The 111,188-nt window shown below is 33.7% G+C and overlaps 4 protein-coding genes across 5 annotated transcripts; 1 reads left to right on the top strand and 3 right to left on the bottom strand.

The window, feature by feature from the left end:
• Window positions 1-248: 248 nt before the first annotated feature.
• LOC113396322 (integrin alpha-V-like) lies at window positions 249-25,846 on the bottom strand. The gene is made up of 25 exons (XM_064215659.1): window positions 25,738-25,846; window positions 25,188-25,329; window positions 22,698-22,798; window positions 19,060-19,127; window positions 18,939-18,966; window positions 17,670-17,774; window positions 16,848-16,931; window positions 16,553-16,627; window positions 15,969-16,057; window positions 15,680-15,892; window positions 14,875-14,974; window positions 13,537-13,710; window positions 12,156-12,253; window positions 11,345-11,426; window positions 7,997-8,136; window positions 7,703-7,917; window positions 6,865-7,069; window positions 6,409-6,572; window positions 5,574-5,652; window positions 4,811-4,897; window positions 4,140-4,275; window positions 2,300-2,378; window positions 1,560-1,671; window positions 1,082-1,153; window positions 249-601 (listed from the first exon to the last, which is right to left on the bottom strand). Exons 1-25 carry the CDS (start codon window positions 25,757-25,759, stop codon window positions 560-562), a joined length of 2,712 nt encoding a protein of 903 aa, XP_064071729.1. The 5' UTR covers window positions 25,760-25,846; the 3' UTR covers window positions 249-559.
• A 2,213-nt stretch (window positions 25,847-28,059) lies between these two features.
• On the bottom strand, window positions 28,060-48,869 carry LOC113401821 (integrin alpha-PS4-like). The gene is made up of 24 exons (XM_064215656.1): window positions 48,779-48,869; window positions 46,650-46,794; window positions 46,096-46,196; window positions 45,314-45,384; window positions 43,935-44,091; window positions 42,274-42,357; window positions 41,423-41,515; window positions 40,767-40,852; window positions 40,054-40,257; window positions 39,120-39,219; window positions 38,848-39,018; window positions 37,692-37,789; window positions 37,521-37,599; window positions 37,160-37,305; window positions 36,646-36,848; window positions 35,563-35,767; window positions 34,521-34,684; window positions 33,745-33,826; window positions 32,833-32,928; window positions 32,340-32,493; window positions 31,417-31,495; window positions 30,101-30,212; window positions 28,696-28,767; window positions 28,060-28,231 (listed from the first exon to the last, which is right to left on the bottom strand). The coding sequence occupies exons 1-24, from the start codon at window positions 48,786-48,788 to the stop codon at window positions 28,085-28,087; spliced, it is 2,859 nt and encodes a 952-aa protein (XP_064071726.1). The 5' UTR covers window positions 48,789-48,869; the 3' UTR covers window positions 28,060-28,084.
• Window positions 48,870-51,132: 2,263 nt separating this feature from the next.
• LOC113396306 (integrin alpha-9-like) lies at window positions 51,133-84,185 on the top strand. 2 transcript variants are annotated; one of them, XM_064215614.1, is made up of 26 exons: window positions 51,133-51,342; window positions 51,808-51,984; window positions 52,591-52,725; window positions 53,384-53,448; window positions 53,690-53,852; window positions 54,307-54,480; window positions 54,713-54,801; window positions 55,567-55,800; window positions 58,389-58,494; window positions 59,219-59,434; window positions 59,717-59,814; window positions 60,806-60,890; window positions 63,144-63,259; window positions 64,019-64,091; window positions 64,261-64,387; window positions 65,554-65,671; window positions 66,422-66,499; window positions 66,898-67,067; window positions 67,697-67,781; window positions 68,304-68,387; window positions 68,876-69,011; window positions 73,446-73,530; window positions 75,085-75,208; window positions 81,947-82,018; window positions 82,374-82,424; window positions 83,954-84,185. In XM_064215614.1, exons 1-26 carry the CDS (start codon window positions 51,336-51,338, stop codon window positions 84,041-84,043), a joined length of 2,958 nt encoding a protein of 985 aa, XP_064071684.1. In that variant the 5' UTR covers window positions 51,133-51,335; the 3' UTR covers window positions 84,044-84,185. The 2 variants fall into 2 exon arrangements, with proteins under 2 accessions (XP_064071684.1, XP_064071685.1); XM_064215615.1 differs by having other exon boundaries at window positions 82,374-82,434; window positions 83,954-84,172.
• Window positions 84,186-84,198: 13 nt separating this feature from the next.
• LOC113396307 (zinc carboxypeptidase-like) lies at window positions 84,199-90,136 on the bottom strand. The gene is made up of 9 exons (XM_026634204.2): window positions 89,951-90,136; window positions 88,603-88,733; window positions 88,307-88,388; window positions 87,822-87,978; window positions 87,205-87,365; window positions 86,664-86,751; window positions 86,000-86,202; window positions 85,423-85,510; window positions 84,199-84,566 (listed from the first exon to the last, which is right to left on the bottom strand). Exons 1-9 carry the CDS (start codon window positions 90,107-90,109, stop codon window positions 84,367-84,369), a joined length of 1,269 nt encoding a protein of 422 aa, XP_026489989.2. The 5' UTR covers window positions 90,110-90,136; the 3' UTR covers window positions 84,199-84,366.
• Window positions 90,137-111,188: the final 21,052 nt, after the last annotated feature.

Raw genomic sequence — 111,188 nt, 5'->3', positions numbered from 1 at the left:
ATCTGCATTGGAACAAGCATTATATACGAGTGTAGTTTTGTTTTCAGTAACTGAATTACGGATGACTTGTCTGTTGGTCCACAAATACAAACGAAGAGCATTATATTTTATGTGTGTGAATGTGTAATCAAATCCAGGTTCTCTATACATTACTGTCAATTAAAGCAGAGACACGATACGCCAAGTGTAGTGCCGCCATTAAGTATAGATATTGTTGAGGCTGAATATAAATAAATAAACTTAATATAAAAAGACGATTATTTTCATAATTAAATATTATCAACATTGATTTATTTAAATGTAGCTATAAAAAAATATAGTGTTTTTACATTTTTTCTTATAATAGTTATTAAACTTATAATAATTACGAAAGCTTAAGATTAATTCATAAATCTGTAGATGAATTTGTTCCGTGTATAATCTATCATCTTCTTTCGGTTTGCACGGTTCGGTTTTTTTTCAAACAAAATCACAATGATAAAAAGGATAACATTTGCAATAAATTGCAATTAATTTAATTCATTTTTCGACCATAGACATATGTCATACAAATTGTGTCCTAGTCTCCCCGCTGCATATTATATCCACGAGAGTTTTGACGCTAAAATAGAAACAATATTTGAGTTATTAAAAAGGCATAATTTAATACTTTATGGTGTTTCCCTTTGAGTACGCTGAACAGGTACCGTCCACTCATCACTTATACCGCTAAATAGCAATACTTGAGTGAGTTAGTGTATCAGGCACGAGGGACATGACTCATAGTTGTCAAGGTTGGATATTTATTAAAGCGACCATGTCAATGGGTGGAGGTGAGCAATTATCGAGTTCGAAGGAAGTCTAATTTTTTTTTTTTAAATAATTTTCCTTCCTTCGTTTATATGATTACATAATAAAGAGATTAACCATTCCAACCATTACATTTTTTAATTGCAAACATCAACAAATTAAAAATATTTCAGAACTAGAATGCTCTTTTATATTGATTTTAAATAAATACGAATACCTCGGTAGGTTTTATAAGCATAAATTCCGCAGTTTAGTAACGGTAAATTATATTTATTATCTTGTAAAAACTTACCATACTTTGGGTTCGGACGAATTCTTTTAAGCTATTTAATTTTTTTTTATTTTTCCTTTGTAAGCAGCCGCACTGGAAATAAATAGATTCAGTAATAAACGGTTCAATTACGCCGAAGAAACATTATTCGAATAATGTTACACTTATTTATTTTAAAAAGTTTATCGAACATTCAAATTAAATTAAATGCCATGCCTAATAACCCTGTTTATAATTTGTAATAAATTTATAGAGTAGTTTAACTCTACCCTTTTTTTTTAATTCCCCCCCCCCCAATCTTGGGACCACGGTATCGGAACACAACAATGACACGCATTGTTGTCCAGACGAGTTTGCACAAACTTCACCTAAGACAAACTAAACATAGACATGCAGCAGCATCTAGGATAGCACATGCAATCCTAGCGTATCCGTCGCAATCTAAGGATCCACATATACGTATCGTACGAAAACAATAATAATGTTTAAATTGATTTACCTCGCGCAATATGAAGGCTATTAAAAGCAAAATAAGTAGACCCATCAGGATTGCGACAATTATAATCCACGCGGCAACTTTGGTTGATTTGAGAATCAAGGTCGTCGAGACACTGAAAGAAATATTGATATTTTATTAACCAAATATTATCAGAAGAATTTTCATGTTATGATTTGAAATAAATTATTTAAATCCTACAGTGTTATTCTATAACAATGCTAATCGCCTGGTGTTAGACTGCTGACTACTACTTCCGCCTCCTTGAAAAAATATGAGATACTGGTTGGTTGGATGGTCGTCAAGTGCAAGTTCAACCTTGTTTCATACCAAATTTCAGTAAATTCGGTTCAGTTTGGCTGTGAAAGAGCAACAGGCAAACAGACAAGAGTAGTATAAATATATCATTTGCAGTGAGTTTTTTTAAGGAAAACTATTTTTATGTTTTTTTCCAAAATATTGTCAAACTCTGCTTAATCTTAATCACATTGATATATTTCCTACTGATTGTCAGGAGAAGATGTGGAGCTTTTCGCTCTACCCCTCTTTGCGGGTGGTTGGCTCAACAAGTGACAGAATTTTATCTCTCACCGTGTTTTCCCTTGCCGACGAACGCGAATTATAAAGTCAAAATGATTTGATAACTCAGTGGTGACTGGTTTGGCGAACTTTGGCTGAGATCTCTGAGTGTTACCGCGAGAAGTAACGATTTGAGTTCTTCGCAAAATTAACAGGCAAGTTACCTTAATTCTTGTATATCTTCTTTCAAATACAAAGTTAGTTTTGACGGTATCGTAACATTTCTGTCTGGTGTTAATTCATCTGTAATAGATAGGGTACAAATAATATTATTTAAGTTATTTATTTACGTGTTAGTACCTACTTGAGTTTATATCATAATAATAGCACAAGCTGGCAGACTTATCTGCAGATCAGGAGTATAGCAGTTGGCGCAGCGTCATTTAACGACCAATTACAACGGAGCATTTATAATGAAAATCTTATTCATGATAAGACCCCAAACATATAGATCAACGTTCATTTTTATATTCAAGGTTAGCTTTGTATCGTGACGTAAACATTTTTGGGTTTTAATTTGCGGTTATCCGTAGCGGTTACGTCTACTTTTGAGGGTCACGTGTTGCCACCTTAAGTCATTTCTTGTACCCCTTCACAAATTGCTTGGTGGTAGAGCTTTGTGCTAGCCCGTCTGGGTAGGTACCATCCACTCATCAGATATTCTACCGCTAAACAGCAGTACCCAATATTGTTCTTGTTCCAGTTTGAATGGAGAGTGAGCAAGTGTAACTACCGGCACAAGAGACATAACATCTTTCCCTGTGTTGGTGCCATATTGGCGATGTAAGGAATAGTTAATATTTGTTACAGCGCCATTGTCTATGGGCGATGATGACCACATATCATCAGATGGCCCATTTGCTCGTCCGCCTACCTATATCATAAAAAAACGTGTATATTTCATGCTGACCAGCAGAATAGTTAAGACTTAAAAGTCAAACAAACAAACATATTTCTATGTTTGTTGTAAGATATAAGTTAGGATAAAGGGCTCGACACATTTGAACTATATCGAACATTGATATTGTATATAGTTTGATTACGAATTAATGGTAATATTAGTGGTGATTCCAGTGTATAGACAAACATGCTGTGTTTTGTAAACAAATACATTCCATTTCAAAATAAGATGTATTTTAGTAACACGAAAACAAATAAACTCCTAGCATTTTTAGCAATTTACGAAATAATATATATTTTTATAATATCAAGAATTTATTAGATGTTAGTCTAGAAATCATATTGTGAGTTATATCAACACCTGCCGTATATAATATACAATTAAATCCATACTATATGATATAAATACCAAAAATAACTATAACTTAAGTATTATATTAAATGTAATGAAATTTATAGGACTATTAAATATATTATATTTATATTCCGTTACACAAGTGTTTAGGTACAAGGGATTTGTGTTCTTGTTATGGAATTTGGAGTATTGTTCATCACTGTTCCAGTTCTAGTTGTTTATAATAAAGTCTGACGTGGTGGTATATATCTTTTGATTGTGTAATTACGATATTATCCATCTTCACATGCGAGGTGAATTATTAAAACAAATTATACAGTAAGTGACATGCCTGGATTTGGTATCAAGTTCTTCGAATCAGATCTAATTCTATTCATAGCCATCTCGTATATTTTGGGTTTAGTTTGTCACTTAAATTTTATTATAAATATATTAGCTGTTCCGTTTGAATTTACACGCATTAAAAGTTTCATCTCCTTGGGCCGTTTCGTGAGAAGTTCGCTTACGAAGACGCAATGCATGTTTAATTTTATCGGCGTGTTTTAACAAATATCTAACTTGACTTTTTTGCTTTCTTTATTCTTAAATAAATTCATACACACTAAGACATCTCGTAAGCACGCGTTTCGATCTAATTAACATCCGACCGGTAGTTGCAGTGACAAGTGCGTTCAAACAAAAAATCTCTTCAGATTTCTTATATTAGCATAGATTAAATAATTACAGAATACTACGGCTAACATACGAACCCAGAGTGTCTGGCACGATAGTAATACATATATACACATTTGTTTCATTTCTTCTGCTCAGCTCTTCGACTTTATATGTGTATTCGATCATGTTGTCCGTTTCATTTTTTTTTATGATATAGCATTTGCAGGCCACCTTAAAAACAATTATATAAGTCAGAAATATTTACTTTAAGTATTAGATAGATCACTATGCGGTAAATTATTCATACAAGTCATTGAGAAAATTGTATATAGGCTAAGGAATCATCTAGTCTAGAATTGAAACGCAATTGATTTGCAGCTTTAGAGGTATAATGAACATTACAAATGGCAGAGACGAAAATGAATGAATGCTGAACATCACTCGACATCCATCCACGTAACTCATATTCGACCGCTAAAAACAATATCTACTCAGTATTTTTGTATTCTGGATTGAAGGGTGAGTGAGTCAGGGTAACGACGTGGGGCATAACGACTTAGTTCACATTGCTGGTAAGGCTTTGGTGTTGCAAGGTAATGGTTAATATTTCTTACAGCACCGATATCTATGGGAGGGGAGGGACCACTAACGATCAGATCGTCCGAATTAATATTTATAAATATAGAATAATAAAAGGAAAAAAGTATCTTCGCTTTGTAAAATTTGATCAAATTAAATTACACGTAGTGTTCAGTTCGTAACTTACCTCTACTGAGTAACTTAAGTATTTTCTTTTTTCTAGCAAAATTTTAAATTTTGCGTTCAAATAGTCTGTCGGAGCATCATTCCTTATCTGAAATTGTGAATCTTTTGGATTATATATGTATATTTGGGATGTTTGTTTACTTTCTGTTGATTGTAATAAATTGAAACAACTATACATTGTATGAAACAAAGTCGCTTAGATCTTTTAACCTACGCAACGAATTTTAATGCGGTTTTCGTAAATAAACAGAGTGGTTCAAGAGGAAGATTTTTACGTATATTACATACATAATATAGTAGTGAAAAGCCGCGAATTTTAGCATTCCTAGACGGAAAAAATAGGAGTTTTCCTTATTTATGTTCTTCAATCTAACAGTTGTATATAGAGACCTTTATTTACCCGTGAGAAGCCGGGACGGGTAGGTTTTCTAATATAATATGATATAAGGATAAGCCGAAGTGTGTTCCACTGTTTAGATTACGAGAATCTTAATTAAATTAAGATTGCGTATAAATTAAAGTTTGATGTATCTTTTGTAGTGCTTTTTGTTAGGACGGATTTCGACTTCATCTTACTTCAGCTTACTTGTTATACGTTGAACGACTTACGGTGACAAGCTGTTTTGATTATGCGTGTATTTTCACTGTATCACTGTTTAAAATTTGATAATCGTGTTCGGCGGTATTCGGGTTGTTACTTACTCAATAATCACTAAAACGCCAAGTTGTCTTTGAGGCAAATTCCTAATTGCCATTAAACTTACCGAATATAAATGGTGAAATTGCTTCCCAAGTGTGATATCAACGGTTGTTATATTCAAGAATTTACTCGGGTTAGTAAGACTGTAAATAAATGATATATAAATGAAATCCTTTAGTGCGCAATACAATCCTTTAGAAATGTGTACATTACTTACAGTACACAACAAAAATAATTTTGATGATGTCCTCCTGACTGATTTCGGTCACGGGCAAATCTCAAGACTCTCTCAAGCCAATCAAGCAGAAAATATTATCGTACATAAATGTTTGCATAAACACAGGTACATTCTCATAATCCGAAAGGCAATTTCGACATGACCAAGAATGCAAGCGAAAGACCAACGGCTGTACGTGCTTTTCGGATTATAGGAGTATCCACTTTCATCTCCCAGATTCCGGGCTACGATTGAGAAAATCTTTCGACAGAGAGACCCAATAATTTTTTCGACCCCAGTCATTGCACCAACGAGGCAGTGAAACAAAAAAAATATTACACATATTTTAATCATCTGACTTTGATTGTTGACAGCAGATATAAACGCTGCTTAGATCAGGAGAATCTGAAGATTGTCTGATACTTTATTATGAAACCGAAGTTTGCGCATGCATATCAAACCACTATTTTTTTTATGCGCTTAAAGTGTGTTGATAATTTATCTAGTGCTCAGATGTTATATAGATAAATAGATAAAATGTTGAATGACAATATTCCACTCGTGCCTGTAGACTGATGGAATAATTGTTAAGCGGTATAACACATCCAGAATTTTATAAATAATAGTTTAATTAGTTTTTTTTAATTCTTATTTTTTAAATCACTTAGATTTTATTACTCACCCCTGTATATTAATATTGCTGAAGTCATAAATTAAACCGAACAGTTGCTGTACCGTTTTTTTATCTGTTCTGTTTTTGCAATTGTCGTAGAGATCCGACTGGATCGTTAATTCGTCCAATTGATTCGTTGCAAACGACGTATCAATTTCGATTTTACCAGTTGGCTAAAATAGTAAAACCTTTATGTCAACAATATCTCAATATAATAATTATTGACTGTAATGACAGTAATATTGAATCAGTTATAACACATATTTAAAGAATATTTATAACAATACACGTAAATAAATAAAAATCAAATCAAAGCTACGCCACAGGCACGGACAACATGTATATTGAGGTAAAAATTAATAAATAATAATAAAAAAAATTAAACGTAATTTTAGTTGTTTATAAAGTACTACAATTCGATATTATATTCAAAAGTAATATAACATACAAATCTAATGAACTTACCCATTTATATCCACTAGGTAATATTTGATTGGGCTTACAGATCACTTGCGAAGAGACATTTCCGCGCGTGCATGCAGGGGGATGGCTCAGCACGTGAGCGCCGACTACAGTCACTATCACGCACGGATTATAAGCAGTCTCGCCAGAGTTCAAAATAATTAAGGAAAAACTTTCTTCTTTTGAAGAGCCCACTAAGTACTGGTCGCTGTTGAAGAATTGAGACTCAAAGTTACTTAAGCGTTCACAAATGAAGCCATGAAGTATTAAAAACTAGTATATTTGTGAATTGTTTGAAAAGTAATAACCAATCTATGTAATGTCCTATAGAAATCTTCATGTTTCACTGGTCATTTTACTAAAATATGTAATGAGCAAAACTTTTGTCCCGATAGAGTAGAATTAGAATTCACTTCTTTTCAATTCATGGTTGCCAGTGGATTTTTTATTAATTCATCTATCAAACATGTAAGCGTCCCAACCTCTCATATTATGATGGAAGGTTTCGTGCAGCACCATGCAGTTATACACCCGCATACGAGCCACGAGTTACCCAATCAAATATTCTACTTCAAGCAGCAATACCTTGTATTGGTTGTATTCTGGTTTGAAGGACGAGTGAGTCAGTTTAACTACGCCTACCTATTTCATAAAAAAAACTACGTACAAGTGGAATAAGAGATAGCAAATGATAATGTTGACCAAGGGATAGTATCAGGGGAAAATAGTCTGAGCCAATATAATTTATCTAATATTTTGTCTTGAAAGAAGTGAATATGATTAATTGACGAGAAATTTAGCGATAATTTTATAATAGATTCGGTTAACTGGTAAAACTTACGATATGGTAGTGTCCGACTTAAGGGTGAGATGGGGCACGCAGCGACCATACGTCCTATTGCAGTTAGCTGCCCAAAGCTGACCCTCCAACGACCGCACGCTCCTGTCACTCAGAAGAACGCGTGCTCTATTAAACTTTTCTTTTGTTTTTTTCTGCATCGATTCGCTCAAATCTGCTGTTATGTTATATTTTATCATTTCGTCGTAATGACCTTCCTGTGAACATTTTTCCTTTTAGCTCTAATAATTCTAAAAATAGTTTCTTTATTGTTATCAACATGCTTGTTGTACGTACCTCTGGTGTCAATACTTTGAAGGTAGCGCAAAAGGTTTTGGGGCGTTCTTTAAAAAATATATGATGAGTAATTGATCCATCAGCTGCAGCGTCATCTAATCTTGCATATGTATGCGTTATTTTAACTTTAAATTCAATTTCTGTAATTTAAAAATAGACTTTCTATTCTTATGTTAATGGTATAAATGTACTCTATGCTTTATTATGTATTTACATATGTACGAAAAAACACAGAATAATTATTATTACAATCTTGATAATTTCAACTTAAAGTATGGACAGCCTACCGGTCTACAAGTTGAAAATGTGATTTGCTTGCAAACTATTTTGTTAAATAACTAAAGTCCAATACTAGTAGTAGTCCCGTATGAACATGAACCTAAGATATCAGCACAATATTTCCAGTTGTGATTACGTAGTTTTATCTGGAATTAAGTAAGCAACGACTTATGGGTGACTAGAAACATAAAGAAGGTATAGAAACTTTATAAGTTTATAGCCGACATCAAAGGCTAGATGAATTTGCATGCCTTAATCTGTATACTACTGAAGTAAGTCCTTAGACCGTCACAATTATTTTTGGCGTATAATGTTCCATTTTTTAGAAAATCGGGAAAAACTATTTTTATATCATACATATTTCCTAGTGTTAGTGCCACACTGCATATCTTCGGGTTGCAGCCGAATGGGCCGGCATGTCCCGGGAAGTACCACTCTCTCACTTAAAATCGGCGTAAAGTGATAGCTATGCTACCGCGTTTCGTCCGGTATGTGAGAGTCCCGAAGGCCCGATCCCCCTCCCCCAAAACATAATGGTTGTGCAGAATTTGGTTTCATTACCCCAGGACGTGTGACGTGGAGGATCATATACCTTCCCTGTTGGACCTTCTGCTGACTTCCCATCCCGATGGCTACCAGATTATCGTCGATCCCCCTCTGGGCTCGTCGGACCACTGTCTCGTCCGGAGCCCTCTTTTCCATCTTTGCACAGAGACGCTGAGTTATTGGCCCATACCGCGAAGGAGAAAGCTGATCTTTTAGGCTCTCTCTTCGCGGCGAACTCGACTCTGGATGACCGAGGAAAGTCACCACCAACAATCCCGCGGTGTGATACCACGATGCCGGAGGTTAAATTCCAGCAAAGTGCAGTTCGTAAAGCACTTCTTTCCTTGGACATTCATAAGTCGAGTGGACCCGATGGCATCCCTCCAATCGTGCTACGGACTTGTGCTCCCGAGTTGGCGCCGGTCTTAACGCGTTTTTTCCGGCAATCCTATGCATTCGGCGTCGTCCCGAACTCCTGGAAGACTGCTTTGGTGCATCCGATCCCTAAAAAGGGCAACCGCTCAGACCCGTCCAATTATAGGCCTATAGCCATCACCTCCTTGTTCTCCAAGGTAATGGAGTCCATTATAAACTTCGTCAATGCTGGTGTTCCACAAGGCTGCGTTCTATCACCCACTCTGTTTTTCTGCATATCAATGACTTGTTGCAAATCAGTAACATTCACTGCTATGCAGACAATAGCATCGTCGACACCTCATACACCGGCCGTGCTAATATTTGTCGGGAAAACGTCGAAGAAAACCGGAACAAACTTGTGTCTGAAATCGAGTTTACGTTAAACAAAGTCTCGAACTGGGGCCGGCTAAACCTAGTCCATTTCAACCCCAAAAAGATGCAAGTTTGCGCGTTAACTGCTAAAAAAACACCATTGGTCGTATCTCCACGATTTGAGAACATTCCGTTAACCGCCACAGCTATTATCGGAATACTTGGCGTTGATATTTCGAGCCTCGTTCAGTTCCGCGGTCAATTGGAAGGCAAAGCCAAATTGGCATCAAAAAAGCTCGGTGTGCTCAGCAAGGCAAGACAGTATTTCACGTCGGCCCATCGTCTAAGACTCTACAAGGCACAAACAAGGGAATGTTCCGAGGAATTGTTCGGATTAATCCCGGCTGCTGAATTTCACCTTCGGACATCTCGTCAAAATTCCAAATATCACCCGCACCACCTAGATGTCCGAAAATCCACAACAGCGCGATTTTTAAGACATTTTCTGCCTCGCACAACCACTCTGTGGCACCAGCTTTCGCCGGCGGTTTTTCTGAACCGATACGCCTTGGGAACCTTTAAGAAAAGAGCGTGCTCTTTCTTGAAAGGCCGGCAACGCACTTGCAAGCCCCCCGGTGTTGCAGATGGCCATGGGCGGTGGTAGTCACTTTCCATCAGATGAGCCTCCTGCTCGTCTGCCACCTCTAATATAAATTTAAAAAAAATACAGTTCCATATGTAGAACATACAAAATATTTTAAAAAAAAATAACCTATTGAGATATTTCTAGCTTTTAAATGCATTTTATTCTTATTATTGATTAATTAATTTTATTTTTAATTCTATGTATTGTACCAGCAATTTTATTTCAAAATCTAGTTTTCAAATCGTAATTAGTAAAAATATAGTCACAAATAGTGGCACTCGAATAACGGCAGCATCGAGTTTCGGGACGTGTTTTGAATGTAAAATGGCGCTACTGTCTACACAACGATGTAATTATAAGTTCTATCCTAATTTGAGTTCAGTGAACTCAACACAGTTAACGTAGAGTTCACTCAACTAAACAGCTAAATAATTCACAAATTATACGTTTGACGTAATTTCGGGATTTGAAAATGTTCACAAAACGAACTATTCAAATAATCATGATTTGTCAAGACGAAATCAATATGTGCTTTTTACAGTAGACCCTTTCCAGCATTTTGAATCATCATTAAACATGAATCAATTTAACATATAAATACTACAGATTCAGAATTTAGTTTTTACAAAAAAAGAGCTGCCCACTCCTTTGCATATATACGTTTAGTCTACCGCCAAGCAGCAACACTTCGTATTATAGAGTTCTGGTTTGAAGGCTGAACGAGCTAAGTTAAATAAAGGCATAGGGGTTGGTGACGTATTGGCTAGATAAGTAATTTTACACGTTAGTAAACTTATAAATATTTTTCTCTTGTTTTCATCTTAAATACGATGACGGAAACGATTTTAACTAGGTGATGGACAAATCAAATCAAAATATATGTACTTTTGATTTGATTTGATTTGTCAATTAACGGTTTTCACAATATATATACTGGTTTTAACAAACACTCTTAAATCATCAGTCATTTAACAAACTATATTAAGTGAAACTACCATTGGTTCGGAATGCAGATTATACCGAAAAGAACCGGCAAGAAACTCAGTAGTTACTCTTTTTCAACATTTCAAAATACAAAATTACATTATTCTTCTGAATAAACTTAATATTCACATAAGGACAAAAATTAAGACTATTTAGGTTCTTACCCGAGTCAATTAATTCAGGTTTCGTAGGATAGATAAAATCTATACATGCATAGAATTCAAAAAAACGTCGATTCTCGCGTTTCTGAAATATAGAATATAAACAGCAGTTATCATTATTTAAAAGTAAATATGTTATATATTTGAATTATCTACCTAACTATTTGGTGCTATGTAAGTTGATACTTCGCAAAACATCAATAATTTGTAATGGTGTACTTTGGTTGTAAGAGCCGAGATGGCCTAGTGGTTAGAACGCGTGCATCTTAACCGATGATTTCGGGTTCAAACCCAGGCAGGCACTACTGAATTTTCATGTGCTTAATGTGTGTTTATAATTAATCTCGTGCTCGGCGGCGAAGAAAAACATCGTGAGGAAACCGGCATGTGTCTAATTTCAACGAAATTCTGCCACATGTGTTTCTATCATTGGAGCAGCGTGGTGGAATATGCTCCAAACCTTCTCCTCAAAGGAGGCCTTAGCCCAGCAGTGGGAAATTTACAGGCTGCTAATGAAAAAAAAATGAACTTTGATTTGAAGGGTAAGTAAGCCAGTAACTATTGTACATACAAGGGACTTAAGATCTTAGTTCCCAAGGTGGCGTATTGTTGTTTAAAGGAATGGCTAATATTTCTTAAGGCGCCAATGTCTATGGCCGCTCGTGACCTCTTAGCATCCAGTGGCCTATTTGCCCGTCCGCCTCCCCATTTTATAACTTATAAATAGTTATAACTGGTCTTCTATTGTCTTAGTAAAATTAAATTCAATTTTTTATTTTGATTTTGATGTAATTTGAAATGGAAAATATCATACCTGCAAATCCGGGAACTTTGTGCGTAAGTTAACAGTTATATAAGCCGTGCATTTGTATAGAAATACTTTGTTGACGAGTGGCGCGCTGATGGCTAGCCCTGAAATAAATGTTATTGTTACTTTAGAAAGTGTTACGAGACGCCCTAGCCTCCATACGGAGCTACGTCATAGGATATTATAAATATATACAATTATTATTGTAATTAATTGATCAATAATTTGTACACCTTTAGTTAATATTATTTTATGGGATAACATTTAATACTGGCATGTAACACTATTTCTTATTTTAAAAATGATTGAGCTGTCATAAGGAAAACAATTGGATGATTGTGAGGGATTGAAAAGACATATAGAGAGATTGGAGCATCATTGTAAAAAACATAATTTTATTTTGCCATCCCGAAATACTGAAATTACAAAAGTTAAAAAAATAACTCGTATTAATGGTGTGTCTGTCTAGAGCAATTGCCATTTTAAGAGACATTTCCTACACCAACATTCACTATTTCCATATTAATCAATGAATCGCATAGAAATAAAATGGTGTTTTATTGTAGTAATTGGTGAATCTATTTCGTCATAATAAACTACAGGTGTGCCTCTAGTTTTTCTTCCTAGACTGGTCTAAGAACTACAATGTTGCAGTTTATAGTGATGCACATCCCTGCGCCCCGTGTTTTTATTACGAATCGGACTAATTAAACATAACGTTTAAGTATCTTGTCAAAGAAATCACAATTTTGGCAGCGTATTATACTCTGCCAAAACGTATGCTTTGCAACAAACGTAAAACCATTGGCCCTGAGTGTGATCGCTCTCAGGTTACGAGAGAGTACTAGACTGCAACTGTTTTTGCGCTCAGACTTAACTTGTGCTTATGATACGTCAACTGTCTAGGTGATTAGTTTTCGAGCTTAACTCCTGTGGCCGACATCAGGAAGAGATTATTATTTTTAATATTGTTTTTGTAACACGCTTATATTAGCTTCACTTTTAACTATGTATGTAAGAAAATCTTGGATTCTTAATGTGACCCACTTCCCGGTCTTCGATTAGGATGAAATTTTGCACACGCTCTGAGTTCTGATGACAATACATGACTAGCTAAGAAACGTCATTACAAGTCCAATATGGCGGCCTCCCCAAGATGGCGGATTGGCTGTTTCAAATCTACCCCCACGATATGGGTATTAAATGAAAGGGTTTGCTTTTGTAATTATTAGTGCGTGCTAAAAGCGTGTTTTTTAGTTTTTTAAACAATTTTTTTCCTCAATTTCACTCAAATTTTATATCATTATAAATTTGTTACATTACTTCAATTACTTTCTTGTGTACACTTTGTTGGTTGTCCAAAATATATATATGTATATTGCCATACCATTACATACGTCTTCATAAGATTCAGTTAATGACGCAAGACTGAATCCAAAGGATCGGATCTCTTTTCGATGTATTTTCTGTAGCCAAGGTTTGCCAGATAGAAGACCATGACCTGAGTAAATGTACACTGCTCCCTTTCCTACATCTTCATAAGGCGCTCCAATCGCAATTTCTAGAATATTCATCAAAAATTAATATGGTTTTGATCCTGATAAATGTCAATTTTTTATTTATTGTTTGTTGTAATTAAATCAACGTCCAAGTAAACGGATTTACAAATACAGTATTTGTTATCCAGGTCTTTATTATAAATTATATTACCAAGAAGATGACCTATGTGTGTATATGCTATGCTAAATGGTAGATGGCCTGATGCACCATTAATTTACTTGGTGGTAGGGCTTTGTGCAAGCCCGTCTAGGTAGGTACCACCCACTCATCAGATATTCTACAGCCAAATAACAGTAGTCTGTATTGTTGTGTTCCAGTTAGAAGGGTGAGTGAGCCAGTGTAATCACAGGCACAAGGGACATAACATCTTAGTTCCCAAGGTTGGTGGCGCATAGGTGATGTAAGGAATGGTTAATACTTCTTACAGCGCCTTTGTCTATGGGCGGTGGTAACCACTTACCATCAGGTGGCCCATATGCTCGTCCGCCAACAAATACCATAATAAACAATAATAATAATGGATATTTGCTTTGTGTGAAGAATGTTCGTTCAACAATTCAACAACAACAATTACTTGCACTATCAATGCGCCGTGAACAATGGGATCTAAGATGTCAATAGCCTTGTGTGTGATTATTACAATGTCTCACTGACTAGAACAGGAAACATTAATATAGAATAATGAAACAGTATCGATGTTTGGCATTAGAGTAACTAAAACTGTCTTCTATATATGCTTGGCTTCTTTTGAAAAAAATATTGTCTCAAAATCATACAATTTAACTATGACTAATTTATGTAGTTTTATAAAATACAGGTTCAACTAGCTCAGGAGATGCGATTAATAGGATATTTTGCTAATATCTTATCTTATTTGTGGTTTTTGACAGACAACTCACTTATCATTTTAAGAAGGATGATTTAAAATTTTATCGTATAGAATTATCGAAGTCGTCAGTCGAAGATTTTTAAATGTTATGTGTCAATTTAGATGTTTGATGTAGACATTTCTCAAGTCAGTAGTGAGTAGCTGAGCGAAGTATGAAAACATATTGTCGACGTAATTAATATGTATTAAACTAAATGTTAAAAATGAGATTATACTCGTCTATACGAAATATTCATAAACCCGGTTAGGTTAGGTTAGGTTAGAAGAATTACTTGCCATCTTTGCCGTCGCCATCTAAATCTCCGATGTTGGCAATAGAGTAACCGAAATAACCAGCACTCGATGTCCCATTTATTCTTCTCTTAAGTACCAGCATCTTAAATTAAACACATAGGTATGTGTAAATCACAGAATATAAACATTTTAAAACCTAGGTCGCAATTTTTATACTTTAAAAACGATTACTTAAATTTGTTCCAGCAAGTAAAGTAGTTTTTTTTTAAAGTAACAATCAATGAATGATCCGTCGCCGAAAATAAATCTTTTTTCTTTAAAACTACTTAATACTTCCTTGTAGTAAAAATTTCAAACTTTCTGTAAGGAGTTTTTGCTATAACTCTACTCAATATGTAAGTCAAATACGTGGCAGAACGTCTGATACATGCAAGTCTTGTGACATTATTATCCTTCACTCTGAGCAAGGAATAAATTAAAAATACAAATTAAGCATATAAACAGTCAGTGCTGTCCATTCAGATGTCCATGGGCGGTGGTAATCACTTTCCATCAGGTGAGCCTCCTGCACGTTTGCCCCCTATAACATAAAAAAAAACTTTATTCAATGTAGAAGTGATTACACTTGCTTATTGATATTCAAAAATCTACCACCGGTTCGGAAATTAATACCTCGGACCTGAGAAGAACCTTGTTCCTAGTATTAATAGAATGTACGTCACAATTTCTGAAAAAATCATTTATGTTTTTGCGTACATATATAACATTATCAAAAACAAATTGAGAAGCCGGTCATTATTTTAGTATTTAGTATCATTCAATGTCAAAACTATAAAATAATACTCACTTCAGTTGCGTTAGGAGAATAATTCGGCACATATAGGTAGATAGCGCCTTGGTCGTATTCATGAGGATTTGTTGTATAAGTTGGTGCTCCTATTAACAAAGAAGAACGGCTGCCTTCCAAACGCAAGGCGCATAGCACAGCTCCATATATAGACCCAACTCCTTTATTTATAATTCTATATTTTTCTTTGAAATCTGTGCCGAATATAGATACCTGTAACCAAATTAGGTATAAGAAAGGAAAAGAAAAGTAGCAGGAGTACAATGTCAGTTGCTGTTTTGTGAAGTACCTGGCCCTCGCCATACGTTCCATAAGTAGAACTGACGGCGTAGGTTATTTCCTTATATGATAGAAAGTAGCCACTCGCGATGCTGTATCCTGAAATTAAATATAATTTTATTTCATTTAAATTTGACGCTCTTCTTATTGCATCTACTAATAATAGAGAGATTTCGTGTTTGTTAAGAGTTGTCTATGTGAGGCACGGTATCTATAGCCCAAATTTAATAAGTAGATTTTGGGCATGTGTTCTTGTTTTGTACGAATAGATGCTAATTATTGATACTGCAGTCGAACAAGGATTTAAATCGAAATTTAAGCTGCCTACATTCGTTTTGCGAGTAGCAAAAATTCATAAAGACAATTTTCGTGTATGTTTTCGACAAAAAGTTATACTTGTTTTTTTAAGCTGGTAAAGGGATTATATTTTGTTTGCAACTTGATTTAGAATTATTTGAACTAATTTATAGACAGTAAATAAAAAAAACACCCGATTAGTTTAAACTTAGATTTAAGCGCTTGTTTGACTGGTCTGGTATATGGTCTTCCTTATTGTACCATGTTTATAAGAGAGGATAAAATGACCATACGTACCAAAATTGTATGTTTTTGTTGTATTCCTCAAAATGTACGGAGTAGTAAAGTGTGTTTGATGAATCCTTACATAACCTACAATAAACATAAAACATTTAATTCCGATCTGTATATACCTATTAAAAAAAATCTTCTCAAAAAAATTATCAGCTTTGTCCAAAATATATATATATATATACCATAGATAATATTTTCCTTAAATTGGTACGTTTATGGTACAAAAAAAATAATTGGTACGGTTTTGGTATAATTATAATAGATTATTCTATAATCAGAAATTACAAGGCCCACTTACCACCATTTAAAATAGGACCGCCTATCATAATTCTATTAAGTGGATCCACATCGATGCTCCATCCAAAAGAATCTAAATTTCCATCTGAGAAACGATAAGCATTTACATAAGTATTGGTGACATTTTTTGGAGTTCCAAACTGAATGACATTGTTTGTAAAAAATCTGAAGATATTATTAAATATATCAGCTCGTAAAGGAACAGCACAGTGAAAATAGCTCGAAATCTACAACAGGACTAGAATTTACCCAGAGGTATTATCAGTAATATTATTTTACTTGTTCTATATTGGGTGTTTGATTTGCGAATCTTTAAGCCGTATCCATGATCATGACAGATGTATCTGTATCTTTTATTCAGAGAAGAGCACTCAGTGCTTCATTCCCCTGGGTCGTCGGGTATCCTGAATAGGAGGTTAGGTTTTTTTCTTAGCGTTAAATTATATCTATCTTTTAGGAAAATCAATTAAAAAAATATTCAAATTGCTATAGATAGCAAATTATTATATGAAGTTCTATTTTGGTTGTTCAAAGCGTAATAATACCAATACTAATAGACCTACCATTGGTCTCATTTCCTTTCTCATCAAATACAAGACTTAGAGCTTATTCCACCACTCTGGTACCATGAGGGCTGGTTGTTCATGTGGCATAATATCAGTACATGCAGGTATTCTGGTGATTTCATTGTTTGATACTTAGAGTACTTTATAAGCAAAGGAAATGTCAGAGGTTTAAACACACTGTTTGATTACAGTCTGTCCCCTGGGCTATATCAGGTCATAGAACCTTTTTTTTTTACCCTAATTATTATTATACTTACTGAAGATATTTGTGTTTTCTGGTTTTGCTAGCAATTTCGTAATTGTTTTATTTCTGAAACTAAAACATGTTCCTGACGTGAACGGGTCTATCGGAGGGTTTAAACCTGTGAAAGAAATACGCAATGTATAATAATTTAAGACATTTGTATCAGTAACATTGAATTTAAGCTGCGTATCGACTAGTGAGCGCGACCGCAATAAGCGGCTCAGTTCGTATATCGATACCGGTCTGCTCAAGTCTAACGACTCAGTTTATTTGTACTATTCAAATGGCGTTCAGTCGACAGTCTGAGTCGTGCATATTGTAGAGACGGACGTAAGCAGCTCGTAGCAAGTTGGACGAAGGCGAAAAAACTTGCAAACTTGCTCACGTAGTTTGAAACCCTTTTTATTATAATATATTAAAGAACGAGGACGCTCGGGGTGAAACTGTTACAAAATCTACAATACTGTTACAAGTAAAGAAACAAAAACTTCTTTGTGATGATTCAATAACTGGGATGGATTTTTTTATTTATCTATAAATTGAAAACAATGAAATGAGTTTATATATACGTTGATTCGTGATCAAGACACTTGGTCTTGATTATTAACCAACATACGGTCAATTCATATACATATATAAATACTCATGTTTATTTTTTAACCAGTGGTAGATTTTTAACTATGAATCAGCAAGTGGAACGCTTCTACATTGAGCATATATTTTTGACTTTGATTTTGAGCAGCTCAATTTATGCCGCGCGCTCTTTCACATATCGATACGAAGCATTTGCGTTCTTTTAAATTCTCAATTTGTATTAAATATTAACGTGACTTTGACTACGTCACGTCCGGTAGCAAACATTGAAAAATCATCAATTACAATATTTTGTACTGTCTACCCATCTCAGCTTTAGACTCGACTGAATCGACTCCGGACTTCGACTAAGCTCGTTGCAATAAAATACTCATTTCTAGATGTACAATTGTCTAATTATAAATGAATATTTTAATAATAATATAATAATTATTATAGGTGTTTCTTGAGTAATTAATTAGTCTTCTAGCAAAGGTTATCCAAAATTTATTGAAAAATTAATAAATTATTTAATTTATTTTTACATTATATTATTAACTCTAAAATATTACACTAAACTTTAAATATGGATGGATTTCGATGCATTGTTTACGGTTTTTAGACTTTTAATAAAAATAAACATTATTGTCTATGAGATAAATTCAAAATATGTTTACGATGTTTAAGAACCGATGTTATTGAAACTTACTGTATTCTACAACTCTTGGCGCGCAAGTCTGAAATAGAACAAGTGAAAACTCAGTGTTGATTAATTTTTTTTTTCTATTTTAAATAGTATATTTACAGCATAATATTATTGCAATACTCACAACGAAATATGAATGTCCTTTTGCGACAGTGGCTCCCAGCCAATAGTCATGGTTGAACTCTTTAACTTCTATAAAGGGAAGTTTATAATGGTAATTGTTGAAGTACAATAAACAATCGTATTAGGTTTAATATATTCATTCATTCATTCATTCATGAAGCTATGAGCAATATTAATTCAAGCATGTTAGTTTTGTTAAGCATATTAGAAAATGGATCGGGTTCACCGTCAACTAATGAAAATGTTATTGTAAGAAGTATAAAGAACTCCCTAAACCTTCAAGGTGCCGTGAACAATGAGATCCAAGATGATATCTCTTGTGATTGAATTACACTAGTTCACTGACCCTTAAACCGTAATACAGTTGTGGGGTAGAATAATTGGACAATAGGTGGTACCTAGCCAGGTGGTTATATCCCTTGTGATTGAATTACACTAGTTCACTGACCCTTAAACCGTAATACAGTTGTGGGGTAGAATAATTGGACAATAGGTGGTACCTAGCCTAGCCTAGCCTAGCCGGTCTTTATTGTAAATTACAAACAATGACACATTTTTATACGGTACAGATTTTAGTATCTACACGACTAAGTTTATCGTGATAACTTATTACTTAATGTTAAATATCACGGATATAACGATTGGAATGTATAAAATAACAACTTGTAAATATTGAGCCGAGATGGCCCAGTGGTTAGAACGCGTGCATCTTAACCGATGATTTCGGGTTCAAACCCAGGCAGGCACCACTGAATTTTCATGTGCTTAATTTGTGTTTATAATTCATCTCGTGCTCGGCGGTGAAGGAAAACATCGTGAGGAAACCTGCATGTGTCTAATTTCAACGAAATTCTGCCACATGTGTATTCCACCAACCCGCATTGGAGCAGCGTGGTGGAATATGCTCCATACCTTCTCCTCAACGGGAGAGGAGGCCTTAGTCCAGCAGTGGGAAATTTACAGGCTGATTATGTTATATGTTTATGTAAATATTCCATTGCTGGGCTAATCCTGGCTTCATCTTCCTTTCCGGATAAGATTTGGGAGCTTATTCCATCACACTGCCCCAATGCGGGTTGGTGGATACACAGTGGCAGTGTGGTAGGAGTTCATTGAAATAATGCGGAATGTGTGTGAAATCAGTGGTAGCCACACTGCATACCTTCGGGTTGCAGCCGAATGGGCCGGCACGCCCGGGGAAGTACCACTCTCTCTCTTAAAACCGGCGTAAAGTGGTAGCTATGCTACCGCGTTTCGTGTGGTATGTGAGAGTGCTGGAGGCCCGATCCCCCCTCAAACGTACATTACCCTAGGAGGGTACCATCAGCGACTGAGGTGGAGAATCCCTCTCTGGGAATCCATGCTCAGGAGGATACCATCAATTACTACGGTGGAGAATCCCTCTCTGGGCATCTACGCTCAGGACGTACACCACCGGAGCAGGAATGAAAAATGAATTGCGAGGAAAGTCACCACCAACAATCCCGCGGTGTGATACTGTGATACTGTGTGTGCTGTTCGTAAAGCACTTCTTTCCTTGGATATTCATATGTCGAGTGGACCCGATGGCATCCCTCCCGAGTTGGCGCCGGTCTTAACGCGTCCTTTCCGGCAATCCTATGTATTCGGCGTCGTCCCGAACTCTTGGAAGACTGCTTTGGTGCATCCGATCCCTAAAAAGGGCAACCGCTCAGACCCGTCCAATTATAGGCCTATAGCCATCACCTCCTTGTTCTCCAAGGTAATGGAGTCCATTATAAACTTCGTCAATGCTGGTGTTCCACAAGGCTGCGTTTTATCACCCACTCTGTTTCTTCTGCATATTAATGACTTGTTGCAAATCAGTAACATTCACTGCTATGCAGACGACAGTAACGTACACACCTCATACAAATTTCTCGGGAAAACGTCGAAGAAAACCGGAACAAACTTGTGTCTGAAATCGAGTCTTCGTTAAACAAAGTCTCGAACTGGGGCCGGCTAAACCTAGTCCACTTCAACCCCAAAAAGACGCAAGTTTTCGCGTTAACCGCCAAAAAAACACCATTCGTCGTATCTCCACGATTTGAGAACATTTCGATAGCCGCCACAGCTGGTATCGGAATACTTGGCGTTGATATTTCGAACCTCGTTCAATTCCGCATTGGCATTCAAATTGGCATCAAAAAAGCTCGGTGTGCTCAGCAAGGCACGACAGTATTTCACGTCGGCCCATCGCCTAAGACTATACAAGGCGCAAATTCGGCCTCACATGGAGTACTGCTCTCACCTCTGGGCGGGTGCTCCCCAGTACCAGCTCCTCCCATTTGACCGTATCCAACGTAGAGCAGCTCGAATTATCGACGACCAAGCCCTTTCTGATCTGTTCGATCCTTTGGCTCTGCGTAGAGATGTTGAATCACTCTGTATCTTCTACCGAAATCCACGGGGAATGTTCCGAGGAATTGTTTGGATTAATCCCGGCAGCTGAATTTCACCTTCGGACATCTCGTCAAAGCATGAGATGTATTATAAACACACATTATAAATTGAGCACATGAAAATTCAGTTGGGCCTGAGTTTGAATGCCGCTGTCATCGGTAAAGATACACGTATGAACGGACAAACAATTTGGACAAAACAGCAACCATGTGATGAAAAGTAAGAGAAAGTAGAAATAGAAGTACAAACTAGAAGTGTAGTCAAGTAACATGAACAAAGACGGGTGCAACCTTTTCTAAAAGAATGAGCCTGAATATCTTATGATAACCCTTATTATATTTCTGCAGTCTTAACCTAATCGTACTGATATAATAAATGCGTAAGTATTACTGTTAGCTCTTCACGCTTAAATAATTAATAAAATAAATAATAAATAAATAAATATTGGACAACATCACATACATTACTCTGATACCAATGTAAGTAGCTAAAGCACTTGTGTTATGGAAAATCAGAAGTAACGACGGTACCACAAACACCCAGACCCAAGACAACATAGAAAACTAATGAACTTTTTCTACATAGACTCGGCAGGGAATCGAACCCGGGACCTCGGAGTGGCGTACCCTTGAAAACCGGTGTAAACACTACTGGACCACGAAGGTCGTCAATAACTGAACCGTTTTATATGAGATTTCGTATGGGGATAGTTTTAATGCCGGAGAAGGACATCGGTTTATTTTTATCGCGGAAATCATCCCTTAAGGGTGTGAAATTGTGTGTGGCTCTGATTACAGTTTCTTAAGTATGAAATATGAAACTCGCTATAATAAAATTGTTCGTTGACTTTAATAATCTTAGTGCATTTTAAACCGATCAGGTTAATGTACTATAAAGTTTTATTTTATTATGTCCCTCAGGTAATTCCGCGGGATCCTCTATGTGTTTATATGGATGTTTGCTACAAAATAACATCAGAACGGCTGAACTTATCTGAACATTTTTTTGTTATAGAAATATAATATAGTCTGGAATAGAACATAGTTAACTTTTAATCTCGGAAAATGTACGTCACACCAGCACCTCACCCGTTACTAGAAACTCTATATATTTATTTATTTCATTTTAGTAATTATTGTTATTGAATAGTGATATTTAAACTAATGAGGTCATGATCTTTAAATAATATGCTCCTGAATTTGTTTTCAATACATTTACCTCTTTTAAGATTAAAAAATATACTGCTCGTGGTATCGGTTCTAGTGTCATAATTAAATAATTTCCCAATATTATCAGCTCTTGGTGCACTTATCACGAGACTGAAAAAAAAAAGTAAAACAATTAGTCCATATAATATGATAAAAAAGATTATGACAAACTATCACGTTATCAGTTCATCTATGAAAGTTTTATATTATTTGAGTTTAAAATTATTTTAAAATTAGTATAGCATAAAGAATTTAAAAAAAAATTATATAAGCTTACATATAAACATATTTGAGTTACAACGCACAAATACAGATTATATACTCGCAGAGGTACACATTACAATTAAAAAAAAAAAGGTACAATTATAAAAACAACCAAAACAGCCGAACAAGGAAAATTAATGATATAAGCGTATCGTCAGCGACATTTTTTGTTCATTGTGTTTATCATTCAACACATTTACCAAAACCCAATACTGATGGTACCTAATGTGGCTTCGATGCGCTGCGTGTCGGTATTACAACGACGATAAGACAAATGAATATAAAATAATAATTAATTTTTAAAATCATATTAGTAAATTAATATATTTTTTTACAAAAACAAAATCGATGGGACCAATGGGAAGTATAGTCCAAAATAAATATAAAATAAATATAAAAAACGAGATGTGAGTGAGATGTCATAGGACACCCGGTTGGAAGTGGCTTTCGATATATTTTATGTATTAAATGATAAAAACAATAAAATAAATCAACAGCGACAATATAAATGACGATGAAATAATTGTTATTAAAAATTCCATGTGAATTAATACGACAAATAATTCTGAATAATCTTTTATATTAATAGCGTAACCCGATTTTTGTCCCAGTGATTGTGGGACGATAGCTGCACATAAAAATCGGCTATGGTCTCATTTTAAACAATCCCAGCCATAGATGTGCAGAAAAATAAAGAGGATTCTTGATTGCAATTTACTAAATTGATTTAACAAAGGATTAATTTTAGAGAGCGGAAACAAGTTACTGGCGGGCCAGAGAGCGGTGCTACGGCTGTATAAGAAAAAAAATTAAAAACGTAAACAAAATGAAAGTAAAATCCAATTCTAAACGAACGAATGTATACTGTTAGACATTAAAAAATTAATTTAAAAAAGGTTTCATAATTTTGGCACCAAATATAGATGGATGAATTGCAGTTTACAATTAAATGAAATGAGAAAAAACAAAACCTGTCATAGGTTTCGAAATTCCTTATAAATATATTTTAATGAACACGATGTTTCGTATTATTTAAAACTGCATAAAAAAGAAAGAGACAGAGAGATATCTCTATCTCTAGAGAGTGAAGTACCTGGACACCATACGATTTCTGTCAGTTCAGTTTACCGTAAATTGCATAAAATATCTTTCAATCCAAAAGTAATTTACCGAATCGGTTGATAAATGACGGAGTTCTGAGGTAACTGATATAAAAAATACAACCGAATTGTTAACGTAGTACTTTTTTTTGGAGTCGGAACTTAATTGAGATAAACTAAAAAAAATATTATATGTTCTGAAAATAATATGTATATATAATTTATGTAGGTGCATGACACACACGCACACACACACACAAACACACACACGCTTATAATATATGCTGTTGTAAGATATTGATATGGAAGAGCGGTGTCTTCTGGCACAGGTGCCCTGCTGCACTTAAAAGAAGGCTCTAACCTTTACTGTGTATACCGTAATAAGCTGAATAAATATTTTTTTAATTTATTATTATTATTATTTTTTTAATTAATTTATTTATTTATATGTAGAGCTGACAGGCAACAGGAAGGAACGTGTAATAAATCATCAATGACAAATGTACAATACACTAGTATGTTCAAGAACAAGAGTATCTCCTTCCTCGGAGTTCAAGGTTGAGTAAGATACAGATAGACAAACAGAGTAAACTTCGTATTTACATTATTATATATTAGTAATATACAAATTATAAAAATAACGCCGTCCCGCCACAATATTTCTAATTCAATAGAGCTAGCTCTTTTTTGGGCCATGTGATGGTAAGTGGTCACCACCGCTCATAGATATCACCAATGCGCCTCCAACCTTGGGATCAAAGATATTATGTCCTTTGTGCCTGTAGTTACACTGGGTTACACACCTTTCAAACCGGAACAGAACAATACAGAGTACTGTTGTTTAGCGGTAGAATATCTGATGATTGGGTGGTACCTACCCAGACGTGCATGCACAAAGCCCTACCACCAAGTAATTTGGTTTATTATCACTAGTTTTATTAATGTTGTAGAATAATTTATTTTCAGAATTAATGTTATATTCAGAAAGTACATGCAAGTGTTTAAATTTGTAAGAAGTCCAGAAGCGCTTGTAAAAAATATAATATATTATAAAGTTATAAGCTAATTTAAGAACGCTGTTTTCGTCATAGATATTATAAATGGTTGTAGAAGTATTAAATAAATAATTTACTTACTCATTATCTAAGGAAGCCATGCTGTACCCAAAATACGAGCCTTCTGGTAACGGAACATTCGGATTTACGGTTGATGTCTCGTGATAAAAAGAGCTTATAGGAGAAATGTTCATGTACCATAATACTATTGTGCAGTGTAAAACTGAAATCAAATGATCGATTATTTATTATTGTTTAGAATGATAAGAAAAAAGTAGTTATTTATCAAATTAAAAAAATTACATAACATTAATTTTCTGCTTAAATCTTTGAAACAAAATATAGTCGACGCCATGTCTAGCATTTGCTACGTCAAGGCGTCTAAAACTTAATTGTGATTAAACATGTCAGAAGAAAACCTGCTTTTCAAAACATTCATCTAGAGGTAGCCCTAGACGTCTCTCATACATATTTTCAATTTTATTCAAAATAATATAATTATAAATATTTATAAGTATTTTGAATAGTCAAATCTAATTTAACAAATATGACCAAAAAAACACAGAGAACGAACTATTACGGAAGTTATATATAGATAGAAAAACAATTATAATTTTATAATAAGACTTACGTTTCATAATGTAGTAATTCATATGAAAACATACACTACTACTAGCACTTTTACACAAATTAAAAATATATAATGCGTGACTTGTTTGGTCACGCCTAAGCACTATTTATGAATAATTTCGAAGCGTCATTATTATAAATATATCGTCATTGTTATGGAGTAAAGATATTTAACGGTTGTGTGTATTATCGTTAAGTTTTATTTATTCTGTATATTATATGTTGAGTTTAATTCGCCAGTTTTCCAATTTCAAATATCGAATCGTTTCGATATTCTAAAATATTTTAATTAGTAACATTTTTGGTGGTGTGAATTTTGAAAAATTACGTGTTAAAACAACATTCCGATTATGTGTCTTTTTTCGCATGTCTACGTGCATTTTTAGGGTGTGTGTGTGCGTGGTTTTTAGGTATATTAACTAGGTTTTTCCGTAAATAAATTCACAGTATCAGGCACGCGTTTAGATGTTGGCAGTTTACTCTTACGTACTTTGAAGAGTCTGCGCTTGCTAATTCTCCGGTCGTATCGGATTAGCGTTACGTAATACTATGAGAATGTGGGAGTATAGATAAGAGAGCACATCTGTGTTTTTGCACACACACTTGTAGTGTAATATGTAACTATGCCTGGTCGCTAGTTTGAGCATAGTCGCGAATTTAATAACTTTACGTGCCTGTTACTGTGAATTTATTTACGGAAAAACCTAGTTAACCACGCACACAAACACCCTAAGAATGCACGTAGATATGCGAAAAAAGACACATAATCGGACTGTTGTTTTAACACGTAATTTGTCAAAATTCACACCACCAAAAATTTTACTAATTAAAATATTTTAGAATATCGAAACGATTCGATATTTGAAATTGGAAAACTGGCGAATTAATATATAACAATCGTGGACATTATTTAGAAAATATAAATAAAGAGAATGACTAACAAATAAATGAGTACACAAATTATAAAATATTAGATCAGCAATATATAAGTCAAGCAAATATTTTTGTGATTATTAAAATTCCAATGAATATCTTGAGGAAAATTAATAATTTCAGCGCTTATTTGCCTTATATAAATACCTCATAGATTAGGTTTGGTTTATAGATGATTTTTTTGTGCCCAAATTTGTTTTGGTTTTTGATTTCGTGCTATCTCGACCAGGCTGCTATTTTAGCCGACATAGGCGTCAATTTTTAGAAGTCGAATGAAATAAATTTATTACAGAAAAAAATAAAACGAAAATATTTTATAGAGTATGTTGGTTACTTGTCAAACTTTTTAAAACAATTCTTGTACTACAAGCATATGGATGATATTTTTTCTCGACTCTTGTAATTTATTTCTATAACTAGGTCTACCTATTTGACGCAAATTCACGGTCAAACAACACACAAATGAGGAATGTGTTCAAAGTAATTTATTGTAATAAACTTTATCGTTTGTTATAATGAGACTACATATTAGGTATTTTATTTTTATCCTGGTAGCATTCAAGTAGGTAAATATAGCGTACATAATAATGAATCAATTAATATATTATTTAGCCGAGATGGCCCAGTGGTTAGAACGCGTGCATCTTAACCGATGATTTCGGGTTCAAACCCAGGCAGGCACCACTGAATTTATGTGCTTAATTTGTTTATAATTCATCTCGTGCTCGGCGGTGAAGGAAAACATCGTGAGGAAACCTGCATGTGTCTAATTTCAACGAAATTCTGCCATATGTGTATTCCACCAACCCGCATTGGAGCAGCGTGGTGGAATATGCTCCATACCTTCTCCTCAACGGGAGAGGAGGCCTTAGCCCAGCAGTGGGAAATTTACAGGCTGATTATGTATTATGTAATATATTAGTTTTATAGACTAGTGATATTATAGTTAAAATTGATTACTTGGTGTTAGAGTGTTGTGCAAACCCACCTGGGAAGGTACCATCAGATATTCTTTCGCCAAACAACAATACTTAGTTTATTTTTGTTCACGTATGATGGGAAACGAGGGGCAGTAAGACAGTGTAATGCACATGCACATGCACAAAGGACATAACATATTAACATAAAATGTAAGGAATGGTATATCAAAGGTATATTTCTATGTTGGCGGGATTGACCACTTACCACCAGGGCCATTTGCTTGACCACATATTACATAAAATAGATTAAAATAAATATACGAGGGTTTATTTATTGGGTCAGTCCAATCAACAAGAGCCCCCACTCTCTGACGTGGTATCCAAACTTGGGCCAGCTGCTAAAGATTCTGCTACACAACGTGAAGTTCATTGACCTTGATTATATTTTTAATAGTTATAGTAAAACTCAGTTTGGAATTTAAAACCATTTATTAATTAGTTCATTCTATTTTTGAGTTCATTTAAAAGTTTCTTGTCTATGTCCGCTTGGTAATCCTGAACAGGTTTTAAGAGATGGTTGTTGTCTTCTGTGCTTCGTCGGCTTGCCGCGGCACGCATGCTTTCTCTCATCATGGATCGACGCTGGAATTTAAAAATGAACATTAGTTTCGGTAAAACGAATGTGAGCTCAAGGTCAAGCTGCAGATTCCAATGTTTATCTTTTGGTAACGAAGTTCTTTTACACGGCTTACTAAATATACATTATTTTAATTCAGACGGAATTTTTAAACAATTTTCCCATTTTCATTTAATTATACTCAAACGTTCTTGGTTATTTTAATTGCGTCTTATTTAGTACATAATAAATATCGGAAGCAAGTGCGTTCTCCTATGACAGCTGTTGTTTACTTTTATTTAGTTTTTCTTGCCTTTATTTTGGCCTATACTTATTTGTATAGAATTATGTATAGACAAATGACTAGAATGTCCACATATTCAATATTATACTTACATAATATATTATACAAAATTTTACTTTACTACATAAAACGAAATTATTTATAAAACTAATCTTATACTTTAAGAGCAGTATAAAACAACTTTACCATACTCTGTCGATGCACTTCCTTCTTAAGCAATTTGAGCTTGTCCTTGTTCTTCCTTTGTAGAAATCCGCACTAAAAATTGTATAATTTTTAGTTACGATTGTATAACTATTAAAACGAATTTAATTTTAATAATATTTTTTCACTAGTAACAGGAGAGCGATTCTGTAAGTACGAAGTCTAAACTCATTAGACACGATCGTGACATGTCAAAATTTTATATACGAAAAGTCGTATATAAATGAATAAATAATAAATAAATAAATATTGGACAACATCACATACATTACTCTGATCCCAATGTAAGTAGCTAAAGCACTTGTGTTATGGAAATCAGAAGTAACGACGGTACCACAAACACCCAGACCCAAGACAACATAGAAAACTAATGAACTTTTTCTACATCGACTCGGCCGGGAATCGAACCCGGGACCTCGGAGCGTACCAATGAAAACCGGTGTACACACAACTCGACTACGGAGGTCGTCGATATTATTTAATAAACATAACATTAAAGCTTTTCAATTGATTATACCGTTAGTGAACTTTTCGAGTCGTAACATTTCTATACGAGATATGAAGTGTATTCTTGTAGAATAAAACTAAGACTAAACTAAATACTTATACATTATTTAATGTATATTGTGACGTCATACTGCTGTTATAATCCCAATAATTAAATCGATTTTTATTACATTTAATATTTAAGGAATATTCCTATTTACCACAATAATTAAGCCTAAAACTTGTGTTAGGAGTGAGGACGATAATAGCTTAAAGAATCGAACTTGCGACTTTTTTTTACATCCTAGAGATGTAAACCCCTCTTAAACCATTGGGCTATTGATGTAAACGTATGTTGTTATAGTAGGTTTTGATAGTTAGGTAAAACAAAAGAAACTTCTTGTTTAATCATTTTGATTGTTTTTTTTTTTTTGTTAGCACTGTGTATTCCAAAAGTCTGTTTTATTTCATTTTATTTTACGAAATCAAATAAACTATTCAATTTAAATAAATATTTAAAATTGCATTTTATATTAAATTCATCATTCAATTATCTATTTTGTAGATAATTTTGATTGATTTCGTTATTTTTTATTTACTTATGTACTAATATTTATTTACTTTAAATAACTTTATCATACACTCGTATGGATCTGTTTTGAAAATAATAAATAATTTTAAATAATTTAGGGGAAAGGGTTATTTTTTAAGAACATTTGTAGCTCCACAGACATGTTATATGTCAATATTTTATTTAAGTGCGCTCGTATACTTTATTAGCAGTAGAAAAGATTTTTCATGGAAATAACTTATAAATGCTTCTATTTTAATTTTCAAATTCTACCATATTTTTACTGACAGAAATTTATTTACTTCATGCAATAGTATTAAATCAACTAACCTCATACAATGAGAAGGATATTATAGCAAGTATCAATAGTCCGACTATAGAAGAGGCGATGATGACCCATAGAGCGACTGGAACTGTTATGAATCGTAAAATTGTGTTCAAACTGAAATTCATACATTAAATTAAAAAAAAAAGCACAGCATACATATATATATGTCAAAATCCTACATCTCACGTGTAATATTAAGTCTATATTAAATTTTGTATAATAATATTGCATTTACTTAATATTACTAGGCAGAATATATATAAATTTATTTTACTTTACGTTTATTTTTTTTACGTTTATGTTTATTAAATTTACTTTTGATGTACTCTGTAATAAAAAAGGTGAACTAAAAACTAACTAAACTAAACAGACACTTTTAATTTTGCCGTCATAGTTCATAGATTCAAGTAATTTGTAAAAAATACATTGGTAAAGAAGGCATTTTATTCGATACAAGATTATATTGATGATAAAAAAGCATGGAGTTGATGGTTGTTCACTTCCAGGCAGGAGACATAACATATATGTAATTGTATTTAACTAACATGACTGTATTTTTAGATGTTGAAAAAGAGTAACTACTGAGTTTCTTGCCGGTTCTTCTCGGTAGAATCTACATTCCGAACCGGTGATATCTTTACTTAAAATAGTTTGTTAAATGACGATTCAAAAGTGCTTGTAAAAGACTACTTGAATAAAGTCTATTTTGATTTTGAGTGAATTTCTTGCCGATTCTTATTTTCCGAACTGGAGGCATCTTTAAATTGGATTGATAATACTTAATCCTGTTAATAGGTACTAATGGATAACTGCGGTTGACAAAGAGATCAGAAATTTGTTTAACAACATGTATGCAAGACGTGATATCAAAACACACAGACACACTGCCTCCACTTGTGATAGGAGGGCTGGTTAGTTTTTTGCGCAGGGAATCCGAAATGCGATTCAACGGGGAATTACTGCTTTCCTGCCACCATTCCACACGAACTTGATTTATACATAAACTATTTCTTTTTGTTTTTATTTATATATTACGTAAATAAATCTCGGTGAAAAAAATAAAATTCTGAGAAATCCTGTATGTGTCAATGAAATTCTGCCACGTGTGTATCCACCAAACCGCAAAGCTTCACCACAAAAGGGAAACCTTCGCCCAGCAGTGAAAAATTTACAGGCTGTTTGTTACTTTGCTTTTTTTTTATTAATCGTGTATTAAAAAAATACAAACAGACAAATTAAAAAACGAATCTTTACATTTATATTATAGAATAGCGTATCTAATGTTGATATATACATATGATATTAAATACCAACCAACCTTAAAGATATAGTTTGCTCGTTTAGTAGTAAATTAAGCGTTGTTGTAATAGTAACATTTTCATTTTCTTCCTTAAAGTCTGAAAAGATTGAGACACTTGCTTGAATCCATTATAAAAAAAAAAAGTTAAAAAATTCGCTTCGCGTTCGAAATTCGACCGTTATAAATATTTGATAATGGAATAAGCTTTACTTGGTGGTTGACCTTTGAGCAATAACGTTAAGATTTCATACCCACTCAATATATATTCTACCACCAAAACATCACATTGTACAGCAGTACTTAGTATTTCATGTTCCGGTTTGAAGGGTGAGTGACCCAGTGCACAGAAGACATACCATCTTAGTTTTCAATGTAAGTTGCGCATTGAACGTGTAAGAGATTGGTAATATTTTTTACAGCGTGGCCACTTATCAGAAGACCCATTTACCGGTGTGCCTTTGACCAGAAGTGCGATGTAAGCGGGATGTTACTGTTTATAAGTACAGTGGACCTCGGTAATCCGACTACTGGCTAATCCGGCATGTCTATTATTATTGAATATTTTCTTGAGAATATTAGCAAATGTTATCTACATGCATGGTTGAGCAGGTTCCAGCTTGTATGAGCCATCACTATTGTTCTCGACGTGTTTTTGTTTTGATTGTGATATCATAGTTTGAATTAGACTACACGTGATAGCGGTCCGGCGATAATGAAGCATGATTGGTACTTCAGAATATAACATATAGAATCTTATCATTGGATATTTAATTCGTCGGATTATAAGGTAGTCTTTTGTAAAAAAATCCGGACTATAGGGGTCTTAGGCAGTACTCTATAATCCGACAAATTCGATAGTCCGATACTGCGCTGCAAAACTTTTGGTCGGATTACCAGGGGTCCACTGTGGCATACTAGGTATATGTTTGTAATAGTAGAACCTAAGGTGTTTGGTAGGATAGTGATTGCAACAATGACGTTGGCTTTTTGGTTTCTCTTCAAGTCTCCAATGTCACATAAAACTATTATCTGTGAGTCGGTCCGAGTGCTGTTGATCGTAGAACACCCGATGCCGGACGATTTGTCCTTGGAAATCTATGGAAAAACAATTTAACATTCAGTAATATCAATTTAAAAAACAAATAATGCCTTAATGGATGAAATATACATATCGTTTTTCAAATAAATATTTAAAGATATATTTGTTTACTTTAAGGACAAACATGCATGACGCAAGGAGGAGATTTATAATGTCAAATATTTTTATTTAAAATTATATCAAACGAAGTTAAATACAATTAGATAATTATCATTATAAAGACTAAATTGGAATTTATTTTACATTTTTATAAATATTAACAAATTAATAATTATCGCATTCATTTTAATATGGTAAGGCTTAAGCAAGACATTTGCAAATATTTGAGTACTCACTGTAATCGGAGCTCCCGAATAATTGATATAGGGTACGTTGTCTAAAACAATTTCACTTTTGACACCGATCCAATTTGTTTTTCCATTATTGCTTATCTGTGGATAAAAAATGGATATTATTAGGTCTTATTTCAAAAAAATCCGTAGGCCTTTAATATGGATGAAAACATTTCAAAATAAAAAAATCAAAATCAAAATATACTTTATTCAAGTAGGCTTTTACAAGCACTTTTGAATCGTCATTTAACAAACTATATTAAATGAAGCTGCCAACTTTGTTTTCAAATATTTAAACATTTTTATTGTTACCTATATAACAGCATACGATTTGATGTGTTGGCTAAATTAACGACAAGTTTAATTATTTGATGAAATGCGAGCTTTTAGGTTTATGAATATTAATTAAATAATTTATATAAATATTAGTTGTTCGCATAGCGCCGTGCGTTATTATTATAATAGAAATATTCAAATGTATGTACGCACGCGAACTGTAATATAAAACTACGTTGTTTAATTTTTTTATTTAGGTTTATCACATTTCATAATACATTTAATTTTAAAATATCACTTTATATTTTTAATCTGTGACATATTTTCTTTACCTTTTATGTAATCTGTGGGAGTTATTTCGTAAAAAGGGACGGAAGTGTGTAACAGGGAGTTTGGCCCAATGAGCGCGCGCATTGCTAGGTCGACAGTACTAACCCATTTACTGAGAGGACATAATATTTCTATTGTATTGTTGCTTATGACTAAGGAAAAATATTAAATTTTATATATTACTCTTACTTTTAATGAAACTTGAAAAACTTGTTAACTTTAAAGATCGTCGATATTTAAAAAAATAGGATTAAATGCACAGAACTGAAGGTCTAGTCTTTCCCTATGTGTATTTAGGTTATTACTTACTGTGTAAACGTGCTCCATACTTTTTCCTAAATCGTATACGTCGCTTCTTGTCATATTAACGGTCTCTTCTGGATTTGTTTGGCTGGAAATAAATCACAGATTGGCTTAGATTTTACACCCAACTTGAGTTGCGTTGGTGGATTAAGCACCTAGACGTTGAGTAATTTGATAACGGTTGTGATTTTTTATAAATCAAACCAACTAGTTTAACCATTTATATTCTAATATATTTTGAAAATGTGCGCAGAAATTCTATATCAAAAAGCGAATATATTGTACCTGCTATTTTAGAAATAGAAATATCTAAAATTCAATATAAATATTTTTGAACAACACTACGTAATATTATTACTTAGAATATTATTATATGAGAATATAATAAATATTATTATATGAGTTTTTATGTAAAAACGATGAAATATAAAATTAAATGAAATCATATATCACCTTGTTTACTAAAATGAGTTTGTTTTAATGATAAATACTTTTTTTTATTTCATGAATAATATCTATCGACTTCGCACGTATAGAATTTAGGCCTGTTGAAGGAAAAATATACAAAGATATTTTTTTTTTGGGAAAGAATCCTTCTCGGGCATATGCAAAACAACTCGGCGGAGTTTCATCACAATCGGACTAATTTATTTATAAACATTCATGTACCAAGTTTTTATATATAAATAATAAACAAAAATGATGTTACAAAAGAATATTTATATCTATGAGAGATTATTAATGTATGAAAACGAGATTACTATTTTCTAAAATATAATTACCCTTTTATTGAAATGTTCTCAATATCGCTGCGAAGAATAAATTTATCTTCAAAGATATTTCTGTCTGTCTTGTTGTTGCAGTTATTGTATAAATCACTTCGAATTGTAATCTTATCGTTTTCACTTGTAAGTAAGGTTGTTTCAACTTCGATTGAATTAATGTTCTGTAAAATAATTCGTCAATTACTCTTTTGTTTCTTTTTTGAAGTGATAACTTCTTATAGGAGGTTAAATCACTTCGTTACGTAACGCGTTACGGCGCCAGTCTGTCCGGCTTCCCTTTCTCTTATACATTCTGTTACGATTTAAATATATTTAACATAAAAAAAATTATAATAAAATATTAATAAATTTACATTAACAGCCTGTAAATTTCCCACTACTGGGCTAAGGCCTCCTCTCCCTTTGAGGAGAAGGTTTGGAGCATATTCTACCACAATGCTCCAATGCGGGTTGTGGAATACAAAACCGGTGGAAATTGGATCACAAAAGCAAAAGACCAAACAGAAGTAGAATATAATGGACCATCTACCCATATTGAATTATGAAAAATAATTTGAAATTATTTATAATTTAGGAATATTATATAAAATGAAAATATAATTATATGATTGTAATTTAATAAAAACAGTATCATTTTTAATCATAATAACTATACTAATACTTGATATAATATTATATAATAATTAATTAGTCATATGATATATATATTTGTTTTATAAGTTACTCATTATGAAATTGTTACCGTATTTCAAATAATTATAAATGAGCTTTCATTAAACACTTATTAATAACCAATTTTTTTAATTATTTTGTAAACAATTATCCGATACGACGCACGTCAATTTTTGTATATTAACAGGATTATGGAACGAACCTTATGCTTATAATAACTATACTTACAAAGTTTCTACTAAATTGGGTAAACGATGCACGGAGACATTGAACACACAATCAAGCAAATTTGTATAAAAGATTATATTACCTTTGTATAAAATTTGCTATTTTGATAATACAACATATCGTACGACTGCTTACTTACCCAGACCTCCCCATTTCGAAGCGGTTGATCAGGCTTGCATATAAATTGTGTACTGTCTTTGAGTAACGTGCACCCAGGAGGGGGGCGCAGTACGCGAGCTTCGAGCACAGTCACGATAGCGCACGCACCGTACGCGGTTTGTCCGACGTTTTTCACTGATAATGTAAATTTTTCCATATTCGAAGATCCCAGAAGATAAGGTACCCTATAAAATGTAAAGTATGTTGTTTAGTTTAGTTTCATTTGGTTATTTACATTTTTAAGTAATTACATATAAGATTCGAGGCTCTGGATTCGAAATCCTCTTTAGCGGTCTGGTTTACGGAAATTAGTTGCTTTTTATACCTATGTCTCCGAAATGACATTTTTTTTTTTTATAAATAATAAATAAATATTGGACAACATCACATACATTACTCTGATCCCAATGTAAGTAGCTAAAGCATTTGTGTTATGGAAATCAGAAGTAACGACGGTACCACAAACACCCAGACCCAAGACAACATAGAAAACTAATGAACTTTTTCTACATCGACTCGGCCGGGAATCGAACCCGGGACCTCGGAATGGCGTACCCATGAAAATCGGTGTACACACTACTCGACCACGGAGGTCGTCGTGTGATAATGTCCGTATCTTCCGCATATTCTTTAAGATTGAAAGCAAGGCAATTAATTTACAAAGATCATCTCAATTGACTTGTCAGTCAATAAACAAAACGAACGCATAGATTACTAATAAAAATGTAATTATTTTGATATAAGTAAATATGAGATTTATTTTATGATATTCAATATTTAAGTTCTTCCGTCGTCCTATTCTGTAAGAATCTCAATCAATTCTCGCTCAGTACTAAACAGATTACTGTTTATAAAATCTTAAACTCATATTATATATTTTATTTAATAAATTATATTAAACACGGCGACTTTGAATGATGATAAAAATGCTTTGATGTTAAAGAATAACAGCATATATAAGGTTGGGTCTCTCTAGCATAAAACATACTCGTGTCAGAGGGACCCCCTCTTAACATCGTGTGTTATATAAGTATAAGTGTGATGTATAATGTTATATACTCACGGCATAGAAGAGTTAACACTGTGCTTCAAAACTGGTACACAAAGCTGACCTCCACAATCACTTGTCCATTCTTCGCCGTTTACATTCAAAACACTTCGTTCACTCAGAATCGCTCTTGAAATATTAAAGTCGTCTCTTTTCAAGGGATCGTCTTTCAAAGACACCGATATCTTGTATGCTATGACTAGATTGTATTCTTTAACCTAAAAATTTTGATTTATTTTACATGAGGTACTTTCGTTAGTTGATAGTATATTTTATTAAATTGTTTTCCGTATATTTTCATAAAAAGTAAAAATCAATGTATCCTATATTAGTACACCATAATATGGTCTTTACATAAAAATCTAATAAATAGACTATCAATCAACAGAAATAAAAAAAAATTGGTTTTAAGTTTTTTTAGTTTTAACTACAGTCTCAAGGGACATAATATCTTAGTTCCGAAGGGTGGTGGTGCATTTGTGATAAGCAAATCAGGTCAATTAAATTAAAGACGTAATAATATATTTACAGGAGTAAGTATGCTCTGCACTCCAATGCTTCTGCAATACGATGGAATATTTTCATTCAGAGACACTTCGTACGTCAGTGTGTTAGTTCTATTAGCCCGTATCAGTTTTGAATTTCGGTCAGTCGTTTCGATTTTTACAATCAAATCTGTAAAGAATAAATGTGTTGTTTTAATGGCAACAGTATCTGTTCGAATGCTGGGTTAACGCCTCCTTTTAAAGAGAAGGTTTTGAATTTCATCTGTCATGTATTATTTTCGTTTCCTCACAAATAATATTCACTGTCGTAGGGAATAAATTATAAATAAAAATGAAGTATATGGAAGATCAGAATAGAAGTAAAATTTTACCAATTTTACATACCAACACTAAAAACCTTTGGATTTGTAGGTAATACGTCTAGACATGAATCAAATTCAAAGTGTGTTCTATTTTCGTGATCCTGAAATATAGAAAGAGGAAATGAAGTGTAATACGGTGCGGCTTTAATATAAATTGAGATCAAAAACTAAATTAAAACCATACATTACTCACCTGAAGATTTGGAAACTTTGTACGTAAGTTCACTGTTATAACGGCTACACTTCTAAATAAGAATACGCTGGCATTTTTGGTTGAAGAAATTGCCAACTCTGTGAACATTTTCAAAAACCAAGTTCGATTATATAGTGATTAATAAACTATATTATTTTTGTTCGACACGAAGAAGAGCTCAGCCAAAGCGCAGTAGGAACAGTTCAATTTATTCATTGAAGATCAGATCTCAAATTTTTTTTTTTCTGAATTCGTAGCACCATATTGCAAATTGGTTTCACAGACTGATGAATGGACAATCCGATGGTCGTGGTAAGTGGTCACGCCAGCTCATAGTAATTGGTAATGTAAAATATCCCTTCCTTTGCCAATGTGCCACTAACTTTTAACTTGGAACTAAGATTGTTTATCTCTTGTGCATGTAGTAACATTCGCTAATTCAACCATAAAACCGGAACAGAACATAGTTAAGTGTTGCTGTTTGGCGATAGAATGTACGATGAGCGGGCGTCACCTACCCGGGTTAAACCGAAGCCCCACCGAGCCGACGTAGTCCTGCTAGTTTATTGTTTAAAAGGTTAATAATACAGTATCATATTAGATAAAAATTATATAAAATCTTATGAATAGACTTCTTAAGAGATCAGTATCTACGTAATGTGTTATTTGACAGTGCATTTTACTTTACATCAATTTATTTGTTCGTCTATGTGCTTATAAAGAAAAGGATCGCTATGTATTAATAAAATAAAGAATTAAAAGTAGATATACTCGTATGTGGGAGATAGTAATTTTTAATCAAGTACCGATCTTATAATACGGTTGTGCTATTGACTCAAAAGAACAAGTTACTATAAAAAGGCTCGACAGATGTCAACAGATCAGAAGTGGTTCAGTGTTGAACACGGCCCAATCGGTGCTCTGAACTGTTTTTTTTTTTTTTTGTGATTAACCGAGTTGAGCGTATCTTTGTACTTATTCTGTAATTAAACTCAATTATTCTATATATTATATCGAATTCATTGTAATCAGTGTTTAAGAATAAGTATAATTTATTGTTATCGTTTTAAATATACATTGTCCACTTATAAATTGGTTTTACTATTTATTTTGTCAACTGTTTTCCGACATATATATTAATTAAACTTTCTAATACCGTTACAACCATTTCCATCATAGTCTTTCACAACTGCTAAGCTGTACCCGAAGTGATAAAATCCTTCTGGTTGTATCTTCTGTAAAAGCTTTCCCTGTAAAATTCCTTCTCCAGTATAAATATAAACAGCACCTTTGCCGTCATCGTCGTAGGGTGCCGCTATTGCTATTTCTAAAAATAGACCAACAGTTACTTTAGAATAATTTTATTTCTGTACATGAATTAGTATTCGATTATTTGTCTGAATTTATTTTTATAATTTAAAGGTTTACCGTCTTTTGAATCTCCATCCATGTCACCGATGCTCACGACAGCGTGGCCAAAATGACCGCCACTAGTTCTACCCACAAGCTTTCTTTTTAAGGCCATTTCCTGAAAATGTCGTTACATTTTAAAACGAGGGACTCAATTATAGCTGTATTTACATAAACATAAATAATAGTGTGAACGGGAGATATATTTTGTCAGAACAAACTCGAAATTCGCGGCAGAACACGATCGTGAATTTTAGAAATTGATGAATTGTTCTTAGCTAATAAAAACGATAGCGACAAATCTCTTCTTAATAAATAATTATTAAGAGAATAAATTATTAAATATTTTTTTATACGATGAAATGTTTTTTTTTTGTTTAATTTTGGAAAGTTCTTGACCTGAATTTATGCCGTTTCAAATTAAGTTTTATATAGTACCAAGCGATAGTTAATTTATTGTGGTAAAACAACGGAGTTGTTCTCGGCGGTCAAATAGTGATATCTGGTTGTTATGTATACGCGTATAACGATAAACATACCAAAATCCGTATATCAGTTTTCAATATTTCACGAGTGAGATACGAAGTGATTCTACAGAATAGTACTGCTGCATTATTTTTTGCCGCTACTCGTTCGGTTAAATATAAAATGATTCTAATTATTACCTACTAAAAAATATATGTCTAACATGTATTTTTTTTCCTTCGTATAATATAAAGATGATTATTATTATAATAAAGAATATTGCTATTTTTTAAATACAGTTTATAGTTGAATGTTATCACTATATCAGTTATCAAAGCTCTCGAGATCAAGAATTAAAATAATATTATAAGAAAAATAAATAAATAACATATGAATCAATGTTATTGTATAGATTTTCGTGGTGTTTGATTATCCTAATTATGTTGAGCGCATTTTGCCTGACAAATAATTAGTAAACGGTTATTACGTTTGAACTTGATCCGGATTGCGCCATGTAAATATAAACAGCACCAATGTCGTATGTGTAGTCGCTGTCAGCAAACGCTGGTGCGCCAACCAGTAAAGCGTCAACGCCAAAATTCGCAGAACAGAGTGCAGCACCAAACATCGTCCCAAGATTATCGTCGTTGATTGCTCCAATATTTTCATACTTGGAATTGAAGAAATATACCTGTAATGGATAATGTATTAGGTTTTAAACGGCCTGTCCCACTGCTGGGCAAAGATCTCTTCTCCCCTTTGAGGAGAAGGCTTTGAGCTTACTGCACATTTTATAGCTGTCAATCGAGATCGAAATGTAATCAATCCATTGCTTTGCTTTTATAACAGAAGTTCTAGTTGATGAACCATAAAAATGAATATAATAAATTAAATTAATAAAAAAACACAATTATTTTATAAAATAAAAAAGCAAAGGTATATATTATGTATTAAATAACAGACGCAATAAAATAAGTTAACAACATTTGCGAATAATTAAAACACAATGAAAAAATTGTTATTAAAAATCGCTAGTGAATTAAAACAAAAAATAAGTTTAAATAATATTACATAAAATCGTATACGAAGAATCCTAATCGTAAGAATTTTCATTACGTGACGTTAATCTGTTGTCAGTTCACTACTACAAGCCGCGGAAAAAAACTTCGTTCCAAATGTATTGAAAATATAATACAATACCTTGCCAAATCCTAATTCCCCAAAAGTCGTGCTCACTGCGTAACTGATTTTCTTAGAGAAAAACTTTCCACTGGCTATACTGTAGCCTAAAACATATTTTATTAAGTTGTTTTCGGTCAAATTTTGAACTAAACTTGATATAAAAGTCGGTACAACATAAGATGTGTTGCTTACCAAGTACTTAACGTTTTAAAGGAAATCACACATCAATTAGTACGGGTAACCGTACCATCAGATTATATGAGTGAAGTATTAGACATATATGTCTTGCGTAGCTCTCTAGTCCAAGCAAAATGCGTTTCAAAATATGGTTCAAATCCTATATAATCGACTTAATAAATCCTATGCTTACTTGGCCCTATCTGATAGTCGAAGAGTTCTAAGCTTTATCCTTCAATCATTTGTAATCGAAGAGTTGAGGCTTAACAGATACGTTTTCGTAGTACATGTATTATATCGTTAGGTTATATCACACAGAATTCTGCGAGAATTGTTATTGCGATCGATGTATCTCAACTGTAGAGGATACAACGAACCGAACTCGATATTCTCGGTATTCCATTGGTAAATATCGGGACAGTATTTCGGGACACGTATTGAAAAATATTATACTTTTTTTTTTTGGTTTTTTGACGATTTATTTTATAAGCACTTACCGAAATTATAAAGGACTGGGTTCCCGTAGCTTATTTTGTGAATCAGTTTCGGAGTAACTGAACGTAAGTCGTTTTTGTAAATCATCACACGCCCTGAAAAATGTTGAATAAAATTTGTGAAAAAAAAGTGTCATTTTTAACTTTGCTCATTTCGATTAAAATTATATTATAATTTTAATTATATTATAATTTTAATTATAATATTATTTATGCAAGTACGTTTTTGTGTATATCAAAAAGACATGTTACATAATTGAATTAAATCTCAAGTTACCGACTGTTCGGAATGTAGATTCGGCCGAGAAGAACAAGTAGGACATTTAGTAGTTAAAAATCTCACGAAAAACATATTTAACAATAGAGCCGAGATGAACCAGTGTTTAGAACGCCTGCATCTTAACCGATGATTACGGATTCAAACCCAGACAAGCGCTACTGAATTTTCATGTACTTAATTTGTGTTTATAATTCATCTCGGCGGTGAAGGAAAACATCGCGAGGAAACCTGCATGTGTCTAATTTCAACGAAATTCTGCAAGATGTGTTATCCAAAAACCCGCATCGGAGCAGCGTGGTGGAATATGCTCCAAACCTTCTCCTCAAAGGGAGAGGAGACTTTAGCCCAGCAGTGGGAAATTTACAGACTGTTAATGTATGTATAATGTATATAATTAAATTTATATTTAATTTTTGGTCATCTACAGGTTCGCTCGCTTTTATGGGTTGGCCCTGAGGTATTAGGCATAACTAGCCTATGTCCTTCCTTGGAGTTCAGTTTCATTGATAGTGTTTTTTTTTAGTTATTAGTTTAAAAAGTAAAGTTATTATTATTACTTATGCAATGGTATTACCTTTATTCATAGCAGGGGCACCAACAAGTAACTCGTTCTGTGACGTCACTTCGATACTCCAACCGAAGGAATCCATCATTTTTTCTAAAAGGATTGATAGAATTCTTAACTTATTTTAAAGACTTGAAATTGTTATGATTTCATAAATTCAAACTTTATATATATAAAGTAAAATCTCCATCTCTATTAGGATAGCCCATTTGTTTATTATTTTCGTAAGAAACTACAATTACACAATATAAAAATTATGAGGATCAAAGGTGATTCGTCGCAGACGTGGTAGCGCTTGCCGTTGACTACCCCACAATAATGGCGGCATTCAAGATTTCCCGCCAACCATCGATGCGACGCTTCACCAGACCGAATAGCTGTCAAATCTTGTTTCCTCGTAATTTAAAAAATGGCGCTAGTGATGCGCCGTCATACATATATTCTCTATATATGTGTATATCACTGATCTGGCAGAGATTGGAGGAATAAATGGCTAGGCCGGTTTTGATGTAACTTATTGTGTGTGTCAGTGTGGATGGTTTAGATTAGGTTTAAGTGGCGCTGCGATCGGAGGCGGACCGGCAAAAGGAGCACCTGATGGTAAGTGGTCACCACCGAGTACAAATTGGAGCTGTAAGAAATAGCAACCATTTCCTACATCGATGAGCTACCAACCTTTGAGCTTAGTAAAGTCCCGGCAAGAAGTAGTGTTCATGTGCTTAAAAATAATTTAGATTTTATAACGATCTAGCTGATGTTTGATGAAAAAAAACTGTGTAACCACGAAGAGGAAGTGTTATTCATGCATAATGTATTTAGGTTTAAACTTTACCGTTGAATTTTCATGGAAAATTTCATGCAAAATGATTCAAAACTGTTGAGACCGTGATGGGATTTTATAAAATCGTTCTTAATGAAACTCTATATAAAACATGCTTATACACTAAATATGTAACTATACTATGTGCTATGTTAGCTATGTATTGCGCTAACGATGGATAGCATGTAGCCCTGTGAAATATGTTATTCCATAAAAACCGGTATTGTACTTCTGTAAGAATTCATCTCGTTTCTCACTCGTGAAATTTTGACAACCGACTTACAATGATACGCCATTTTGATACGTTTAGCCTTCTATATATATATATATATTTATATTGTAATATTTTGGTTAGATTATTGTGTATAATTTAACTGAAATTATGCAATTCGATACAATCTACCGAAAAATAATGCGTTAAATTGTAAGCAGTATGTCACGGTTCACAATCTTTCGACAGTTCACAATCTCGCGAGATAGATTATAATCTAAAGGTATTTATAATTTTACGGTGACATACATACATTTTATAATTACTTTAAGCAGTGTCGCATATCATATCCTGACATTTGACGCTCGTGTTCTGCGGTGAGTTTCGAATTTCGTCTTAGAGAATGCCTCTACAGTTATATTACATGTCACACGCTACTGCGTTATTTGCGTCTATGGGCGGTGGTGACCACTTACCATCAGGTGGCCCAAATGTTCGACCGCCAACCAATGCTATAAAAAAATCGTCTACAAAACGAATCGTTTCTTGAATAGCCAGGCATTCATTTCTCGAATAGATATTGATACTTTTCAGAAAATTATGAAATAAAGGTATTTATAGTAATGTAAACGTACTTACTAAATTTCATATCTGTATTGCGATTTCGATCACTATTGCTTATGGTTTTTAATTGTATGATTTTATCGTTCTGATGTTTTATGAAACATACACCGACTGTCGCTGGTTTTTTTACCGATGCAGCAGTTTTCATTTCACCGTACCTTGGAGTGCAAGTCTGGAAAGGTATAAAAGAATAATCAGATCGTTGGTAAAGTTTAATTTCTTTAGGACATTTTTACAGAGCTATACTCAGTTCAGTACTAATAAGATATTTGTAAGGATATCTTATTTTTACTGCTCGTTGGTCTATTAGCTAAATATGAGGTCAAACATCGGGTGGTATGTGTAAAAAAAGCAGTCTCTAGTTTAGAAATGGACAATGTTAACAATTACGTGCCACAGAAACTAAGTTATGCTTTAGGTTCTACGCCAGAAACCTCTCTGGTCGTGTCCGATATCCCATCCTCATAAATACTATGAGAGTGAGCTGGCTTGGCTTATGGCTAGTGTAACTTTTTCTGGTCGTGACGGACTTCCCATTCCATCGGCTATTTTAATAGTGAGCAGGCTTGGCCGACTGTTCGTGATCGTTCAGAAGAAAATCATCCTTATGAATTATGAGCAAAACATTTTTTTAATTTTTTTATTTTCACAGTTACTTAACCTATTGTGTACGTTTTGAGGGTGGGTGGTGCTGGTGGTGGTATATAATAATGCAGTAGCGTTAAGCCTCCTTTTAAATATATTTGTGTTCGCCCTAAATGAATCGAAGACATAAATTAATGATTCATACTTTTTTAAAATATAATATTATTTTTTTTGTGACCAATAGATCACCAATAACGATCAGCCACAAAAAAATATACATAAAAAAAGGAAAAAAGACTGATTTGTGTAGGCAAAATAGTTTTTCTGTCTATAAAGGTGAATTAAATATACATGAGATGATTAAATATAAATGACTATGGGCGGTGGTACCCACTTACTATCAGGTGACCCATATGCTTAACCAACGACCAATAACATAAAAACAAAAAACAAAAAATCAAAAACAAAAGATAATTAAATGTACGCCGTTCCTCACTGTTTTATGATGACTATTTTATTTATAAAATGGGAACTGGGAAATGGGTTACCCGTTGGCAACTGGCAACATTAGCGCCGTAAGAAATACTAACCACAACACCAACACGCTACCAAGCTTGGGTACTAAGATGTTATGGCCTTTGTGCCTTTAACACTTCAAACCGGAAAAAAACAATATTGAGTATTTCTATTTTGAGGTAGAATATTTGGTGACCTACATAGACGGACTTGCAAAACAACCGGGTAAATAAAGTTTGATACAAAATAAAATCACATTGTCATAAATAAATATCATTCAGAACGTAACTTACCACAAAATAATCAGAATTTGCTTTCACAGTAGCTCCTAACCAGAAGTCATGTTTTATTAAATCTGGCGTTACTGAAAAAAATAATTACGTATAAAAGTTTGCTTTATATCATAACATTAACCTAGTTTTGTAGCGAGATAACAAAATTATACGAAACGTACATTTAAATTAGTAATCACTTTAGTTCAGTATAATTGAATAATGTTTTAATAACTTGTTTATTGTTTACCACGAGCAAAATATAATATATATTTATATAGCTAGATTTTTTAGTGCGACGAATACACTATGGAATATTTTGTCCTGCAACATGGCGCGCAACACTCAATCTACGTGACGCTGCAACGTTGCACAGTGTTTTCAACATGACCTGCAACATTTTACGTTATACGAAACATGTTGTTTGCTCCCACTCTGCGAGCGGACGCACATGTCCCGCGTCATTGTCCTGCCATTTTTCGTGTACGCAACGTGCTCTTCAATACGTCCCGCGAGTTTCGATTACAATCGAGATAAATATGTACATGGCACTAATTGCTACTATCTACTCGGTTGACATTTTTATAAGCACTGACTTGTGTAAACTAGAAAAAGTTCTGCGGCACTTGCTTCGGGGATATTTCACGTAGTTGTTAAGGGCATGTTGCTCATTTGATAATAATCGGGACTTCGATATCAATATGAGTTGTTCCATATTGTACAGATTCCACAAAAAAAATATATTAAGCTTAAAGTAATACTAAAAAAACTATGAATTAATTATATATTATTGTATACATTACATCTTTTTAAAGGAACACGAACATCTGTGACTTCTGAGCTGGTAATGTTGATGGTGAAAATACGACCAATATCATTAGCTTTCGGTGCACTCACTATTAAACTGGAAATAATAATATTAAAGAGATTTTTTTTTATTTCCTACCTTGGATTTTATTATTATTTTTATTTAAGTAAATGTACTACTGCTTGATGATGTATTGTTATTTTGCAATTAGCAGCCTGTAAATTTCCCACTGCTAGGCTAAGGTTTGGAGGCCTCCTCTCCCTTTGAGGAGAAGGTTTGGAGCATATTCCACCACGCTGCTCCATTGCGGTAGGTGGAATACGCATGTGGCAGAATTTCGTTGAAATTAGACACATGCAGTTTTCCTCACGATGTTTTCCTTCACCGCCGAGCATAGATGAATTATAAACACGAATTAAGCACATGAAAATTCAGTGGTGAAAGACGAACACTGGGCCAACGCGGCTCTTCGCTTCGGCTATTTTGCAATAATTTACGTCAATTTTAGGTCAATACTCAACAAAATTTAAATTGAAGTATAAATCGTACCTTTGTAGTTTCGATTCATAAGACATGCTGTATCCAAACAGAGATCCTTCTCTTAGTGAAGATGGTCCTTTAAAGATTAGCATTGATTTCTGATGAAACAATCCAAGCGACTGAGTGGTCAGACCCATTAGCATAATTATTACAGCTGGAAGCATAAATAGCATGTTTCATAGTGATCTATTTGTCGTATTAAAAATCAGACGTGTAATTTCTATAATAAAAACTTATGACTGAAAATTGGAGTTGTTCCCTTAAGAATATAAGTTGCAGCAATCTTTCATAGTGATGAAAGATCTAGCGAGACGCCTTAAATACTCGCTTACCAAACACTATTGTATGCTATGCCAAATGTTTTTATACCCTAAAAACATTTGTCATGCTGAAATTCGATGCCATAACTTTTAACCTTTGTATAATATAGAATATCTGACAACTGTCTTTCTGAACTTATCTTTATCTATACCACTGTATAAATCTATAAATGAGTATACCATTTTTTTTGTCGAATTTCGTCATAAATTTTCTTTTTATGGCCCACTGACAGTTTTACAATTTTTGATTTTTTTGTCTGTTGTCTGTATGTACCGCTATAACTCAAGAACGGTTTAACCGATCCTTATAAAAATTGGTATGCAGTAAGAACATGGGATTGTGCAAATGATAGACTGTTTATAATGCCTGTAAACTTCATAGCAGATTAACAAAAAAAAAAAAATAACAAGTTCTGACTGACTGATTTATCATCGCTGAGCGTAAACTATTAAGGTTAGGGCTATGAAATTTGGTGAGTAGGATCGTTTTACACCCACTAAGAAAGGAATTTTGGAAATTCTACCCCTAATGGGGTGAAATAAGGGTTGATATTCAGTATGGAAGTCCGTCATTTTTTAAGGTAGACTCATGAAACTTAATTTTTGAGATACTCATTAAAAATGAGAATATAGGATTCAAGCGTTTCTGCATATTTAACCCCTTAGTGGGTGAAATAAGGCTTAGAAAATTGTATTGAAGTCCTTCATTTTTGAAGTTACATGCTTTAGTTTTTATTTTTGAGCTACTGATAAGAAATGAATGAGTAGATATGTATTTAAGTGTTTCTGGATATTCTACCCCTAATCCCTTTTAGTTCAAGAGAGTACAGTTCGCGCTCAATCTCTGCTTCGTCATGACAATTAATAAAACAAGAGGTCAAATCTTTAAAATGGCTGGAGTAGACCTAAGAGAAGACTTTTTTTTCGAAGGACAGTTTTAAATAGGCTGTTCGAGAGTGAGCTCTATGAGCAGTTTGGTGGATCTTGCCCACGAAAGTCGAATCACAAATGTGGTATTATGGTATAAAAAGAGGTCTTAAATTAACTTAATATTTTTAATTATTCTGTAGATAATATAATCAATTTCCACGCGAGCAAAGCCGCAGGCAAAAGCTAGTCTATAAATATTGAATCTTAAACGAAAAATAGGTTAAAATTTAATAACGTGGTTTTTACATCGTTAATTTGTAATCAATTGATGTCGTCTTTTCCTGAAGAATAAGATACTGAAGAGACGTGTTTTTGTTATCAATAACCAGAATTAGAGCAGCATAGTGGAATAAAACCCTATTTACTCCATAATACTTGAAAAGGATTTTATGTTTTTTTTTTTTTTTATTTTTATTAGGTAGTTCGCAAGAATTGTTAATTACTCCTTACATCGCTATTACGCCACCGATCTAAGAAACTAAGATTTTATGTATGTTCTGCTAGTAGTTACACTGGTTCACACATAAAACTGAGCACAGCAAGACATATATTTCGTTCTCAAGCATCAACATTTACGAGGACACAAAATGGAATTAACTATTATAATTGTATTTTATTTGTTAAGCCTTTTTCAGTACTTACTTTCCGTTTATGTACTCATTCCTTAAGCTGTCTACTAATGTCTGGCCACTATCGACCTCAAAATAACCATTTCAGCTGCAATTGTCTATAATCTTTCTTAATTATAAACTAGTATTTCAATCCAAACACAACGACAGATCAAATAATTTACATACATATATAATAAGTATGGAAATATTTAAATAAAATAATACTTATATTATTATAAATTATTTATTAAATATCAGGATACAAAAAAGTACTTACGTAAGACCATGATGTCAGTATAATATATTGTTTACGCACTGATTATAACATAATTACTACACATCGTCGTATGTTTAGCACGAATAATTACTGAGCCTGGTTTCTAATATTATTGAAGCATTAATATTTCGGTTTTCCTCGTGACGACATACCTACGATTGTTGAATATTTTTTACAAATTATTATATTCCTTACATTAGTTATATCTACTATATATTTATTTACCTTTATTGATATTTTATAACTATTATTATATTATATGAATATTGGTAGAAACCCAAAGTGCCAAATTCTTAACAATGGACTGTTAGGAATCTAGGACTTCCGTGCCTTGTAAAGTAAGTAATGGTGTTGATGGTGGGTTTGATAGAGTTACAGTCGTGTTGATATTGAGAGTAGAGAATACGCTTGTGGTTATGCACACACTTGTACACGAAAATGATCATTCTCGCCAAAGAAATACTTTGATAACAAAAAATACACAACAACATAGATGCTGGAACTTTCCACATCCTATCTGTGCCTATAAGAAATAACGATGGCGATCAACTACTACTGTGGGGGATGTCGACAACGGTGAGCCTTTGCCTAGTTGTCCTACATTAGAAGGACGACGATTAATCAATTAGGTGGACGTCCCTGAGTGAATATTTTTGCATTAATTTATATTTTTGATGGCAGAGTTATATTCCTTTTTTAATGCGCTGGTATTTACATCACGAGATGCCGATGCGTTAGCCCAGTCTTGATAGCGTTCCCATTTTCGGCGCGAAGCCATTTTGCAGAAACGATCAAACCAGGGCTGGGACTGCTGCAGCACGGAATCTGTCTGGACGTGCTCAGTCGGTCAGTTTCGGTATTACCGTTATGGGCTAGGCTACCTATAAAGGCACGCGTAGATTCGCGGATGGTCGTCGCAGTCTACACGCAGCCAGATAATCGATAGGTCCTGCCCTTCAAGGCTGCCGAGGCGTCGAGAGCAGATATAATCTCTAACGTAAACATACACCCCAGCTCGTGTTACAAAGGAATGTTCCAATTTGTATCCTGGGTAGGAGAGAAAGTGGTATCGGCAGGAAAGGATATCTGGGTCTCGGTAAGAAAGAGCAAGGCAGGCTTCGCTGTCTCAAGGTGACAGTGAACGGCGTTCAAGTTGGATTTGAGTCCCCTTACGTTGCAGAAGTCGACAGCGAGGGTGGTAGGGGTTGCCTTATGATGCCTGCTCCGCTCGCCCTGAACAGTGGCGAGTGCGTGGATACCCAGAGAGAGATTCTCCACTGCCATCGCTGATAGAACCATCTGGGGTATTATAACCGAATTCTGCACAACCATCATGTTTTGCTTTGTTTTGGAAGAAACGCGGTTGCATAGCTACCACTTTACGCCGGTTTAACATTTTAAGTGAGAGAGTGGTACTTCCCCGGTCGTGCCGGCCCATTCGGCTGCATCCCGAGGGTATGCAGAGTGGCACTACCACTGAAATTCCATTTTGTTATTGTAAATGTCCCTCTTTCATAGGTGTATCTTGCTGGATGGCAAGCCCATTTCCATTTTAGTGTTTTAGCAAAGAGTATGGCATCAGCCATTTTAGTTTTATTGCGAATGTCCACTGCTTTCACTCTGTCTCAGGTTTGCATAAAAATCAGTTGCTATATTGATAACTTACACGCGGGATTCGCTTTTAATTGAGCAGGATTGCAGTGATGGAATCCAACTCTTTGTGTTATCTAGGTCTCTAAACGCTTTATTAGCTTAATGAACTTTTTAGATGTCTGCGTATTGTATTTGATCTATAGGTGTTGTAGCATATCTTTATTTATTTGTTTATCTGTTTGTACAGTTTTTTCAAATCGTCTTTGTCTTTTTTGGATAATTTAGGTTTGTTTTGTAATAAAGTCCTTTTTTTATTAGCACATTAGACTTTTCGCTCATAATATTTTGTCTTGGTTTTCCTTTTATATTTTTAAGCTGTCTTTTATCGAGCACTCAATCATTTGGCAGTATTGGTTGATCGTGAATTTTTCGTGTATTTTTGATAAACTTTGCAGATGTTCGTTTAGGTGTGCAAGATAAGTTGTTTGTTCTTTTGTTTTCAAAATAGTTTGTTGCTTACTGAAGCCACCCATTAGCATTGTATTGCATTAAAATATTATGTCGTTTATATTTCCTTAACACAATTAAACATAGGAGTGTCATACCCAGTGCGTACGCGCGAACTCAGGCAGCCTGAAGGCTATCTAACGTAATGAAACGGGTTGTTTGTTGGGTTTTTTTATAAATTATAAAATATTTTCATATAGTTCGATTAAATTTGGTCGCCTTTAAAATCGATTGGGATGTCACATTGTATATATTACATATTAGGTGCTAATTTATATATTTAATTTATAATATATTATTGTATTACGTCTGCTTTAAATAAATGTTAAAGTTTTTAAACAAATATTATTCGAATGTTAATTTAAACACAAAGATTATTATCCTTAACGCTATAATTTTCCTTCTTTAGTTTAAAACGGGGATCGTTTGAATTCGTTTTATGGTATAGCGTGTCACAATGAAAGGTAAGACTAATATTATTACAATAATTATTTTTCTATTTGTTTGTGAAATAAAATAAATGTCCGTCATTGATTAGTTAAAATAGATATTTATAATCTACAGTACTTTAATAAATGCTGGGAGAATTATTTTGTTGATTTGTTGTAGATATAGTTTTTAGTTTATATTATACTGAAGTTTATCTTGAAATACTTATGTGTGTATTTGAAATATTTTTTACATTAAATTTTATCTTAATTTATTTTGTTGTGTAAATAGTTGCTACGAGCCGTTTTATAACTTATTGCATATATATTATGAACTCTTTTTAAAATAACGGTGTTCCTAATACATATGTCATTTATAGATGAAAGATTGTAATTACTTGGTGATTTTGCAATATATGTATAACAAAATAACTTTTTTTTTATTAAATTATAGATTTTATGAAAACTCTTGTAAAATGTATTGTGTTTATATTTTTCTAGGAAACTATCTCCCAGTCAACCTCGAACATCTTCCTGTGATATTGATATTTTTAAGAATCGGATACATTGATGGATCTATATTCTTTCACGAAGCGTCATACCTGGAGTTACAATCACCAGATGCAAAAACCGATTTTGGTTTCTCCATTGCATATCAAGCTAAGTTAAATAGTTTAGGTAAGTCCAAATTTTCAAGCGTTAGTTTTGGTGCAAGTTCCTATCAACATTATGTATGTATGTGTTCGTGAGCTAGCTAACTGACAGACACAATTCCGCATGGGCGATGTAAGGAATGATTATTATTACTTACAGCGCCCTTGTTATTAGCGTTGGTGAACATTTACCACCAGGTGGCCTATTTGCCCGTCCGTTTACCCAAATCATTAAAAATAAACAAAGTACATAACATTATAGATGAAAGTTCATTATAAAGGCCTATGACAAAGTTATTCAAAATCAGAATACCAAAACCAATTTCATGAAACACCTAACTTAATATGTACTGATATATATATAGATATACAGAGAATATTTGATTGAAATGTTCTATTTTAGAGATGAGTACTTAAACGGTATCTGATAATTTGGAAATTCGCTATTGAATTACAATTCAAATTCAAAACATTAGCCAAGCTTTTAGAAGTATATATATGGGATCCAACAAATATATCTTGATCTACAATATTAATGAAAACAAGATTTGTATTAGGGTAAACTTAAATTGGTTCCGTTTACACAAACAAACGAAATGTTCTGAAATTAATACTGTTTGTTTCATTGTAGCGGTCGGTGCACCTCATGGCGATTTAAATGGAAAATTGTTCAAGTGTCCCATGAGTGAGACAGTTAAAAATAAAAAGCAGATATGCACTCGTCTTGAAATCAATGTAGATGAGTTAGCTGGCGACTATAGCAGACGTAAGTATCTCATATCTATGTCACCGTCTCCGCCTGAGTTTGGAATAAACTGGAACCAGGAGTGCGAGCAACAAAATACATATTTACTAAATCAGATTTTGTCAACTTATCAGAAGTTATTAAGTATAATAGAAAGAATATAATAATGTTTAGATTTTAAAAATTGACGATTCAATAACGTTTTTTTTTTTTGGTAAAGTTTACTTGAATAAAATATATTTGATTTGATTAAATTTGAACCCATAACCAGATTATTGTTTTTGAGTCATTTGGTGCTATCTCTGGATATTATATATGGATTGGATGCGTGCAACATTCTTAACTAAGTTTTTTGACATACAATACCCAAAATATGCTTTCGAATTTACGAAAATTTGAAAAATCAATGCATTCCTTATTAATTAGCTAAATTTATCGTAGTGTCTATTTTTAGAAGGTTTGTCGATTTGAAATATACAATTTTTGATTTAGTTTAGGCCTAACCTACCCAACTAATTCTAATGATTAGTTTTTGGAATTATTGAAATCCCATAACGGAAAAGAATTAATATCAGAACAAGGAATACGCTTTCGTATTTTTTATACAAGGGTTATTCCCAAATACATAATAATAATATAAATTCCAACGAATTAATTTACAAAACATATTCACTTTCAGATAACAGCACTGACCAAAATTTTTGTCTCGGAGCCTCAATATCAACGACGCCTGATTATATATTTGTAAGTGTGTAAAAAATTATTCATATTTTTCCTCTCTAGTCTTCGAATAAGTCTAAAAAGTTATAATATAAAAATTATAATTTTTACCTTCAATAGCTATCACATTTCAGAACTTCTGTCCAAATCTGATTCCGATCCGATTAACGAACTTTAAAGTCAAGGGCTTCTAAAATCAATTTGACAATCGTAAATAAACGCAGACAAGTTAATAATAATAATTATATGTGGCAAATATTTTCAGACATGTGCACCATTATGGACATCAGATATTCAAGATGGCGATAAGATAAAGTTTGGTGCACTGGGCACTTGTTTTATATCTAATGACACGCATGCCAGTCGGTATACTGGGTTATTAGAACAGTATGTGAAGAAAGATTATCAGAAAAGAATTCCTAAAATTGGTTGGTATTACGATGTATTGGAATTTTTAGTAATACATTCTTGAAGCATACAATTGAGTTGAACTTTGTGCAATTGTTAACTTGCGTAAAAGTATGGAAAGTATTATTGGATGATAAAAAGAAAATTTAAAAGGCGTTGCAATAGATAACCGGAATCAACTAGTTTTGATAAAAATGAAACCAATATTAGTGGAAGGTGTTTTTTTAAAAAAAGTTTAAGACTTAAAACAAAAATACAAAACTGTCCGCATTCGATGTTGTTTAAATGTAAACGTTGATCATTCATTTTCGTTCTAATCATTTAAAAACAAGAAGTTACTTTTCCTTCTTTTTCTAAATCCCCTTCCATGATTTCTACATTGCCAGATTTAAAATGAATACTCTGCGGTTCCGATAAGATGGCATGACAAGTTTTTGGATAACATTAGATTTTTACTAATTACATATTTTTTAGAGGAGATATATGGTGGCATCGGTTGGAATACTCTGTTTGATCCAAATAATAACTTGATCCTCATAGCCAAGTCTTCTCTTAAAAGTAGTATCAGTGTGATGAATATGGACGATCCTTTGGCACCAACGTCGGTTGTTGCATTGGGCAGCATGTTTAACCAATATGAAAATTTAGGTATTTATAAATTTATTTTTTAATCCAAATTTTTATTATAACCAATATTTTCAACAATGTTGATTTGACAATATCAAATTTTATAAAGATATAAAAGTTATTATGAAGAATAATTTGCAAAAAGTATTTTACTCTTTTTGGGCCCTATACATGTTATACATTGCTAGTCTGTCTATCTATGTCATAAAAATGCTATTGAATTTAATAATTACTTAAGAAACTCTCATTTCAGGTCTCAACTTTGCGGTTGGAGTATTTTTTAATAATCATAAGGTATTATACGCATTCAACATGATTCTACGGAGCAGACTCACAGGCGCTGTACGTAATTACATTTTTTTGAAACAATCACACATTACATTAAATTGCATCCAGTTGAGTTGATGTCAGTAGATCAAATGACCTAATCAACTAAATCGAAAGTGATTTGATTGTGTAAACAGTTGCAGAAAGAGTTAAAGTCCCACTTCGAAGTTCACTCGATGAGTCTTTTAAAACTGCTTAAAATGAGACGTAATTTTGATGCGTGTAGGCTTTAAATCATCATTAATGTCGTATATCAGTTTATTTTATTAGTGGCTCCGTATATCACATTCATAACACTCTGTCTGTCTGTGTATGTGCTTTTTAAATTGAGCCTTCTTTATACACAATAGAGTTCATTTTGTAACACCATATTCTTTAAATCATTTTGAAATATATCGAAAACATATTAAGAAATCGAAAGTAAACAGAAGTATGATTTGATTTGATAGCATAATAAGGAATATGTACACATTATAAACAGTTGTTATAGAACTGTCAGAGAATTCTCACAAAAGCTAGTGACGCTCGTATATTATACTTATACACTCAAAATGTCTTTGAGTGCGTGAGACGACTAAGAAAAATTATAACAATAAATATAAATAAGATTATATTTTTTATGTTTAGTTTAGTGAAGCTCGATTATTGCCGCCTCGATGTCGATAAGGGGCGCATCTTTGTTAGTGAAGAAATCTACGAACAATAGTGATTTGGTAGTGCTGTTATATGAAAAGATCTATTTATTAATTTTATTTATTAATAATTTATTAATTATTTCAGATAGCATTCCTTTACTACGATGGTAGTGATAAAACAATGAAAGTATTAGAAAACAAAAAACAGCCAGTTCAAATTGAAGACAATCTAACGAATTCGATGTACGGCACATCACTTCATAGCGTTGATTTAAATGGTGACAGTTTCTCTGAGCTTCTAGTTGGTGCACCTGCGCAAACTAACTATGAGGGCGGATATGAACATGGCGCTGTATTCATCTATTTGGGAGGTGGTCGGGTAAATATTATTTATTATATTAAGTATTTACTGTATTTTTAGACCAATATAATTTTATTTGTGCTATCTTAAACTCTTCTTACCTTGACTAAAAACGAAAGAACAGGGGCTTGCGTATTATATCAAATTAAAATTGCTAAAGTTTTGAAAGGAATTCTGTGTTTTTGCTTAAAGTAGCCTCGGTTTTTTGATGAGAATATTTCTAAATAAATAATTCTGACCACGCTGTTCTAATGCAGGTTGAACTATCTATTTTCTCAGGTTGTTTTCCTGCAGAACTCAGTATGAGATGAATTTTTTACATAAATTTATGACATAAAATACAAGTACTTTTAATAAAATAGTCGTTAAAATACTCGGAATTATATTCGATAGAGTACCCACAGCAACCGTTGCAATACCCCGACAAAGGGAAAACTGCATTTAATATACAGAAACCCGCGCTGATCCAACGCTACAGGAGATTATAACTTAACCATTAAAAATTGAGTGAACGCTTTGTTCGTTGAACTGATCAAATCTCGGCTTTCGAGTTTAAACTATATTCGTGCAAGCGTCGTTGGCGATTTTCACAATTGCATTGCAAAGAGAGAGCCGAAATGGCCCAATGGTTAGAACGCGTTCATCTTAACCGATGATTGCGGGTTCAAGCCTAGGCAAGCACCACCATCTTTTATGTGGTAGTGCCACACTGCATACTTTCGGGTTGCAGCCGAATGGGCCGGCAAGCCCGGGGAAGTACCACTCTCTCACTTAAAATCGGCATAAAGTGGTAGCTATGCTACTGCGTTTCGTCCGGTATGTGAGAGTCCCGGAGGCCCGATCCCCCTCCCCCCCAAAACATAATGGTTATGCAGAATTTGGTTTCATTACCTCAGGAGGGTACCATCAGCGACTGCGGTGGAGAATCCCTCTCTGGGCTTCCATTCTCAGGACGTACACCACCTGAGCAGGGATGCCCAGGGATGCTCCGAATTCTGGGGGGGGGAAATTTTGCGCTCGCCACTGTTCGGGGCAAGCGGAGCAGGCATCATAAGGCAACCCCTACCACCCACACTGTGGACTTCTGCAACATATGGGGACTCAACTCCAACTTGAACGCCGTTCACTTTCACCTTGAGACGCAAAGCCAGCCTTACTCTTTCTTACCGAGACCCAAATATCCTCTCCTGCCGATACGACTTTTCTTTCTTAAGGAAAGGAAAAGTCACCATCAACAATCCCGCGGTGTGATACCACGATGCCGAAGGTTAAATTCCGGCAAAGTGCAGTTCGTAAAGCACTTCTTTCCGTGGATATTCATAAATCGAGTGGACCCGATGGCATCCCTCCAATCGTGCTACGGACTTGTGCTCCCGAGTTGGCGCCGGTCTTAACGCGTCTTTTCCGGCAATCTTATGCATTCGGCGTCGTCCCCAACTCCTGGAAGACTGTTTTGGTGCATCCGATCGCTAAAAAGGGCAACCGCTCAGACCCGTCCAATTATAGGCCTATAGCCATCACCTCCTTGTTCTCCAAGGTAATGGAGTCCATTATAAACTGCCAGCTCCTGCGGTACCTAGAGGAGTACCAGCTGATTAGCGACCGTCAGTACGGCTTCCGTCGGGGTCGCTCAGCCGGTGATCTTCTAGTTTACCTTACTCATAGATGGGCGGAAGCAGTTGAGAGCAAGGGGGAGGCATTAGCAGCCAGTCTGGACATAGAGAAGGCCTTCGATCGCGTGTGACACAAATAGCTTCTTTCGAGGCTTCCTTCCTATGGGCTTCCCGGGAAATTATGCAATTGGATTACCAGTTTTTTGGCAGATCGGAGCATCAAGGTCGTTGTCGACGTACATGCTCCGACTTAAAATTCGTCAATGCTGGTGTTCTACAAGTATGCGTTCTATCACCCACTCTGTTTCTTCTGCATATCAATGACTTGTTGCAAATCAGTAACATTCACTGCTATGCAGACGATAGCACCGTAGACACCTCATACATCGGCCGTGCTAATATTTGTCGGGAAAACGTAGAAGAAAACCGGAACAAACTTGTGTCTGAAATCGAGTCTTCGTTAAACAAAGTCTCGAACTGGGGTCCGCTAAACCTAGTCCATTTCAATTCCAAAAAGACGCAAGTTTGCGTGTTAACTGCTAAAAAAACACCATTTCTCGTATCTCCACGATTCGAGAACATTCCGTTAGCCGCCACAACTAGTATCGGAATACTTGGCGTCGATATTTCGAGCCTGGTTCAGTTCCGCGGTCAATTGGAAGGCAAAGCCAAATTGGCATCAAAAAAGCTCGGTGTGCTCAGCAAGGCAAGACAGTATTGCACGTCGGCCCATCGTCTAAGACTATACAAGGCGCAAATTCGGCCTCACATGGAATACTGCTCTCACCTCTGGGCGGGTGCTCCCTAGTACCAGCTCCTTCCATTTGACCGTTTCCAACGTAGAGCGGCTCGAATTATCGACGATCAAGCCCTTTCCGATCTGCTTGATCCCTTGGCTTTGCGTTATGTTTAGAATACCTTTATTTCGAAAGTATTTATACACGTTTTGTTACTTTATGGATTTGTGAAGTAAATCCATGTTATTTTTTACAGCCTACCACAAAAACGAGTTCGAACCTTTGCATCTGTGGTCATAAAGATGCGTCAAGATTTGGAACAGCCATCGCTTCTAATGATATTGACGGAGACAGTCTTCCGGGTAAGATTTTGAATATATTAAATTATCACACTAGTTCTGTGAATTTACTTGTAACTTTCCGCCCGCGGCTTCGCTCGTATGTACGAGTGTGGGAGGTGATACATTTTTCCAGGATAAAAAGCCTCAGAATTGTTCTAAATATGAATGTTTTGTATTGTTGTTTTTTGTTGTTCTGTTTCATACTGATTATTCGGTTTTAATCCTGCCATTGTATACCTGTCACTTCTGATAATTTGGTTTCATTTATATACTTACCCAAAACACGGCATTTATGTCAACCATTAGCTAATCAATTATTTAGCGGTCAGCTATATTATCATCGACGTTTTGTTATGTCTACCAAAAATATTAGGAGATAAATTTTATTTGGTGGTAGGATTTTGTACAAGATCGTCTACCCACGCATTATATATTCTATACCAAAGCAGCAATACTTATTATTGTTATGTTCCGGTTTGGTTGAGTGAGCGAGTGAAAATACAGACACAAAAGACGTAACATCTCAGTTGCCAAGATTGGTAGCATATTGGCGATGTAAGGAATGCTAGGATATTTTTTTCATAGTGTAAATGTCTATGGGCAGTTGTGACCTCTCACTTCAGATGGTCCAATTGCTCGTTCACCAACCTATACTTAAAAAAAACTTCCTCTTTTTTACCGAAGATTTCTTTAACTTTTGAACCAATATAAACCAATAGTTACAAATTCAAACAATTAATTTCAGAGATATTTATCAGTGCACCTTATGAAGATTATGGTGAAGGAGCTGTGTATGTTCTATCTGGTTACGAGGTCACAAGAAGGTTACTGAAAACGGGATCAAACCCAGAAATATCGGTATCAGAGTTGACCGACACGCAAAGAATCAAAAATACGCCCTTCAAATCATTTGGTTTCAGTCTCCATTCTATACGGGATTTCGACAAAAATGGTGCAAGCTGTAAGAATTTCGATTTAAAATTTTAATTTTAATTGTTATTAACGCATTTAATCCTCTTATAATAATGGTTTTGTCATGCTTACTTTCCTTTACTTCCAGGTAGATTATATTATATACATATATGTATTGAACATACATAGCTTTGAATTTTAAATGTTGGATAAGAGTAGCTACTGACTTTCTTTCCACCGGTTACCGGTTCCAAGTCGGTGGTAGTTTCAAAGGTGCTTGTAAAAGCTTACTTGAATAAAGTATATTTTGATTTTGTTTTTGATTTTTCAGTGTTAGCGGTGGGATCGCCAAAAAACGGTACAGTGGTACTGTATCGCAGTTTACATTTCATTAATGTTACGGTGTCAGCTTTATTGATAGGAAAGGAGGTGAGATATACACATTGTTATTTAATAAAAAACGTTAGGAATATAACATGTTCAAGTTAATTCTATATATATTTTGTTATTTATTTTATATATATCTTATTGATATTAGCAATATCAGCATGTCAAATTTGATTGAACGTGTTACAGTAAATATTTGATTATTGTATTCATTGGTTAAACAAACATAAACACAAACAAATAGGTATATATAATATATGGTTCAAATTGACTACTACGGATGCTCGATGACATCACCATCAGATTCCTATAGGAATATGAACTATAGTTCATTTCTTAATATTAATACTTTGTATTGCTGTGTTCTTAATTGAAGAGTAAGTGAGCAAGTGAGACAATTACATACACAAGGGATGTATAATCTTAAGCTGCTGCAAGACTCCTGGCGCCGGTATCTATGGGCAATGGTGACATACCAGAGGGCATTATATCGTCTCCTATTCTGGCTAAGAATATTGTAATTGTAATTAATATAAATTGTCGCTCATTTGTTGACGCTATTCCTCTAGTGATAGCTTGTGTGGGTGAACCTGCCATACCTCAGGTCCATTAAATATGCAGAATAAATTAGCAGAATATGATGTGATTGTATTGTGAGTAATGAGACACGGCCTCCTCTCTCTTCGAGGGGATTGCTTGAGAGCTAATTCCACCAGGCTGTTTTAAAGTGGTTTGGTATACATGTGGCAGGATTTCATTGAAATTAGCCACAATATGGTTTCCTCAGAATGTTTTTCTTCATCGCTAAGAACAAGATAAATTGTAAACACACATTAATCAGTTGGAAATTCATAAGTGTTTGCCTAGGTTCTACTTTGCAATCTCAGCTCAATATGAAATTATTCTGCTTGGGTTACCACCACACAACTGGCCTATTGTATCGTCTTCCATCCAAAAACAAAATTTTGCATGATTGCACCAAATTATGATTCATTTTTTTAGGAAGATAACAGTTGAAATTTTATTATTGCAGAGAGTAAAGGAAGACGATATGAACTTCACGGTTACTGTGTTTGTAAACGTAACATTTCCAGCAAAGCCGAATGTCATTTCTGGTCGTAAGTATACATTTCTTGTTAAATGACTCCTAGTCTTAACGACATAACAAAGTTCTGTTACTATTCTTTAATTTTTGTCCTTGCTCTTTTAATCAATGCCTTTATGTATGTTATGAATACCTAGCTACTATCCATTATTACCATCACATCTCAAGAGATACTATGTAGTTAATGGTTAACGATTTGGTGATCATAATAAATTTAAAAAACAAAGTTATACAGCATGACTGTTTGAAAACTATCGATATTTAAAGACGTAATATTTGTCGATCATATATGACAAAAGAATACATATAACATGAATATTAATAAACTTATAAGTAAAGTTAACTAATAGCTATGTAATTAATTACGCATCGTGTGGACACACATCACTTATTTAAATGGATCTTTTTGGAAATTTGATCAAAAATTAGGTACCTATTTTTTTACATAATTCGAATGAGAATCATGTACTGAGTATTCCTTAAATATTGATAGTAATTCACCAGTCACCCTGAATAATGTCTAGACACGTTTAATCACACTTCGGAAATATATTGTACATTACAGATGAGAGTTATTCTGTAAGAACAAACTCGAAACTCAATTCGAACGTGTACGTGTAAATACCTTTTACGTAAATAAATATATATCTTTCTTTTTTCAACGCTTAACATCACATTTTCTGTGACATACTTGGCAATATGCGCTCTCTATTATATAAACATTTTAAGCTAATTGTGTAAATAATAAGGACTAAAGCTCAATTTTTTTTCGTATTTCGTCTGTAACATTATATCAACTGTGAACAATGTTTTTGGTACCATGCTTGTACGTATGTTGGGAGTTCGATTAGTATTTCAAAAATATTTTTATTAAATTTTTGCAGGTACTTGTTTTTTAGTGGATTCTTGTGTATCGGATATATATTAAGTCAACTTTAATGTTAACAATAATGGACATAAAAACCCTAACATTCTTAACGTATATAATTACATAATCATAATAACATAAACATAAATAAACATAAATAACGTATATAATTATATATTTATAATTAATTTAAAAGATACATAATATATAACTTCATACATTACATATTTAGTCCAATTACATTACATCGACAGCCTGTAAACTTCCCACTGCTGGGCTAAGGCCTCCTCTCCTTTCGAGGAGAAAGTTTGGAGCATATTCCACCACGCTGCTCCAATCCGGGTTGGTGGACTACACATGTGGCAGAATTTAGATGAAATTAGACACATGCAGGTTTCCACGCGATGTTTTCCTTCACCGCCTAGCACGAGATGAATTAAATATTTAAACATATATAAAAAGTGTATATACTAGATCCTTATTCGTGATGTCGACACGTGATACAGGTCGAACGCGAATCCGAGTCCACCTCAACTGTCAAAATACGTGGAAACAATTCCTATTGCTTACAGAGTATTTTTACATGCAAAAATTGTATTAGTGCAATGCGTAATTGATGTTAGCGAAAGCGCAAAGCGTCGTGGCTTTAGCGGAACCATAAAAAAATATTTCAGCGTCAATACTAGTTAAACATGTTAACTAAGGCTGTGAACGATTTCGAGTGTTTATCAAGCTGACTCGGCGATAAAATCGTGACATGTATTGATCGTGATCTCCAAAATTCAAGAAAAGAGAGTTTGTCAGTATTTTAAATATAAAAAAATACTAACTTGTGATCTTATCCTTATAATCTACTTTACCAGCAGAAGTAAATGTTACGCAAGTAACTTCACGTAACATTAACTTCTAAAACGACAAGTTAGTAAAGCCGATTTGAATATCGAATTGAACCTATTTTGAGGTGAGATAGTACGAACTTTGGGTGTGTGTGGTAGTGTGTCTTAACGAAAAAAAAAAATCAATATCAAATGAGTGTTAAACTTTAAACTAATATGTAATACACGCACACAACAACGTTACTGTTCACACAAACGTATTGCATAATTAAAGTAATATTACATTAAATTGAGAGAGCAGCATAACTTAAATTTGTAAATAAAATTACTAAACATTCCGTAATATTATTTTAATTATAGATGGCTCACTAACTATTATAAGAGTACAACATTAGTGAGCCAATAAAAAAAAAATGAAGACTTGAAACGGGTAAAATTGTGTGTAAACATAGTATAATCTTACGCATACGTTAATCATAAGTTTCGAATCAGAATTATCACTAAAGCACGTAAATTGCGAGCGAGACCGTGATTACTTGGAATTACGTCATTTTGCTTTCAGGACTATTCGTGACTACAAATATAATCGGAGACGCAGCTCGTATAGTCGATAGAACATACGAAATTAAGATAACGAAAAAAGTATCTCTGTACACTAATGAGGTCCTCGTGTTGTTGGTAAGTTCGTATTTTTTTTTATTTACCTTGTTAGTATAGTGTATAGGTCAAACCATTACGGAACCTTAGCTGTTAATAAAGTTAGTCTGTTTATTTGTTTGTTTGTTACGATTTCATGTCTCTGTCATGTAAATTATATATTTTAAACTACATCGAAATAATCATTTCTTAAATCAGTGCGACCAACCCAATCAATCAATCATAAAATATTTCGCACAGTTTCATTTCTTTTGGTATCGAACTGATCTTAAACTATTGCTGTATAGACTATCTACGTTCATATGTTGACGCAATAAATGCATTTTCGATCAATACCTTGCCAGTGTAGAATATGCTCGTGATTTGATTTTGTTATATCAATACACCCGAATTATCCAGGTGAGTACTCTCCCTTATACCCTAAAGCTACGATTACACATGAGCGATCAAGCGAGATAACTACAACAAAGACTCTGTAGTCCGTTGGTTGCTTTCGTATGTTCGATCTTTAAATTTGAGTACATCATAAGCTTCATTTTATAAGTATAACGATTGAGCATAATTTAGAAAATTCATCAAACATATCTTCCGCCCCCCTGTTAGTCCACCACTGCAGAAACTACAAGCCTCAGAGCCTTGCCCCAAAATACATTAGTTATATAAGGTTTAGCTACTGCATCTATTGTTACCAATGGATCTGTATTAATAGAAACATTTGACGGTTTAACTTTTATAAAAATAGCTAAGTGTAAATTAAATTTATTGCTGTTTTTGTCTTAGGATGATACTGAGCCCGGCAATTATAAGTTCACAGCTAAAGTCGAGCCAGACGTCAAAGCCCTTGAAGCACCAGGTAAAGTAAAGTAATTCTGTTAATTTTTTACTAAACTGCATTTGTTTATTTTTTGTATTTTGGACATGAATATTATTTATGTGTGCTGAATAAGTGCTACCTGTGCGTATTAGTAATATATTCTGTGTAAAACCAAAAAAAAAATTATATGTTTTTATTTTTTTTACAGAATTCGGGAGATCACTATTTACAACAAGTAATTACAGTAAACCGGAGACAGTCTTGGATGTTGTACGTCGTTGTAAAGGACACGATTGCGTGCCTCGTCTCTCTATGCAGTTCGAGTGGTTGGGCAGGTAATGAATCTAATCATATTCGATTCAAAGTATTTCTTTTTAGTACTGCAATTATTTTAGAACCGTTATGTTAGTACTATTCTTATAACCGCTGAGTAGATATTACTTACCCAGACATTATATTATACGCACGGCTTTGTAGGGACTGTTAACCTAATTATATCGTGGTAATTCAGGTTTAAGGAGTAGGGTAGGATCAACCATGGTAGGACCTTAGGCAAGGCTTATTTTTAGGCCACTTTACCCTTTTCTGACTTTCTAAACTACATAAGTATATTATAATTGTATTTTACCAAAGCGCAGGTTTGTTTATAACGACGATTTTCTCTTAATTTCTTACGAAATTATGCAATAATTATATTCTTTAGGCATTTAAAAATTAGATTTAAAATCAATTGTTAATGATTAATTAATTTTTAAACCTTATTTTCTAATTGAATCAACTTTTTTGCCAGCGTACGCGTAGTAGTAGGTAACTTACACTGTCTAATGTATAATCCAGCCCTTTATGTAAACACTTATATACTATATATATATATATATCAAAGGAGCAAATAAGTTACGCACTCATAAATACGGCGAAAATTATTTTATTAGTACTAGCAGACTATTGTGTATATGTTATATGACAATGTTTAGTAAAAAACTTTTCTTGAAATACGCTGGTTATATTGGTAGAAATTCTTGTCCAAATATTCAGCGGTTTTTGCGCGATGCACGGTTTATAATACCGGCGTTATTTTTATAAATATACGATATACTATACAATTATATTAATACATAATAAATTTTCCTAATTTCTACATTAATTATTATTACAAATTTACATATTTCTTTAGCAGCACACATTTGCTGGTAATAAACATTATTTTAATCATGTCCATTAACAGCCCTCAAAAATCCATTCTTGAGAATTTTCGGAAAATATTTTCTAAGAGAAAATGGAGTCAGCTTCGTAAAATTTATAGCCTTAATCTATTGAGTAAATTTTTGTGTACTTGCGTAAAAGGAAAAGGATTTTCCAGAAGATATTTAGAAGGGGCACTGGCATAATACTTTTTAATATACATATATATTTTATGACGATCTGATATTTTCTGCTACTTGTTGATTCTATATTCAAATTATAAACTTAATTATGAAATTCATTGAATAATATTTTACAGCACGGATGAGGTGTACATACTTGGATCAAGTTTATTTGAGAATATGAACGTGACAGTAAGAAATGATGGTAACGCCACTTACGAATCCTGCGCTTGGATCAAGGTCGATGGAGTCAAGGTATAATAGAAACATGAAATTAAAAGTAATTTAATATATTTTAAAGTTTATGTCATTAAAATTAGTATTTATTTTGTTACATTACATTCTTCCCTCCAAATTATATTGTTAAATCCTAATGTTAGCTTCGATAAAAGTAGTTCGGACTTTCTCTTACATTTTGATTTCATTATCTATATATTTTATCAAGTTACAAAATGCTGTATTGAATTTGTTGATTTATTCTTATTCTATTATATAAAGCGAAACATGAGAAGTATTTCTTTTTATTTCTTGTAAATATTACGTTGTAACACACTGGGAAAATTGAAAATTATAAGAAGGCCAAACCTATAACAAAACCCTCCTGAACGATTTCGCTCACAGCAGATTTTAATGGAGAAATCAAATCTTGCTAAGGAGATTATATTGCACAAGTGTTTGCACAAAAATGGGGGCATTGATTATTCGCTCGATCTCATTATCAAATGAGATGGGAATCCAAATCAACCGCAAATAAATCGGATATAAGATCAATGATTTCATAAGGGACGACTGGCATCCCTTTCAACTATAAATCTCTCGATTATTACTGGTTGTAGAAAAAGTCAAAAGGCTTCCTCAACCCCATATATGTAAACGAAAAGGGTAACTAAGAGGAGGCAGTTAAATAAATCATGATAATTTCTGTACTTAATATTTTACAAATTTTGTGTATTTGTGTTGACATATTTTATCTAAAAGTTATAGCATTAGTGTCTGTTTATACAGGCTTCAGTTTTGGGATGCATCCAATTTGACGATGAGTGGTACAAATGCGACTTGATAAACATTGAAAGACATGGCGAGGTTTGTAAGATTATCTACATCACTAATTGAAGCTTCAGAGTCAATTATGGCGATTATGACCCGAATAACTTTGGTAGCTAACACGCAATAAATTTCGTATCTGTCTTCTGTGTTCTTTTGGAGTTTTAAAGAAAAATGGTATATTTTAATTTTTAAATAATTATCATCAGAAACATCACTTAATACTTATTTTTGATCTAATGCGGAATCATTTAAAGTAATTCAATTTTCATTGTATGATTTTTTGCAATTTACGTTAAAATTAAGCAGAAATTTGAAATAAGCTGAAGTACAAATATATGATGTCTTACTCCGATTTGTAAACGATGTTCCGACTTTTTTTTATAATATCGACATCATTATATCATTTAATTAATTCCTATTCAAACTTCTTGTAGCGTTCTATAAATATACGTCTAGACACAAGTAAGACCACAAGTACAGACGAAGGCCTGGAAGTCGAGGTTCTGTTGTATAATAACTGCGCTGCCTCTGGAATGAATGCCACTGTACATCAAACTAAAAAAATACCATTTGAATTAAATACCGCTGACATTTCTATTGATTAGTAAGTAATTTATTTCTTCGCCACTATTATTACAGATTTTTCACGTAGAACTTGTACTTGTTAACATTGTAGCGTCTAAGGTCGGAAATTTCTTAGTCCTGGGTCGGGTTGCAAAAAGTTATTGGTTTTCTGTCAAGAGATTTTCAGTAGCAGCTGGAGGAGTTCCAAGTCATCTTGGAAATCATGTAAATCCATTGCTCCTATACCTGAACTCTCTCCGGTTGTGACAGATTGCCATTGCCATCCCATGCGCATGACGAAAAAAAACCGATTTTTTTTTATTAAATATGTCTACGCCCTGTCCCGCAACTTCTTTGCAATGTGTTTGCACGTGGATTGGTGGTTCGGTACTGTACGAGTTTTTAGAATTTTTAAGTATTCTTTGTGATAATCTAGATCTATATAAATATCACTTAATCAGCAACAAAATTAAAAGACTAAGATATGATAGCTCTTATTCAGCTGCCTATATACATAGCGTATAGAGGCAGGTTTTTACCTTTATTTGGCATAATTAATAAAATCTTATTATTATATATCACGGCTGAAGCAATAATACTTTAATCCTGTTTGAAAAATTCTTCTCATTTAACGTTTACTTTACTATATTATTTAACTTGTGTTCACAGTTTACATTATGATCGGAATATAACGGAGCGTGAAATTCGAGATGTTGATTCAAGTTCAGTAATAGGAATTCGTGATTTTTTTACGGTAAGATTTTTTAAGAAAATAATTTGATATTTTTTCTTGGTCTTGACAGCATCGTTTTCTGTAGGGAATATTTTGTTTAATAACAAAAAGGAGAAGAATTTTGAACTTGATACATTTTGTCGAAACACCGGAATGTTGGGCTAAATATAAGCTGTTTATAGCAAAACAAACGTCCCAACGAAAGCACATGTGAATCAAAACACCACGGTATTTACGTGTGTTTAATTTGTCTTTATTATTGATCTCAAGCTCGGCGTGTAAGAAAAACTTAAGAAGTCCTGCTTCGGATATCAATCTGTCTCAAGTGTATCCACAAACCCGCTTTAAAGCAGCATGTTGGAATGAGCTCGACGACATTTTCCTCAAAAGGTCTTAGCCCAGCTATCGGACATATACTGGCCGTTACTTCTTAATTTGATATGTCAATTGCATTTTAGTGAAGTGAGAACTATGAATGTATATATTTAAATTTAAATTAGCTGCGCGTACATATATATTTTTTAATTCGTTTATTTTTTTCAGATAACAAATAACGGTTCCGTCCTGTGGAAATCTGTCCAAATATTGATCACTTTGGAAAAACGTCCATTTATTAAAAATCAAACGGTAAGCGTCAACATAACGATCAAGGACAGTTATAAAAGTCTTATAAGTGCCGAGATGATCCCGTAAATACATTAACAACACGTAGATCTAGATATGGGAGTACTTCGGGCTAGCTCTTGACCGTTTACGGCCATACTGTCCAGAGTCAAGGGAGATTGGCCAAACAAAGGCGCACTTTCTGCTCTTCACTCTTCTATTTCGCATAACCGACAAAACCGGAAAGAGTTCAGGCTTTACGGGAATTCCGGGCTGCAACTGGGAATTTATCGACACAAAAACCTTACAACTTTTGAATGGCCAGGGGCCAGGTTTGAACCCAGGACCCTGGAACTGCGGCTTTAAACGCAACCAACGAAACAGTCGGTTTATATAAATAAAAATACTTCTGTAAAATGTCATTGGCGTGGTAGTTATATTAAGGCCGTTCCAATTGAAAGACATTGCTAGAAATACCACCAAAATTACAAAACTTTTTTTTAACTTTTTAGATAGTGATGCTAGAAGCAAGTGAATGTATTGAAAATAATTTAGAAGATCTCACAATTTTCAACTGTACCTTAACACTCGAACCGAATTCGACTTTTAAGATTTCGACCATGACAAATATATTGAAGGAAAAAATGCGTAAGTATATCCAACGATAGATTTATATGTTGACGGAGTTCCAAGTATAAGCCGATGGCTTACACAGTTTCGTTTAAATCCGTAAATAAATGTCTGCTTAATGCACAGACGGAAAAGCGATATATCTTATAACTGTATATTTACTCCGTATTATTCAGTAACGATAATAAATTCCACTTCGATTTTCGAACACAAATAAGACGTATAAAAAGATTTCGCGACTTTTATAATTATTTTATTTATTAGGTACTCTTACACTCAACTTATAAATTATGTATTGAATCACTTGTAGCCTAAAATCTTAAATATGATTCCACAAATGTTTTAAATATATACTGTTAAGCTAGATGCAATTGAAGAAAATAAATAGTAAGCCGTAAGTATGAATTTAATATGTAGTGGTTAACGATTTTCTAGATATGCTGTAATATATTTAATAACAATGTAGTTTAATAATGTATTTAAAGTAAAGTAACTAAAAACTAAGCCTTCAATAAAACTTAATTACGAATACAATTGATTGACCTTGGTGCTATAGTGAACCTTGAGAAATCTTAAAAATCAAAATCATCAACACTAAAGTTATAGGTGACAAAATACATAAATGGATGAAATAAGAACTTATTCCATTTTTGAAGTCTGTTAAAAATAAATCTTTATGTAATTTTTAAACTGAAACAAGAAAAAAAAAAACAGTATTCGATTGTTTTGTCACCAGTACCACAAATTTCAGCTTAAATGATTTAGTTGTTTAAAATTCACTTGAAAGATTCAGCCAAACATACATGTGGATTAAAATACCCACGAAATATCTTACCATTCATTTAAGTTAATATTAATTTTTTTTGGGATAATATTTAAATCTCCACAGACTTTCTAGTCCGGGAGGTAGAGTTGCAAATGCAAAAGTTATTGTAAACCGGCTGATATTAACGTCGATAGTTGATCTTATATGACTAATAAGTGAACCGACCGTCAGCTGCTCAAGTAGCGGTGGGTGCGGATGTAGGAGGCTGCGAAAGAGGTAAAAAAAAATAATTAAGTAATTGTACGCTGGCTGAAACTTTTCCCATAAATAGTTGATGTCATACTGAGCAAAAAAAAATCGTCAGCTGCATCGTGGAGGGGGATTATGCGTCAGCTGGCTGCATGAATTTGTAAAAAAAAACGTAAAATAACGTTATAATTCACATTTATAGTAGCAAAAATATAACTAGCCGATCGAAGAAGCGTGTGGCTCGTTCTTCTCCCTCTGTAGAACCAACGGTTACATGTGATGAAATTCGAGAAATAATTCGTGAGGAATTACAAACTATGATGGAAGAATCATTCTCTCGGTTACATAACACTATGTGCGACCTCTTGAACAACAAACTGAAAGACGTTAAGAGCGAAGTGCAATCCCTAAAAGATTCTTTGGAGTTTTTAGGAGCCCAATGTGAGGATGTAATAAAAGAATATAAATTAGCTACAGAAACGATTGTCGAATTAAAGCAGCAAAATGAAAAATCCCAATTAACGATCAATGAACTGTCTCAGAAAATAAATGTTCTTGAACAAAATGCAAGAGCTAGTAATATTGAGATACAATGTCTGTCCGAAAAAAAAATGAAAACCTAATGTAAGTTGTGCAGAAATTAAACAATACTATTGGGATATATGTCAAGCAGGAACATATATTACATTGTACTCATATTGCAAAAAATAATCGTGAAAGTTCAAGGCCAAGGTCTATAATTGTTCAGTTCTATTCCCCATTGATCCGTGATAAAGTTTTAGCCGCCGTAATAAAATTTAATAAATCAAAAAAACAGTCTGAAAATCTCAATTCTTCTCACATTGGTCATCCTGGCGAGCCAAGACCCATTTATGTAATGGAACATTTATCAGCCTTTAATAAGGAACTAAACGCAGTGACTCGCGTTAGGTGTAAAGTGAAGGGATTTTTATTTACGTGGATTCGCACAAAAACAACAGATTTTTACAGAGCCTTGAGTTGCTCAAATTTTGATATAATTGTACTTTCAGAAACTTGACTTAAGGATTATATTTTAAATACAGAGTTATTTGATGATATATATATGGTATATAGAAGGGATAGAAGTGCCTCAGGCAGCCGGAAAAAGGAAGGAGGTGGCGTACTAATTGCTATTAAAATTTCCATTAAATCAAAGCGACTAAGACATTTTGAAAGTGATAAAGAAGATCTTTGGATATCTTTAGAAGTCCACAATAATAAAAAAGCGGTAACCCTTATTAATATATATGCTACATACCTATCTCCTCCTTTTAATAAAAAAATCTAGTCTTTTATAGATACATATAACATGATTAAGCATATGTTAGAAGGATACACTTGCATAGTCGGAGATTTTAATATGAGCTTCCTAAATTGGGATCTCCATGGCAGATTTTTTAATAATTCTAATGCTTTACCTACTCAAGCTCTAAGAGATTTTCTCTCTGTTAATCATCTCCGACTGTGCAACGATGTCCCAAATGACAAGGGAAAGATTCTTGATCTTGTTTTATGCGATACACATAACTGTTCGGTATATAAAAAAAAATTTGGACTTGCGTCCGTTCGTTCGACGAGGAGAACCGAAACTGATTGTGTACGACAAAGATCCACACGGACAGGAAGATGCTGCTGAAGGTCGTGTTATGGGTTCAAGCAAGGCCAGAATATATCGCAAAATATGTGTTTGAAAGCAAACAGCCTCACTGCAATACTCCAAAATTTTAAATCTTAACTGGGTCAGCTGACGGCCTTTCCACCGCTTCACAATCAGCTGATTGTTGTTTTCGTATTCTAAATTTTTTGAAGAATCATGTAGTTAAATTTCATTCGGCGTATTATAACGTTATTTTACTTTTTTTTTACAAATTCATGTAGCCAGCTGACGCATAATCTCCCCTCCACGATGCAGCTGACGATTTTTTTTTGCTCAGTATAGTGTCAACTATTCATGGAAAAAGTTTGAGCTGGCATACTATTAATTTTTTTTTACCACTTCTGCAACCTCCCAATTCCACACCCACCGCAGGTGCACCAGCTGACGCTTGGTTCAGTTATAAGTATTTCGAGATAAATAGAAAAAGAAGGCAAACAGTCGGCGTAAAATCACTGCCGAAAATGCAACGCTACCACCCGGACTATTCGTGTCTGTGCAACTTTAAAAGTATCACTATTTTTTTTTCACAACGCTATTACTTTCCATAATATTTTGTATCCACAGTATTTTCTTAAATACATTTAATAGATTTCTCATTCTTAAAAACTGTCATAAAATATTTTACAATATTTTCTTGTTAAAAATTGGTAACTGTGGTGTTTCTTCGACATTTCTTTTTACAACCCAGTACACTTGCCCACTGAAATATGAATATCCAGTCATTTATACTTTATACGTATATATTCAGCTTCATCAATCATTGTCATATATTGTATTATTTTGCGAATTAATTAACAGCCTCACATATGCCTATACAATCGATTCCAGCGATAGTCTTCGACCTCCCATAATTACAAGAACATTATACTAATTTAGTTCAGTTAGGTAAAGAGGTTTGTCTTGCGCGTTCATAAGTTTTTTTTTTTGGTGATTGACAGGGATCGTTATGAAACTTAAACTAAAACTATACTTTTATAACGGCTAAGATATATAATATGGTTATATGTTGTATATTTTTTGTAATATGGCTTACGTAATCGGGGATCTTGTCGCTCATGACGTTTTTATAGCGAACCCTGCCATAACTATAACGGATACACGAAAACTTTGTTTGAAAGTTATAACAAGATGTAAAAAAACGTGTGACGTCAGAACAGTTATTAAATTAATTGCAAAGAGTATTGTTATGCGGTAAAGTGTTACTCTAATAATTTTGAATATTAATATTGATAGTGTTGTGCCATAATCTAAATATTTATTTGATTTATTATTGAATTCTGTTATACCGTGGAAATATTGCTTGTATATAGTATAGACAGTACAGTAGGTTATCGTCCCAAATAAATTAATATTTATTTGCTTATGATATCTGTAAATCCTAACGTGTAAAATTTTAACAATGGTTAAGGAGATATAAATATTGATCGATTGAAGCATTAGAAACACTTTTCATTCATCGGCCGATAACTTCATTAATCAATTAAAAAAAAAAAAACCACTTTATAAACTGTTGCGAACATCATGACTGCGCGATTCAGAAACTTGAATAATATTTTCAGCGCCATCTATTGGTGGCGGTTTGTAAAACATGTACTACACTAATTGATTTACTTATACATTTTGTTTTAGAGTTAAAGTTAAGTGCTGTCTCTTTCTATCGTATGTCAAATCAATGATGACAAAAAAAGAGATTTAAACAAACACCTGCTAATCAAATAAACTAAGGTCTTAACTGTACAGACATTTCTTTTACTTTCAGTTGACAACTTTAAAGATGGAAAATTTAGTGTCACTTCGACTTATGTCTTATATTTGAAACCAACTCTACAAACCCTCAACAAAACGTATGTATAATTTAATTCGTTATTTTTGTATGCCACCACGGTATTATGTCTCAAATAATATATATTAGTCTATTCGTATCAATGAAGGATAGATAAAATAAACCTTAAATTACATATATCGTGCGATTTGCTAATAGCTCTGCTATATTATGCCCTACATATAGTTTTCTATAAATATATATTTATGTATAATACAAAAATATTCCATTTTAATTTAAATTAAAAAGTTCCATTCGAAACGTTTTTTTTTTCTCAATATTTTTTTTATTTACATAAGAATTATTGAGACCAAGTCCTTAAATATATACAAATATGAATTAAAAATAGTGACTGTATGAATCTTAACCGCGTGGAATGGTGGCAAGAAAGGTAGCAGCATTTCCTCGTTGAATCACAATTCGGATCCTATGGACAAAAAGCGAACCAGCCCTCCTGTCACCAGTGGAGGAAATAAGAATAATTTTATATTAATTATACGAATGCATAAAGAACACATATTATTCTAGATTTCGACCAATGATATCATTTTTTATTTTATTTATTTATTGGAACCACAAACAAGTTTACAATTATCATTTCGTATAGCTTAAATAGTACATATCAGTTATTGTAAACTCAACAACGATGGTCATTATACATAACAAAATAAAAATGATGAACCTGTTTAAGAATTAAGTATTAACAAATTCAAACAATACATTTAATCATTATATTGTAAAGATATGGCAGATGAAGGCAGTAGTTTTAAAGAAAAAAGAGATTTTTTTTTTTTTAATATAACTATTTTGTTCAACATATGAGTACAAATAAACACATATACATATACATATACATGTATACACATACATACAATACACATATTTTTAATTATCATGTCAATTAAATGTCAAAGTTTTTTTATTTATTTGTATTCGTCCTGTAATTCGAATAGTCTATAGATAGTTTGATAGTGCTTAATTGTCAAGTTCAACTTAAAAATCAATAATACTTTTTATTTATATATATTTATTTGACAAGGTGTCGTCGAACTGAGCCTCCTTATCATTTTTCGAATAAATGCAACTTATATTTTTATCAACAATAAATTTCGGTCGATTTTAGAGCAACGGGCGACCTATACCAGGTGTATACGCGGGTGGGATCGCTAAGATTAGTTAGTGTTGTCATAAAAAAAAAATACAAACCAGTATATTTATAGTTGAGTAGCAGTTTTATTTCTACTTTTTTAAGTTATGCTTTATGGAAAAAATTATGAAAGTTTTTATGAAGCGTACATAGGGTGACATGGGAACTACACGAATAAGTTGCTCGCATGCGCCAATTAAGAGTCAAATCGCATGAAACTGCCAACTTTATTCTATGACGATGTTTATTAAAATTTCAATAGCAATATTTGTGAAATATTAGTTGAGAAAAATGAAAATTACATGTAATTATTTGAATGCGAAAATAAACTTAAAACTACTTTTATTACGCCGATGAAGTAGAAGTCTTAAATTTTTACGCGCTTACAAGTACAAGCACCTTTGTTTAAATATATTTTATGTTTTTTAGATTAATTTCTACGCTGTTCATTCAAGAGGATACGAGTTTTGGGAACGATAAGAACTTGATAATTGCGGTAGCTATAATAGTCGGATTACTGGTGCTTGCTGTGATTCTATTGATCTTGTATAAGGTAATCTTACCAATTTATATTTATATTTTTTTTACTTATAAATATAATATTTTATAAAGCAGTATTCGTACATATTATATCTAGCAGGTGGATTACTGAGTCAGCTGTTTTGTAATACCGTTATTTTTTTACTAATCTGTGAAATGAATTGGATTTCAATTGCTTCATCATACCTTACAATTTGCTTCTAACCGAAATTCGACACCAAGGGCTAATCTTTAAGGATATCATAGTACACAATGCTGGACGAAAGTTTGCAAAATCAAAATATACTTTATTCAAGTAGGCGTTTACAAGCACTTTTGAATCGTAATTTTACAGACGTGAATCATAAAGCTACTTCCGGTTACGAATGTAGATTCTACCGAGAAGAACTGTAAAGAAACTCAATAGCTTCTCTTGAAATATTAAGTTATGTCAGTTAAATACAATTAAATGTATATGAAAGTCCTTTCTGAAAGTCAACAACTATTAACTACATTGTAAAACCGGGGCTTTGAGATTTACATTCATAAAATATATTAAGCAAACTTTTATACGAGGCGATAACGACACAACTATTTTATATTAAGCAAACTATTACATTAACAGCCTGTAAATTTTTAATCATTCTTTACGCCACACCAACTTTGTGGGTTAAGATTTTATCTCCCTTATGCCAGCAATTAGACTGGCTAACACATTCTTAAAAAAAAAATAATCGTTACGACCGTTTGCGTGACGTGACTCGTCAGTCAGCTCATTGTTCTAACTTGTATACAGAACATTTATATTAATAGCCATAATCACACAGTTCGTACATTTTCCTCTATTCGTTAACAGATTTTCCAACAAAATTAATTATTCCTTAATATATCAACCATTTACGGACTGCCTTAAGACTTATTCGGAGCCTTTTCCGCAATTTTCGCAATTTTCCGCAAAGCAGTTTGGTACACATGTTCACACAAAATCAATTGAAGATATTGCCTCACAATATTAACCTCACCGCTAAGCACGACAAAACATAAATGAAGCACACGAAAACTGTTCGTCTTGCTTGGATCTTCACCCACAATCATTTGTTGTGATCCACGGGTTCAAGCTTGACTCATGAGTCGTTCTAACAATTTTTAAGAACCGGTATAAATTCCGTACCATATCAATTCATCTTTAAAAAATATTTTCTGAAGCTATGTACTAAAATTAAAGGAGCTCGTAAAACGTTAGTGGACGAAGAGTAGTTATAGCACAGAGGCTCATCATGAGACCTTCATGGTATTAAAATCATTGCTTGGTCACCAGAGTTACAAATATATAAATATTTCAGCTCGGTTGATGGAAATTTATACAAAGTGAAGGAAAGTTATACAAAATTCAGATTTAAGATTCGACCACGTACTAACACCACATACAAGTAAAATTGAATAAACGGTTGTTAAAAGGCGTATCTGAGCGGTTGAAAGTTTTGCGTATTCGAATATTATGAATAAGTTTTTACAATATTTGGATATTCAGCGTATTTTTATAGTAAATGCTTTAACATTTAACTGTTCTGAATTTTAGGTATAGCTCTAACTGTAACGGATAATGCCAAGGATTTCGTTATTAATGTATAAATTTTACATATGACCTAAAAATATTTGTAATTGTAGGTTCCTCCCTAGTGGTAGTGCCACACTGCATACCTTAGGATTGCAGCCGAATGGGCGCGCACGCCCGGGGAAGTACCACTCTCTCACTTAAAATCGGCGTAAAGTGGTAGCTATGCTACCGCGTTTCGTCCGATATGTCCCGGTATGTCTAACCGATATGTCTGAGAGTCCCGGAGGCCCGACCCCCTCCCCCCAAAACATAATGGTTGTGCAGAATTTTGTTTCATTATTCCAGGAGGGTACCATCAGCGACTGCAGTGGAGAATCCCTCTTTGGGCATCCATGCTCAGGACGTACACCACCTGAGCAGGGATGCCCAGGCTGCCCTACGAATTCTGGGGAGGGCAATTTTGCGCTCGCCACTGTTCGGGGCAAGCGGAGCAGGCATCATAAGGCAACCCCTACCACCCACACTGTGGACTTCTGCAACATAAGGGGACTCAACTCCAACTTAAACGCCGTTCACTTTCACCTTGAGACGGCGAAGCCAGCCTTGCTCTTTCTTACCGAGACCCAAATATCCTCTCCTGCCGATACGACTTGTCTTTCTTACCCCGGGTACAAATTGGAACATTCCTTTGTACTACGAACTGGGGTGTGCGTTTACGTCAGAGATGATATCTGCTCTCGACGCCTCGGCAGCCTTGAAGGGCGGGACCTATCGATTATCTGGCTGCGTGTAGACGACCTGCGACGACCGTCCGCGAATCTACGCGTGCCTTTATAGGTCCCATAGCGGTAATGCCGAAACCGACCGACTGGTTGAGCACGTCCAAATGGCTACAGATTTCGTGCTGCAGCAGATCCCATCCGCAGAGATCGTAATTCTTGGCAATTTTAATGCCCACCATGCCGAATGGCTTGGATCACGCACTACCAATCATGCGGGTAGATCTGTTCTCAACTTCGCTTTAGCCTATGATTTGACACAACTGGTCACCTCGCCAACGCGAATACCGGACGTGGAGGATCATATACCTTCCCTGTTGGACCTTCTGCTGACTCCCCATCCGGATGGCTACCAGGTTATCGTCGATCCCCCTCTGGGCTCGTCGGACCACTGTCTCGTCCGGAGTCCAGTGCCGGTTGCGCGGTACTCACGACCTCGTTTCGTGGGCTGCCGCCGAGTGTGGCACTACAAGTCAGCAGATTGGGATGGGATGCGGTCCTTCTTTGCATCTTACCCATGGGGGCATGTTGGTCGTTTCTGCAAAACGGCTTCACGCCGAAAATGGGAACGCTAACAAGACTGGGCTAACGCATCGGCGTCTCGTGATGTAAATACCAGCGTATTCAGAAAGGAATATAACTCTGCCTCTAGATCCTTCAAAAACGTGATTGCTAAGGCGAAGACAGAGTACATTGGCAGAATTGGCGAGAGACTGGTGCGCCTCCCTTCAGGAACACGTGCGTTCTGGTCTCTCGCTAAGGCTGTCTTAGGGAATTTCTGTCAGCCCTCTTTTCCATCATTGGCCCATACAGCGAATGAGAAAGCTGATCTTTTAGGCTCCCCCTTCGCGGCGAACTCGACTCTGGATGACCTAGGAAAGTCACCACCAACAATCCGGCGGTGTGATACCACAGATACAGTTGAGAGCAAAGGGGAGGCATTAGCAGCCAGTCTGGACATAACGAAGGCATTCGATCGCGTGTGGCACAAAGCTGCCACAGCTAGTATCGGAATACTTGGCGTCGATATTTCGAGCCTCGTTCAGTTCCGCGGTCAATTGTAAGGCAAAGCCAAATTGGCAATAAAAAAAGCTCTGTGTGCTCAGCAAGGCAAGACAGTATTTTACGTCGGGCCATCATCTAAGACTCTACAAGGCACAAATTTGGCCACACATGGAGTACTACTCTCACCTCTGGGCGGGTGCTCCCCAGTACCAGCTCCTTCTATTTGACCGTTTCCAACGTAGAGCGGCTCGAATTATCGACGATCAAGCCCTTTCCGATCTGCTTGATCCTTTGGGTAGAGATGTTGGATCGCTCTGCATCTTCTACAGAATTTATCACGGGGAATATTCCGAGGAATTGTTCGGATTAATCCCGGCTCCTGAATTTCACCTTCGGACATCTCGTCAAAATTCAAAATATCACCCACACCACTTAAATGTCCGAAAATCCACAACAGCGCGATTTTTAAGACATTTTCTGCCTCGCACAACTACTCTGTGGAACCACTACTTTCGCCGGTTTTTCCGAACCGATACGACTTGGGAACCTTCAAGAAAAGAGCGTACTCCTTCCTGAAAGGCCGGCAACGCACCTGCAAGCCCCCCGGTGTTGCAGATGTCCACGGGCGGTGGTAGTCACTTTCCATCAGGTGAGCCTCCTGCTCGTTTGCCACCTCTAACATAAAAAAAAAGGTCATTTAGGTTTTTCTGTTAAATAATGACATACAATATAAATAATGGCGTTTTTTGTGGAATTAAAGTGTGTTTTCACATTAGAATAATCGTTTCCAACGACTATTTTATTGCTGATATATTTCATATTTCATTTTGCCTCGTTTCCCCAAATGTTTTTACTTCTAGTTTTTTAGATGGATTTAGATTTTTATCTTGAAAATTGAATAAAGTTGCTAGTGACTAGGTTCTTTTTTTCATAAAATACGTAATGTTGATTTCGTTTAAATGGCTTCAAATTTCTTTTCAAAAGTATATTGGTACAGCATTCATTCTATGTAGAATAGTTGGGAACAATTGAGTAGGCACTAAAAATAAAAAAAACATCTTTTCATTATAAATTAGATAACAATACTTTTCTACGCGGAATATAGCAATAATTAATTGCATGAATCTTTTTCAGATATATATATAGTAAAATAGCTTCTTATTATAAAGGGATTGTTATGAAAATTATACTTATCCCATCAGCTCCTATCATTCGGAAATATCTCAGAATTTATTCCGCCAAACTGTTCTAATGCGAGCCAGTGAAAACACATGTGGTAGAAAGTGGTATGCAGGTTTCCTAATAATGTTTGTGTTTATCAAACCAACCACGAAAAGTCAGCATTCAGATTAAAAAATCTTTGCTCTTAAAATATAATTAAAAATACTTTATATCATTTAGCTTTTGTTTGGAGGCGAGATCTCACAGTGGTTAGAACGCGTGCATCTTAACCGATAATTGCGAATTTAAACCCAGGCACATGCCACTGAGTTCTTATGTGTTTAATTTGTGTTTATAATTCATCTCCTACTCGGCGGTTAAGGAGGAGACATGACAAAAAACTGCATGTATTTTTTTCAATTAAATTCTGTCTCATATGTTGTTGTTGCCTCACGATGTGAATGTGAAACCAACCCACATTGGAGCAGCGTGGTGTAGTAGGCTCTAAACTGAGGAGAGGAGGCTTTAGCCCAACAGTGAGACATTTAGAGGCTTGTTATTTTACTTTCATTTAATCAACATTAAGATCAATTTCCTTAAATATTTTAAATAGCTAAAAACGCTCGCTACAGACTTTTAGAAAAGCATGTAGCTTGTAAAATGTTTTTTATATTCATTTTAAGACGACCGTTTTAGGTTTAATGCTGATGCATTCCAAACTTTAGTCTAAGAGACTAACGCAGACAACCGTCTAGACCGTTTGTTATCTACGCTCTTAATAAGCAGTTTTGCTTGTTTGCCTAATATTGAAAAGTTCTTATTTATCTGTACAACTTCAAAGTTTTGTTAAGTATCTGGTTTATTTGGTAGAAACAGTATTTTGAGAACTGCCTCATCGTCCATCTTTCATTATTGACTATCTCGTTCATTGTGATGCAAAATGATAAGCAAACCTAAACGTATGTTACAAATATACATAACAATGAATCTAAATTATAAAATTAATTTTATTCAACCATTGTAAAGCTACCATCGTGCACCGGTTCGAATGTAGATTCTACCGAGAAGAACTTGTAGTGCAAGGCCCTCAGGAGCCACTCTTTCTCACAATTTCCATAATAGTTATGTCAATCAAATACAATATCAATAATCAAATAAATTTATATATGTACAGTCAGAGTAAGAAAACTTTCGTCAGTTTTCAAATTCATTCCTTTATCGAGTCGTAAACTCTTAGTACATTTTGAAACTAAAGCATTAAACAGAAAACTGCACATAAAATTAAACTAACATAATATGATAACTAGGTTCAAAATAGTGTACATTGCGGCACAATATGTCATACTCAATCGGTAAAGCAATCGCGCATACTGAGCACACGAAAATAGACCTTAAGGTGACGAACCTTTTCTTATCCTGACTGTACATTTCCATTTCATGCAACCTCTGATTCTATCATACCATTATTGGTACCAGATAATTGGACTGTCATCGCTACAATTAAAATAACGATAATATTGAATTCATAATTTTGTTAATTAATTAATATCTGACTATAACTTTAACGACTAGAATGAATTGAAATTAAAAATAGGTCTGAATGAATCAAGACTGAGTGGAAACGTGGTAAGAATGCTATGGACTGTGCATGTTACTGGGTCATAATACAGTCGAGCGCAGCATTGCAGAACTCTATCGATAGTTGACCTCGAAAACTATTCAGGATATCGATAATACTATCGATAGTATCGTTTTGATCAATACTATCGATAGCTCTCCGTGAGCAATACTATTGGTAGCAGCGATAGTATCGATAGTTTTGGACTATCGATAGTTTAGTCTATCGATAGTGGACTATCGATATGCAACACTAATCGAGCGCCAAATAGCAATCCTTATTATTGTTATGTTCCGGTTTGTAAGGTGAGTAAGTATAACGGCAGGCAAAAGAGATATAACGTGTTTGCGCCCAAGGTTGGTGGTGCATTGGTGATCTAAGGAATGCTTAATATTTTTTACAGCGCCAATGTCTAAGGGGAATGTATGTAACTACTTACTATCAGGTCTATTCGACCGTCCAGCTACCGATATAAGGAAAAAAAATGTAATTATTCTCTTATGTGTAAATGTGTAATACAACAGTTTACTAGTTTTGTTATTTGAATATTTTTTCTGAAAATTTTAAGTTAAGTTCCTTTATCAAGACAGTCGTGTCGCGAGTTAGCGCTCTGTTAAGTGAAAAGAGAAATTAAATGGGCGTTGTTTTTAGGTTGGCTTTTTCAAGAGGAAGCAAAAGACCAAATTGAACGCGCTGAAAGAGGAAATAAGACAGAAGAGTATCGTAAGTGTCCCCTTAGTGTAATTTTATTCCCTTAATGGCCTGTATCAATTACACTCAACGATAATGTTGGTACCTTTACAGAGCTAATACCAGCTATTATTAAACAATGTTTAATACACCAGCTTACATTGCCTTATTTGATATTACTTTATTAAAATATTGTAACATCCCTATTTAAGTGACGAAAGAAAACGCCTCAAACTTAACATGTGTATTTTTTGAAGACATTTTACATGTATAAAGTTTTGCATTGATGGTTTGTCTTTAAATCGAAATTATTTGATTATGATTATAATCTTTAGATGAAGTTGTAATCAAAGCGTTGAAGTTAATATAAATATGATTTCAATTACAGCGTCGACCCAATCCCGACGATGGAGCAACTTCCTCCCATGAAGACACTCAGGTTATTGAAGGTTTTTATCATCACTGATCATCTAACTTGATTAAATATCATATTACCTTCATATTATCATGTATCATATTTGATTTCTTACGAATTTTTTAACTAACTAAAGAGATTTATGTCACCATAATATTAATATGCAGCTTATTCATATTTAGAACACGTGGATCTTAAATGAAGACCGCGTATTCAGATAGAGGAAAGTAAGGATCAAAGTCATATCCAAATAAAGAACATAAAATATGATCATGCAAAAGTATGCATTGTCACGATTAAATGCTGAGCCGATCTTAATGAAATTTGTTGAGAATATAGCTTCAACCTTGGGTAAGCCAGAGGCTATTTTTATATACCAATACATAATGGTAAAAAATTTGGTATCGATGCGAATAATACCTAATTACGAATCTAAATGAAAAAAAAATGCAGTATACATTGTCAATATCATCAATATAATCGCTTAATAAAAGCATTTACACTAATATAACATTTACCAAGCGCAATAGTAAACGTAGCAACCGACGAGCTAGCCTTTTAGTTCTGCCAAAAACCAGAACTAATTATGGAAAAAAAACGATCACATTTGAAGGAGCACAGCTTTATAATAAAATACCTTCTTGTATAAGGAAGACGCATTCACTTAGCGCATTTAAAACGCAACTTGCGCAATATCTTAACAACTAACGCATACAGTGGGTGCGTTTTTCCTTTCTTTTCTTTTTCTTTTCTTTTTCTTTTCTTTTTCTTTTCTTTTTCTTTTCTTTTTCTTTTCTTTTATTCTCTTATTAATTTCGTACTAACCACTACAGATTAAATAAAACTTGGTGTGACGAATGTTAGCAATGGTATATATTTTAAGTTAGTAAAGTTCTCAAATAAGTGACTATGTATTGTCTTGTTGAGAATAAAGATCTTTAAACCTAAACCTATATGCAACCAACCTCGGGAACTAAGATATTATGTCACTTGTTCCTGCAGTTACACTGGCTTACTCACCCTTCAAACCGGTACACAATAATACTAAGTATTGCTGTTTGGCAGTAAAATATCAGATGAGGGGGTACCCGGTGGGATTGTACAAAGCTCTACCACAATGGGAAGGAACTCTTCGTTTCTCGCTCGTCAAATGTTGAAAATTGACATACGGTGACATGCAATGTTGAAGCGTGTATTCTGTTATATTTTTATTTATATACCTCAAATTAGTATAGCTCTTACTGATTTCTGTCAGGTAGTTCATCTCAAAGGTCGTCAGCATTGGATATATTATAGTGTACCAGTATGCACAAATAAATAAGCACTTTCTACTTCCTCTCATCATAGTCCGACGGGATGACGTCAACTCTACCGAGAGATCAAGCGCAAGATTAAATATTATAAGTGCTTGCCCAGACACAAAAGTGCTGAATATTCCTGACGTTCTAATATGGGATTTGAAGCCAGATGTGTTACAACTACGTAACTTACTAGTCTAGACTCTAAATAATACTAGATATTGTAATGATTATATAATTCTCTTTTAATTTCAGGCTGACATAGAAATAATAGAGGATGCCATACCTTTGCAACTGAGAAATTCCGAAGTTACAAACGATTCAGAAGTGTTAATAAAAGATTAAAATTGCTGACATTTCGAGGATTTATTGAATAGCGAATCTAAATTTATAAATTAATAGAAACGATTTAATAAAAAAAATGTTTTTGAACTTATGTCTGTTTTTTATTATAGATATATTTTGATGCTTTTATATAGATATTTTATAGATATTTTAACATTAAAAATATAAGAAGATAATTTACATAATTATAAACTAGCATTACATGAAGTAGACCTGCCAGTTATTTTACAATAATAAATCATGATCACTTTTGTAATCATCATAGTTCAAAACTTTGAAAATACATATATTATTTTGTTAAAAAACAATGATTCTTTTAAAGTTTAAGAGAAATCACTATAAAAATATCCTAAGTTTTCTGCTTCTATTGCTAGACCGAGAATCATTTGTGTGACCTCCTCTCCTTGCTCGGGAATCTTCTCTGGAGGCCAGTGGAAAGAGGAACCACGAAGTTCATATGTGTAAACTAGCGGTGTGTTGAGAGCGTAGCGGACCCAGTCCATGCTACCACCTGACGCTTTATCTAAAAATAATAGGTTATTACTATGAGGTTCAGATTTATCTCAAATAAAACAAAGTTGGTGCCGTCTGGCCGATTTCAGTTACGGCGCCCAATCTCTAACCAACGCAGGACATATTATAGTGCCACACTCTCATAATCCCATAGGCAAGGTAAATCTGGTACGACTGGAAAGTGTTCAGGCACAGGACCAACGGTTATATGTGCTTTCCGTGGCCCGGAATTGTACACACTTCCAACTTCGGGCTGTTGCTGAGACTTTTTCAGAAATATACAATATTTTTTTTATCAGCCTGACCTGGGGCTTGAACCCAAAATATCGGGATAATTGGCCTTATATATCAATAAACTAGACCAACGAAGCAGTAAAAAAACAAGAATTTAAGATCTCTTAAATGTTCTGCTTTTGGCAAAAGGGTTTTCTCCTTTCGAGCAGAATATTTTAAGGCTGCTCTCATATGGGTTGGTGGATATCAATGTGGCAGACCATCATTCGACCCATGACGATTTTCTCGAGCTGAGTTCTTCATGAGATTAATTGAAAACACAAATTAAACCCAAAAAAACAGTTTATTTGCTTAGGTTGTACTTGTGTAACTTTGACTAATATTCACGTAGTCTGATGTGGAAAATCTCGACTCCAAAATAAAATAAATTTAGTGAAGGGTAAAAGAATGGTCATGGTATGATTATAAGATAATAAATATGAAACAATAGAAAATCAACACGTGCAAAAGAGAGTAAGTAATATATTATAGCAAGGATAATCTTCATGTATTCAGGTATATTTTAAGGATTCATAGATGGTTAAGGGCTGAGATTCATTAATTCTTTACGCGGTGTCTCGGTGTACACTTACATAATGTCTCTGCAGCTGTTCCAGGTCCACTGTACATAACTTTGTTTACTTGGTATCCGTATTCCAAAGAAACCTTACCTATTTGCACCTAAAATAAATTACGCAATTTAACAAAATTGGATAATATTTAAAGATAAATTGTTATTATTAGGGCCAGGAAAGAGACTCATAAATGTCAGTCAACTTTGTATCTTTTAATATTCAGATATTTCATTATGCTTCTTTGAATAATAATCATTAGCCTTCTTCCAGAAAATAATGATCGCGAATTTGCAAGCCCGCCTAGTAGAAATACTTACTTAGCTAGAGATTGTGATTTGAAGGGTGAGTGAGCCAATATAAGTACAGGCACCAGGGTCATAATTTCTCAGTTCCAAAGGTTGGTGGCGCAATGGCGATGTACATAAGTAATGGTTTAAAATTCTGACCACTCATCATCAGGTAGCCTATTTGCCAGTTCGCCAACGTATGCAATAAAAAAAATTATAATATGTGTATAAAAGTCCATCTGTGCGAAGATAATTATTTTTCAAGTTTATAGAACTAATTGATATTATAGTTATTTTAAATAACTTACTAGATCTTCGTAATTGTGGACGTGCTCAGTTGAATCAGAGTAAGGCAGCAACAAAAGAGCGGCATGAGAATGAAAGCCTACATAGAACAGTAGGTTATCTATTCCTGATATATATGATGATAATGTTTTTGTTTCAATCTCCGAAAACGGACATGAACCAGCATAGAGTTGATAATCGCAAGGATCATTTGATGATGAATGTTCTATAAACGAAAACAATTATAAAATAGAATAATTTATAGAATTTATCATTAAAATAAGAAATAATAAGCTTAAATTATTTGATATAAAATCGTATATTATAGAAACAGATAGAGAGAAAGAGAGGGAAGTTCATCTGGAGGATTGCCATTTCTGCCAGCCTACTCTACTGCGAGCCGCGTAAAAAGACCATTTCAAAAATATTTAACTAATTATTATAATGATTGTAAGTTAATGTTTTTATACATATACTGATACATAAAATTTAAACTTATTAATATGTCTAACTAATGTGAGCACTGATTAGAAAGTCACTGAACCCTAGCTGAGGGGTACAGGGCCTCTTTGATGTATGTATCATACTGTATATAAAAGCATTATTATTATTATATATTAAGATATTTTTTTTATATATGACTTTCAGCGAAAGTCAATTGGGAGATTCACGTTATTAATTACTCACGTCCCCAGTTATAATCCCAATTCCTATTTGGATCAGCGCCTATACAGCCGTTAGACGATATTGAGCGAGTCTTTCTCCAATAACGGTCCTGAAAACATATGTTCACTAAAACATTTCAATAAATCACATTACACAATTATCCATGCTTGATTGATTTCGAGTAAAAAACATTCATCCTTCGAATCATCTCAGTTTCAGAACATATCACGTATAATGTGACAAAAAAGAGTTCTAATATTATGTATTTTGTGCTAAAGTTAAATTCATGGTATAATAGTTTCGATATGTGTTTCTAAAACAAATTATTTATTAACGATTTTCATAAATGATCATTTATTATCTGCTTTTATGATTATGATCAAATTCACGTTAATAGTTAAAACTATCGACAAAATTCGCAATGTTTGAAAAGAAAATTTTTTAGTGGTCTTCAAGAAATATTATTGCATAAAATACTTTCTGATACTTTATTATTCGTAATAAGGCTTCTGAAGCGTGAATAAGTATTCGATGTTGAATAGTATTATTGAATAGTACGAACAACTACGTAGCTGTAATGGTATCCATCAGGATTAACAGTCGGGAAGATCCGCCAGTCGAACTGATCCCTCAATCTTGTTACATTAGGGTTTGAGTTCGTGAGCAACTGATTGATGAAGTACGTTGTCGTAGCGGGGGCGATCCATTCTCGCGCGTGTATACCTAAGAAGCAACTGTCAATATTAGATTTACGCTGGTCTTTTTTTGATTCTGTATTTGTATCTCAAAGAGGAACCCCGTGCGGTCGTTCGATCGCTCGTGGCCAATTCGAATGTCAATCTATTTGTTGAAGATTTTTTTCTTAAGTAATAAAATTTTCACAGACGATTTATTCTGTACGAATATATGATCAATGTACCATTTCTATTGTTTTCATTTATGTTACGCACACTAGTAAAGTAGTATGAAGTTTGGCGAGGGGAGGTGTCACGCACACTAAGATAATTTAGTTTGCCTGTTTGTTTTAGTTCTTTTGTGGTGCAACACACTATCTAGATAAATGAATAAATTAAGTTCACGTACATAATTATAACAAGATTATCTATCTAATTTAAATCTCCAGCAGTAGGGATCGTATAGGCTGCTGTCATATTGTCATTGCAGAATAATAATTGTTACCTGATTCGATGAAAAACACCGGTTTTTCTACGCCTTCTGCAGCCGGTGTGTTTATACGAATACCTCGTATCTGACGACCTTCGTAAGTCTGGCCACCTACAATTACCTCAGTCCATTGAGGATAAGTTCTACTTACGTTAGACAGGTAATTATATATCTGAAAATATAGTTTATTTTTAATCGACTTGCTCAATTCGTCTGTATGTATTTATATATTCTTATTTACCTCGCATCTTCATTACAACGATTTTGACGATTGGACAATTGGCATTTAGGAAATTGTTAAGTTTTAATTCAGGCAAATTTTCAAAGCGAGTTTTGTTTTTTAGTGAAAAATATTTTTTTGTAGGAGTCATTTATTTTTAATGCTTTATAATAAAAATTGAATATTTTGATGCATGTAAGAGAATATAAATCTGGACGAGGTTAAAGACGAAATTAATAATTTAATTTTTTGGTTTAATAATTATTATTTTTTAACTTACGTCATCAACATCGTAATAAGCGTCCCAAGAAAATCCTTTTTTCTTACTTCGTAAAATTGACGGTTTCTCGGAGCGAATTACTCTAAAACAAAATATAATTTTACATAATTTATTTTTATTCGATATTGTATTTATTTAGATATCGCTCAGTGTAAATTTTGATGTCTTATAAACTTAAAAGGCTGTAGGTACCGAGGTAATATTTTTTTTAGTTAGGTTTTTTTTTAGCATTTTACTTAGATATGATTTTTAAACTAATTATATAAATAAAAATATAATAAAAAATATAAACTTACTCCGAAATATCATCAAAGAGAAGCGTCGCGTTTACTTTGTCATTTTTAGCTATTTCTAGAAAAGCTGAGTTCAATTCCGGAGGTACTATTATTTGAGCTGATTTTATATTGCCTATATATAATAAAGAATCCTGTAAAAAATTTACGATATGCCGTTTAATATGACACGTCGTTGCTAAAACTAGTGTAACTGGAATCTTTACAAGGCAAGCATCAAATGTCTCTTGGAATATTCATTTTGAAGCGAAAGGTAGACTGACAAATTTCAAGACATCACAGTACCAAGTAAGAACTTTGATGCCTATAATCATATAGATTCCCTCACACTTCAAATTGGAACGACACTAATATCCATTGTTACCAGTAATAAAATTAATAAATGAATGAAAGTTTGTCATGAATACCTGATAATAAGTGTCTACTTGGGTAGTAGTTTATCAGGTATCCCAATCTACCATCAAGCTATATGGTCAAATCTAAAATTATATCATATAATAGACTTCTCTATCCATCGAGAAAGTACTCTTAATAAAGAGGTTGCATCACATAGTATTTAATTTTTTTTGAAATAATCTCTCTAATATTTTTGTACCAAGGACAAAATCAACTTTAAAAAAAAAAAAAACCATTTCGAAACTCGCATCTCAGGTACACGTATGATATCTCGTTAATATCACATAACTGCGTTAATGTATCGTAACTAGTAATATTTATGTTAACGAGTATTGAATACATTGCGTTTATTTAAATATAACAGGTATTTTTATAATTAAATCAAATAAAACCCATAATTAATTCATTATTTTAAATAACTATCTCTTATCTTATTATAGTGTTTTTAAACATTGACTTTTAATTGAACGCGTGTAATTGACGTGATATCGTACGACAAATTTGATAAGACATTCCTCCCATTAACCATGCGATCTATGAGATATTTTATCCATTGTCTCTAATAACACTGCCCACACTTTAAGCTGGAACACATAAATACAATGTTGAAGCCGACTGTACAATACTTAGCTTGCAACAGACTCGCAATAAGTTCTTATAAGTATGTCTTTTTCCACAAGTTTTTTTCCGTACCTTTTTGAGTGCTCATGTTCTATTATAGTTTCTAAAACAGCTGTATATTCTACATAAAACCACGGCCAATATTAACTTACAAATTCTAAAACCCTTTTCAAATACTGAACGCATCAATCATTAGTCAGTTCTACGTCACTCTGATATCAACCAATTACAATTTAGACGAAAAACAATTTAATTAATTCGATATAGGAACTTGTTTATTGTATGGCACAGTGCAAAAATACAAAGTATAAATATAAAAAAAAAAAAATCTTACATCCTTATGTAGCATAAAGTTTTTCAAATGATCCAATTCACTCTTATCACCTTTGATGTCATAATACTTATAATGATTATACTTATTATATTCCAATTTCATAGAACAAGAAACATTTATATACAGTAATGTATATAATAGAATTAATTTCGTGATCATATTTGTAATGACTTTGCGAAATATAGTAAGAATAGAACAGCAATCATACATTGTCATATATATATTAAATATCGAAGCAATAGATAAAATTGTTCAAATAATAAATGCACATTCTGTTATACTAAAACTTGTTTTCCATTGATCGCGAAACTATTCGACTATGTAATGATATATTTTATTAATATTCAAAGTACTGAGTGACTTTCTTGAAATCTGCGGGAGTGATTTCGTGAATAGGGACGGAAGTGTGTAACATGAAGCCGGGGAAGCGCGCGCTATTCGATTTGACCAATGAGCGCGCGATGCTAGAGTTGACCCACAGATGGCACCAAACATATCCCCAAAAGGACATCATGTTAATGTTGCTTATTGCCACCTTAACAGTGACAGATCTTTTTTATATTGATTGTATTTAATTAATGCTTCTTAATTAATTAATCTTCGCACATATCGTAGACACATTTCTTACTCTAATAAGCCCGTTTAAATTTCTGTATAGCACTGACCTTGACCCTAACCTTTGTTGTATATTTGGCTTCTTAGTAAATGAACTTCAATTGATATTATAATACATACAAACGTTATTATTATCCCTATAACTACCTAGTTAGGTAGGTAGGTCATAGTTTTAGGTATAAAAAAATAACCTTTGTTCGTCCTCGGGGTTCAAGCTTGCTTTCGCAATTAACAATATTAGTATGGATTAAATATTAAGATTTATTAATATTATAGTATGTTTGTGTGTCTAATCGTAAAATTAATCGGAATCTCAAGTATGTATGGACGTTAAACGTGCGGGTACTTAGCATTTGCTGATATAATTTTATTGCATTATTCTGCAACGCATGCGACTTTGCTTCTTATCTTTAGACTATTTATATATTTAAATTTAAAATTTAGTATCGGATTACGAGAATAAATTGCTAAAAGTAATGAGCCAACTTTATCATCCTTGTGTATCCTACTTGACACTCGCCAAACGACGTACTACTTTACTAATGTGCGTGTACTTAGTGGCCAACCGATGGCCGCTATTTTTTTCAACGCGTTTTTTTACAATAATTTAAGGTAATATCTATATATCTATTTGACATACATTTTTTTTTTACTTAAAAGAAAATAGATCTATGGTAATATTATAAATGAGAAAGTAACTCAGTCTTTCTGTCCGCAACGCTTTCACAGCTAAGCGACTGAAGCAATGTTGGTAAAATTTGCTTCGAAGTAGTATATGTTATACTGTATTCAAAAAGGCTTTCACTTACTTACAAATTCACCTTTTTCCCTCTTATCTGTTTGTCAACAGACTTTTTTTTTTGTTGTTTTGTTATTTGGTAGCTATTGATGAGAATAACCAACATCAATAAGAAAAAAAAACGAACATTAAAAAGGAAGTGAGAATGTGAAAGAGAATATATACTTTAAACGTGTTTATTGATATCATATTAAAATCATGAGCCCTCAAAATCCGTATAATTATGAATTTAATTATATTAACTACTTCAGATAGAAAATACTTATTTAAAACATGCTAATTCATGATAATTGTTTTATTAATTTAATTATATTTTCGACCACTACCTAGTTATATTATTTCGACCAAACAAACTTTCTAGCAATTTTATAATATAAATAATATGATTATTGAATCATTTTTGCAAGTATCATCTATTGATATTTCAAATAATATTTACTATAAACTTTAAACATCTTTTGAAGATTATATTTACATTGTAATAAGTTTTATATATAGTGTGTTATTATATATAAGCAGGAGTACTTCACGCTACAATTAAATACTATATTTGCTTACTTGTTACGGCTTTGTGCAAGCCACTTCTCAGATATTCTACCGTCAAATAGAAATACATATGTATCAACAATCGGAGTCAACTTCAGGATGTTTAAAATGTAATTTATTTATGTTGTCTAAGCATTAATAGCCTACGTAGCTCTTAACTGAATATAGTTGTCATTCAGGGAAGAATCATGCAGAGTTATTATATGCTTGTGTGTGTGAAGGACACATTGGAATTTAGTATGATATATGTTTATCAATTGACTTTCATTTTAAAATCTATAAGACAATTTGATATGTGCGATGACTCAATTTACGATGAGTTAGACGTTCTATAAGGATATAAAACTCTTAATAAAATTAATAAAATATACACGTATATACACATACTAATGTAAGGTAAATAAAAAAATTATCACTAGCCCTAAAATACGGGTCCTAGTTGATGATACCAGGGTATCATTAAATGTATTCATTATTATTAAGAAAAAAATATAATTCGAAGGGTTACAGAGAGGATGATGGCCATTTTATTTTAATGAATATTTACAAATATACACAATGATAAATGTTTTGAAAAAAACTTATATAGATCACTGTTCAGGATATAAGTAAACATAATTAAAATGTTTTAATTGTGTTAGTAGGCTTTGATTAAAGTTAAAATAAATAAACCCGAATAAATGATTATATAAAATTGTCTAACTTTGACTAAATACTGTTTTATTTATGTTTCAAACCCAATTCATTACATCAATTTGCGTATTAAATTGTGTACAAGTTGTGTAGCCGAGCTGGCTTAGTGGTTAAAAAATTCGGGTTCGAACCCAGGCAACCCATACTGATTTTCATGTGCTTAACTTATATTTATTATTAATCTCGTGCTCAGCGGTGAAATCACTCACGAGGAAACTTGCATGTATCAAATTTGAACTAAAATCTGCCACTTGAGTCCACATCTACAAACCCGCAATTTAGCAGCGTGTTAGAATAAGCTTCAAACCTTCCCCTCAAAGGGGAGAAGGCCTTGGCCCAGCAGTGGGAAATTTAAAGGCTGTTACTTTACTTTTTCGGAAAAGATGGCTACTTCATGATCAGTGGTTATTCTGCGATCCTGATATATGATTTCCAAAAATTAAAAGAAAGTTTATCAAACAAACCATGACATTACAGAAATAAAATACATTTAAGGGAAGGTTTGTATTGTAATTCACAAACAAAACTGTCTGCTAATACCCGAAAAATTATATCATACAAATTCTAATTATTCGGAATTGTATTTGATGTAAAGACCTTTTAAGCAATAGAGGCGGTGTAGCGCTGTATGAGCCACTAAGATAGACCAACATAAACAGAAGAAAATTCAGATTTCTAAAGTAGTTACTTGCAACATAAAAGTCACTATATGTGATTTTTTTAGAAAATAGGTAAGCAGACTGGCATGTATGACTCTGCTCGTAAACATTGGCATTGTAATAATTTCTAAGAATGCGCGACCAATCTTGGGAACTAAGTTTTTATGTCCATGGTTACACTGGCTCACTCACCCTTCAAACCGAAACACAACTGTATAATGTTTTGCGGTAGAATAAATGTGGGTTCTAACATGCTGGAAAACGTCGTCAGTCCAATAATAAACAGCTCTTGATGTATCCTGTAAATACTCGTTGTTTATAACGTAGAAGTAAGATCGTTCAGTTTTAATTATTTTCATTAATATAAGCAAAAAATATTTTTATCAAATGTAGTGAATTGTCTAAATCCATTTTATCTAAACTTCAAATCGAGGTGCGTCCTTGTACGGCACCCGAGCGAACGTCAGGCTCCTCCTAAAGCAGTCGAGGTCAATAAGGCCACTAGTGTTTTTACTGAATTGATTTATATTGCCAAGACAGCCAAAGCTTCTTGGAAATTTTTGGTTATCTTACCTTTATATAGCTAATAAAAGTGCTTATAGATCTTTCTACGTTAAATTCATTAATTTTTATAGAAATCATTTTCATAAATATAATATTTTCTTTATTTTTTGCTGTTTTAGTCTTTGTTTAAGTCATCTCAAGCATACTAAAGCATCTTATAAACTCGTCGCTTCATAATTTGTTTTTATAGTATAGCAACATTAGCGCTACAAGAAATATTAAACATTCCTTATATTGCCAATACGCCACCAACCTTGGGAGCTAAGATGTTATGTCCATATTTCAAACTAAAATTCCTTCATTCAATATAGAAGTATTACATAACATAATAAACATAATCAGCCTGTAAATTTCCCACTGCTGCCCAGCATCCTCTCCCGTTGAGGAGAAGGTATGGAGCATATTCCACCACGCTGCTCCAATGCGGGTTGGTGGAATACACATGTGGCAGAATTTCGTTGAAATTAGACACATGTAGGTTTCCTCACGATGTTTTCCTTCACCGCCGAGCACGAGATGAATTATAAACACACTTACTTATTGATAGTCAAATTAAAACACTATTACCGTTTCGGAAAAGAAAATAAAATGACTGGAGAAGAACCGGCAAAGAAAATCAGCGGGTCTATTTTTGGCAATTTTATCATTTACATATTTTCAATGTGAAAAAGAGTTACTGACTCTATGCATTTACACTGGCTCAATCACAATTTAAACTGGAATACAAATATACTAAGTATTGCTGTATATAAGTGACGAGTGGGTACCACCGTACCACCAATTAAAGCTAATGCACGCCGATAATAATTTAACGTGAACAACATGTACAGCCTGTTAATTTTCCACTGTTGGGCTAAGGCTTTTTCTAACTTTAGAGCAGAAGGTTAGGAGCATATATCCGCTGCTCCAGTGCAGGTTGGTGGATTCACATGTGGCAGAATTTCGTTGAAATTAAACTCAAGCAGGTTTCCTTACTAAATTAGTTTCCTTAGCTAAATTAAGCATATGAAAATTGAGTGGTGCTTGCCTGGGTTTGAACCCGCAATCATCGGTTAAGATCCACTGGCCCAACTCGGCTCAAATTTAAAGTGAACGGGCGTGATTAATTTAACGGTGGTGGTGTATTGTACAAATTATATTAGTATATAATATCATACGGATAAATCTATTGAAACGAGGAGAACCTATTTTATGTTACCCAAACTATGTGACGTAAACTCGCTTGGTCAATCTATAAACACAATTTGTATATTTATAATATTTTATATAATGTCATACGTACATTGATTACCATAATAGAAAATTATAATAATCGGTCGTGTAATGTCTGGAAGCCTCACACACGTCAAAGACTAATCTTCCTTCCGTTCAAATCAACATTAAAATTTAACGAAAAACAACAATATTTTGGAGTAATATATTTCGTTTACATTTTTGATACCTAGCAACACATCACAAGGGAATATTTGTGGCAAGTATCGTTTGATGTTTTGCTGATTAACCGCAATAGAAAATAATGGCCTGAAGTTTTATATTCTAAAGTAATTTTGGCTTCCTTTGTTAAATCCATTTCAAGCGCCTTTGTGGAGTAAACACCTATTGCTTTTGTGGTGAAACGCCAAAAAACCCAAATCTTTAATAGTAAGGTCAAAATAAAGTTAATATTATTGTAAATGCGAGTATTTATATTTCTAAAAGCTTTTATTTAACTTGCAATGGTTGTTTAGATCTATTCTTGCAAACTGAATTAGAACAATTTCCTCTTATCCTGGAAATAGTTTTTGTATCAGGTTCGATGGCAGTGTATTTTTGTGGTAGATATGACCTAATTCTTTACCCATGATTGGCTCCAGACGAAAGAACTCCTGAACGGTATTATTTGTTTCTTCATAATTACTAGTACTAGTACTCATAGTAAGTAAGAGTACTTTAGAAATAAATGCCCCTTTGATTTAGTGGCTAACTCATAAGATATGGGCTTAAATTACGAAGAGAAGCAGAGGGAGCAAATAAAATGATTGAGTTTTTCTGTAAAGAAATTCTTCTAAGCGGCATATGGCTAAAGCCGTTGACCCTGAAATCTTGCGTATTTTTTCTTTTGATTTTACAAAACCACTTGTACTATAATATCTCCCACACAATCGCCTAGACTCCTTTGAAAACAAAAAACAATAAACAAAAGTTGAGTATGTTTTGGAATACAGACTCAGGGCAATTTTTATGCTTAATATTATTATTTAACAAAAAATTCACATGAAGCAGATAGTAAATATACCGCGTTTATTCTTTTTCCTCAATTTCCAGGTTTACAGAACGTAATGCAGCATGTAATTTTGGAGTCTGAACATCTCTTGCGAAGATTTCATTATCGTTACGTGTTCTTCGCTGAATACAAAGTGAGATGCGGTTGCTCTTCGCTGCTAATTAAATGTATTGACCTTGCTTAGTCTTTATTTTACTTTAGTTATTTGTATGATACTAATGAGAAGAACAGAAATATTTACACAGAACTATAATAATCGAATAGGAATTATTGAACGTATATAACACTATATTATGCTCATAGACATTGGATATGAAATATTAACCAATAATCATTTTTATCCTTTACTTTTTACGAGAAATAATGGCTTAGTTTCGAAGCGATTTTAAGCAATATAGCATTAATCCTTATCCATTTATGTACCTTTAATACATTGTGCATTTAATATAGATCAATATGGCCCTTTACAGCATGCAATTTAAATGAATATTTTCGAAGATATTACAGATTTAAAAAGCAGGGCCATGTTTAAAAAATACATATTGTCATTGATCATAAAAATTGTGTTGATTTATAAAAAAATGTAGCTGGCAATTTTACTGCTCTACCGTGAGACAATTGACGGATCGCATTTTGATGTCAAGGGCTTATAAAGGTGACGAAGTCTTCAGAACTTGAAGGAACTTTTCTCTATAAATACAGAGTACTGTATTTATAAAGAAAATACTACTACCTTCGTCAAATATATGTATAAAGAGTTGTAGAACCGAGGTGGCAAATGGTTAGAGTACTTGGATCTTAGCTAATCTTTACGGCTTCAAACCGAGACATTTATACTGAAATTTTAAGTGCTCCAATTTGTTTTTATAAAAAAATCATCAGATGCTCGAAGGGGAAGGAACGAATTCTGATAATGTGTCAAACGTAAATCTACCACATGTGTAAATTGTGTACGAGTTCGTATTGGTATCGTATTGTAATGTGTTCCAAAAACTTTATCACAAGGAATGAAGGCTTTAGTCCACTTATAGATTACTTTACTTTTAAATGCTTGCAATAAAATTCTGAAAATGTATTGAGTAAGTAACATTAAGACACAGGATGAGGTTTTTTGATTCTATGAAGAAATGTAAGCAAAATCTGATGGTAAATCAACATCATAGGTACGTCATCTATGCCCAAAATGATAATGACGATGACCACTTGATAGAATTCCGCCTATAGTGACTAATCTCTGAGAATATTGATTTAGTGGAGGGCTTTTTGCAAGCCTTTCTGGATAGTTTCCCACTCATCAGATATTCTACCGCCAAAAAGCAATGTTTAGTGTTGCTGTGTTATAATTTGAAGGGTGAGTTAGTAAGTGTAATTACAGGCACACAAAACATCATAGATGCCAAGGTTGGTGGCGCATTGGTGTGATGTGGCGCCAATGTCTATAGGCGGCGATGAACACTTTCCGAGTTCATAATCAGGTGGTCCATTTGTCATTCCGCCTACCTATTACAAAAAAAAAATACAGTTATTTGCACAAGAGATATTATAGAGCATATAGACAATCTGATATTGTATACTCTGTGCTTCCTCATTTTTATAGTACTGTAGAACAGCTATCCGATAGGAGCAATAATAGATCAGACGCAGGGCACTTGACTTTAAGTCCGAAGAGCGGAAGTGTATCACCACCGACTTTCTCATTTTGGGATACTAATACCAAATACCTTATATCGGCCTGACACAGGATTTAAACCCACAACCTTGGCTGTCCAGTCTCATAAACTAGCCATCATACCCACGAGGCAATTGACACTGAGGACTTTTATCCACTGAACACATGTCATCGAATTTGTATTTATCATTCGCTTCGAACCTCTTTCGTTTAGTCCTCAGTAGTCGAAACTCTAAATGGCTTATCTACATTCAACTCACGTAACATCCTCACATGTTCTGGAAATATCTACAAAGATCAAAAACAAGTATTAAGGAATCCCGAATAAGACAAAGTAATAAATTCAAGATCAACCCAACCCATTAAAATAATGTGAGTCTTTATGTTTTTCTTTTATAAGCTAACAAATGAGCGAGATGACTGTAACGTTGAGGTATATAAAGGATGATATGTCGATTTTTATTGCAGCATCAGTGCGGTTCTTTAAGAACTCACTTCGAATCTCTCTCGTGAAATTATACATTTCACGACAATTCTCGCGTGTATCTTATACATTATCACACTCGTATTTGAGCTAAAACTCAAAAGTTTCTTCTTACAGAATACTGTACTATACTTCTACTGTAACCAAAATCAAAAGATTATTAATTCGAGTAGTTATATACGCACTTTTGAATTTTCACAGTCAATTATCTAAGAATTGTATTCAATGTTAATCTACTACCGGTTCGATATGTCTATCCTGCCAAGAAGAATCGGCAAGAAAGAAGTTAATTTTTTACAACATTTAAAATACAAAAGCTATATCAGTCAAATATAATTAAATGTTTCGTATAATGTATCGATATATACTGCTTGAAAGTCGACGAGTAACTAACTCCACGTTTTTTATCATCTACATAATCTTGTTTTCAGTAATATTGTATAATTATATGTTATTTATTAACGCTTTTTTTTTTAAATCGATTTAAAATTATGAATTGGCAATGTTAAAAATATCTGCGGAATTTTAGTAAATAAACGAATAACTAAAGATAAAGATTCATTTCTTAATGTTTAATATTAAGGATTGATGAATTGTACAGTTTCGTAATAGTGACTGTTGACTGAGATGTTATTCTATAAATTCTAATTGCATTCTATATTTAAAAACTATATTACAAATTAAGAATTAAGAACTGAGCATAAGCTAGCAAAGCGATCCGGTGACGCTGTCCGAGGAGACGGAGAATCCCACATATCTCGAATCGTGGGGGTAACGTGTAGATGTGTATCTCCAGCACAAAAAGGGCTTAACAACTTATATCTCTATTTGTACGACTTACCGCACAATTTACTTTTTTTTTTTGGCTGGTGGCATTTTATAATAAGAAATATAATATATAGTGCAGATTCGTGCTAGCACATCTGGGTAGATCCTGGGTGGATCTCATATATTCAACCGTCAAACAGCAATGCTTGGTATTTTTTGTGTTCCGGTTTTAAAGGTACTTGAGCCAGTATTATAGGCACAAAGTACTTAATAACTTAGTTAGTGTATATAGGCAGTAGGGGCCCTTTTGCCTGAACGCCTACCTAAATCATAAAAAAATATATAACAACCCTCCCGTTGGATCTAAACTTGTAAAGTTGGATAAGAACTGGCTACACCATAAATACCGAATACACAAAATACTATATCCGAAATATTTAGCAAAATACACAGAATTAAAGGATGAAATTACCAGTAATTGGCATCTAGAAAAAGTAACTATAGTGTACCGAAATTTCTTTCTACTATAGGCATCGCCCCGCAACACTTTCATCAGTCACTTAAAACTCTCGACTTACCTTTATATAAATGTTTCCTATTAAAGAAAAGCTGCAATATTTAATACATTTAAAATAGTACGAAAATGTATGCAGTCAGATAAACATAATTACATTGCCTAACCATTATAATAATTAAAATTTTAAATTAGAACCCAGATGAAATTTACTTGCCTTCGGTCGTGATCTTTACTTACCGATGTGCACCGAGATTTGAAAAATCTAAACAAATATAATAACAATACATCAAATATACAAATTTTAGAACACAAAACATTCGACTTCTCTTGTGTTCGATCGATGTTCATCCCAGTAAATATTACAAATTTATATACTAGTAAAAGTTTTTGTTTACAATTTCACTTCCGTCGTTATAATTGTTCGAAATTAACGTTCCGTCTGATGTCTATTTTCAATATACGTTAAATTTATCATATTGTTTAATATTACTTAACGAACTTAACTTTGATTCTCATTTATATTGCGGTTAAATGCTTGAAGCTTCAAGCGTGTTATCTACGGTAATAAATTGAACGGTACAAGAAGTTTCGCGATAGTATAACAATATAACTAAATAGTTATTATTTATTATATTTTAAGCAAGCAGACGAACATTATGGGTACCTGGCCATAAGTATGGTAATATATTTTGTTCATAGATATTGCTACCGTAAGATGTATACAACAGTATATTACCTGCCTGCCTTACGGTCTGCACTCGTAATTACTCATTATTCAAACTTTAACAGTAACATTAAGAATTAGTAAGGTAATATATTTTATGTAATATATAATTATATATTAATGTATGTTCCTTTGTATATTAATTTATAGGAAAGCTAATAGTAGATACACACAATTTACAATCGAAATGATACTTTAAAATGTTCGTTAAAGTGTTCTACTAATGACAGGTTATCATATCATATTTATTATATGCACTAGTTGACAACCGCGGTTTCGCTCGTGTTTAAGGAGTTGGCCGTCAGGTTTTAGCTATAAAAAATCCTATGTGCTTCCTTGGGGTTCAAAACACATACAATATTTAGAAAAATTGAAATACGCACACGCATGGTTTGAACTGTTAGTATCTGATAGATACTAACAGTGATCTTTTAGGCGATATTCTGCTTTTATAATTTATTTCTTCATACAAAAGTAAGTCTATATATACAATATAGGAAGTACTATATTCATAGGGAGACAAAACCCCGTAGACTTTGTTTTGTATATTGTAAATTAAATTATAAAGGATCAGGAAAGAGCACAAACTTGTTCTAATTGAGATGAGAAGTTGAAATTATGAGTTACCAATCAATTAAATTTCAAACAAATTTAGTATTTACACCCATGTATTAGAGTACATTATTGAATGGATAACAGCAACACATTAATATCGCTATACGTGTTAATTCCTCAAGGGTTGTTAACAAAGAGAAATCGAAGTTTTGTTAGCCAAGTTTCGATTCTCATCAAAAGTTTTTAATTGGAACATACACTGGATAAGACGTGACAGTTTTTCAATAGTTGATTAATTTTTCCTTCGTATTTAGTACGAGCATTTCAATTCGATATTTATAGTCGAAATTAAGTCAAATTATAAATACCATTTTCCAAGGGTTCGTCGACCGAATGCGTTTGGTTCCAGTTGTATAGAATACAGACTACCCTTTTTTTTGCACTGAGAAAATCTTCAAAATATACCCTGGAAAGGAATCCGGACTAATTGGGACACCTATCCAATAAAGAGAGGTACTCTCTACTCTCTCCTCAGGTAAGGCGGATAAATTCGTGTTGATCAATACGAGTCGTCAAAGAAAAATGTCTGTATAACTTTTCCATTCCATACCATCAGAGCCATTTTGTGTGCGGTTTGTACTCCATAAACGTTAGGGCAAACGTGTTCTAGAGTGGAGACCGCGTCTCGACAAACGTAGTGTAGGACGTCCTCAGGCATGGTGGAGTGACGATTTGTGCAAGACGACTGGCAGGAACTGGATGCGAGTTGCCGAAGAAAGACCACAGTGGCGTGCATTTGGAGAGACCTATGTCCAGCAGTGGACGAATATGGGCTGATGATGATGTACTCCATAAGTAAGTAATTTTAGACAACTAGACGAGTGCCAGAATTATTTTATTAAAATGTATCAGTAAGTGTGATCGCTTTCCAATACCACTCTGACGCTCATAGATCGGATTTGCATCAGACGCACGTCTCCGCCGACCGTCGCTCCAGTCTTCTTTGGCGATGCAGGTCAGTGGCGCCATCTATGTTCTGTTCCCGTTTCAATCTTCTTAATCAACAAAATGGGCTTGTCAAACTATGGAACGAAAAAACTTAACTATGTTGAACAAATTTAGAATTAAATATATTATTTAGTATTATATATATATTGTTTAGAATTATGTATAAGATAGGACCGTGTGAATGATGACGTATACAGATATCACACGCACACGGGGAGTGGTGTGCGAAATATCACCTAACAGGATCATCTATCTTTATTTTTTTGATTATCTATGTAATAAATAGGAAATCAAATACTTTGTTTCAGTATTACTTCTCACTTTTCAATAAACAATTTAAAATAAAAGCAAAGTTTGCCCAAAACAGTTAAACACTTGGATACTCAAGTTGCTCCAAACAATTGAGTATTCAAGTGTAAAATTTCGTTGTACGATACATCCTGTTCTCAACAAAAATATATTCAAAGAAAGCTTTTGTTCGAAAGTAAGTGTCAAAACAAATTCTGGAACATGAATATGGTATGACTCGTAACGTGATGGATTATTTTTCCCGATTCATAACGAAGCTTTATGAATTGAGAATCTTATTATTATGCTTTGAAAGAGTGAAATGACTTTGTCCAAAACCTATTGTCGGCCATTTTAGGCACCTGATTAGAGCAAAAGTTGAAATCGATAACGTCAGCTCTTGTTAAATTTGTGTTTATAATTCATCTCGTAAAAAACCGGTGTCTAAATTTCAACGAAATTCTGTCACATATGTATCTACCAACCCGCATTGGAGCAGCGTGGTGGACTATGTTCCAAACCTTCTGCTTAAAGGGAGAGGAGGCCTTAGCCTAGCAGTGAAAATTAACAGACTGTTATTGTTTACTGTAGCTTTTGTATATATACTGGTCTTGTAGGTACTTCTATTATATTTGATCCATAATTGAAAAGGAAATTACGAATATTACTCGACCTGAAAAATCATTTTTATGAATCTAGAGAATCTACACGGTTTTTTATTAATAATAGTAAAATATGATGAAAAAGTTATTTAGGAACCAAAACGAGCAATTGGCCCACCAGTTCTTAAAGATACCTATCAATGCATCACGATCAATATTTGTAACATATTTCTCGATTTTGTGAGCAAATTTGCTTTTTGAGGTCTTCAGATATACGATTCACAACTATTTCTACTTTCATAAATAACTATTTGAACGTGCGTATGTTTAAATATTCTTATATGTCGTAGCTAAGTAGATATAACTTATTAGTCTTATAGTTGCAAATTATTTTCTGCTCAAGAGAAGAGAAGGCATTAGCCCAGTAGTGGGACATTTACCGGCTGTTAATACTTTTCCTTAATCGTGAGCCGAGGTGGTCCAGTGGTTAGAACGCGTACATCTTGACCGATGATTTCGGGTTCAAGCCCAGGCAGGCATCAGTGGTGCCTGCCTTATCATGTCCTTAATTTGTGTTTGTAATTCATCTCGTGCTCGGTGGTGAAGGAAAACATCGTAAGGAAACCTGGATATATCTAATTTCAACGAAATTCTGCCACATGTGTATTCCACCAACCCGCATTGGAGTAGCGTGGTGTAATATGCTTCAAACCTTCTTCTCAAAGGGAGAGGAGGTCTTAGCCCAGCAGTGGGAAATTTACAGGCTGCTAATGTAATGTAAAATACTTTTCCATGTACCTACGATATATCATAGGTACAGGGAAAAGTATCTTGTACTATGGTACAAGATACTGAACCTCTTCGCTAAATTCATCCATTATTTAAGAGCACTTTCCTTTAAACATAACACGGTAACAATTGAATTGCAAAATTTTCTCGGTGTTTAATTGAATTCGTTCGTGTTGTATAAAAGCTGCGGCTCTGCTGTCGCTTTACAAACAAAAGTTAGATTAGCTCTCTACGGCACGTTCAACTTCTAGGGTTTTTTATGCGTTTTTTATACGGTAACAATCTGGTTCGAAGTTAAACAATAATTTATACAATACGGTAGCACTTTTTTGCTTTAATCACATCTAATTAAATTAAAACAGACAGATCTGTATGTATGTGTGTATATTAATAGTAACAAATTAACAAAAGATCCTAGTTGTGAATAACCATACATGAGAAAGGCGGTTTACTAATGTGACCTTAAATACATTTTCCAAAACTAAGATTTTGGCGCTTAAGTCTATCTTTATTCCAATGACGATATATAAAAAATATTTTTGGAACGTACGCGATTAATGGACTTCGACACCGTTTGACCGATTACCAAAAAAATCTCTCGTTATATTTTTTCATGGAAAAGGTTTATATACTATACATTTTTCTGTAACTTACCACTAGATGGTGTTGCATCAATATCATATCAACTTATATGCCGTAAAACTTATAGCTACCACAATTACAAACTGAGTACATAATCTGTCGGGTTTCACTAGTGTTTTATTTACCACCGTAATGAATATCACCGATTTCTTGTATTTTGTTAATGTTAAAGATATATTGAAATGTTTTACTAATTGAACTATGATTTTTCTATTGTTTTATTATCAATTATATTATTAAATATAATAAAATTGGAATGCCTATTTGTAATATTAAAATAACCGGTTTTTACTAAATACATATTTATGTATACACGGTACATATACCAATTACCGAAAAGTATTTTTTTTTTATAATTTTTGTATGTCTGTTTGTTTCGGCTAGTCTCTGTAACGGCTGGACCGATTTTGACGGGACTTTCACTGGCAAATAGCTGATGTAATACGGATTAACTTAGGCTACAAGAATAACTTTTTTTGTTAAGTTAAAACGCGCACGCAGTCGCGGGCACAGCTAGTATCAAGAAATGCTGATTCTGGAAGCTTCACGATGTCGCATCACGTCAAAATCACCTTACCGACGTTACCCAGTCAGTATTTCTTGATAAACAAAAAAAAGTGAAACTGGAATGTCATCTAATGATACTAACATTTTTAACAAAAATGGATGTTTATATTTAAAAGTCTTCCTATTTTGTATCGAAATGAAGCTTTGCGAAAGTACAAATTACATGTTTTTTTTTTTTTCGAAAGAATATGTTTCTTTGGTAACAATACAATAATTCGTAGTTGATTTGATGACGGATCTCATCATGAAATTTTTGTATGGTTCTACGAGTGGATAGATGAAATTTTATTTCGAAATCAAAATTATTATTTACCTGAAATAGAAAATGAAAAGTATTTCGATTTCAGTTGAATTAACTTAACAAGCTATTCTTGCTCAACCGTTCATAAATATAAGATTTCAAAATGAGGAGATCAAATAGAAAACATAATCTTCTTTTCAATGATGACATAGAAGTGAAATGAATAGCAATTGGGCCCGATTGACTGAGTATGACACGAATGTACAAATAACAGTAATTCCCCGCTACGGTAATAAATAAAATTATAAATGCGAAATTGAAAGGAGTCATTCGTGCTGTTCAATCCACCGACGTAAATAGAGCTTAAATAATGTATATTATTCGTGATATTTTTGTTTCAATATTATAAACGTAAATCATAAGGACACCGAGGGATCAATCAAGGTCATAGGGTTAATTAACTTTAGCGACTTAAATAAATCAATCTATTTTTGTAATAAGTAACTGGTATATGTTTGTTTTTACGTTAAGCTTAGGATCCTTCGATCTGATTTAAATATATCTTTTTGATTTAGAAATCTCAGTTATTGACGAACTCGATAGGCTAAAATATATCATTACGCGTCGACTCACAATACTAGGGGAAACATGTTCAAGGTCAGGGGAGGTTCATCGACCTTTAACTAGTTGAAACATCAATCGATTATGATATTTGTCATATTGGTAGAGACCGATAAGTACCTATGTAATTCGATCAGTAACAATATACTGTGAATACTTCCAGTGGAAGTTTGAAAGTGGCACCGGTAACCGAGAAGCTATGTGGAAACCGGATGTCATAGTATGGGCATGTTATGCGGAGGAATGTAAGAGGACCCTGTTGTGAGGAAGGTCTTGAGCATGGACGTAGATGGATATAGAGGTAGGGTACGACCAAAGAAATGATGATGAATTGTGTGAAAGACGATGTGACTGGACAGAATGTTACTTGTGAGATGACGTCAGACAGAGAAGTATGGAAGGCAAAGACATGCTGCGCCGACCCCAAATAAAATTGGGATAAAGGCAGGAGGATGATGAATAAATGATACTTCCATTTCAGTCCAGAAATTTGAGCTTGTTAACTGAATTTTGAATATAAAGTAGTTTTAGGTCTACACATATTACGATCTGAATAACTTATTCAATCCCAAATCGTACATTTGTGATTATAATCTAATTAAAACTGAGACTATTTTAAAGACAATTTTTTACGCTATATATTTTATTGAACCTTTTGTACATAATTCTTAATACAACCATCAATTCTTTGCGAGCAATGAATTTTTAATGCAATTTTTAAATCAAAAATAGATGTCAATCGATTTAAAATACCTTGGTGTGTATATTGTTAATTATTACACAAAGGTAACCGAAGTCAGTAATAATCTCATATTTCTTTATTTCTGTGATACTTTTCGGTAGAATGATGAAAAAATAGATGGGGTAGTGGCATACAAAGCTTGCACAAAGCTCTACCAGCAAGTAAGTTTTAAAATTAAGCCTTTTGTGTGCATGCAAGATTTATTTTGTAAATTCTAATTTTTACCACTGAGGAACCTAATTTAAATATCCTGCATGAAAATTAACGATTATTGATTGAACAATTTTATTAATATATATTCTATACGTAGTACGTAAGTTTTGGGTGCAAAATACATTATTAAAAAATATTATTATCATTATTAAAACATCCGTTTAACCAAGTTTAATACTGACATCTGGATACGTCAAGTCAATATTTGCTTAGGCGCGTATCTGTCTGAGTAATATCAGGTATTTCTCCAAGGGATAAGCGTATCCACGATCGGTATTGAAAGAGGAAAAACAATAATTTTCTTTCGAAAGTATGTATTGAAGGAAATTGATATATACACGTTAAATTATTTCTGATTGAACTTATGTTTTCATGTTTGAATTTGTGTGTGAATTTAAGCATTTATTTATATAAAATAAGATGAATTTATAATTTAATATCTGTCATATTTAATTTTTATGTTTATATAAATCAATGTGAAAAATTGTTAGGTAAATAAATTGTTAAATTTTTCAGCTTGTTGTACTCGTAATTAATGTAGGTTCCCGTTTTCATAACATAAGATAATTTTGATGAAGACTTAAAATAAAAATCAAATATATTAAATATAAAATAAAAATAGAATATTTTAAAAAATTTTAATAAAAAACAAATAAAGTTCAATGCAGGGTAATGTTTCGAAGAAAAATTTATCTGTAGCAAAAAGAGTTTTAACACTTATTCATATAAGTAAGTCTACGAATATGTATTTTACAATATAATTGTGTACTCGTATGTACATAATTCTGTCCAATTGGCGAACATTCGCACTTGAGTTAGCTGAAATAAGTATTACATAAAAATACAACAATAATATCTTTATTGTGGGTTTACCCAATTAATACAAGGCATATTATGGTTAGGAGGTCAATTTGTGACGTTTAATTTTGATTTAGATATTTAATTCTGTAAGTTTTTTCAGTTGCGTGTGTATGGTCATAAAGTAACATTGGTGACGAGGTCTTTTCGGCTGATAGTAGCGGCCATTTTGAAAGCGAAATACCCAACTGCACAGGAGATATTATAGTGCTTATGTGTGTGAACAAACAGTGCAGTCTATACTCTCAATCTCATACTCCGATGAGACGGTGACGACCAGCCCAACCGATGATAGTTCAGGTACAGAACTAACGAATTAACGTTGTTTTCCAAAACACAAGACCATAAACAATTTGTAGCGTATTTAGGATAATGCATATATTGAAACTTTCATAAATGTCTATGGTATGATTTTGACGTATGACGTACTTCCCTTATTTTGTATTTTATGATAGGTGGCAAACAAGCAGTAGGCTCACCTGATAGAAAGTGACCACCACCGCCCATGGACATCTGCAACACCGGGGGGCTTGCGTCCTTCTCGTGTGGGCCGCGGCAAAGTTTGTATCGTTAGTGAGCCGCGCTTAAAAGTTAGCTAGTGTAACGAACTATTATACTTCTCCTATCCTACAATAATATCGCCCATCACTTGGCTGAGTTCTTAGAGTATGTTAAAACCAACGGAGCGCTCCCGAGAAGGAATTGTTTTCAAGAGTAGGAGCCCGGATTTCGAGGTAAAAATTCCCCTTTTTACTCATCTTAATACAGTACACTGACTTCTCGTACGTACACAATGTTATCATCAAACCATCAGATTCAATTAAAATAAATCTTGACAGAAAAGTCTATTTTTTTATTAGCACAGATCGATGCTCGAACCCATAGATTCAAGATCTGGGCCTCCATCTATCAATTACAAGATCAACCAGGACGTCACAATAATATAACAAATACAATCGATTTAGATAACTTTTTAAAAACACACGTACGCACCCAATGCAATCCAAGCAATGTTGACACATTGCAGTCGCAACGGAACCGGATCTTTAAAAAGCGCTCGTTTTGTATGTTTCTGTGAATTGCAGGACATTTATAATATACAAAGAATGTGGACCGATAAAAAAGTGCGAAGTTACACAAACGTCCTAAGGACTTAAAATATTTTAAAAAGCTCTCGTGTGAACCGTGCATTATTATGAAACATGTTTAAGTAAAATTCATCAGTCACGCAGTCGTCGACATTTTCACTAACGCTCTTTTTATTTCGAACAGTAAAAATAATAGAATTTCAGATATACGTTTCTTTACCTTAAGTAATATTTTTACCATTTTCCGAGGTTAGTTTATCTTTTATTTTGTCTAGGTTTTTTGATAATACAGTTACGTATTTCACGATAAAATAAGTTTCTTGAAAGGAAGGTCAAAAAACAAAACGACTTAGAAGATTTTAAGGTGTCTTTTCTAGTTTCGGGATAAAAAGTTTGAAAATGGAAATTAAAAAAGTTGATCGTGGTTGGGGGTTTCAGTTTGAAATGTTTGTATAGGAATAAGTACTTAGCTGGGAAATATGGCGTTGGCTTATTTTTCGGATTATATAAATTCAGAACGAAAGATTTTTTCGAATAAAGACTCGTGAGAGCGCGATAATTGCTTAATTTTGTTTTTTATTTCTATCTATATCGACTGAGGTCAGAGACCTAACATAGACATTTAAAATTTGCTAATCTCGAAATGCTATTAAATTTCAATTTAAATCGTTCTAGAGCGCGTGAGGAATTTAATCGTACACCGAGTGTAGATACATTACGAACTTTTTCGACAAAAATATCTAAGTGAACAAAAGAACTAATTAGTTAATCAATAGTGTTAAGACCGTTAAAATTCAGTTATCGTTATTTGTTGAAAGCCGAATAAAGTTCTGTAATTCGTTGTCATAGTTATAATAAATAATATTTATCTTAAATGCTTGTATAAAGTTATAATTAAAATGCACTCAAACCTTGCTCAACTTTTATTCTAATTATTTGAAATTAGAATTTTAGAAAGACTTACCGGTTATGCCTAGTTTGCTTTGACTGACTTTTAACGGTCATATAACTTCAATTAATTTATAATAAATTTTCAAGTAAAAGACACAACCATTCATTTATTTAAAAAAAAATTAACATTATTTCGTTCATTAGTAACAAAAGCTCGTGCAAAATTTCATTTCAATCGTTGTAGAGAATCATCAAATTGACCAATTCGATCCACGGATATTAACGGACCGGAGATGACTCAGTAGTTAGAACGCGTGAACCGTTAATCTTAAGCCCGAACAAGATCACTGACCCGATTGATAAAAAGTTAAAAAAACGTAAGAGCCAGTAAACGTAATTCGCTGTGCTAGCCCCTTCTTCCTTTTAAGGAGAACATCGTGAGGAAACCTGCATATGTGTAATTCGAATCAAATTCTACCACCAACCCGCATTGGAGCAGCGTGGAATAATCTCGAATCTCCTCAAAACGGACCCAACAGTGGGATATTTAGGGTACCGCTGGTTTTTTAGTGGGTATTCCGGTGTACTAGGGCGCACTAGATCGTCCTGGGCGCCCGAATCCCACATTTACACCCACTTCACGTGGGGGAAACGAGCGTAATGCGTTTTTCCAGCGAGAAAAAAGGGCTCATAAATAACATTTAATCAGATACCAATCATTAACTTACAGGTAAAGTTACTCTTTATGCAAAATGTAATGTATACATGTAGTATGTACATACAGTCGGTTATCTGAATTTCACGAGTGAGCTACGAAGTGAATTTTTATAGAAACGCTTATTGCTTATTTTTTACAAATATTCGACTTTTTGCGGAGATATAATTTTTTCTTATATATACCATAAAGCTGAAGAGCTGAAGTACTTACTGTATATTGTATAGGACATTATGACTCGTATTTCTTAAATAATATTTCCGTAATACTTGGTGGCAGGGCTTTGTGCAGACCAGTATGGGTAGGCATCACACACTCCACATATTCTACCAATACTTATGTTGAGTTCCGGTTTGAAAGGCGAGCCAGTTTAATTACAGGTACAAGGAACATTATACCTTAGTTCTCAATATTGGAAACACATTGGCAATGTTAGGGATGTATATGTATAATATTTCTTATAATCACTTACTTCGTTCTACCTATAGTCTATGCCAGCTATAAGAGAAAAAAAGACAAATAAACAATATTCTACATTAAATTGACGTGATGTCATTGGTAATTGATGATATTGATATTATGGAGTTCCGACAAAATGCCATTTTGGATGTTGATGTTATCGGAACTTTGGAAGTTAAAACCAAGTGAATATAAGTAGTTAAGTGAAATAGTGTTGTTTTATAAATAATGACATATTTAGAATTTTCAGTAGAGCACAATACAGCCGAATATTGATAAATCTTGTCTAGTTTGTTTAACTTTATTCCTTCTTCGATTGGAATAAGTTGGAGGTAGGTAGAACAGATACTTTCAATTCAATTAATAATACTAAAGCAGCAGAAAGAACTTCCATAGAATTTACGAATAATAATTAACAATAATGACGGTGAAGATTAGTTAATGTATTCAAAGAGAATTTTACCACCTTTGAAATGGAGTTTCATTTCGTTAAGTCAATAATACTGGCCGTAACAATTCACAGAGATCGTATTTAATTACCATAAGAAGCGAACACCTGAACGGGAAAACTGAATTGAAATCCATCTCGGTTGGATTGAATCGATAAATCCGTATAATATCCACGGTTACGATCGCCTCATAAATATGCAAACACTCG

This window comes from Vanessa tameamea, chromosome 8 (assembly GCF_037043105.1).
Source record: "Vanessa tameamea isolate UH-Manoa-2023 chromosome 8, ilVanTame1 primary haplotype, whole genome shotgun sequence".
Taxonomy (NCBI): domain Eukaryota; kingdom Metazoa; phylum Arthropoda; class Insecta; order Lepidoptera; family Nymphalidae; genus Vanessa; species Vanessa tameamea.
Note: the sequence above shows the minus strand (reverse complement) of the source record. Positions and strands in the feature narration are given on the sequence as shown.

Bases quoted from the DNA above. Each gene is read 5' to 3' on its own strand.
- LOC113396306 (XM_064215614.1), top strand. The intron at 67,782-68,303 runs GTAAGATTTTTT...TATTTTTTTCAG, and splicing joins GAATTCGTGATTTTTTTACG to ATAACAAATAACGGTTCCGT. The intron at 73,531-75,084 runs GTATGTATAATT...TATGTTTTTTAG, and splicing joins CTACAAACCCTCAACAAAAC to ATTAATTTCTACGCTGTTCA.
- LOC113396322 (XM_064215659.1), bottom strand. From the start codon at position 25,759: ATGAATTACTACATTATGAAAC. The intron at 16,932-17,669 runs GTAAGTATAATA...ATCGTTTCTCAG, and splicing joins AGAAAACACAAATATCTTCA to ATGGAAATTTAGATTCTTTT. The intron at 4,276-4,810 runs GTAAGTTACGAA...ATTGTTTTTAAG, and splicing joins ACTTAAGTTACTCAGTAGAG to GTGGCCTGCAAATGCTATAT.
- LOC113396307 (XM_026634204.2), bottom strand. From the start codon at position 90,109: ATGATCACGAAATTAATTCTATTATATACATTACTGTATATAAATGTT. The intron at 88,734-89,950 runs GTAAGATTTTTT...AATTTTTTACAG, and splicing joins ACTTTATGCTACATAAGGAT to GATTCTTTATTATATATAGG. The intron at 88,389-88,602 runs GTAAGTTTATAT...ATTTTGTTTTAG, and splicing joins CTCTTTGATGATATTTCGGA to AGTAATTCGCTCCGAGAAAC.
- LOC113401821 (XM_064215656.1), bottom strand. The intron at 39,019-39,119 runs GTAAACCTTTAA...GTCTATTTTTAG, and splicing joins GGATGGAGATTCAAAAGACG to AAATAGCAATAGCGGCACCC. The intron at 32,929-33,744 runs GTAAGTAATAAC...TTTTATCCACAG, and splicing joins GTATGGAGCACGTTTACACA to ATAAGCAATAATGGAAAAAC.